This window comes from Rhipicephalus sanguineus, chromosome 1, assembly GCF_013339695.2.
Source record: "Rhipicephalus sanguineus isolate Rsan-2018 chromosome 1, BIME_Rsan_1.4, whole genome shotgun sequence".
NCBI lineage: Eukaryota > Metazoa > Arthropoda > Arachnida > Ixodida > Ixodidae > Rhipicephalus > Rhipicephalus sanguineus.
In genome coordinates, this window is record NC_051176.1 from 296,007,248 (window position 1) to 296,151,426 (window position 144,179).

General features: G+C 43.5%; 1 protein-coding gene across 1 annotated transcript; it reads right to left on the minus strand.

Annotated features, from left to right (window-relative positions):
- Window positions 1-23,186: 23,186 nt before the first annotated feature.
- LOC119379308 (attractin-like protein 1) lies at window positions 23,187-117,256 on the minus strand. The gene is made up of 24 exons (XM_037648582.2): window positions 116,966-117,256; window positions 109,562-109,762; window positions 99,599-99,724; window positions 98,637-98,812; window positions 96,592-96,751; window positions 89,393-89,486; window positions 83,989-84,235; window positions 77,838-78,018; window positions 72,849-73,003; window positions 70,345-70,432; window positions 68,953-69,017; window positions 68,698-68,844; window positions 62,910-63,031; window positions 60,867-61,026; window positions 57,719-57,922; window positions 55,983-56,183; window positions 53,656-53,730; window positions 52,553-52,712; window positions 52,376-52,434; window positions 46,682-46,840; window positions 45,360-45,588; window positions 42,043-42,121; window positions 39,931-40,044; window positions 23,187-27,912 (listed from the first exon to the last, which is right to left on the minus strand). Exons 1-24 carry the CDS (start codon window positions 117,217-117,219, stop codon window positions 27,679-27,681), a joined length of 3,690 nt encoding a protein of 1,229 aa, XP_037504510.1. The 5' UTR covers window positions 117,220-117,256; the 3' UTR covers window positions 23,187-27,678.
- Window positions 117,257-144,179: the final 26,923 nt, after the last annotated feature.

Here is a 144,179-nt window from a genome sequence, read left to right on the forward strand (position 1 = left end):
AAAAAAGAGTAGAGACGGCCCTACGACCGCAATGCTGTTGGCTTATTTTTGTTACTGAGGTAGCGTACAACGAGGCTCACCGTGCGCAAACATTTGAAAGAAAAGCAATGCCAGGTAAGCTAACCTTATTCCACAAGTTTTTGCATAAAAGGCGTAATATAGAAAATGCTTTACAAATATCCAGATATCATGAAACAAAGTTACAAATGGCCCCATTCTTGCTGTACAAGCTGCCTGAACCGAAAATTCGGTAAAAAATTGACAAATAGAAGTGTAATATCTCAATCACTTCAGAAAATTGTTCAAATGCAGAGGTCCCTTATGTACCTAGCCTGAAAAAATGCAACATGCGATAAGAGATATATATGCATTGGATCGCTGAACGTTTGTATATGGAACGTTCGTGCGAGATGCATGCATTGCTTCAAGCCTTAACCATACGAAATGAAAACAGTTTCCAACAACTCGTTCTCAACTTCGGATGTTTTCACGGTTCTCGGAGGTTAGCGTTCGCCCGGTTCAGATACTTTACAAAAAGATGTGGACGAGTGGTTACATAAAATACCATTGTTTCCGCGGCAGTTGAGTGCGCGCCAACAGGGCACCCGACCGCAATTTCCCACTTTTTCCTGATGGCCTCAATATAGCGTCCACCACAATTTCGTGCTGAAGCTCCGGAGTACTTAAATAGTGAGTCTGGTCATCTCTTGAATAAATATAAAGAGATGACCAGACGAGTAAAGCAAGCCTCTTTTGTACCGAAGACGCGTGCAATCAGCTGCTCTGAACTGAGAATCACGTTTGTTTTCGGGCGATCGCTCGGAACATGAAGTGACCCAAGCAACGCTGGCCGACTGCCGACGTTTGGCTGATCACTGGCAAATAGCCGGCAGCCGACTTCACTGGCCACCAGACATCCGAAAAGGGTCGGCCGGAGGTGCGCTGCCAGCTACGTCGGCACTAGATCGGCTGCACGATTCGCGCCACCGTCGGTGGCCGAGTGAACGCCGAGCGCGCCAAACGCTTGTCGGCACTTGGTCGGCTGCACGATTCGCACCACCGTTGGTGGCTGAGTGAACGCCGAGCGCGCCAAACGCTCGTCGGGGCGACAAGTCGGCAACACGTCGTGCCGGCCTTGGTTGCCGGCAGAGGATTCGAACAGCGTGTATTATTTTAGGGCAGCATAAAATACACTGCAGGAAGTGTAAACAACTCCTACAGTGTGATTTTTTAAACATTACAAAAATCACCTGTGACACACAACATACTTGTGGTCCTTGAGCTGATTACACCAAGTGGTAGAGATTATTTGTGCGAACAATCCAAATACATTATTGACTAAACAAAAATAATAGCGAGCCATTACATTCGTGCATGGTTTCTCCAGGCGTGCATATCTACTTTTAAAGATTTTTTTGAGACCATCATTCGCCAAGTGTGCGACAGTATTTATATACATGGGCGTTAAACTAGGCTTTTGTCGTTGTTCGATGCTTAAAACTTATTCTTACAAAAATAAACGTGACTGAAGCAACAGTGAACTTCTGCCTAAAATTTGATGGCATAAATATTAAATCGTAAGATTTCATTCCAATTATTGCAAACTCAGTGGCTACAGTTAGTCAGTTGCAGTAGGTAAGTCAGTGTAATTTTAAGGTCATTAATGAACTTTATTTAGATAGGCGATTATTTACTTTGCTTTTTCATGCAAGTAATTTCACCCGCTTGCATTAAACCGAGCTCACATAATACATTTATGTCATTTCTGAACTAACACGGCCATTAAAAACCATTCTGTATAATCTAAAAGAAGCATCGTCTGTATACAGACAACATGAAGCATGAAAATTTTTGCGTGCTGCCCGAGCAGCGCTGCACACCCAAACAGTCTGTGGATAGAGAGACACAGTGTTTAGTTCTAACAGCTAGTCCTTTAATATGTAATTTGCGCAATGTAATGAGTAAAAGTTCTTATCTTTCGCTGACGGATAAGTCAGGCAAGCGGAAATACCATATATGCTATGTGAAAAAAACTCATCAAAAGGCGTGGCCGCAATGTAAGATTTTAGTACCAATACACGAACAAGAAATATTCTTTCAAGATTGTTAGAACGAACACATAGCAATGGCAATCCACTGAAGACTCGTGCTGTGAAAAATAAAACGCAGGAGGCGGAAAAGTGCGGGAAAGAAGAGGGTCAGAAGGAACCGCGCTGCTCCGTGGAGTGAAAAGCACATTTAAAAAAAGAAGCAAAAAAACATGCGCTACGGCGGCCCGCGCCCCGGCAGGTCCCGGTGGGGAGAGGGAAACTTCTTTCTTTCCGCTGTTCTGCGGTTTTCTTTCTCAGCGTGGAGCCGCCTCCTCTTTCGAAGAAGCCGCACATCTGCAGGCCCGCCGTCAGTGCCCAGCAGTGCTTTTTGCCGCCAAGATAAGAAAATGGGACACGTCCGAAACAGCACCGCTAAAGACTTGCGTTTGTCAAAATTTACGCGTGTACGTCTAGGTAGCAACAAATTTTCAATTAAGTTAAAGCGAATTTATCTTTTTTTTATTGTGCAATGTAGTTACACCTTTACCTCCCACAGATAATAAGCTCTGGCTGAAACCAGGGAACTATACAGTTACGACGGGTATATTCCCCGATATGCCTATTTGAAAAGTTTCTGTTATCCCATCACTTTGTGAGAGGTCGCCTTGTATATGTTTGTGACATTCATCCTTTTAGCACAGCATTTCAAATAAAAATGAACCCTTGTTTTTAATAAAAGACAAAGCAGGTACACCGTAACCTACATTATAAAGAAGTTAAAATACTGCACAATTAGGATATCACTGCCTCAAGATATGAAACAATGCCACTCAGAAGTCGCATTGTGGTCGTTTTATACGTCTTGAAAATACTAAACAAAAAGATAAGCGAGCGAATATGATGCATGGAAATGCATGAGAAACATTCCGCGGATTTGTCTAATCTTCTTACTCATAGTCATACGTATAAAAGAATCGCATATAATGGAGCATTTGCAGCGGGTAACGCGCAACGCACACTGCTGTTCTGTTGGATCAATGTTAATAAAATGTTTGCTAGTTCCGTTATTTCACAGAATAATAATTATCCATAGGAGCAACACGTGCTTAAAACTGGACGCTGTAGCTTTATATTTCTATGATTCTATGGACGCTGTAGCTTTATATTTCAAGACGCATTAGACAAATGCATAGCTAGTGCCTCGCGGTAATCTGCCGTCGACGGTGCCTCGCATGTAAAACGAAAAAAAGTAATAAAATTACATTGCTAATAGTAGACGCTTCACGTGCCGTTGACGATGTGTGTGGCTGACTGTCTGCGCAACGTGAGCGTACAGTACGTTTCTACACATATGAGAGCTTAATTATCAAGTCCCTTGCCGACGCACCACATGGGACCAGGTGCACTGCTCGACACCGTTAGATTGATTTATATATTTGTCCAGCCTTACACCGGCTGCATAGAGTGATGAGGATTTGTCAGCAGAGCTCATCAATCTAACGCCGTTGTTATCGAAAGCAGAGCAAAATAACGCGACGTGGTGAAAAGTATTCATCTCTGATCGAGTGACAAGTTGAACACCGGTCAATTTTACTTTGAAATTCAACATTTAGGTTTCGGGCTAACAAGCGCGAGCGCGTTCGGGCAGTATGCTGAGGAATAAGTCATGTAGTGCAGCTACAAACGCGATGACGTCCTTTGGTCAAACAAGGAAAACAGCAATGACCGTCAACCACAGACGTAAGGGAAACTTCCGGCTAAGGAATAACATCGAGTTTTGCTCTGAACTGACTGAAGTTAAGCTATTATTCGGATGCTGATTAGACATGCGATGGCCATAATGATGAGCGCATGCATTGACTCAATAGGGAAGTTGGAATTCGTCGGCGTTGTGAAGAATTATTCGTTTGGAGACATATCGTTAAAATATTTTTATAACCTTGAGAAATCGCAAGATTTGAACAGTCTGGAGATCAATGTGTTTGCCACCAGGAAGTACATAACGGATAAGAAAGTGCAATCACACGAATTTATCTTTAATGTGGCTTTACAATGGTCCATTGGGCTGCGGTATAGAATTGACTGAAATAGTTCGCGAATGGCACGTTGATTGTAACCGACCACGTACATTACACCATCTATTAGTAATAAACTTTATTGAAAATGAATTAATTCAATCTTTCTCCCATCGGAAAGGTTTTGGCTGCTTTATAGCGAGCCCCAAAAAATATTAATTTCGTCACACGAAACGTGCGAAATAGAGATCTCGCGGACTGTACAACCTTGCTGGAAAACTTCAGCTGCGTGTTTCAGGGGCGCGAAAGCTCTAACTGATTATATGAAAAGCTGAATTGCCAAGTGATCTTAAAATCTGGCGTTCTTGCAGCTTATTAAATGTCCATCTGTCTAAGAATGATGTCGCATTTGCAGTTCTGCTCCAATCAATAACCCCAGCACTAAAGTTATGTTTGCTGTGCCTCAGCATTCCCGAATCCAGCCGAATATTTCTGATGTGCACGTTAAGTATTTGACTAGGAAAAGGTACAATTACGGAGTTGGTTAGGGGCGGAATTTAAATGTCGAAGTTTTTCACCTGTTTCGCAAGAAACTTCGCAACCTTTAGCGATCGGGCCGCCGAGAATCCTCTGCCGCATTGTCATGAGTACCGATCAAGCCCTACCTCTTATGATGAAGCACTTATATGCTCAATGTACAGTGGTACGACATGAGTGCTTTTCAAGTGTACTGAGCGTTTACGGTTTCTGCTTGAAGCTCAAGAAAACGTACCGCCTTTGCATGCATTAGATGCAAAGCACTTGAGTTGAACAACAGCAATAAATGGGAACAAATGCGAGTGCCGAGCAGAAATTTAATTTTGATCGTGATACTATAGCGCGCTAGGCTCTATTAAAATATCTACGATTTTGAACTGTCCACCGAAAATTATCATCCCCGCCTCCGCCTTGTCTATGAGCTCAAGTGGAACAGTTCGGCACTTCTGGAACGCTAGCACGGTGCTCACGCTTTAGCACTGTCGTGAATATAAATATATGATTGATCTGATCGAGCCGCATGACAAAGGGAGGACATCAGGTATAATGGTTACATATAGAAGTGTGCGAAGATTGAACATTTGGAATATCGAATCGAATATCGTCATACTTGATTCGGTCTTCGGGAATAGCCCATATGCGTTAATACGAATATTTCAAAATATCATCTATGCCCAAATAAACACGAAATTAGCGTAAAAATACGATAATTTCTACGGTCATAAGCTATACGTCGCTTGCAGAGCCAGAATTCGATAGTCCGCACACACTGAAGAGTTTTAAAATTTCTACTTGATACTCAGTTTATGGTTTTCATGTTAATTTGTTTTAATGTTAGAGTACCAACGATATTTTGTGTTAACAACGAAAACGGTTCAATTCAAATTCGATCCACTTCTTGCACGCATTAGCGCTGCCCTAAAATGTTCAGGCATGTGCTTCAGTCGAAATTTCCCGCTCCTTTTTTTTCTCACCCGAAAGAGCTGATATAAGCAACACGTGCGTTCCTCCGAAAAAAAAAAAAAAGTGGTGAGATCTCTCTCCCAGAGAGAATGACAAGGCCTGAAAGGAGGAACGGTATGTGCCGGTCTCCGTCGTGTTAAGAGGGAGGCGGGGCGTGCAGCGGGGCTACCATAGCGGGGCGCCGGACCCCGCACCTCTCGCGTTTTCTTTTTTTTCTTTGTCACAGCGCTGGGGAGGGGAGCAAGCTCCATGCGTCAGTTCCCGCCAAATTGTAGCTCTTTCGAGCGAGGACGTGCTGAAACACACTGCACAGAGACGGGCAAGCACTCAGAGGCATTTCGTTTGCCTTGATCCTGGAGGCGGCCTTCTCCCATTACCGAGGATTTGAAGCGAACTCGTAAGTGGCATTTTATTTCCTCGCTGTATCGCATGGTGAGTTTTGTCTAGCGACAAAATCAAATTTTATTTGCACAATTGATGCGTCAATCTGGTCGTCTCTTCTAGCTGGCAGATCAGAAATGTTCAGGCGAACGGCGGTTATATTTGTCCGTGGACCCAAGACTTCGTTGACGGGCAAATATGTCAGATTTTCTTGTTTTTTATTTGTGGCATCTTATTGTAAAACCGTGACATATTTTGCCGTTTTCTCTAGGGAACCCTGCAACAAGGACTGTAGTGTGTATAGCGTGCTGCGCTGCTCTCGCCAACTGAAAAGAACTCTGGTAAGATGCATGCTTGGTTACGAAAGTCTCACGCAATCGCTTTTCACATTGAATTTGGTCGCAGGTGTGCTGTAAATGCCGACTGCACAATATATGTGACTGGCCCGCGGCCGCTTTGAAGGTAAGATTGTGTTCTCATTAATCTATTTATTGTACCATTTGTTTTCCAGTGACATAGCCAACAACGAAAACCTCGATCCATCCTCTCTCCACATATTATCTAGTTTGTGCGCTGTGGAGCTTGAAGCACTTCTCGGAATTTCAGCACACTCGCATTTATTGTAAGTGCAGTGTTTTTCTTATTTGTGCAGCGACAAAATTATTTTGTTTAGTTGTGTGAATAGAGTTTCTAGACGCGACATGTCTGTGCAACTGGTCAAGTAAATAGTCTACCTTTCTCACAGTATTATTCATTGTTGTTTCTTTCAGTTTTTCCCGACAGAAGAAAAATGCAAGTCTAACATCTCGACGGTAAAACGTCGCATCTGCGCACAGGGCCAAGAGCACGAGAAGTGGCCGAAAGAAGGGAGCCGATCCAACAGGAATGCCGTCCGTCTTTATATTTATATATGTCAGCGTTATCATGCCGTGATCACATGGACTGTACGGTTGCGTTGCACAAGGGCTGATGCCAACACTCCGTGCGAACAATGTTGCATGGAAAATTAGTGCATCTATACAATTGCAAAATAAAGATCTAAAGAGAGAAAACTTATATTCACGTCTTTCTTTGCAGACCGTTAGAGGCGTTTAATTCCGTCTTACATGTGCACTCTGCCCGTAATTAATTCAGATAGAGTTAAACGCCTCTATAAACTGCCCGTTCACATTAAATACGACACGCATCAACACACCAGAAAAACAATTGATGCGTTTTGTTAGAACACGCACAAAAAATAAGAAAAAAAAAGCAGAGCAATACTAGCGAGAAACGTCCGCAACCGACCCACGGCCGTCGGTAAATCGACGCTTATGTAAGGTCGGGCATTAGTCAACCCGCGAGCGGCATGCACTCGGCCTCGTCGGCCACAGTGGACGGGCCTACATTGGGTGCCGACGCAGGCCCACATGAGGCCAATGTCAATCCCCGAGACCGGCCCTACATCGGGTGCCAAGGTTGGGCCAACGACAGTGCAGTTGGCCAGCGACGTCAGGCCGACATTTTGCCAAGGATAAAATGTTGCTTGGGGAGGCATATACGATGTTGCACTGCTATCGTTTCATTTTCTTTGGTTTGTCTTTCTTCATAAGGCCAAAGCCTTAGATGCCTCATCAAACACGAAGATTGACCGTCGGCATCCCGCGTAGCCAACACGAGTGATGCACAAAATCATCACGCAATGACGTCGACAGAGCTTGTGACGTCATATGATGACGCCACCACGTGACATGGTCGCTTTGCATTGCCTCCGTGACCGGGGCGATCACGGAGGCAATGTAAAAGCAGGTGAGGTGCAGAAAGCTTGCAATGCCTTCGATCCTGTCGGCAGTCGGAAACCACGTTATGTGCAGAAAGCTTTCGTAGAGGGGCGAGGAAGGTTCAATGCATCGACTGACGAAAAAGATGGCTTTCGTTTTCGAGCCATCTCAGGCGAATGACCATGTTTTTTTTTTCATGTAATTTTTTCGCATACATTTTACCTATGCGGTCAGTTCTTCGAAATGTATGGGTAAGTCTTACATGTTGACATCGATATCGGTGACCACCACGTTTTTTATAACCTGACGGAAACAAATCGTCAGACCACACATCGTCAGAATTATTTCTGGCTACAGAAAGCGGGTTTGCGCGCCACACACCATATTATTATTGTTAGTCGTTACGCAAACGGCAAGCAGTCAGGTTAGTGATGCCATGACCTATCGGTCGTGTTGGGCATACGTAGTACATTCGTGCCTCTCCGTGCCAATTTTCGTGTATACCAAGTGAACGAGACGAGAGTCACGCGAGTAACTTTTTACTTTTGGTATCGCGGCCACGCCGACTGACACATTCGGCCTCTCATGAAATGGCTTGAAACAGCAGAGCGCCGGAGGCAGCCTTGTAAAACAAATCGAATGCACGAAATAAAAGATATGATATGAAGGGTGCAAACGCGTTAGCGTGCATGAGCTAGTTGCTACGTGCATACGTGCTGCGTTCTCCTGGTTATCTCCAGTTTATTCTCTCCTGCAGCAAGTTTACATTCGTCATTCCACACGAAAGCAAGTTAAGCGTCTTTTCTCACAATGAAGTGCGCGCAGGATGCGTTCCTCAAACAGCCACTGAAGTGTGGACCAATGCGGTGACAAACCAGCTGAAAGGATATATACAAAATCCCCGTTTCCAGGGGCGTAGCCAAGGGGGGGGTTGGGGGGGTTCAAACCCCCCCCCCCGAAATTTTTCAGTTTTGCTTGCGTATATAGGCACGCACACATACAAACGCACGCACGAACATACATAAAGTATGGTTGAACCCCCCCCCCCCCCGAAAAAAATTTCTGGCTACGCCCCTGCCCGTTTCACAACACACAAACTAACAAACGCGTTCTCTGTGTGATGAGTCGCTGCAGTATTATGTTGCAGTGACGCAGTAATAAATATTGCTCAAATTTCTGCAATTTTAGCTAATAGCGGCCAAAATATCACGCGCGTAGCAGACGCTCGCCGCTTTGACGCGGCTTCCGCCGCGGAGAAAGCCCACGGGTCCGGCACGGCAGTGCCGCGGCGCGGAAGTTCACCGCAAAAGGCCCTCGCTCCTCCCATGTATTCGCGCGGCGCTTTGGACACTCCCCCTATTCTAGGTCACTCTATCCATGGTCACAGAACATCTCCAAAGTAGATGGCGGGAATTTGCTGCAGCCGCTGGAGTTGTGCTATTGGTGCTACCTCTCACAGAAGCTGAATACCCCGAACACTGACCCAATTAAGTGATGGCAGGTGTGAGGGGCAGAGGCGCTCGCCCCCGTCCACCTCATTAATCTTGCACAAGTTTCCAAAATTTAATCACAACTATCCATCAACTATCACATTGTATTTCCTCTACCTCACTTTCAATGCGCAGTACGTCCGTTAGATAGCGACTTCAGAAAGGGGCATCTCGCTTTTCTCCGTGAAAGGTTGTTGGAAACGGGGTTGACGAGCGGGAAGATGAGCCACTGGCACGCGAGAGTGGGGGTCAAATGAGGGCAGGGAGATGATGAGGAGCTCATGGCGGCGAGAAATATCACAGCAAGCACAGGTCCTGTTGCGAGGCCAAACCTCCCCGAACCTCCGAGGCTCCTGGTACTGCTGTGCAGCGCAGGCAGTGCTTAAAGTCAGGGGGGCCCAGGGGGGCCCGGCCCCCCTTAAGCAGGCCAAGTGTAGCACTGCGGCACCCATCTGATCTGGCAAGCACTAAAGTTAGTTTTCTTTTTTGGTAGTAGTGCTTTGTGCGAGGAAATAATATCACGAAGTTTCCGAATAATGATTTAATCTCGATTATTCGGTTGATGGGGCGTCAGAAAAACAGAAAACGCAATTTCTCGAGAAACTGCACATTTCGGTCACCACCCTGTTCGACTAAGCTTCTTGGTACAGCAAACTGTTTCACGAGGCACATGAGCCTGAATCTCCAGAATAAGTGAAGAATTAGTGAACGTTCAGCTTGGTCTCTTTAGGCTACCAGTCAATTTTCTTTCATTTTGTTGTACATTGCGGATCTGGTGTAATGCCAAAGACGCATATATTTTGCCTACTTTTCTAGGCAAGCATGAGTGAAAATAAAATATAGCATTGTCGTGGTGAGTCAACTGTGGCAAGTCAAATGTGGTGAGTAAACTAATGTTTCGTGTTGCAGATAGAGTTATTTGCTTTGAGCTCACACATCTTTAGCCCTGCATACAACCCGAGTTATCTTTGAAAATCATTTCTAAAATGCCAATTATTTTATTGCTAGATTGGATCGGCACATTTAATATATGCCCGAAATACACTATGAATATTATATTCATTTGTACAACATACATAAGCATTTGTTCAATTCTACTGAAGACAGTTGGCTGCACTACACTGTGATCGTCCCAAGCGCAACTTCTGTGGACACAGAATGAGAATTAATCTAAGATATACATATATATGCATAAGCTCACTTTCCTTGGTTCCAGTGATTAATAAATAATAAGAAGTGCAAGCGCACATACAAAAACAAAAAGTGTTTATTCTACGTTTCGACCAGTGACCGGTAGAAACTTCGGATAAATGTGTTTTTTGAAATTTTGAAATGCACTTTTTAAAAATAATTATAATGAATTTTTGGTTTATACATACATATATATATATATAATAGGTAGCTGCCCTATGAGCCCCCCCCCCCCCTCCAATAAAGGGAGGCTTTAAGCACTGAGTGCAGGCAGAGGCACAGGGTACATGAAGTGTTTCCTGCTACAAGCAGCAGTAAACGCAGATGGGAGGCGTTCTGCTGGGACTGTATGCCTGGAACGACGGCGGCCATTTCGAGAGTTTTGTACTATTTTTCATTGCCGACATATCACTGGTATAAACATAGAATAATCATGTACTGATATACCAGATATACACAAGTTGTGCTAAAGATCAAGTACAGCTCTTGCGACATCTACCAGTGTACGTAACTTGATCCCCTAATGCGTCCATCTGGGTACAACAAAAACATATTTTTCCAACATCCTTGAGCCTTTATTAAATTTGTCCTCCTGAAATTATCCTTTCTTTATCTGATGCATGTTGTCATGTACACAGTTTACCTCATTATGTTGTTTTCTTTGACGATCCCTCAAACACCTCATTCATTCACCCATTTCACACTTGCGCCTAAACAATTTTGCCACTTCCTTTTGGATGTCTTGTTCTTTTCCTCTTTCATTTGGACAGCCTGTTGAGTTGTCCTTGCATTCAAAATAACTTATTGCAAAGTAAGAGACATTTCACGGAGAGCGCAAACTTACTGTAAGATGTGCACTAGCTGTTACCACAGTTGGGGTCATTCTTGAAATACTGGAATTTGTTTTCCCACATTTTAACCTCATTAAAGAACCCTGGAACACCTTTTTTTTTCCAACCATATTATATGCAATGCCTTCTAAAGATCATAATGCTAATTAAATTCTGCAAAATGGCCTAATAAAAGGAATTACTTACTTCATTCCCCTTCAACTCATTTCTTTCATCAGCAAGGGTGGCATTGAATATCATGCAGCACGATTTAAAAAAATAGGAACGTCGTTATGCGAAGCACATCTAGTGCATATTGTTCCCAGTATACTGTAGTAACCACTACTAATTTTTTCTTTAATGAGGTTTAGTTAATTAGTCCTAATTATATTTCTAACTCGACAAATGCTCACCTAATCATCAAAATGTCAATGGGGCATATGTAGGCATGCTCAAACGACATCTAACTGTGCTATTTTCAACAACATACTAATTATGTGCTCATTTTTTCTGGCTGATAAAGAAAGCACGTGAAATATCAAAAATAACACGACTATGCTCCCACCCGCAAAAGGTGGGAGCGTAGCCTTGACTTGCTACCTCACAGTGATCCTGTTTTTTTGCAAAAAAAAAAAAGCGACCACGTAATTAGTACGTTGTTGAAAATAGTGCAGTTAGATGTCATTTGAACATGCCTGCATATGCGTCATTGACATTTTAATGATTAGGTGAGTATTTGCCGAGTTAGAAACATAATTAGGACTAATTAACTAAAGCTCATTAATGAAAAAATTAGTAGCGACTACTACAGTATACTGGGAACAATATGCACTAGGTATGCTTCGTGTAACGACGTTCCTCTTTTTTTTAATTTGTGCTGCGTGACATTTGGGACACCCTGTATGTGTGTATATATATATATATATATATAATTTTTTTTTTTCCACTAGTGATAACTCTTTGAAGTTCCACATAAACCTGAAAGAGAGCTTCTGAGAGCGATAAAAACATACCGAGAGGACCAGTCGGGCGTGCTAACAGCTACCCTCTCCCGCATTTCAAAAGCTTTGGCTCATGAGTAGCAAGTGCTCATGTCTCTCATATTATGGTTTGAAAACTGCAGGAATGAGTAGTGATGGATTATGCAGATCACTGACAATCAACTGTTGGTTTTCTGGTGCATGCAGTCGCATAACTGATTTGTATGTTCATGTGGCGGCACTGTATACACATCGAAAAGATTCACTGGTTTGCCAGAGGGGGTTGGTAGGGTTAAAATGCTCCCGGGAATTTTTGCATTTTGTACGTATATTATTGATCTCCAGTTTAATAATATACACACAAAATGAAAAGTTACGGGGAGCCTTTTAACCCCCACAAACTGGAGATCATTGGGAGAGGTCTTCATCCTGCAGTGGACTAAAAGAGGCTGACAATGATGATGATGATGTATGCATATTATATACATACACACACATACAGACAAGCACACACAGGAACATAGATAACAGGGTGGACGTGCTCCCCTGAAATTAATTTCTGCCTACTCCTGTGGAAACATTATCTATCATGCATTCAAAATATGTTTCAGTGCCACTTTGACTCTTTCCTAACTGCACCCACGCAAATAAATCAATTTGTTCAACAGCATGCCATTAAACTTTGTCTTCGGAAATATTCCATAAGCAATGCCACGCACCATATAAAATTAAGACTAAGCTCCAGCTGTGTAGTCATATTGAGAAATTTTCGTAACATAAAGGAGTCTCAAAAAGTAACACTTTGACAGGAGTATTGCCTAGACCAGTGGTTCTCAAATGGGGTTCCACGCAGACCCATTTAAATAAAAGCCACGTACTTCACGCTGCATGCTGTGTTTTATCCTCCCCCCCACCACCTTTTTCTCTCTCACTGCAAGGGGTCCCTCATCTATTCCATTGGTCCACAAGGGTCCCCGAAAATTCATGGCTGAGAAACAGTGCCTAGACTGTGGTTGAGTGTTCATAGCACATCACTAATCAAGCAATGGAAAATTTGCTCATTGGTTGGCTCAGCTACAAAATTTTAATATCAACTGTGAGTAAAGACACAGGAGCTTGTCATGTTTAATTTTTCACTCGAATGTCTATGCTGCTTTACAGATGCCTCAAGCATGTGTATATGCTCAGAGGTGTGCATTGTTGTGATTATTGGGTTATGCTGACACAGAGTACAACTCATTGCTATGTTATTGCGCACCGTTTAGAAGACGAGGACAGAACTACACAAACACAAGCGCCAACTTTCAACTGGCCCCAGTTGAAAGTTTGCACTTGTGTTTGTGCACTTCTGTCCTGGTCTTCTAAGCAGTGCACAATAACGTAGCAATTAATAGATACCAACTAGCCCAAACAAGCACCCTCCACAGAGTACAATGTTCTTTGCTTCCCACAGCGGTTTTATTTCATAAATTAGTGTTCTTACAGTCCATGTACAATCCTATAAGGAATGCCTTGTAGTTGTGCGGAATTTTCACTCAAGCAAGCACATGGAGTCATTTAATTTGGAGCAACCTTACGCAGTAGCTTGACCAGCTGTTTGAACTCTCACTTTTTTAATGTCCTTATATTTATTACTATACTACTCTGTACCTTCCTTTGTACTAGGGATGGGCGAATAGTAAATTTGAGGTTCGAAGCGAATCCGAAGCGAATAGTGATTTGGTCGAATGATTTCGAATCGAATAGTTTGAATAGTACTCACCACATATTATTAAGAAAAATTGAGCATTTTCTTCATGACCCTTGCACAATATTTTTAAGAATCGGAACTAGGTATGAGTGAATGTCACTTTTTTAGTTTGATCAAAATTTGAATAGCAGTAGGGTGCGAGTTATAAGTGGTAAAATATGTTACAAGTTAAAAATTACTATACTTAGCGCATATAAGCCCATATAACACGCTGTTAAATTTTTTACACTTAGCCTTGAAGTGTGGCTTCGCGGCAGTGCAGATTTCCCCTGGCAGGGTGGTTTCTCGGTACAGCAACCCGATGCTGCAGTGAAACCACCTTTACAGGGCGGTTATGTGCAGTCAAACGTACATATATTCGTTCATTTTGAATACTTCGAAATTTCGAATAATATAAATTTGTATCAAGGCGAATTCGAATACTTTAATATTCGTTCGAATATTTGAAACGTCCGAATATTCGCCCATCCCTACTTTGTACCACTGTGCAAAAACTGCACAATGCATGTGAAGCACCAGCAACATGGGTAATGTGATGCCCCTCCTTGGTGCCATTTACATGGATGTCGATGCACGGAGTCGTTTTTCTAAAAACCTCACGTTTGGACAATATATAAATTCTCAGATGTTTCTAGAATGGTCACAAAGATTGTTCCCAATCGTATATCGGTGTCTTCCTTTAATCTGCACAGGAAGCTCACATGCTGCGATTTCAGTGGCCCGTTTGTTGTCACCAAGGGCCATATTATCAGACAATCAGTTTCAAAGATCATTTCATGACACATATTTTGAGTGACTATAGCACCATGTGCCAACAGGCAACAGCAGTCCTAGCACTGTAATAAGACAATGTGCTTGCACTATGCAAAGAATGCTATTGGTTGTAGATGATGGTCGCACAAAATTTTGACAAGTGGAGGTGCCCCAGTATTGCCAACAGTGACCATCTGAGAATACGACAGCTCTTTATGTGGGTTTGATGGCACTGTTGCCATGTTTGTACCAATTGCCAGATGGAGTAAATTGAAAGATATTCCCAGTATTCCCAACAGTGACCACCTGATGATACGGTAGCCACTTCTACGGCATTTGATGGCCTACTGCCACATCCGTAACAACTTCCAAGTGAAGTAAATCGAAAGTATGAGTTACAATGGCTGTTTTTAACAGTTAAAGCAAATGCCAACCGAGCAATGAAGATGGAAAACACTATAGTGCTCAGAAAGTGCAGGGCGCCACGGCAAAAAGCACTGCTGGGTACCCTGATGGGTCTCCATCATTTACGTTTTTTTGCCTGCTTTCATGCACTTAACTCACCAACAATGGTGCACATACAATGTGCCATTGCTTTACACTTGCCTTAAATTTGGTAATAGGTATTCCTAATCGGGAGGGCTTACTGCTAGATTAGACCCGGCAAAGCATGCAATAAAAGGAATACAGTTTGCAGCCACCTGTCCCAGCAAGCTTTACAACTTTCAAAAAAGGATAAGTTTTTTATTTCTGTAAGGATAGCTAACTTTACAAATCTGCAGGAAAGCACCAGAAGACAGGTATAGTTGTTGTTATTGCAATACTTTGGTGTAATGCAGACTTTTAGAAGTGCTGCCAGCTACTGCCGTACAGTCCACACTGTTACTTTGTGCTCATCTTTATCTCTCTTCCCCCCCCCCCCCCTCCCTGGAGGGTAGCCAACCAGAACAACCTATAGTTAACCCCTCTGCCTGTCTATAGATCACTTCTCTTTCCTTAGCACACAAACATAAACTGAGAAGCCTAAAAAAAAGTGTGACATAATCTAGAAACTTATGGACCTCAAGAAGCTCTTGAAGCCACTGGTGATGTGTCTTTTGCACAAACAAAGCAGAGTGGTGGGCTAGTTGGGGTGAAGGTCCCAAACCACGATCTCACTCCGCAAGTTTGAGGTCAGGTTTCTTGTGCTGAATGTGCTTATGCGTCATTTCCAGCGCATGAAGCTGCATGACTTTGCACTAAACATGAAGCGCATAAAATTGCACTAAACATCTTTTCGGATTAGTGCAATTAGATATGCGTGTTTGTAGTGCTCCAAGGCTAAAAAAGAAAAAACTGAATTTTTCACAACGAAAACAAACAAACAAACAAAATGAGTTCACTTAACTTATATCCTGGCATTTTATGTGCCAAAACCACATTAAATTTACAAGCCACACTGTAGTGGGCGACTGGAATAATTTTGGCCATATGGGGCCATAATGTACACCTAAATCTAAGTACATGGGTCTTCATGTGTTTGATAATGCAATTTTTTAGCAACCTTCATGGTTTAAGTACACAATAATTTGAGCATAATTTGGGTGCAAAAGCCTATATAATATACATTAAAGGCACACTAAAGAGGTATTTAAGAGAAATTTAAGAGAAGTGTTAGGCCACAGACAAAAAAAAAAATTTTTTTGCATCATCGACAGAGGGTCGCACGGGACAGGGGTTAATACCCTCTTCATCCTGCCTCGCCCAAAGGAAGACAGCTGGAACAGTTTTAAATAATGTTTATTCAGTCACTCACATCTTTATTTGAGATATGGCACAAAAAAACACTTTTACGCATATATACAATAATATGTGCTTATTTCAAACGTAGGGTCCCTTTTTGTTTACCCCATTAATGCTAATTTCATGCAAACTGCCTTTATAATTGTCTGCAAAGATTTGCAGAATATCAGTTCCAACTTGCTAAACAGGGTATGAATGAATAGGCTTCTTTAGCATTTGCAGTGAGCTCAGCAAAGGTACACGCACGCTCCTTCGAGAAACCCTCCATGAGATCCACCTGTGCCCGGTTTCTCGACCCTCGGGCTAAAGAATTGGCGGCCTCATTGCCAGGGTTTCCCGAATGCGCGGGCACCCAGATGAGCTCAGCGCTGCGGGAGGAAGGGGGGTTTTGGGTCAGCATGTGGAATGTGGTAGGGTGAACTCTGCCCCTAGCATAATTTAACAATGCAGTTTTTGAATCACTGAGGATGTAGGTCGCATTGGAACTGCCGAGCGCTAGCGCAATAGCGATCTCTTCTGCTTCTTCTGGTTTTGTTCCATGAGGTAATTCTTTTATTAATGGAGGGGTAGAATCCAAGGAGTTCCACAAGACCAATCTTATTGCTCTCTGCCTACCCTTGAATTTTTTTTGGTGGAACAAGAAAGAAAATTAAAGGACTCTGAAATAATTATGAACCCCTGTGATTCTTTAGTGTACGCCTAAATCAAAGTATATGGGTGTTTTTGCACTTCACCCCCATTGAAATGCAACTGCCATGGGCAGAAATAGGAGTGGAGTGGAAAAGACTGCGGAAATTCTGTCTCAGACTTGCACAGACATTTGAATGGCCCTGCAGTCAGGGAAAGAAGTTCCCTTGGATGCCGTGTGCCATCAAACACTGAGTAGCACTATTTCACATATGAAAGTTAATGTAGCAAGACTTTAACTAATGCAGGGCAATTAATTTGAAAGTTAACAAAATTTTAGTCAAATCACCCTTACATGGTGAAATACCCTGAAACATTACGTGATATGCATTCACATTGGCTTTCCTCAAAAAAAATTTCACACAGCCGATGTGCTCATATATGCTATATAACTGATGACCAATGCGTCTGTGGACTGTTGTTTGATAGTGGATCAACACACTTACCATTTGTCATGTGCATGGGTTGGTTGCACACATCTGTTTTCTTGCATGACAGGCGATCTGCGTACGCTCAGGCTAATTCGTTTGCGATGTTCTTAATTGCACAACAGTACTGTGCACCAAAATTTCTTTAACAGCAATGAATTCATCTAGCCATGCCCTTAGGGCAGCAGAGAAATGGCTAGGAAAGGTTTGCAGTGCTCGCCAACAGCTTTCTTCCTAAATTCCAGAGGTCAAGGGAATGTGAAAATGTAAGAAAACCTAGGTGTCTGGTCTGAAGCGTCACAGAAATAATGGGAACTTCTTGCATCACTTCCCGCACACATTTTTCAAGTGTATGGAGGACTTTTGGTGAATTAAAGGCCAAGGCAGACTTTATGACCCACTCCCACAGTCACTGTAAAGTTCACAACATACCTTCCACATAAAACCCCTTTTTTTTCTGCTTTACTATTTTTTGTCATGTAATTCATTATTTTAATTCATGATAAATTTCTTAAAGGGCCTCTCGACAGTTTTGAGCACTGCAAACAAACAAGTACAGGGCGCAGACCAGGCAGTAGCAGCTGTGTCTGTAAAATATAGTACGAATTCCTCCATGGTGCAGTAGTGGTCAAAATTTCAAATAGAAAAGTCTGCATTCTTCTCAAGAAAGCTGCAATTCGAGTAAGTCAAGGTCACAGGCACTGCTTGAAAAGTCACTGACCAGCTTGTGACTTAGTTCAAAAGCCAATGTGGAGCACACAACTGTAAAAGTGCTGCAAAGCAAAATAGGAAAAAAAAATATGGAGTTCATCATGGAACATGACTTGCTCCTTCGGCACCGCCACAAGAGAGAAAGGTAGCACACTGCTCGAGAATGCTAGCCTAGGCAAAGGGGCTCAGCCTCCTGGTGGCATGTTAACAGGACAGTTCAATTTCTTCAAACTACTCCAATAATAAACCTATTTCAAATATTATTTTGGGAAAATTCTCCCTAGACAGCATGCCTTACAGCTTCCAGTGTGGAATCAAAATGTGCAATGGGGCCTGGTGAAATGCCCTTTAACAAAGGAAAAATTCGTATCAACCTTTCGGACTATACTCCCCAGTGATGGAGGCAAAAATTATTTTTTTACAATCCACCCAAGCACTCCTCACTGAAACTATATAAGGCAGTGAAAAACGTGATCCTACTATTTACTTTTGACAGGTATGTAGGCAATTCTGTACGAACTGTCTCAGTGGTCACCAAATTCAGTAATGTGTCTCAGACCTGGAAACTAGAGAAGAGTACAATTGAAGCAGTTTTAGTCATGAAAGACACAATGGCACATCCACCATGTGCCTCTGCAGCTCTGAAATTGAACTGTTACACAGCTCTCAGATGGCTCTGCCTCTGTCTGATGATGATAATTAAGAACCACTTATGATGTGTGCCCTCCAAGAGGGATGGGCCAAGAATACGGTGGCAAATATAGCTTACCAAAAATTGCTACATTGAAAATAAGAACCTAATTGACTAAAATTGGCATGGTGCTAAGATGACAGTCACAAAGTGAAAACACGAACTGACAGACACGGGCGCCAACACCACTCGATTTATATTCCAACTGTTAATAAACAGTTGGAAGTTGGCGCCCGTGTCTGTTAGTTCATGTTTTCACTTCGTCCCTGTCCTCTTTGCGCCGTACCAATTTTTCTCATGCAATGAACCAACTAGCTCAGCAACAAGCCCTGTAAGAACCTAAAACTAAAGCCATATATCATCCCTATCTCTTCTTCACAAGTTTTATTACATTTTGCTAAATCAATCCCCGTACAGTATTCCCGTTGCCCGCACATCACATCGCACTTGGCACATGTAACAAGTGGGCCACTCATATTACTACTTTTCCAGGTTCAGTCTTTTTCCACAAAGCTGTAGAGTGGAATAGCTTACACCACTGAATCGCGGCTTTAGCCTGTGCACCCACCTTCGTACAAAACATAACCAATCATTTTTCAGAATAAAAAGTACTGCATGTCCAATTCATTATTTCTGCTGTTTGTATGCACTTGATGGAATTATGTACCTATGTCATCCATGTGTGCTGTGTTTAATACTCCACTTAAACCCAATGACTTTTAACTAGCGTATGTGCACCTATACCTTGTGTAATGCTCCTATGGGGCTTTTATGGTAATAAAATAGGAATTAAATATAACATAAAAATTGCCAGGCCTGCGCTGAACACGCAGCACAGTTACAGCGAAAGCTGGAAGAGCAGCCTTTCTTGAAGAGCTTGTTGTAAACTCTCTTGGGGCCACTAATACAAGTACACCTGCAAGGTACCCACTCCACCATAAACCATCATAACTTTTGTGAAGTAGGGAAGCACCCACTATGCCATTATTTGTCATTCTGTGAGAAGCGTGGTACCTGCTACACATCTGTAAGATATGTGCACTTTGTGCTGTGGCTGGTGGCGAAGAATTATGGCTGAGTCCTTACTTTGTAATGGGTTGGAAGCATTCAACAACCCACTCGTTGCGCAATTCACATTGTATGATACCTGGCTGTTATTTTACTCTTCTACGATGCTATATTACATATGTTAACACGATTCCTTGCATGACATGACACCTGTATAGGGTCTTTTTGCAAAGGAGTTTCAAATCGCTATGTGATTCTACTTTTGATTATTTATTTGTGCTCTTATTGTGCATTCTAATACTCAGTGTAATAAATACCATGAAAAAAAAAAGGAGTTTCAAGAACCGGCGTGGCTCTGTGGCAGAATACTTGACTGCCACGCAGAGCGCCAGGGGTTCAAATCCCATGCGATCCTGGATATTTTTTTTTCACTTTTTTTTTCTTATTTCACGTGACAGTGGTTACGGACACCGGCGGTGGCGCCGGACAGCTATGGCACCGAAATCGGCTGTTGTTGTGATCTCATAACAGCTTTTGCTGTAAAAGGAAGAGTGATGAAATAATACAAGAGTGGGCAGCCGGGCAAGACTGCTAATACTGGGCTATAATCTTCTTTTCTTTGAAAGTTATTCTCAGGTTCGAGTGCTTTGAACGTCGATGCTAATGCTTGTAGTTTCAAGACTAACTTTGAAGATGAACCAAGAAGGACAAATATAGCTGTAATTCTTATGTCTTGCTCATAATCTTCATCAGAATTCTCAGTGCAAAAAGGAACTGATGAAATTAACTCAGGCAACATCAACCACGACATCAGTTGGTTTACATGAAAGGTAATTTTGATCCAGATTCACCAGGATCTCGTCCACAAATGGCTTGTACGCATCCTTATTCTTCTGATAAAACAAAAGTGAAGGAAGCGCAGCAAAGACTGCATGGATATTCACAAAGTTCATTAGCTAGCCGAGCTGATCCCCACTTCACTCAATGTGCCACTCTGTATAGAGCAGGGGTCTCAAACACGAAGCCCGCGAGGCTCTCGCTTGCGGCCCAGGGCCCGGGGCCCGCACACAACTTCCTTCACCGCACTTTCTTTTTATTTTCTTAATAAGTATGTTCGTGAACTACACAGACATGAATACAGTAAAACCTCGGTGATACGATCACGGCTCGTACGAATTTCGGGGTGATACGAATTTTTCTGTCGTCCCCGCCAAGGCGCATTAGCCTGCAATGTATTGGAGTGCGGTTGTTGCGAACCGATTTTCACCCCGCGACGTTTGATACGAACGTACGCTAGCGCACAGGTGCGAACAGGCGCTGCCCGCGCTGTCGCGGAAGTGGCCGCAGTCCTGCGCTGTTGCGGGCATGCGCACTTCGCGACTATCAACTTGCCTCCGAGATTGTGCGCCCGAATCTTGGACACCACTATGCGTCTTCGCGTTTCGTAGTTCACAGATGGCACTGTTGACGCGTTTCTTTCTTTTTTTTTTCCAACGTGTTCACGCGTGCTTCTGTGCTCGAGGCAGCAGCGTCTTTGTACTGCGTTAACACGTGCCTGCCACGTCGATGCAAGCTATGTCCTCGCAATCAGACGTTCTTTGAAACGAGCCTGAAACTTGGGCTGCGGGTACATCGCGAAGTCCCATGAAAGGTGGACGAAGACACCTAGAGACGAAGCGAACGGTCTTGGCGAAGGAGCTAGGCCTCGCAACGTACGCGCACACCTGCCAACACTCCGATTTGCACGGGAGACTACCGAATTTTGAGCAAACCTACCGATTGTGCGGGCACGGCCGTAAATCTCCCGAAGAGCACCCCCAACACCACCGCGATAAGAAAGTAACAGCAACAAAGGACAGCGCTTCTAAAATTTTCTGGCCTTCATCTATCGCGTGCAAAGCACTTCTTGAGTTACTTTAGCCGCAGTACTTTGTTGTCGTGCAGGAAAGCGTAGTACGATTAGGAAGGGGTTACTAGCGGTCATGCGTCACATCTGGTTCATTAATTACGCACGTGCACACGCACCGTATTTACGAGTACAAGTATGATTGTTGACGTCTAAAAAGTTTATTGGCAATCATTCAAAGCTGTTGGATATGTCGCTGCGACCCTGGGAAACGCTAAATCAAAACGTATGCCAACATCCTTTTGTCGCATACTAATTTTCCATGTTTTCTGGTGATACGAATTTCTGATGATACGAATATTTTTGGTAACCCCGCGAGATTCGTATCACCGAGGTTTTACTGTAGTCTAAAGCATTCTTTTCGTGAGGCACCCCATGTAGTCACAATGTGTTGAAATGTAACCGTGAAACAAAAGCTATATTTCAGAATCAGTGTCCAGAATTTAGTCATTGTGGAGATTGGTATCAACATGTTGGAACCCTGGCACCAAATCTCCTACAGAATCCTACCTTTTTCACTGAACCGGCCCTTGCGGGACTAAATTGCGCGACTGCGGCCCACTGACTGAGGCGAGTTCGGGACCCCTGGTATAGAGCATTCCAAACACATCCACCATGACACTTGTTACACATTTGTGACCACACCCAAAATCTGGCATTAAGAGGACACATCTCGGTGTTGGAATTTTGTGTTCAGACACTTAAAAGAAAAAGGCTTATCTGGCAACAGCAAACCATGTGCTGCTATGCTGAATATCATATAGTACCCTAGTTTTAGTCATGTTCACTATATGATGCAGTAAACCAAACAGTTGCAAGATTTAGAGTGGAGAATTTGGCTGAAAGTACGAAACTGGCAGCATCTGCAACATGCGTGGAGGAAGAGGCACATTTATAATACACACAACTGTGTACGTGGCATCTGAAAGGGTTAAAGTGATGCATGGTATACATCATTACAGGGCCTATCAAAGAAGACCAGTGAACAGTGCTAAGGCAGTTTTCTTCCATCCTAAATGAACTACAAGTACTGCATGAATTTGTATTTACCTTGGAAATCAAGTGGATTCATTATACAAGTCAAACACCAATATTCTCTACACAGGCATGCAGCTTCTGCACTACACGGATAAGTGACTACAGCATTTGCATGAAACCTGTAGTTTTAGCCAAGCAGTATTAACAACTATGAGGTGTAGTGTGCTACTAATAAGATGATCTTCACAAGGATCTGATCAACAGCAACCCAAGCTGAAGCAGAGGGTTAAAAAAAAACACAAGGACACATGGAAATAAAAGTGCTATTTTTAATATTACCATGCTCCTTTGAACATAAGTACAATAACGCCTGCATACATAGTACAAGAGTCTAGTTGATGAGGAAGACGACATTATGATGGTGTCAGTGCAGGAAATGAAAGATTTTTCAAGCATGCACCTGAAATAAGAGCACTGCAAAGTGATCGTTTTGCATATATGAGATCCCAAATTCTATTTCCAAGACACTGTTTTTCGCATGTAATGATTTCCTCAGCCAGTTCTGAACCATTACAAAGGCTGTTGTGGCCAGCTACAGCAACAATTCAACCACCAAATAGCTCGCATGACTTGTCTAACAAATGCAGACATCCCCATCTCCAAGCTAAAAATGTAGGTGGAATAGACGCAAGCACACCATCAGGCAACAACATTACGCAGAAGCACTGTGCAAGATATACAAATAAATAAGCCCTTTTAAAAAGAGGGCAGTTTGTTCTGAAAAGAAGAAAAAGAAGAGCAAGGGGAGAGGGTTTTAAGGGAAAGACAGACGAGTGCAACGTTTTTTGGGGACGCTGGTGAAAGTGCCAAAAAAGGCTCCCTTCTGCATGCGATTAAGAACATAATTCAAAACAGTGATAAAAAAAAACTAATCCAAAATGAAGTGTAAAGGTAGAAAATATAAACAGCAGGCTCTTAGTATATATCGCGAACTCCAAAATAAATACACAACTTTAAAATGACACATTCACAAGAACAAAACTACAGCGTCAATATCTTGTGGCACACCATTGCATGTTGCTACAAACCCTTAGCCTGACGACACAGTTGCACTGATATGTCCCCTGTAATAAGAAATTGTGCGGACAGGGCCAATCAATAAGACTGGGAGGCGAGAACCGAAAAGCAAAACCGGGCTAGAAAGCAAGTAGCACCTAGAGATCCATTCTGTGTCCATCGTTTCACCCAGCCAGAACCTATGCTCAAATACCGTCCAAGCACACTGGGCAGGAAGCAGGAGGTGCTTATTCTGGCCGCCCTTCTGCGCAGCAAGGTGATGTCTCCTGTTCTCCAGTGGCCAAACTAGCCACAACACACACAATCTCGCAATGTGCGCATAAGTGTGTGCAGGCATTTGCAAAGAACTGGGCTGTTTGTTTTGGCTGCAGAAACTGTCCCAAACAAGTTTGCTTATGTACAGTGTTGCTAGATTAAAATCTGAAATAACATAGTCCAGAAAACCAATGGCTCCAGACCCAGACACATTGCAATTAGAAAGACTAGGTATACAATTCCATATAATTTTACAGTGACCTGGAATATACATTGTTTTCATGCTACAGTTAACAGTATTTAACGAAAGAAAGCTTCACTTATGAGTGTGCTCAAGAGCTAAACACAATTTTACTTTCAATTGATGGGCACTGCAATCTTAAGCTTTTAGATGATCAATTTCTCAGTTCCATGCACAGTGGTGTAAAAATTAACACAGTCATGAAACACCGAACACATCTGCCCAAAACCACTTTCATGCATAAAAATTACAATACTCTGAATGTCATTGTTAGATAGAAAATTGCAGCATTATCAGCCCAAGATTGCAGTATTCAAATGCTTCCTTTACTCAATTGAGATAGTTCATAACTTGTGCAAACTCTCTGCACATTGCATGAACTGTTCCATGACCCATAATGCTATAAAGGTCCCCAAAATGAGTTTGTAATGTGTTACCTGAATTAGCATATATAGTGCCACGAATATACGATGGCATAAAAACCTACGTTGTGGTGCTCAACAAAAGACCATTATTGGGCAATTTAAGCCTCTTGGCTAATGATTAATGTGAAAGATGATAAGAGCTATGGCAAAAAAGGCATGTGATACAAAGACATCTTAATTTACAATAACTGTAATGTTGAAGGTTCAACACCATGAAGTTCAACTATAAAGTTGAACTTGCTAAAAACAAACACTAATTTAACAAATGTGTAACTTCACCAATTAAAATTAAAAAGAAATCTTAACACTATTGACGACCACATATATTTTAATGCAATTAAGTAAAATAATTGTTTATTGTAATTTTCATTTAACAAAGTCTTTCTGAATTGCAGACCCGAGTCAGGTTCCATGCTTAGAGCAAATGAGGGGATTGAGACCTTCTCGCTAGCATGCATCTTTCCATGCAGAAATATCATACATATTCAACTCAATCAGAAATTTTTCCATATATGAACATGCCTAATAGGTATGTATGGTTAATGCCAGTTACCAAACATCATTTGGATCTTGCAATATGCTTAATACTTGTAAATATGACGAGACTTCCAGTGTAAATTCAGTAATGTCAATACAAATTGTAAACCTTTAGAACACCTAACTTATCTAAAAAGAATTGCAGGCAACTCAATTAGAGAATTAAGATTGCATAGAGACAATGTAGCATTATTTTTTGTCTTTTTGTAATATTTGCTGTCACCTCATGAAAATTCAACTAGAGGATTAAAGTACACTAAAGAATCAATAATTTCGTGCCACACTTTTGGTTATTCACACAAATTGTACCTGCTTTACCTTGGTTATGCAGTGCAATGTGGCTAGCTAAGGCCTCTACTCAAAATAAGTTTAATTCAGTCAGAAATTAGAGCAATCATCATACCCCATTACAGAAAGTGGGTGGAAGAGGCCCAAGAAGGCAATGTCTTAAAAATATCCATAGCACAAACAATTTTAAGGGCACAATCCACAAAGAACATGCACAGCATGTTTTCATACAGAGGCATGACGTCTGTCTAATATTGCTGAAGTAGTAATGGCGTCACATGGTGTACTGCTGATCACGATTAAGCCCTATCGGGATCAAATTTCTCAACTGTGATTGGCTCCCTTCTGCAGATTGTGTAAAGCAGCCAATCATGATCAAGAAATTCGATCCGCATTATGCCTGACTGTGATCAAAAACTGACCATCTGACACTGGTGTAAGTGCCCATGCTGCTATCACTCATTACTAAAGCAGGCATCTATACTCGCAGACAACTTTTCTTGGCGTTGAAGCGAAGGCTAGAGAGCCACAATGCACGTATCCTACCGCTAATGAATATAGTCCCACAATTGCGTCCGTATTTTCTGCGTGAGATATATAAAATGCTCCTTCATTTTCTACATGCAGCTTTTTGTGACGGAACGCAGCGCACACAAGCGAGATATCTGCATTTCTTTTACTTTACACATTGTCACTATGCGTTTTTGCGTGCGTGAGAAAGTCGCGCCTTTTACCCGTACCTTAGACGCTAAGCAGCGTTTGCGTCGAAGTGCAACGCTAGCCATCACACTCCACGGCGTTACGAGACGCGCGCCAAACCGGACTACTTCGCGTAGCAGTACATGTGCAGACGCTCCGCCCCCGTAGCTTTCCCTTCAGTGCCAAGAAAAGTTGTCGGCGAGTATAGATAGAAACAAGTTTCACAGGCGTCAAGGTAACAATGTGTGAACAAAGATAAAATAATCACACTCATGTTACAGCCATGTTCAATAATGTTAGGCCAAAGTTCCAGTACACATTTGCCAAAGAGTCTAACAAGTATTTATACGAGATGGAAGCACTGAGGAAAAGCCAGCTTTAAAAAGGAGCACAGGTCCCAGCATGCATTTCCTGTCAGGTGTGACTCTGCAATTGTCACATGACACTGCTCAACACTTTTTTTTTATTTTTGTCATTTCCCCCAGCACACTGCCCTCGAAATGTCTGTGAGGCCCTCTTTTGGTCCTCACATGTTCCTGCCCAGCAACAATGCTGGACATAGGCTTTGCAGTGGTTACTACAAACCTTCATAGGAGGCTTGTCATATATGACCTGATGTCATGCAGTATAGACCTCTTATGCAAGGGTCACTAATAGGCCTTAAATGGTTCATATGAAGTGTGAGTAATCACATAAATAGGCAACGCATAATCAGGGCTTCACTGTCTTCACATTTATTTATGAGCTTTCTGTAATAGTCGATCATTATGTACCCACTGCACTTATCTAAATTATGTTTAGAGGCCTTTTGAAAAAAAAAACATACAAACACTGCACATAAAAGGAATGCAGTGCATCTGGGCCAGTGATAATCACTTGATTCTCTGTGCTTGCTTCAGAACATGGTTGGCAATAGCCCCTGTATAAACAAGGAATGATTTTTTTTGCATATTTCTCAATAGTAACCTGGCTTATCATGTTGGATTAAAAAATCCTTTCCAAAATAAAGTTCCAAATTCAGAACCTGTTCATGCCTCAAGCAGCTGCAGCCAAAACAAACAGCCTCAATGCATGCGGGCTGGGCACAGTAGCCACTCCTCAAGAAGAAAAGCACGAAGGCCAGTTCAATAAAGCGCAGGGCCAATCACGACTCACAACGCCCATGTCTTGCTGGCAAAACGTCAAGAGTGCGCAGTGGCAAAGGAGCTTGGCTGGTGCCCCGTATAAAGGTGGTGCCACCCACCAAAAGGTGACACACTGAGCAATTATCACAGTGGCCGTCGACTTATATGCAGGTCCCTGGATGGGACGAGGGCTTCCAGCAGTCCGATTTGCCATCCTCTTTGATGGTGTCACTCTTGCAGAGGGTCCCTAATGAGACCAAGGCACTGGCAATGGCCAGGCCTGACTGGCCTGTGGCTGTGTGCTCCTGACCCCCCGTTGGCATGCGCACAATTAGCGTCAGCACAGCTGCCTTGCCACTGGCACAGGGCTCAAGTGCCACAGGTGTTGGGTGTCCCTGCAAAAGAGAGTGCCACTTCTAGAGCAACCACACTTAAAAGTAATTTCTAGGGGTGTGTGAATATTTGAAACTTTGAATATTCTATTCAAATAGTTCTGTATTTGACTTCATTCACAAGCCACTTTTACTATTCAAAATATTCAAACACCATAAAACTTCATAAGAAGTATTGAAATCAGCACACGGAATTACATCATCATCATCATCAGCTTGACAATGCCCGCTGCACGGCATAGGCCTCTTCCATGTTTCGCCAATTAACCCGTTCCTGTACTTACTGCAGCCACGCTATTACCGCAAGCTTCTTAATTTCATCTATCCACCTAGGTTTCTGCCTCCACCTCATGTGCTTGCCTTCTCTTGGAATCCAGTCTGTTACTCTAAATCACCACTGGTTATCTTGCCTTCTCGCTACATGCCCTGCCCATGCCCATTTCCTGATTTTCACTAAGATGTCTTTAACATGCGTTTGTTCCCTGACCCACTCTGCTTGCTCTCTTCTTGTCCCTTTAGATTACACCGGTCATTTTTCTTTCTGTGGCTCGCTGTGTTGTCTTCGATTTAAATTGAACCCTTTTTGTAATATTCCAGGTTTCTTCTTCGTAGGTAAGTACCGATAAGATGTAGCTGTTACATATACCTTTCTCTTGAGGGATAATGGTAAACTACCACAAAGAATTAAATACCTGTGCTAAATTTCATTAAATTTGATGCAAAAATTGACTAATAAGCTTCTCTTGCCTCATGCATCCCTCCCTATTGCGCTTTTGCGAACGTTGAATCATCATTCAAGTGCAGTGGCCAGAGCATGGCACAGTGTACGTGGCCGAGCACATTATTGCAACATAGTGCCGAAATTATACTGAACAAAACCACCAAAACAAATGGAGAGACATTGCAAAATTAAGACAGGATGCCTAAAAATAAGGAAACCCAGCATTATTCTGGGTTATCCTAAGGTGAAGCACCCGTAATGAACACTGCGCCCACTAGTTGTCATTGCTCCTCCCAATTCAGATAGCATGCTTAAAAGATTAAATTATGACAAGCTAAAACAAACTAGCATCAGTGTGTCTAGCGAGTGGCTGTTTTCGTTGCCTGGAGAAATGGTGCCATGCACAACAGTGTCGCTGCTTCCCAAACATACCAAGCAGCTATCCCATCCTTCATGCCAACTTTAAATAACAGCATATATGGTACTGTCAAGCAATAGTCTTGTACCCTGCTTAAATTTCCTGTATATTATTTGCTTAACAACAAACTTACTTTTTCACGTCTTATGGGGGGAAATTTTTATTTTTTATTTTTTGCAAAAGTCAGCAGTCGCACTATTCGTATTCGAAAATTTTATATTCGCACACCTCTAATAATTTCATTCATAACAGAGTCCTGTAGGAATCAATGTTTTGTAGGAAATATCAAAAACTAAGAAAAACAGACGGTCAGACTAAACTCGGGAATGTACGTCTCAATGATATGTAAACTTTGTGCCACAGCTAAATATGCTTCTCCATGATATTTCGCAAGTAACCATGTGCAGGGGTGCAACAGCTGAAATAGGATATGGGGTGATTCGACGAGAGATCGAACATGCCTGTCCGGTCGATATTTTTGTTTTGCCTGGGTTTTTTATATGTTATGTGGACACATTCAAAGTGCACGGAACCGAAAATTTTATTTCCAAGAAGCGCTCCCAGCGTGCCAAAAAAATATTTGAAGGGGGCGGCGCGGGCCTCCTGTTTTTGCTCGCTGCAATGTTTTCGGATTTCACGGCTGAATTTAACGCAAACTATAAATGATGTGTCGAAAATATTTTTTTGCTGGTTTTAATACACATTACTGTGAATTACATCCATGCTTTTTTTATGCCGTCCACAAAAAGAAGAAAATGTGAAAAAATGGCAAACACGGCTGAAATAAAAAGAGGGTCCTAAGTTTGAGGCACTTGGCGCCTTTGCTATTTCAAACAGAAACTTGAAAACAATGTCCACTGTAGAAAAGAGCCTTTGCAACATTTAAACGGAAGATCATTTTCCTACGGGCAGCGCAAAAAAAAAGAAAAGAATTGTTAAAGAAGTGAGTCTTTTCAAAAAAGTACATTTTCAAAAAATAAAATAAAAAAAACTCCGGCATCAATTTTGACAATTTTTTATCGAAGAGTGCTTATGTCAGTGAACACACGGTTTTAATATCATATGTCCTCATTTGCTTTGTTTACGAGATATAACTGGCCAAAATGACCCTTGCTGTGTGTGCTCACTTCAGTGCGACTGATGGTTATTAGCAGCTTGCATTGTGCGTAAATCTCAGTTTTAATTATTCTGCTGCAGCAAAATCTTGCTCTGGTGGCTTTTCATCAAAAAAAATGTGTTCTCAGATTTAGTTGTGTCTAGCGTGTGCAAAAGTGGGCTGCTGCCGCCCTCTAAAGGGCTAACGCGTACACAGTTTGCAGCCTACAACCTCGCCTACAGGCATCAGAGGAAAGGTGGGCGCGCCTGTTCCAAGATATCAATCGCTTCTTCTTCCTGAAGAAATGCCTGGTCTACCTCATCGCGGTTAGATGTAGACAGTTTTTCCTTGAGGAGCGTAAAGCAATTCAAGCAGACTTCGCAGGTGTCGCGAAGATCCTCAGCCCATGACAGCAGCTATTGGAGGTAGGCAACAACAAAAAGAGCAAAGAAAAAAAATTTGCACAACGAAAATGTTTTCCTCAGCAATCTTCTTTTTGTGAATGCGTTATTAATCGGCACAGAATAATCAGACGTAGCCATGGGCCGCGCGCATCGCGTGTAATAACAGCTAGACCTAGAGCAAGTCGAAACGTTTATACTGAACGGCGCCGCACAAATTATCTCACATCTGCGCAGATGTCATGAATGTCTTTCCAGAACTGCTCACGGTTTAACATTTTATGACTAAGGGTGTCTAACTACTTTGGGCTGTAATAATCAATTTGTAGGCCACACTCATTGTCAAAACTAAGGGTGTCCATCTGCATGGCGCCACCAATGACCTCTGCTGTCCTCGACGTGGGAAAGCACTTTAGTAAAGTGGCAACAAAACATCATCAATTGAGCAGCTTCGGCCACTCATGGCTTAATCATGCCGCACCGCACGTTTTCTGGCTGTTGAAACGCTGAGGTAAAGGTCGAGATGATACAGGAAGACGTTATCTCCGATGCCGAAAACATGTGATAGCGGGAAGTGAAATAAACGGCTCGGAAATGATTGAGCTAACCTTTTACAAATGTTGTTTAGGCAAAGTGTGCGTCAAATGGTGAAGATGGTTAGAGCGTACAATGCACGTAATGGAAGGGAAGCAAGCAGGCAGTGAGAAAACAACTGCTTAACAGCGCGCCTGCTGATTGTGGCATTTAGTTGCAGATTAAGTTGGCCTTCGCTGCATACAGATGCTTTATTCCGTGTGCAAGGAGATTTTTGACAAAGTGACCTAAACCATGTGTTCGCGGTGTCTCGCGTGCTTCTGATTAGCGAATACTGGCGGGGTAAGTTGAGGTTGTAAGCTGCAAACTGCGTACGCGTTAGGCCTTTAGAGAGCGGCAGCAGCCCACCCCCGCACACACTACACACAATTAAAGTTTGAGAATAATAATAATAATATCTGGGGTTTAACGTCCCAAAACCACGATATGATTATGAGAGACGCCGTAGTGGAGGGCTCCGGAAATTTCGACCACCTGGGGTTCTTTAACGTGCACCTAAAGCTAAGTACACGGGCCTCAAACATTAAAGTTTGAGAATACATTTTTCTTGACGACAAGACACCAGAGCAAAGTTTTACTGCAGGAAAATAATTAAAACTAGATTTACGTGCAATGCAAGCTGATGACAACTATCAATCGCACTGAAGTGATGTGAGCACACACAGCAAGGGTAATTTTGGTCTGTTAAATCTCGTGAACAAAGCAAATGAGGACATACATATTAACACGGTGTTTTCACTGACATAAGCGCTCTCCGATAAAAAAATGTCGTCAAAATTGAGGCCCGAGTTCTTTTTTTATTTTTTTAAAATGTACTTTTGTGAAAAAACCTCGCTTCTGTAACTATTTTCTTCTTATTTTGCACTGCCTGTAGGAAAACGATCTTCCGCATAAATGTTGCAAAGGCTCCTTGAAATACTTGACACTGTTTTGAAGTTTCTGTATGAAATAGAAGAGGCGCCAAGGCGCATCAAACTTAGCAAACTTTGCTGATTTGGACCAGGTTTGCCATTTTTTTTTTTCACTTTTTTTTCCCTTTTGAGGACGGCATAAAAAAGCATGGATGTAATTCACAGTAACGCGTATTAAAACCAACAAAAAAAATTTTCGACACATCATTTATAGTTCGCGTTAAATTCGGCCGTGAAATCCGAAAACATTGCAGTGAATAAATACAGAAGGTCCGCGCCGCCACCTTCAAATATTTTTTTTTGCACGCTGGGAGCGTTTCTTGGAAAAAAAAATTTTCGGTTCCGTGCACTTTGAATGTGCCCACATAACATATAAAAAACCCAGCAAAACAAAAATATCGACCGGACAGGCATGTTCGATCTCTCGTGGAATCACCCTTTAGAGGGCGGCAGCAGCCCACTTTCGCACACGCTAGAATCAAATAAAATCTGAGAACACATTTTTCTTGACGAAAAGTCACCAGAGCAAGGTTTTGTTGCAGCAGAATAATTAAAACTGAGATTTACGCCTAATGCAAGCTGATAACAACCATCAGTCGCACTGAAGTGAGCACACACAGCAAGGGTCATTTCGGCCAGTTATATCTTGTAAACAAAGCAAATGAGGACATATGATATTAACCCTTTGCGGTCCGTTGTCGGGCAGCGCCCGACAACTCAACACGGTCGTAGCAGTCCGCTGTCGGGCCCCGCCCGACAAGGGTGTTCGTGGTTTAAATTTCGCTGTCTTTTCACTGCGAGTCGCGCGCATTTTTTGTATACATGAAGTGCCATCTCTTGAGGAATAAGTGATCTTTGTTTGTTGAGGTTTTACTTTTTTTACACTAGGGTGCAGCACTATGTTCAGCACGGGGCCTAGAGCGTACCCACTCGCGCGCGCGGTTCGCTGAGAAAGATGGCCGCGTTTTCACCGCGTGTGTTTTACGGTGGTGCTTTTAGCGAAAGCGAGGATGACATTAGGGAGGAAGCGAATTACGTGCCTCCACCAGACAGTGATGAGAGTCATTCGACAGAAGTGAGTGACAAAGACGACGACAGCGGCGGTGGAAACCTGCAGTAATAACCCTGGCCTGCACGCAGGGGAATGCTTTGAGCGGTATCATACGTTCCCCAAATATCGCTACAAGAGTTGCCAGCAGAATGCAGGAGCAAAAATAAATATCCTGTGCGTTTCTTTTCCACAGTTTGTGTTTTTATTCGCGGCGCCAGAAAGTGGCGAAATAGTTTCGGACCGCTAGAGCCGGAAAGTGAGTAAAGGTTTTGGACCGCAAAGGGTTAAAACCGTGTGTTCACTGACATAAGCGCTCTTCGATAAAAAATTGTCGTCAAAATTGAGACCGGAGTTTTTTTATTTTATTTTTGAAAATGTACTTTTTTGAAAAAACTCGCTTATTTAACTATTTTTTTCTTTTTTTACGCTGCCTGTAGGAAAATGATCTTCCGTATATAATGTTGCAAAGGCTCTTTTCTATATTTGCCATTGTTTTAAAGTTTCTGTTTGTAATAGAAAAGGCGCCTCAAACTTAGGACCCTTTTTTGATTTCGGCCGTGTTTGCCATTTTTTTACATTTTCTTATTTTTGAGGACGGCATACAAAAAAGCATGGATGTAATTCACAGTAATGCGTATTAAAACCAGCAAAAAAATTTTCGACACATCATTTATAGTTCGCGCTGAATTCGACCGTGAAATCCGAAAACATTGCAGTGAGCAAAAACAGGAGGCCCGCGCCGCCACCTTCAAGTATTTTTTTGCCACGCTGGGAGCGTTTCTTGGAAATAAAATTTTCAGTTCCGTGCACTTTGAATGTGCCCACATAACATATAAAACACCCAGGCAAAACAAAAATTGCGACCAGACAGGCATGTTCGATCTCTCGTGGAATCACCCTATGGAGCAATTTTTGGAGCAGCAAATTGCTGCTTTTGGAGCACAAAAATCCAAAGTTGGAGCAGGTTACGAAAAAAAACCTGATTTTTTTTAGCACGAAATTGGAGCAGTATAACAAAGAAGAGTTACTTTTAGAAAACAAAACAAAATACGTATAAATCATTCAACATCAGCTAACTTGTGCACAGTATATGTGAACACTGCTATTTCAATAAAAGCAGTGTGTTGAGCCACCCCACAGTGCAAACAATGACTTTTGCAGGGCCTATCAAAAAATTCGACAGGCACTGCAAATGCTAATGTAGACCTGCGAACCTGGCAACCTCGAAATTCAGCAGATTCGTAAAGCAGGAGCAAGTGGGGGTGGCGAAAAAAGAAAACTGGCGTACATTTTTGTCTATTGTTTCTCAAGGCCGCAGAAACGCCATACACAGCAGCTCCAAATGATTGCCAATAAGTTTTTACACGTCAGTGATCATACTAGTACTCGTAATTACACAGCGCGTGCATGAATGAGTAATTAAGGAACAAAATGTGCTGTGTCTCTGACAGCTAGTACTAATAGCCCCTTCTAAATATCAGTACTATTTTCCGCAAGACACCAGTGTACTGCGGCAAAAGTGGCTTAAAAAGTGTTCTGCACACAATAAAACAAGCATCAGGAAATTTGAGAACCACCGTCCTTTTTTATTGCGATAGCAATTATGTGGACACTCTCGACAGGTTTTTGCCGTCATGTTTCGTATAAAGTCCAAAGTGATAACATCCCCCCCCGCGCAAAGTATGTTCTACCGCGGGTAAAAGTGCGCGAGTGCGGGCGACGAACGCAGCTCAAGCAGAGATCAAACGAGCCAGCCCATCTCCATCGCTTGGAGGGCGCATGCGCTAACACCACTCTGCTCGGGAGGCCTGCTGTCGAAGCAGAGAGGAAACACACCCCGCCCGTCTTGAACGAGCATGAAAAGACAGGAGGGGGGGGGGGTTGCTCGAGCAGCAACTTTTGAACTTCGATCCTAAGGGCGCGGTCGCGATCGCTGGCGTGCACGCTATCTCGGCAGTCATCAGCAGGCGACTTCTAAGTTCTGCGCTCTAAATGCGAAGATACTGTGCAGAAAGAGCATCTTTCTCTGGAGCGGCCGTATTCTCTTACACCAACGTTTTGTAGAGTTGCGCGAGATCGGATACAAAAGAGTTTGCTGCCAGCCTCACTTTGTATAACATTACAATTTGTTGCTATCGCATTTACTGCTTCGTCCTCACGGTGAAACTGTGACTTTTCTTTTCTTTTCGCGTGAGGATTAGGGTTAGGGTCTGCATGTCTGTATTGGATGATGATGCTCACAGTGCAGATGACCAACGCGGCTTCCATTTCTCGCTAAAATTTGAGCAACTGAGAAAATTTTGAAGCTGGTCGGGAATTCTGGCGCAATGTCAACAAACTTCACGGTGTTGGCTCAGCTTGGCGCAAAAATAAGGAATTGTATCAAATTGGCGCAATTGGTGCAGCTGTTGCACCCCTGCATATGTCGCATAATACACACATTAGATCTCTGTGCTGCATTTTGTAGCCTGCTGCCCAATGCATATATCACTTACCTTCAGCGGAACAAAAATGGTCTTAAAATAATTTGTGGCTATAGTATTTCGCACCATTATGATTGTGAGCACGAAAATCTAAAGAACTACAAGCTGCTTAAACACCTTCAGTTCTTGGTAGTTCATAAAATCTTTGAACAAATATCAAAAGCTCCAGTGAGAATTCATTATTTTCATACCACCTTTTGTTGTTCAGATACATGTAATATGAAATTTGCCTTCCATTGAAAAGATTCAGATGAGAAAGCGTCAACTGGGAAGCTTACAAAAAACATATAGAACTCATACGAATAAGCTAAAAAAATTGCAAAGGATAAAGTTTTGTCATCTACACTGCTGAAAATACTCAGCACTAAGATCAGAAAATTCTAGAAATAATGAATCTAACACCTGATAACTCAATAACCTTCAATACACTCAATACAAAATTCATCCGGCACTGTCCTCCGGGCTAATGCACCTGCTACATTAAATATACATTTGCAAATCATCTTTCTTGTTCCTCAAATATGCACTTACAAACAGCAAAACATGAAGAATATGTCCCAATGGCACCACTGATTGCAGACGCTTTTTGCATCACCAAACTAACTGACAAGTTACCAAACATTTCTTCCTTGGATGTGACAACAGCAAGTTTGTCAAATGACTAAACATGTTAGTGATGCTATTAGGTTGGTTGGTTTATGGGGTCTAACGTCCCAAAGCGACTCGGGCTATGAGAGATGCACACCGTAATGGAGGGCTACGGACAATTTCGACCACCTGGGGTTCTTTAATGTGCAATGCCAGTGCACATTACACGGGCCTCTAACATTTTGCCTTCATTGAAATGCGATTTCTGGAGGTGGGATTGAACTCACATCTTTCTAGGTCAGCAGCCGAGTGCCATAACCACAGAGCCACCACGGCACCTTCTAACGATTTTAAAGGGGTACTGACACCTTTTTTTGAAGGCGAGTTTACTCCGCCATACCAACCTCCTGCATGCAGAGACGGTTCTGAGCAAGTGTGAAGCTCAGCAAATGCTGATAAGATATTTTATTTGATATTAAAGTCGATTTTTCCATGGCGCACCTACTGACATCGACACTAGCTTGACGTCAGGCTACAGTACTAATTCCGGTGACTTCACGCAGCAGTCTGGCTAGTTGTGGTGACGTCAGGTACCAAAACTTCCAAGATGGCCGCTTGTGCGTCATCAAAACTTCCAAAATGGCCGCTTGTACGTCACCAACGGAGCCACGGCGCGGAGCGGCCGTGGAAACGTCACTATATATTGTGCAAGCACGTGACAAGAAGCTCCTATCGTGTTGTGACGTCAGGGTACAGTAGGAACCGAAACTAGCTTTTAAAAACATACTGTAATTACTTTTCCAGGGCGCAGTCGCGCTTAGCGCAATACCTTTTCTAGGCTCTTGGGGGCTTGACCTTTCATTTGACGCAAAAAAACGACAACTGAAAATATTCTTGTCAGTACCCCTTTAACAAAGGTAATATTTAAGCAATAATTTCACACATCTGCTTTGTCAGTTTCCTTAAAAATTGGGATGATAACAAAAATTCACTGTTAAACTACCATTCCATTTAATTAACAAGCACTTGTAAACTACTCTAATGTTGGTCAACCAGAGCGCAACTACTGAGACAAGGACAATAAGAAGGAGGACACACAAGGCGCTGACACATGTACCTGTGAGCCCCAGTTCGAGAATTGCTGCATAATTAGGAAAAGTTCAGACAGACTTACCCGGGAAATTATCGAGGCAGCAGCGATTAACCGCTGGGGTGAGTAATGCATAAACGTGGCATCGATAGCACTCACCAAAAAAGAGCTGAACTATCGCAACAGAGCACTTATCGATAACGGTTAATGGCTAGGCTTCATCTCTTGCTGATTTATTATTTGTTCTTTTGTTGTTGTTTCCATGTTATTTTCTTCTTCTGTGCCACATATATATATATGCGTGTTTCTCAAGAAAATAAACTAGTTGTAAGTTAGCATCTTGCGTGTCCTCCTTCTTATCGTCCTCGTCTCGGTAGTTGCACTGTCGTTCACCATGCATCACCAACTCGCCCAAATTTTCACATTACTCTAATCTGTCATATTTACAAACCTCATCCCTTTCCGTGAAGCAAACGTCTTCTTTACACCTGCAGAACAAGACTTTAATAAAACATTTTCATGTGATGTGCAACTAGTACTTTTACTCCCTCCCTGCATTTGTATTCTAGGCCAATCAACTTGTGCCAACTGTGTCGTCTCAGACTTTAGCAAAGCATTCAAAAACATATGTCACAGACTACAGGTGCATTAGCTTAGTCTACTAAATCATGATACTAATCTCCAAAAATGAAATGAGTGTTCTCTTGCTAACTGTTTCTCACTAACTGTTAAGGGGAGATGCGGGTCGAAAAACACGAGTTTTCTAACAAATTATCGATTTTTTGTTTTCACCTGTTTTGTTAAGATTAGTACCTCTACTGTTCTGAAAAAAAAAAAAATCAATGTCGAGACTGAACTGGAAATGCTTTAAAATTGCGACTAAAGAGCACAAGGTGGCTGTCAAAAGGCGGAAAGTGTGTCATCTTCGAGCACCTTGCCGCTGATAAAGCGCCGCCGCTCGCCATTGTCGACCGCATGACGCGAAGAGCCGAGCCTCACTCTTCAAATAACGACGGTTTCCCGCGCTGCTGCAGCGCAAGAAATAATAAAGAGAAGCACGCTTTTGCCGCGTTTTTCGAGCGCCGCGACTGGCTTTAAATCATGTGGTACGGATCGGGAGTCGCCATTGGCCGCTGCGCGCCTGCGTGTGCTGTGAAGCCTACTTGCAGGATCCGTGTCTTGTCGAGCAGCGCAGCTGAACAACGCTTTTCTCGAGTGCTTATCCGTTATGGATGAAGAAAGCCGTAGGAAGCGCGGTCACCGGCCTGTGAAGTTTCACGCGGCGCACAAATTTCGAGGACGCCGGCGCAAATCAAAGCCGAACACTCAAACCACAAAAAGATCGTCTGCTGCCGCAAGGCGTAGTGGCAGTGACGCCGATGCGTCCGACGAGTTTGCCGCGGCATTCGAACATGTGAGTGCCTCCCAGAAAAAGATCGGACTCTTCGAAGACAAAGAAAAATCACAGGATGACGAGTCTTCGTTGATTGCTGATATGACAGCACTGAACATGTTGGTTTAATCGAGGGCACTCCAGTTTTGAACGAGTTCTGGAAGAGCTTGGCGTGCTCCCGCCTCATGATCTGGTTGCTCTTGGCACATCACGGGACAGCGCACGCCAGAGAAAAATGTCTCAAAATCTAACAGGAGAAGCAAGGGCTCGTCGGCGTGCGCTGAAGAAAAAATCTCTTGTCGAGGAGTCAGCTCGAAAGAGCCGTAAGGGCCAAACCTATGGTGCTGGCGCATGTTAATGGCAGTGGCCACTACAAGAAGGATTGTTCTTTCTTGTGTACAAATTTCGTTGCATTCAATGACATCTTTGATAAACAAACATGCAATTTTGACTTTAAAACTCGTTTTTCTCAAAACACAAATTTTTCCATTTTTGTCAATGTGCCCCTCCTTTTTCGGGTACTTCTGGTGCTCAAATCTGCAAGAAATTTTTCCCAAATTTTTTCCAAAGTATGAGAAATGCAATTATCTTGTTTAAGTTTCAATATTTTTATTATATAATAAAAAAAAGTTATGTAAACTTTTACTAGGGTAGGAGAAATATGAACTTCCCACGTTAAAATTTTTCACGTCTAGTACATATTTTGTATGGACTTCCTAATTAGTTATTTGCATTCCACACTTTATTTGAAACATTATGAACTATCAATTGTAAAAAATTGTTGAAGTTTAGGTCTGAAAAGAGGGGGGGGCAAAAGGCTTAAGTTTTTCACTTTGTCATGTTGCAGAACTAAAAGTATGCAACTTGCAAGAAAACTAATTATATATTTGAAATCAGCATAAAAAGTTCTATAAGCAGCTCAAGTTTCATTGCTCTAGGGTGAATATTAAAGAAAAAGTGTCTTCGAGTAGCATCTCCCCTTAATAAACTTCTGCTCACCAAAGCAGAATCAGGGGTACCACAAGAATCTGCTCTCGGACCACTTTTATTTCTGTTTTACAGCAATGACATTTCCTTCTAATTATTTTCCAACATCTACAGGGCCGCTCTGTGTTATACTTCAAGAAATTTGATTCAAATGTGGTATTTCAATGGCACAACACCAGGCCAACGAAATTAAATACAGGTCTAAAGTTATGCACTTTCTTGTGCCAAACAATGCAAAACAAACTAAAAATGAAGGAAGGCGGAAGACCTGTAATTGTAAAGGCTCACCTGCTTCATACCGTCTTGAAACTGCTTACTCGACCCATCCGGCTCACTGTCCAACTCGAGCGTGACCCCAGCAAAAGGACGACTCGCCATTTGTTCCATTTCCACAAACAATTGCTGCATGTAACAGGAGATATTTATGCCACTAGAACAAATCGATGTACCATCTATTTTTCTTTTCCTCTCTCAAGCAAATTTCAAATCCCTTTAAACTCGCAGCTATTTTTCTACGGAAAAGGAATGGGACATTTTAGACTTCTCTGAATGACAGAAACTTGTAATTCACTTTTATCCTCTAACGAATGGGAAGAAGCCATGCTTCACCCACAGACATCAGAAGAAATGGCAACAAAGAGAAAGGCAAGACAAGTGTGGCTGTCTAGTGTCAACAATTCCAACTATAGTCAGATAAATCTTAAGAAGGCAGGAGAGGCCCTGCCCAGATGACAAAAGTGCAGCAGCCCCATGACTGAAGAAATAGTCCCATTCATGTACTGAGTGATGTTCTCCGATGGCAGGGTCACATACCTAGGACTATGACGTCAGTGAGTCCAGAGCTCACACTCATTCGTGCAGGCTTATGTGTATCCACCCTTGAGGGGAAAAGGCTGCTGCCTTCTAAAGTTGTACCCAACTCGCTTCCCTGATGTTTGTTATTTCTTCATCTGCGACACCTTCAGTGGCAAAGGTACTTATCTAGCGTCTTTAAAGAGTACTTAGCTAATTTCAACTCTCTCGAATTCATTGCGTAGCAACTATATTAACACTCAAGGAGCATTTGTGCCAGCATGGCCATTCCGTCCCACTATATGGATGACTCAAGCACCATGCCTGAACACAGAGTTTCCACAGGCAGAGGCGTTTTAGCTGCCGAAATGATAAAGCTAAGTGGACACACCATCGACACTGTTCAACCAGTGCGGTGGTGGGGCCAGAACAACATTCTACCTTCTGTTGCTGGCATGAGTAGTGTGTAGTACATGCAAACTATAGTGTTTCTGCTGAGCTGCTACGTATATGCACTTGTTCTACAGTAATGGGCAGTAAACGTCTAGTTAAGATTACACGACATTTCATCAGGCTTCAACTAGTGACGACAGCTTTCCATCCATCTTATGCTGTGCACAACCAAGGTGCAATATTTCTCGCAATGTTCACGCCAGCATTTTGAGCCATTTGGTAGTTGCCAGGACTGTTCCTTCTGCCAAGCAGCGGTTATCTTGTGTGCTCTGTTGCGTTTTGTCGCACCCGCTACAGCTAAAACCCAATCTAAGAAATTTAAGTGTAATTTTAAAGGGGTACTGACACCATTTTTCGGAGGTGAGTTTACACTGCCATGCCAATCTCCTGCATACAGAGACGGCTTTGAGCAAGTGTGAAGCTCAGCAAATGCTGATACGATATTTTATTTTGGTATTAAAGTCAATTTTCCCATGGCGCACATACCAACATCGAAACTAGCTTGACGTCAGGCTACAATACTAATTCTGGTGACTTCACGCAGCAGTCTGGCTAGTCGTGATGATGTCAGGTACCAAAACTTTCAATATGGCTGCTTGTGCGTCACCGCTTGTGAGCCACGGTATGGAGCGGCCGGGGAAATGTCACAATATCTTGCGCGAGCATGTGACGAGAAGTTCATACCGTGTTGTCAGGGTACAGTAGGAACCGAAACTAGCTTTTAAAAACATACTGCAATTACTTTTTCAGGTTGCACTCACGCTTAGCAGTACATTTTCTAGGCTCTTGAAGGCTTGGCCTTTTATCTGACGCAAAAAAAAATGACAACTGAAAATTTTTGTCAGTACCCCTTTAAACCTTGTTATCAGTGTCAATAATTCGCCCTTCAGAGCAAAGCCACTACCACAGTTTTTTTTTTTTTTTTTCATGTTAACAGTCCATTTTAACAATCAGTGTGGAAGGAGTACTGACACAGAAATTTTACACCTTGTTTTTTCTGCTGCAATATGCAGCTAACGATGCACATGTCATGGCTGGAAACATTGTTTGCTCAAGCGCACGACAGTTAATTATTTGGAAACGTTTTTGTGCCGGTATTCTTTAAGAAAACACCACGGTGCAACCTAATAAACACGAATAGAAGGATGTTAATACCTGTCGCCTTCTGTAAAGGTCGTACTTCTGCTTGATCTTCCACAGGATGGCTGCTATAATAAGCAGCGAGAGAAAACAGCTGCAGCAGAAAGAGGCAAATAATATCTCGTATGAGAAACAGCACAGTGATTCTGTTATCAGAGTCACTTAACAACTTATAATGCCTCAAGTAGCTATAACTACTCATATAGTAATTCATCCCTCTAGCATCATAGCACTGTAAGAAATCAACACTATCTGCAAAACACTATGTCTCACAAATTTCTCTGATGCAAAGAAAGCTGGTGCAATAAATACCAATATTTAATCGTTCTTAAAAACTTGGAGGATGCTTGAGCTTTGGCTTCAAGAGCAGAACACGATAGCGTAATCGGGCCCCGTGCGCATTACATTCAACCATGTCGCAAGGAAAGGGACGTTAGTGCCCGTAGCACTGGCCGTTTCAAACTATCACAGAATGCCTACTGCAAGTACAGTTGCCAATTCCCCACTATGCCATGATTCTTCCTTTTGCAAATTGGCAATGCACCCACTATGCGTCTGTAAAGTGCCATGCACACCTGCACACTTTCTAATGGGTGGGCAGCATTAAACCACCCACTCATTGTGCAATTCAGATGTTTTGACATCTGGTGCGATTCTACGATTCTGCCACACAATATTACAGTCGAATCCCGCTATAACGAATACCGATACAACGAAATTTCCGCCACAACGAATAATTTTCGATTCCCCGTCAGCCGCCCATAGAAAACAATGCGAAAAATGTCTCGTCACAACGAATACTTTTTCTGGGTATTTCCGCTTGAACGAAGTTTTCGCAAGTGCCACCACATAAGGAAAAGGAGCTTGCCTAGGATTGCCGCGAAATTCCGCTAGAAACTCGACCATTTCTCGTTGCCAGAGCCGTGCGGCCGCATCGCAAGACCCGTGTCTTCATCGGAGACATGCTTTCTGCCACCTCACGCACATCCCGGTAAATTTTTCGCCACTGAGATGCCCGGCGACAGATCGTCCATCCGCCATGATGCTGCCGGCGGGTTTGATGCGCGTGCGGGCCGCGGAAGAATCGTTGATGAACTCCCGCCATTGTTTTGACGTAGCACTCAAAACAAAACTGCTGCTCGTCGTCACAAGCCCTGCGATCGTGAATGATATCCATGGCGTTTTGAAGGCACACGCGCCGCCAGCGCGCACCTAGTCCAAGCGTAACTGCATTCTGCCGCAACCGCTGTGAATACAAATGCGGTCGTGTCGACGCGATCACGGGCGACCACGAAAGTACACGCGCATCCATCGAACGTACGCGCACTGACTCAATGCAATGCTGCGGCCAAAACCACGGTAGACGCGATCACAGATAGCAACGACGCAGTTCTGAAGGCACACGCACGGCCAGCGCGCACAGATTGAAAATGGAACTACCGTCGCTACCGTTTGCCGGAAGCGCTGCGCAGAAAACCACGGCAGAGACCGCGGTCGCTATCGTCGCGATTATCGATAGCGAATATGCTGAAGTACGCAGCTAACACACCGGAAGAAAGATTAAAGGCAACAAAGTCGTAAAACGGCACGAAGCGTTTCGACTTTCCTTTCTCTCGCTTATGACTGTGGTAGTGCGGAGCTTCGGCCCTTTGTTTTCACTTAGCCTCTACCGAACTTTGGCACGCTCCTTCGCGGCGCTACGCGCTCGGCAGGCTTCGAGGGTAGCCTGCATATAGTATTTGCTCGTGTATAACCCACGTGTATAACTCGCCTATTGACGCAAAGCCGCCTTCATTGCGTTGCCGTGAAGCCAACTTGCGCAACGAAATTCGCGTATAACCCGCACCCCGAGTTTAGCGCTAAATTTTCTGTATATTTTGTGCGTATTATACGCGAGAAAATACATTCACACGGTGTGCGGCCAAGTGCGTCCGAGTTAGCGACAGTTAAATGCAAAGGACAATGCATGCGCTTGCCGGGACCAAAGGACGAGTCATGATCATCAGATCTTCCTAACTTTTGTGGTCTATAGATGAAATTTCGCTGCAACGAAATTCCGCGACAACGAACTTTTTCGCGCGTCCTGTCAATTTCGTTGTAGCGGGATTTGACTGTACATGCATCAAGGAGACTCCTCCAACTACGTTTTTACGCTTTTTTACGAAGCAGTTTCAACCCACGAAACACGAAATCTCTATAAAACGTTTTATAGAGGTTTATAGAGGTTTTAAACGTTTTAAAGACGTTTTATAGAGGTTTTGTGTTTCATGGGAAGCACTGGCGTGGCTCTGTGGTAGAACACCTGCTTGCCACACAGAGGGCCTGGTTCGATTCTCACTTGGACAGAAGATTTTTTATTATTTATTTATTTGCATCTACTCGAATTTTCGCTCGCAGACAACACAGATTTTTTGCTGACAACCAACAACACCAACGCAGACGCCAACACTGGAATTTCTGTGAAACAAGCTCTTTGCGTTAAAACAGACAAGCTTTATCCAAAAAATGCATTATACTGAAAGCCCAGTTTTCTTTATTTATTAATTTTTATCCTGACAACTAGAGCAAGGTGACCAAGTCCTCATACAACCCTAACATTCTGAGTATTTCTAAAACAGATCAGAAGGATTAAAAAACATGCACATTGCACAAATATGTTAACATAACAGTAATGAATGAAAGGGGAATTTTAAGGGCTCGTTTTTCTGTGTTAGACATAATATCAATGAGAACTAACAGACAAGCCAAGGAAAGTATAGGGGATGTTATTTGTAGTAATTGTGACACATGTGTGAACAAATTAAAGTGAAGGAAAAGATGACTTGCTGCTGGCAGGAACCGAACCTGCAACCTTTGAATAACACATTCAATGCTCTACCAATTGAGCTATGGCGGCAGTCATCCTCCCGTCCACTTTATCAGGTATATCTGTGCATTCAAATCTGGGAGCGTTAATCAGCACCGCTTGTAGCTCTGACAGCGATTGTGGAAGACTCTTTTTCAGCCTGCTGGCATCACGTAGCACGTGATCTTTTTACGAGCTGGCAGCTGACCACGAATCCCTTGCACACTACCTTTGCCATTAGAATTGAGCGTATGATACACCTTGGAACTCTGCTCATGTTATCACAAGCTCAACGTAAGAGGAATGCACCAAGCCTGTGGGAAAATAAATGAAGCTCGAAAAATCTAAACAGCGATCATCCAAAAGGACTCTAAGACAGAATAGACCAAATTCGTGCAAGCGGGTTTACTATTCTGCAAAATCCCTTTACAAATGCTTCAAGCTGTTGAGTATTAAAAAAAGCACTGTTGAGTGTTCACAAAAGCACCTTGAAAACGTGATGAAGAACTGGAGCAGGTCGAGTGCCCGGTGCTGGGAGAAAGAGATCTGGAGCACAAATGGAGTGGTGAAGTTGAACACATATACAAAAAAAGTGGTGTTTTGCGAGCCAAAGTTGTGCTTCTCGTCATAGAATGGTAGCTTGATGTTGTCACACTTGCGGCTATCCAACAGGGCGGGCTCTGCGTCACCATCGGCACGTGATGGTGGCTGGCCTCCTGCACTCCGAGAGAAAATGTCTGTCACCAACCGAGCACTGCAAAATACTTTTTACTAACTGCGATTTAGAAAATGCACCGCGCACAATGTCGTACAGAATCAAATAAGAGGAGGATTTAATTTCGGATATTCTCACACCTCTACTCATCATGAAAGGTTACAGCGCACATAGATTGGGACGAAGGAAGAACACACAAGACATAGCGCTGATGATGCAGTACCAACTAGCCCACCAAGCTATCCTCGTGAACACCTCCACTCAATTGTAAAGACTACAACAGCCAAGAGAAATAAATGTACCTATAGCTAAGTGAAATAGTAAAACCCTTGACTGAGCTAAACAACATAACAGGTGCGGTCTACTGCATGGTCTCGGAAAACATCAACAGCTTTTGGCATTACAAATTGACAAACACTGTGATGATTGTATGCGTCTGTACATTACAACACTAATATATACACTATGAAAAAACAGAAAGAAATCTAATAAAACCCAGCAAAGATAACATTTCTTGCACTGCCTGATGTGCACAGATGTGCACAAATATACAGAAGAAACATGAACTCTAGGATTCTTGAGAAGTGTAGTGAACAAAACTGTCAAAAGAATTGTGCTTCACAGTAGGAAAGAAAATAGAGAGGGAGAGAAAGAAACCCATGGTCCTCTATCACAGGGTGAGCAGCTCATATCCTCACCTTACCTTACCATCACCTCATCACACCATCACCTTACAACATTTCCTTTGTTCTTATGTCTGCTACCACTACAATCTTTGTAACATTCTTAAGGTACCATCTTTCCTGGGTAGCACTTCACGGCTTTGAGTGCATAGCTTGCATTTATGACGAAAGCCTGGTGAGAGGCCCTTCAAGAATTCTTTGTTAGGAAATGAAGAGCTGTAAAACAGTCTAAGCTCATGAGGATTGATGAAACTAAGTTATTGTTAAAACGCTAGAAACTTTACCAGTGGTTATGTAACATGAAAACAAACTACATCAGCAAAATTATCAGCAAAGATTGTGTTGACTCTTTCCTGTTTGTCATTCACGTAATTCTCTTGAAATGATAGCCTTAGAAAATATAGTTCTCACCTGATCCAATGGAGATGTTCACATAAGCCTTTCCAGAGCAAGAGATAGTGAATTCTACGTCATTGCCGACCTTTATTGGCACATTCATAAAATTGATGTTGCGGTAGTAGTCCTCAGAGGAGAGGTTGAATGTGTACTGAAAATCAATACTGAGATTATCTGAAAGAAAACAAAGAAAAACAGTGTAATAACAAAACAAACAAATAACAAGAGCTGTGTGCCTGAGAAGAGGTTCAGTTACAGGGGGATGGGGCAAGGTTGCACTTGACCCCCCCTCCCCCCACTTGTCTGCAGAGAGGGGTGGGGGTGGGGGCACAGCTTAGCATTCCCAATTACCAGCTACATTTTGTTCCAGACATGGAAGTTCACTGCTAGCAAGAACCATGTGTAAATACAGCTCCAAATATTGACCACAATAATGGACAACAGTGATGGATTTACCTTACAGTTAGTTTGGCTTCCCACCTATTATGCGTGAAAAGCAGACCTGTATAAAGAAAAACTGAATTTCCCAAATGTACGGTGCACAAAGTGAACTGTGTAAGCCCATCTGCGAAATATAAGCATTAGGTGTCTGGTGATATACCGAGTTCTCTTGTTACACGTGTCCAAATTCTTCTACAGCTATAACTAATAGATATGCACATCCACTTTACTCGAACTTTAGCAGGCATATAACTGTGTGCAACAAAGATATGAGCAGAAACGGGAGCCAGGGCCATTGGGTGAGGAAACGCGAGTATGAATGTAAATGCCCGTCAGTGAGTGTGAGCAAATGAAGGCTAGAGATTTTAAGTGGACGTGAGTGTGAAAGTGCTTTATTAGAAGGGAGTGTGAATGTGAACGTCAATCAGTGTGAGTGTACATGAGTCAGATTCAATAACACTGTGTGAAATAGGCATGACTGTAAATAAATGCCTGTGGCCACAGGCAGCGAATGACTTGACTCTCTTGGACTTACTGGTGAATCTGTGAGATCAAGTGCAGAGTTCAGAGTCTGGCCGAGTAGAATTCTTGCCTGTCTGATTGGTCAATATAATAAACTGACATCTCAACATAACCTTTTGTGACAAGCTATGACAACTGTTAAAGTCATACTACTAACAAGAGCTCTGGTAGAAGGCAATTGTGACATGTCTTTCACTGCATGCAGTAATGCCAAATGCAGTACATATTTGCAAGTGATAATCCCCACGTCAATTTTGCTCAATGTCTGAAAAGACTAGTAGGTGCTGCAATATCAAAAACAATGTCGAAGGATGAAGTTCAGAAGTTGGCTGGCTCCGTGACCGGTACATGCAAACTCTGCAACCATCTCCGTCTAGGTCCTTTGTGCTCGTCAATACTGTTGCTGCCAGGCTGGTAGACCTGATGGAATTACTACAGAGGGCATGACAACACGTGTTTATTTTTAGGAATAAATGATATTAAGCATTTACATACAGGACAGGGCCAAGCTTGGAGCACAAGTGCGGCTTTAGTTGCACTTCACATGAGACAGTGCAATTGCATCAACTGCTTCGCAGTCTTGATGCCATGATTAGTAGCCTTCTTTTTTTGCACAAATTAATGTTATAAGAGACACCATTATCAAAACAATGCATTTTGTGATTGTCAAAGGCTGTTTCTGAAGTGATACTGAACAAAAATAGGAAGAAAATGATGAACACATTGAAATTCTACTTGGAAGACATGACTGTTCTGATAAACAGGGTTTATTTCATGTATTTTTGAACAGTTGGCTCTTTTTTCAGAGGACTGTCAGAGCGTGGCAGTTGCATGCCAGCATGAGCCGTGAGGTCAAAGTCACTGTGGCGGATGCAGGGTGCACGTGTTCCTGTCCTACTACTTCCTTTTCTCCACCTCTCCTTTACATCCCACTCTCCCCCTTGCACAAAGGCGCTGAGATGTGCCCTACTCCTTAGGGGCTTTACCCCACCCGGGAACATTGTTCACTGCCAATGCCATTCGTAGTGGCTCTAGGAACCATAGTGGGAGCTAAGCTGGTTGAGAAATGCGGGCAATGGCTGGCATTGTTGGCATGCCCATTTCCGATGACGTTAAGACTTCACCACCTCTGAGGTGAAGTCTCAACGGCGTGGCCGCTAGACACGGCAGTTTGTAAAAAAAAAATGCATCAAATTCATTATTTCCAGCTAGTTTCTGCCTGAAATAAAGGTGCGTCTACTGATTTCAGCACCCAATCTCTCAGTGTGACTGAAAATCTTGGCGGCAAAAATTTTTGTTCAGTATCCCTTTAAAGCGCTGAAAGCTACAGCATCAAAGCGAAATTGGTGAGGCTTAGCAGCACTCATGGCACTTGCTTGGAAATGAGGCATCAACGGTGCGTGACCAGAGTTGTACGTAGCGCATTAGAAGTAATCGATTACTTGTAATCGGTTACATTTTCTTGTTATTTTGTAATATAATCAATCACTTTTTCGAAACTAACATTCTCGGCAATTCAATTAAGGTTACTTGTAATTGATTACAGGTAATGAATTACTCCCCCCCCCCCCCCGAAAAAAAAAAAAAGAAGTTTTAACCAGTCTGCTACGGCAGTTGGTGTCCCGAAAAACATGCGACCGCTCTGTAGGGGCCCCCCGTCCTGCCAGACGGGAGGTCCCTACAGAGCCTTTTTTTCCCCTTTCCCTTGGCCTAACCTGCAACATCTTACCCGAGCGCCAGCAAAAGCGAAGTGCAACGCTTCATAGAGGACATGGACATTAGAATAGAAGCACTGCGCAACTACGAGCCGGTGCGCAAGGTGTTCCTACGTTATAAATACCGCTCTTCCCTTCAGAGCATGCACTGAGAGTGTTCAGTCTAGCAGCTGACCTCTTAGCGAGGAAACATGGAAGAATCAGCGACGACAACTATGAAAAACAACTCCTGGTGAAAGTTAACAATGTGTGACACTATATCACAGAAGCCACAGTAAGCCTCCCAGCCTTGACGCAAGCCTCCAGACTTCTCTCTACCATGCAAGCCACAGTAGTTCATTGTAGTTTGAGTAAACTTGTGTTATAGTGTTACGGCAATAAAATTTTGAAGGAAAGTAACGTAAAAGTAATTGATTACATTTCTGTAATTGCTCAGTTACTTTTCTGGGGCTGTAATTGACCACTGTAATCAATTACATTTTAAAGGAAGTAATTGTGATTGTAATCAGTTGCTTATTTTCTGTAACGTGTACAAGTCTGTGCATGACGATGAGCCGTTTGCATCGTCGAACTGATAACTGCCAGTTGGGCATAGTATGATACACCACTGTGGGAAGCTTGCCGCTAGTGTGTTCATTCCTTAATAAGAAAAATGCACCTTTACATGCATGCATCACTGAAGCAAGGTACATTATTTAAAGGGAAAATTGCCATCCACCTGTTTTTGGCACAAAGCTACAAGAAAATCCACAACAATTTATCAAAAAGAGAAAGCTTCCTACTAGCCAAAAAATTCATCTTGGTCCGGGGTTTAAACCCATACCAATGCCTCACAGGGGCACTTGCTCAACTAAGAAGCATTTCCTTCCAAGAAATCCGTATGGATTTCCTTGTAGCTTTGTGCCACAAACGAGTGAATGGCAATTTTCCCCCTTTTGACCCTTCCTCTACTTGCGGGACTCTTGAAAGTAGTACATTACTCAATATGCACAATCTAGACAAAATTGGCAAGAAACTCTGTTCATAGTAGTTGATAGTCCATTATAGACAGGTCCACTCAAAGTGGACTTTTGTTCCATTAATAATATAGGCAGACCAAACTGAGAAGAATGGCCTGTTATATCTGAACGTATGATGTATGCTGTATGCATATCCTTCATAATAGGTGTGTACTGTATACACTTCCTTTTCCCTCAGCACTCACGCAAATACTGGCATTTATAATATATTTACACCTGCTGGCCTTATGCGAACAAAAGCTTATTCTTTTATTAGCCACATTTATTACATGAGTGCAACGATGGTGCATCACATCGCAGATCCTACAACTACTGGTCATGTTGTTCGTGGTGACAAGCTAGGAATCAAACGAAGCACTGGCATTATTTTGCATTGTGAATGATAGCTGTGACATACCACGGACATTTTCCCAACAAAGGTACATATAAAGACCGGTGGAAGATTGGGCTATTTGGTATTCCATTATATCTGTTAAAGGCGTATTCAGCAAAATAGTAAAACCGGGCAACAGAGACGAGAGGCCCGAAAAGTCTAGGAAAGCCAGAGAAATGCTCAACATAAACATGGCAACGTACATCAACAAGGGCTGGTAAGATAAGGAAAAGTCTCAAAACTCCTAAGAAACATGCCCATGTGCAATATTATTAGTGCTTTTTTTAATGAAAAAAATTGCAGAGAACAGAGTAAACAAGCGATTGCCAAAAACATGTTTTCATTTATATAGGTTCTTTAATATTATAAATAATCCTAATTACAGGGATTTGTACAGGTAAGCTCACCACATGGCTTGCGACTGGCTCTCTTTTGTCCTTATACCCTATTAAACCTGCAACCTCTGCACAATGCAAGGGTTGTGGGTTTGTCTTCCACCAGCAGCAAGTTGTTTCTTTGTCTGCTTTCATTTCCCTTTGTCTCAGAATTACTTAAAAACTACAAATAATGCTCCCTATGCTTTCCTTCACTTCATTATCTGGTGGCTTCATATTATTGTGCCAACAAGAACAAGCCCTTCAATCAATTCTTGTTATTTTGTTTATAACCTGTAAAGAATTTCGCTAGTTTAAAGAAAATATCTGTGACCCCCCCCCCCCCCAAAAATATCACCACCAATGTTAACTTTTTGTGTCTAGCAAGCAGAAAAGTTTGGTGATGAAATACATATACAAAACCTGCATATGGTGTCAGGACAAACATATTAAGCACATTGGGTGCAATATGCAGATTAGCAAAAAGAGGTCCTTATACGAGCCCAGCAAAGCTCCATGAAGCGATTCTCGCACAACCACAAAAGTAGATGCTGCATCGATTTCTCACCATGGAAAGTGACTACATATATTCAATACATAAAACAAGTTGTGCTTTGTGAATACCTTACAGTGCATATTTCACGACATTAATGTCTAAATTGAAGTTCTAAGCGGCTGTTTTTAGTGCCTGAATATGCTAAATGCCACATTTATAGTGCTTCGAAATCCGACCTCTAATTATGACACACTGTGGTAAATACTTTCTCTGTATGGCTTTTCTTTCTTATAGATGTGCTTCACTCTGGGAGCTTTTTCTGTGTGTTTGATATCATCCACTGTATCACATTGTCAAGTTGTATATTCATGCTGTATAACATCCCACCTGCTGCAATCTCAATAAAGAGACTAGCAGTATTAAAAATAAATAAATAAATAAATAAATAAATAAATAAATAAATAAATAAATAAATAAATGCTTGAAAACAATATGTAAGCACCTTTTGTAACAATGTTACGAGTTCCCTTCATGCTCCGTGCAATCATAAATTCGTATCAACAAGCATGATAGTACTGTTCATCACAAACTGGTCCGACAGGAAATCTTGGAAGTCATTTGGTCGGTGAAACTGTTTCCAATTGAAACACAAGAAATTCTGAAGTCAAATAAATTAATTTAGACCTACTTCCACACACATCTGAGATTAAAACCAGATTTTATTTAAGCATAAAGATACCCAAACATAAGCAAGAAGGGTCACACTTACAAAAACAGGTGCCACCTTCCTCTTGGGGGCTGCCCACATAATGATTTTGCTCATCGCATCTAGACAATATAAGAAAAAAGAGAAAGAAGGGGTGGATGGGGGGGGGAGGGTGGAAGAGAGAAGACATTATGAATGTGCCAAGCACACATGTACGCAGTACAAAGGATCTAAACTTGCCTATCACAGTTTGGACCAATGATACCCTTGGTGGTGCAGTTGCATTTGCCAGTCTCCCGATGGCAAAAAGTGCCATGGTTGTTGCAGAAACATGGGGTGCAATTGCCACCATTAGCAGGATTTCCATGGTAGCCAGCAATGCAGTGCTCACAGTGCGGTCCTTTGGAAGAGATAAAATAAGCAAGGGCAGGAGTGTGAATAAAGTAATCTAATAATCTAAAACGGCTATGGAACACTCATGTGTACACACACGCATGTGTACCTAAATGAATAAAGAATGAACGCTAATAAATGTGGCACTCAATGCCAAGGAGTTGCTTACATTAAAGAGACACCGAAGCACCTTTCTAAGTAATCACAGAATCACCTCATTATTGGACGATGCTGCCCCACGAATCCCATGCCACACAAATTTTTCAAATCCTTCATGCACAGTACTCATGGACTGAAACGGGACAATTTACGACTAAGTAACACATATACTTTCGTTTCCACCATCTTCAGTCATATCGGCGTAATTTCAACTCGAACGCGTAGATGAGAGCCAATATTATATTTAGAGACCAGATTCATTGCAACATGATGTGGTTATCTCAAGCAATTGTGCATACCAGTCGTTATACCAAAAAATGTGATGTCACGTTTGAATCTGTCAGTACTGTACATACATATAACAAGTACTAGTTATTGCATACTCCCAGTGCCTTCTCTCTCCTAGCTGCACAAAAGGTTATGGCAAGAAGGCAAGGCCCTGCCCCAAAAATGACATCAGTCACACATCATTGCTTCGGACAATTTTTTTAAACAAGTTGGTCACTGCTTCCAGTTCGTGCGTGTGCACTGCCAGCACATGGCAGCTCCATGAACTTGTGAACACCTTTTGCGGCAAAAGTAGCACCATGCATCATGTCTGTTGATATATACTGTTGACCACGACCAACTACTTAATTAGCATAAACAATTAAACTGGTTTTCACTATTGTGGGTAAGCATTTGATTTTATTCTTCTACACTTTTAGAAGAAGACGGAACTACATAGTGTGCAGTTATACCTTATGCACTACATCTCAGCAAGAAATAACATTTCTTTATTGAGAACTTGCCTTCGGTGCGGTGCTGACAGGACTGAAGGCACTCAGATGATCCATTGCAAGTGCTATGTCCATTGCATTGGCATTCTGCAAGGTAGAGATTAGTAGAGGGGATGAAAATAACTCTCATGTTCCTGAAACAAATTTCCAACATGTTTATGTTATAATGCTAGTGTACCAAGCAGTGCAATAATGTATGGCAGTGAGAAGATGAGAGGAAAAGGAAAATGATGTACCAGTGTCAATTGCAATTGGGCTCTATCAGACTGAGCTCTATCCGGATTGAGCGCTGCTACATGGCCACTTTCAATTGTGAGTGAGCCCAAACCGAATCAATGTGACCATGATCTGTGCATCGTGATCAAGCTCCCTGATTGTAATTTAGCTGCCGCCTTCGCCCTTTATCTCATAGTGCTAGACAATGCTAAAAACAGAAGAAGTAAGACCTCAACAAAAAAATAAAAAAAGCATTCCACAAGCGAAGAGTATGCCGTAATGTAGAAAAATTATCAGTATTCGTACATATTTTGCAAGTCTGTATTTGTGAATATGACACCACATCTGCAGTTGCAGGCGATCAGCCAACGAAAATTGTTCACTCATAATGATTCACAAGGACAAATGAAATATCTATACAAAAAAGACAGTGGGAGGGGTTATAATACATGTTTTACAGAATACTAGACAACTTTGATAATTGCTTTCAACACACTAACGATGTCTGGTGCACATGAGCTCAAACTGGATCGTTGGACTGTGTAGCAGCAAGATCACGGTTGATCAACATAGGTAAATTTTAAAACGGATCAAGCCTGATCACGATAAAAGGTGGTAACCGTATGACACTGGTATCAGAGTAATGCTCTTAAAAAGCTATAGGTATCTCTATGACATTCAAAAACATGTTAAGCCAAAAACAGATATCAATCAGCATGTTAAGAGTTTTCCATTATAGCTCCTCATTGGGTTCCTCACCGGTGAAGCTACAGTAAAAGCTCGTTAATTTGAACTCTGCTAACTCGAACTGACGCCCTGGTCCCGGCACAGTCCTGTGTATTTCTATGGAGGAAACTCTGGATAATTCGAATGCGTTGGTATCCACAACGGTTAATTCGAACTGGGAGCGCCTAGTTTTCATCGCTCCTCGCAGAACTTAGCCCAGAGTGATCACAATGTGTTGAAAAACGAAACCAAACCAAATTTACTAGAGATTCAAAACAACAAAACAGCAGCATTTCTCAGGAGATGAGAATTCAGACGCTGCGCTGGAGCTCTTGGGCAAGCTGCAAACGATGCTCATGGAATCGCGACAGAAGAAACGCAAGCAAGTGAACTCTTGATTGCGTTAACTCTGCCATGTAAATAAACATGTTTTGGAGCATAGCTATCGACATTAAGGCTCACTGATAACATGAATGCATGTTGGTGCTTGTTTCTGGCGTATCACTGACTGATAAATTAATTCTGTTCGCTGTTAGAGCTCCATGAACTAAATTTACGAAATCTCCAGCCACAAACGTGTAGTAGCGCCTAATTCACGATAACGAGTCCAGAGGTGGCTTCTCTGGGTTCTGCCCGCGCAGTGTGCAGAGATTTCTGTTAATTAATTCGAACACTTTTATCGTCCCCTTCGAGTTCGAATTAACGAGCTTTTACTGTACTTGTATTACCTAATCATAATGCTAAAATTTGATAGCACATTGTCTATCGACAGGGCTAGCATTTTGGCAAAGCATTGCGCGAATCGCTGAGGAACTAGACACAAACGCAGACATAGTGCTGAGCTGGTGGGCCCGATGTGCCCACTGTAAGTGTGTTAATTAGTTAAATTTGTATAATGCAAACTTGTAAATATTTATTCTAAGGCATAAGTGTGATTAGAAAAATATCCAATAACAGCACTTCAAGAAACTTTCTTTTTTCCTGCACTCTAAGAAAGCTTGCAAAATACAAAAAAAAAAAAGAAATGTACCACATGACTGTGTGAGCTACAATGCACTCAATTGTTTCAAAAGAATGAGGGCTGCATGTTTCTTTGTACCAGTATATGCATATATTGTATTCACTATTGCCAAGTCTCTGTTATCGGATTTCGCAGGGAGGAGGGACCAGTCAAGCTGCCGCTATGCCGCTTTTATACCACCTAGTGGGTACGTTAGGCAACATTTACTGTGGCTTTGCGTATATTTCTTTGTTCGTAGAGGTGGCATGCATCAGGAGATGCAAATTCGTACTTTGCAGTTACTGCCTACTACCGTTTAGTGCATAGTTATGCTGTATTCCTCGCAGCTATGTATCACTAAAATCATTTCCTGAAAACACCAGTTTGAGAAACTTACTGGGGCAGTCGGTGAAGTACCAATTTGGAGCAGGGCAGAGGCTGCTATTGAGTCGGTACACAGAACCCACAGAGGACAATGGTCCCGAAGCTGAGCCTTCCAGGCACTGGCCCTTGCCTGTATTGCTGCCATCGTCACACCAGCCACATCGCTCATGCTCCTGACAGGCACTACATGTCTGGAAGTCCTCACATGACAGGGCTGTATGGCAAACAAACAGGTAAGGCATTACCATTCAGCAACACTACTTCAGGGCTGTGTTGCTGTTTTGCAATATGTTCCATGAGACTAGTCATTTCATAATGCACGTAGCACAAGGGATAAGAAAATTCTTGCATTTTAAGCCCGCTAAAGTGGAAACAAAACTTCACATGCAAAATTAATGTAAATTTATAAAAGAACATTATGCCGTGCCATGACCTGCAGAAAAAATAAAAACTGTAACTTAAAATACATACACAGGGTTCGTAAGAGTTTGACAGGCGAAACTCCATGGGTATTCGAGGACATTCAAGCTCGGTAGAAGTTTTTTTCCAAGGACGCACAGATTAATCCCCAGTAGAAATATGTTACTATAATGTTTCGAAACATTATGGATAGTAATATTGCCCTTATGATTTCTCTCTCTCTTTCTCTCTCTCTCTCTCTCTCTCTCACACACACACACACACACACACACACACACACACACGCACGCACAAATGTGCACGAAAGCATGCATGCACGCACACACACACACACACATTTATGTCAGACAACATGTCCAGCCTTGATCAACGTCAAGTTAACAGCATTAAAAAATGTTCAAAACACAAAACAGAACTGCACAACATTAATGCTACAAAGGTCTGTCTTGGTCTCCCACTGCAATCTGAAGAAGTTCTATGTGATAATCAAGAAAAAACAGGTAATAGAAACACTGACACCTGCGGTAATGTGGCTTAGAATGATATAAAGAGCCCGTTCATCACAGAGAGGGTGACAAATGCAAGAAGCCATATTAGATTGTTTATGCTTTGGCTTGGTTTGACTCATGAACAAACAATAGTCACTGTAGCAGCAGTGTAATATGCACTGTAAAATAACTTTTAACTCGTGCAACAACCACAGATTGCCATACAAATACTTAACTGTAAACAAGAGTTAAAATTTTATGATGTCCACATTGTTTTTTGTTTTCTTTCACTTCACATTATTCCATAATGACTACACTTCAATTAAGAAATTCAAATAATATTCCCTAAGCTTTCCCTGGCTTCAGTATCTGTTTCCTTTATATGGTCGTGTCTAACAAAAGTGGGCCTCTTAATAAATTTTCCTTTTTGTTCAAAGCTCTACATGCCTTAGGTTCTGCACAATGCTATTCAATATGGTGAAATTTTTTGGTCAACAGTATGCTGATTTCCTTTTTCTTTTCAAGAATAAAACAAAATATGGGGCTGATGAAGAATGATCGTGCAAAGTATAAGAATAATGAATGAGCCAAAAATAAACTTAAAATTAGAAAAAAAAACCTGCTTTATAGTACTTTATATTGTAATGAAAAAAAAAAAAAGTCAAAATGTCACTGTGCATCAGCAATTATAGCAAAGCTTTTTTGGACGCCACTTCAGTATTACACTGTGCCATACTGTATGTCATCTTTAAATTATTTTCTTGAAACTACTAAAGCAAGCAAACATGTGAAGGTATGCAATACAAGTGACATTTTGCAATGGCTGGAAGGCTGACCTGACCTGAGCACTTGGTGGTGGTCCACTCAGTGCACTGGGCCAGGGGAAAGGTGGCAGCATATGCATTGGTTTCAAGACATCGCTGCTGGCTGATACACCACATACAACTGCCTGACAGGCAGGCCTTGCATGTTGTCCTTGAACTGCACGAGTTATCACACTTGACTCGATAGTTGTCCGACAGCACTGCCTTTTCTGTCTTGTTACCTGGACACAAAAGGTATACATACTTGATGTCATGTGCTGGCAAAGCAGAAATACAAATACCATAACAAACAGGGCATGTGCTGCTGTATCTGCCTCACAAAGCTCATGCTGGCAAGCGCTGAGAGGCTTGATGCATTCAGATCTAAATTGTGTGGTCTAATGTCTCAGAGGTACTATGAGCTATCTTTAATAGAGGGATCCTTGAACATGTATCCAAAGCACGGTACACAAGCGTTTTTGCTGTTTGCCCTTTCAAAATATGGCCACCCAGCCTTGAGAACTGCAGCTATGATGGACGCATGATGGAACTGCTACTATGATGATACTAGCAGCTGTAATAGATGTTAACTGTGCATGCCTGAAGACTAGCAGTTCACAATAGCAAAGTTTGTTAGTCTGCTCTACAATCTACCTCTTACACTTGTTTTAATGTTCTCCTTTAAATGTCTTGCACCACACAACAAAAACATCCAATTACCTAACCCAGTTGTTTAGGCTAAAAATGCCCCCCCCCCCCCCCCCCCCAAAAAAAACCCCCTTAAACAGACAGTAAAGAGAAAAACAGTTTGTCTGGTATTAGTAAATAACAATTTCATAATGCCAAAAATACTACTTTTATTGCAAGGAGACACCTGATAAGCAAAAAAAAAAAAAAAAAAAACGTGCAAAAAAAATGGAGACGCTGCCTTTTGAAAGTCTGTTATTTTATTATTACATTAACCTTGAAGAGACTGTTATATTCTATGTGTATCATACACAGTTAAATCTCATTATGATGAGGCTGAAAGGGGAGTGGAATTTACTTTGTTATAACCATTACGTCAATATAAAAATTTTTCATCCTTACTGCCCATATAGCTCTGCAAAACAGATGTAACCACTGAAAGTTGACCAGTCAAAGCCCTGCAAGGTAACAATGCTTTGGAGCAAATAAGTCTGTTATTGTGTTCTGCTGAGTCTTCTTTAGGCCTGCCGCTTTTGCCTCCAGTCCATTCCCACCATCATCATGCGTGCCAAGGAAGCAATGCAACAAATACACTGAATCCAGATCTTGTGCAGCTGTGTGGACATCTACCTCACAAACATTCGAATTGTAAGTGTCATCACCTCCGTTTTTGACTCTCATCACGTCCCACACTATGTACCAGTTGGTGAGTTCTTCTGTCGCTATTGTGTTGGCATTGGCACCAACAAAATAAAAAATTATGATGTAATGGCGCAAGAGTATAGGAATTTCTTGGTTTCTGTGAAGAATTCAGTTTCTTATATTCATTAACATGACAAATGTACTCTGCTAAGATAAGGTTTTAAATACATGAGAAAGAGAGAGAGAGAAAGGATTTTATTTCTATGGGCAATTTAAGGGTAAGTTGAATTACAGTTACTTCATTATAACATGTTTTGTTATAATAAGGGCACCATGGCGCTCGTGTTTGTCATTTTGTGTCTTCACTTCATCCCCGTCCTTTTTGCGGCATACATAGTTTTCTCAAGTACAGTAAAACCTCGTTAATTCAAAGTCACTGGGACTGTGAAAAACTTTCGAATTAAGCGGGTTTTCGAATTAACGAAACATACAAAAAGCGGGATGCAAGGAACTTTGAATTACTGAAAGTAATCAGAGGTGGTCGTTTGGCCTTTTAGTTTGTGGTTCCAAGGGTTGTTTTCCAGCAATACCTGGTCCCATTTTTGCCGCGAACTCGGGAAAACGGCAGGCCTCGCTGCTATCAGCGCAAAAAAAAAAAAAAAAAGAAAAGAAGAAGTCTCGTGGTCAGCTGAAATGCGTGCCTGCGGAAAAGAAGGCGTGCTTCACTGCAGCCCAGTGGTGACACGCGGGCAGCATGTCACCTGCTCCTCGCAGCCTCAGCGCGTCATGATGCGACCATTCACCCATTCTTTCTGGTAAATAAAGAATATGATAATGGCCAGTGTGACGGAATTCGCAATGTGTTCTGGCTGGAAAACATGATCACTGAAGTTTTCACTGAGTTTTCGAAGTAGGCATTACAGGCAAGAACTCCGCCGGCAGTGCAAGTGCGGAAATTGCCGAAGCAACTGCCGATCGGAGGTTCGCATACATCATGAATTCCGTCAGACCGTCCTTTATTATCTTTTCTTTTCCCAAAAAGAATGGGTAAATCATGACGCACTGACGTTGCGAGAAGCATGCCATATGCTGCCCGCATGTCACCGCTGTGTTGCAGTGAAGCACGTCTTCTTTTCCGCAGGCGCACGTTTTTAGCTGACCAAGTGACCGTGTTTTCTTTTTTTGGAGCTAGCAGCAGCGAGGCTGGGTTGCTTCAACTGTCACCCATTAATATCGCTACACTGCATTGCCCTGTGGCTCCTAAGGGTCATCGCTTCCGTGGATTTGCGGCGAAATCGGGATCGGGAATTGGCACATGGTGCCCAAAGTTTTCGAATTAACCGGGCTGGCGCTGACCGCCGCTTCAAATTATCCACTCAGATTTACATTGCAAAATACGGGACCACAGAAACCCTTCGAATTATGCGGGATTTCGAAATAACCGAGTTCGAATTAACGAGGTTTTACTGTACTGAAACAACTAGCTCAGCAACAAGCCCTGTTGAAGGGTTAAGGCAACTTCGAGCCGATGCCAGACGACAAGGACAATAGTGAATACAACAACAACAATAATGCGCAACGCAACGCCCTCAAGCCTAAAGTGCACCAGCAGGTGCTGTTGTCCTTGTCACGATTTTTTCCTGACTACATCACTGCTGTCTGAAAGTCTACTATCTAAATGGTGCCATAAGTGGGAGGTCAGACATCTTGCGTACAGTAACTTCATAGTGTACAAGTGTATACTACCAGTGCTCTGCACATCAGTTATCAGCAAAGATCTCTAAACGTCATTCAAACTGCTTTTCATGGAAACAGACTCAATGACAACATAGCAAAGAAAGCAAGGCAATACATTACCAGAGTCACGAACAAATGTGTAGCAACGATGATCATTCTGCCAGCCACAGTGAAATTCTGTGTGGCAAGCATGGCAGTTATGAAGCTTGTCGCAATTGCTGCTTTCAGATTGCTGGCATTGTTCGACATCAGTCTGGTTCTCTCTTGCATCAGCCAAGCCCTGGAAATAACATTTATCTCACTCCTTGAACATATTGAACAATCATACATATAAGCTGCCATAGGTTGAGGAAGAATGTAGGGGTGTGCGAATAGTGAATTCTGGAAACAAATCGAATAGTGATGACACAGAATTGAATACGAATACTAATCGAATACTCTTCGAATAGTTTTCGAATAGTAAGACAACCATTTTCAAAACAGTCTTAGAACTCGAGAAAAGGAAATTGACAACCACCCGTTTGAAGCACGAAGCCACAAGGAAACCCACACGGACTTCTCAGAAAGAAAGCTGCTTAGTTGCTGGCCAAAGGGTTCTTAACCCTTTCCGCAGAACTACTTTGTAACAATAAGTCTTAAAGCTCCACAACATTTTATTTCAACCAAATATTCACAAACTTTCACCACAGAACTTTACGGTTACTTTTAAAGGCCAACTCCGGCGATTTTTTGGCCATGCCAAAGTAATGGTGCTTTTATGTTCCTGAGACGCTCCTGTTACGGGCCCGACAGCAGAAATACTCGGCAAATTGGAGAATAATTTTAAATAAGCAAAAAAGCGCAATACCGAAACCGAAACCCAACCGAGTGTACTGTCTACGTATGACGTAGACGTTGTTACGAACGAACCGGAAGTCGTGCAAGGCATGCCGGTCACGCCGGCGCGGAGTATGAAAACTGTGACAGCCGGGACGACCAGCGAAGCGCCGGCCAAACCAACGCTCTCTGTCGCCTTGTGCACAGCAGACGCTCGCTGTAGCGGCCTAAGCGCCGAAGTTAGCGGTGCCCTCGGCTGCGTCACTTCCGCCGCCTTGCCAACACTGACGTCACAGACGCAATGTTGCCAATAATTGTGGGAAGCCAGGAGGGCGTTTGCAGACAATCTTTAAAATTCATTTGCAAACAATCTGCGCATGTCTCAAGCCTGTAATTTGGCATAAATTACGGAAACGTGCAAAGGAACGTACCCAGCGAATTTCACTGAGATCCATCGACCTCGAAAAATCGCCGGAGTTGGCCTTTAACTAACTGAAAATACCACAACTATGAAAACTAAGGTAAGCTCGTATACAGCAACGACCAGGGCCTTCGATATATGTATTTTGTACCTGTAGGTTGACATACAGCAGTGACCACAGTAATCAAGGTGATACTTGGTCGCATGCTTTTAAATAAAATTGAGACATAACGACTAAACAATTTGGAAGCGAACACCACGAGTACAGCTAAAGATGTAATGAAACGGATAAACCTGTCATCACAACATGGGCCTCGGCACCGAAAAAATGTAAACACTGTTGAAAGCTGAAGAGCAATTTACGCAAACACAACACTTGCGTCTTTTATTCATGAAGCTTAATCAAGTCGTAAGTCCACACCTTCAGTTATTACTAGATGAAGACAGGAGCTGATTAATGCAATGCAGCTGCAGCACAGTCAAAACAGGGTAAGAGTGGAGTTTTCAGAAAAGTCGCCTTCATCTGGTAATAAATATAGCCTTGGTAGTCCCGTAAAAGCTTGAGCTGCATGCACACTGGTAATTTAGTGATTAAAAGAACAAAAATTACCATTAGTTGTTCCAAAGTTTTGTTCTTTTAGGGTTCTCCCATTGGCGCTGATTATTTGAAAACTAGTATTAGAAAAATATTTGGCATTCCGAATATGTCCTATTTGATTCGAGCACCGAATCGAATAGAATGTTATACGATTCGTTATTCGAAATTTTTTAATACTTGCACACCCCTAGAAGAATGAAACAGTAACATCTTTTTGCGTCACTTTTTTTAAGGCTCTTCTCAGCTACTACTGATAATAAGCTTCATTTGAGCAATGTTCATTACGCTAACGTATGGTCATAATAACAAGAGCGGGGCTCCTACCAACCTTAGATCCTTTAGGACAGCGCTTGTGAGCACATATAGTGCCACACCACACGCAACCATAGTTATTCTGCAGACAGCTTGGACATGAAGTCTGCTTTTCACATAGCACAGTCAGGTTGGCCGCTGAGAAAGAAAAGAAAAAAATTCTTATATAGTTTTACCAAAGAAGTAAGCTACATAAGGAACATCAGGCTGAAACAGAAACAATGGCTGCAATGAGAGGGATGTAAAGGCATTTCCTCTACTCAGCTTGTCTTGCATGCTGCACAGCCTGTATGCTTGACTGTCATATGCAGATGTGCAATGTAGCATAAGCATGGTGTAATAGCCAGCAACAAAGGTAGTTGCGGTTGCAAATACAACACATTGAGATCACAAATAATTAAAACTACCAAATGTTGCATCAAAAATAAGTTTTGCTGCAGGAATGAAACTGGAAGTGATTGTGAAAGCCCTTTTCCTGGTCTACACACTCGATAACATTGTGTGGCTGAGAAATGGTTTCAGCATCCAGGAACTTGTGACTGAAGTCAACTACCAGTGATCAATTTTAACAGGTGAGGTAACAAAATGAGTTAAGTCAGGTTAATGGTTGTTCAAGAAACTTCTGTGACATAAAAAATGAGGGTCAGTCTTATTGTAAGAAGGGGCTTCGTAAGCCAGAAAAAGTACAAATGTGAAACACTCCACCTTGAAGTTTCTGCCCTCATTCTCTTAGGTGTCATGTATTGCGTTGATGTCTTTTTTAAACCCTAATAGGGGATTTTCATAATGCTTGGTGCTCCGCCAAAGCTGGGTGCATCCGCCATTTGTTGTTGGGCGCCATTGCAGTATCGTCTGCTAGTGTCTTCATAAGGTGAGGCCAAGTGAGGCTAAGCCGCTGTCGTTGGCGGAGCTTTTGGACCAAGAAAATTCGGCAGTTTCTTTCGTCATCCAGTGGCAAACGGTCAGCGGACCTCACTGTGCTGCCACAAATCAACAAGAATGCAATATCGGAACTCTGCGCGCTTAAAAACTCACCCGGACGGCAGCTGCAAGAGGCGCACTGCCTCGCAAAGCTGAACTGCTGTTCTCTTGTGGCGTTCATTTCCGATCTGAGGTAGGCGTTCAAAAAAAGTGTTCGTTGCAGAGGAGACATCACTGTCAAACTTCTAAGGTAACCTTCCACTGCAATACATCTCCAGTATATTTCCCACTGCGATTTTATACACAAGTCGTAAACACTCGTCAGATATTGACACCACGTTGTTTCTGCGCGACCTGTTCAACGTTGTGCTGCTTTCCTCAGCTTATTTCATCGGCCACAGGTATCTCTACACCCTACACAATAGCGGGTGTCGTAGTTTTTGCGAAATATACAAGTCATGGACATGTGGCATGAGTGGTGCGCTGCAAAGCAAACAAAAATACTGATCCTGCATTTCAACTGATTACAAAGAGAGCAGCCAGAGTAATGCTCTTTAACTGCACACTGGTTGTTTATAATGCCTCGTGGTCGTAATCTATCGCACAGATTTAGTATTGTTGTTCAGGTTTTTTTTAACGCTATGCATGTGCGTTCATTGACATACCTTTTTAAAATATTGCGCTTTTTGCTTTCGCATGCCACGGAGGCATGCATTACCGCACGCACATGAACAGCATATGAGGGCTCGCATACGAGCAGTATACGAGGGCCCGCGATCAGGGGAAAGATGAGTGCGATCAAGCTGCACAAGGCATTGTCAAACTTTGAAAGAAAAATCTGGCATAATCTGGCAGCTCGATGACTGACGATAGGGTGGTCAAGGTCTTCAGGTATGTTGATTATTTTTTTTGATTTTGTTAAACCTGAAAGACCCTACTGACCTAAATGTTGTATCATGCGACATTTTAAATTCATTCAAATCATGCAGTAATGTTTTAAATTTCACCCAGGAACTGGCATCAGGGAATGAGATCAGGTTTTTAGATTTGTTGGATGTATGCGCCATGCACTAAGAAATGGCTTCTGCCGTGAGCCATCACACTCAAAGCTAGTCAAGCATGGCATAGCGAACCTGTGCTTTAACAGTACCCTCAAGAAGAGCTGCCAACATTTAATGGAACAAAGCTTCAATGAGCAAGTTAAGCGTCTAAAGGCGGCTGGCTTCCCAGACACCGTCCTAAAGGCGGTAGCTGAATCAAAATTGAAGTTAACACTTTCCTGTCCGCACCTAGACCCATCGACAGCCCGCTACGATGGTTTTCAACTCGAAATTTTGCCGAGCTAGGAGCGCTTACGGACAGCCAACATCATCCATCGTATAAAACAAGAGCTATTTTTCCCGTTTCCCATATTCGTTTATTTTTTCCGCCACGGAGAGAGCTTTGAAGTGCCACTTAAAGGGGTACTGACACAAAATTTCGCGGCAGAGATAGCCTGCTGGATCGATTCCTGTGTACGTGCGTGTACCATCTGCAAAATATCGACAGCAAATAAAGCTTGGAAGGTATTTTATATGAATTTTGAAGTTCGCGAGCGCGATCCAGCATTATAGGCCGCACCTGGTGCATTGACACCCTCGGAGGTGACCCGAGGTGACCCCCCTACTTAACCCTACGTAACCGTTGCAGCCGGTACAAGTTATGATGACGTCGTAGCCGCCATTTCTGTTTTGACGCGCTTCCCGACGAATCGCTCCTCGCCAGCGGGTCAAACCTGAAGTGATTCGCAACGTCGAAAATTCCTTCCATCCCTGCCGAAAGAAAATCGTCGCCATCAGACGACGATGAGCCCGGCGACGACAGACTGCGTGGAAATGCGTCACTGTTCTGCGTGCTCACGTGACCGAGCGTTTCACTCGCTAGGTGGTGATAGTTGCACCTGGCGGCTTGTCGATTTTTGGAGCTCTGTCAAACTGAAACTGAGGCTGTCTCGGTAATGAGGAGCTTGTAATTAATTATCTGTCGCGCGCTGTAGCAAGCGATGTGCCGTGTTATGACTAACAGGCCCCCAGCAACACTATGCAGCAAAAAAACGTGGGGCGAAAATTTTTGTGTCAGGACTCCTTTAGGTCGAGAGGGCTGAGCACTCATAGCTTCAAATATGACGTCGACATCGCGCGACCCTGCCTCTCGGAAAGGGCAAATTTTGGCGGATTCCGGTGAGTCTGAGTCAGAATTTTTTTTATGTTAGTAGCAGTGCGGACTTGGAAGATGACTTTGACTCATCGGCCTTCAGCACAGGCAGCAAAAGTGCATTGAACAGCCGCGGAACGTCAACAGGTATCTGCTGGAAACTTTTGTTTAGATCTCCCAACCGAGTCATCGCTGCCGTGCTCCGAAAGATATCTGACGTGTTCTAAAGGTCACAGTTCTTATCTACGGGGTATCAACGTCGTTTGGGCCGGACCACTTGCCGCCGGCTGCTGAATTTGTGGAGTTCAGCGCCAGAAAACGACCCGGAGTGGACCTCAGCATTGTGCTCCGTAGTGCCGCGCGGCGTTGTGTTGGAGCTGTCGATTTCTTCATGGTCTTCTTTACCTGAGAAATACTCGCCTAGATGTGCAGCACAACTAATAAATATGCATGGATGCACACTCTTGAGCGAAAAGTAACATAGAAAACGAATGTTTTCTGCGGAACACTCTGCGCAAACCTGTGCTTCACCGCATCACGTAACTGCACTGCGCGGTGGCACGATAGCCACTAGGGCTAACCTTTTCTTTTGTATCTAAATAACGACTAGAGATAAAAGGCTTATATTTGCAGGGATAATGGATATGGCATTTGTGATTAAAATGTATATTTCGAAATTTCTTTTGTGTTCAACTGGTGCAAAGCACTATTGATGTTTTTACAGAGTGTTCTCATTTTTGTCAAACATTTCCCTATTAAAGCTTTTTTTCCAGAAAATTCTTTGGAAACGTTTGCTTAAATATAATACCATTAGAAAGCGCATTTTTTGTTCTGCAAGTTCATATCATAAATGATATTCTGTGGCAGTAGAAAAATTGTTTACTAAAGTACCCAAAATTGGCCTATTTTCCCGCGGACAGGAAAGTGTTAAAGAAAGAAACAGATGGCATGTCGTGCGCCCGGGAAAATGAGGACCATAGGCAAGGGTAAGTACTTCCTTATATCCACAAGATTTCCCACAATGCCAAAAAAGTTGCATCGAGGCATGGCGTACGAGTCGTGTTCTCGGCACCATGTAGGCTGTCACGGCTTTGTGCAAACATTGAAGACCAAAAATCAAAGGGCGTTTGTAATACTTGCCATTCCACTAAATTCATCGACTGCACGACAAATGTCGTGTACCACATACCACTTTCTTGTGGTAGAGTGTACATAGGGCGGACCGGGCGCTGTGTCAATACCCGCTGAAAGAACATGATACAGTCGAACCCGTTTATAACGAACTCGAAAGTGCCGCGAAAACTGGTCGTTATATCAGTAGTTCGTTGTAAATGGACTAGCCCTCAAAACCATGCATTTAGCGACGCAGCCACTTTTTTTTTCTGCGCATTTTTATTGAAAAGTGCTAACAACTCCTTCGGTGAGAAGTTAGGCCTTTTCGTGTTGTGAAGCGAGGCCCGCTGCGTGCACGAGTGAAATAAACCACCTTTGCAGTGAACCGACACCGTTTCACTGAACTGCGGTACCGCTACGTGCAGCCGATCATCCCTGGCTAGTTGCGTGCAGCGCGTCGCCTACTTGGCTCACGCCATCACTGCCTGGCCACTTGCATTTGTACGCGCATTTGTACGCGCATTTGTGCGCACGGGTGCGGCGAGCGGCCTGTTCGTTCAACGTGGCAAAAACAAGCATTTTGCAAGCAATGCGCACTACGTCTCCGCAATGCTCTGACGGCCCTGCACGACAGCGCGGCGCGCTTGGGTTGCTGCCTAATAAAACACGCAGTATACGCTCGCTGTAAGTGCATCGACGTTTCTCGCTGCCCGTGTCGCTCAATGGGTAGCATAGGAAAATCGTAAGTGCACCGAAATATGGTCGTTATAACCGATAGATCGTTATATCTGGGATCGTTATAAGTGGGTTCGACTGTACATCTGTCGCTTCAGGAGGAGGCGCAAACTAGCCAGCTCATTGCAGAGCGTACTGTTGCTCACCCATTTTTCATGATACTGAGATTATTGGTAGGGGAGCCACGGAATGTGAAAAAGAAACAATAAAAGTGTACCAAATGCAAAAACATGGACATGATCGGTGTGTAAGTGTACCTTCTTTATCGTTATCATGAAAGGAGGTGACGTTTTTAGAGAAACGTAATTAGAAGGTGCCATGCGCTGCGTTTTTATCTGCATGGTTTTTTAAGGCGCATGGGAGTTTCTGTTGTGGTTTGTTTGTCACATGCCCACCGCTCTCACCTCTATGTCATGTATGGCGCATGTGCATCTTGGTTTTCTTTCGAGCAGCTGTTATTTCATTAAACTGTTGCTAGTCCCAGCGTGTGTGTCGTGAAAACTTCTCTTCTTGGTGTATGTGTCTTTAAAGGCTGGGTTCATCGATTTTCCAAGGAATCAAGGACTGTGTATAAATGTGCCGAGATTTATTTTTTTCAAAAAAACAATTCTTTAAATTTCTAGGCGAGTAACTGACTTTTTTTTTTAAAGCAAATTAATGCAAGTGCAGTCTTTCAAAAATGTTCTACAAATCTAAACCGATTCAGTGTTGCTCTTTGATTAAGCGTCCCATTAAAAAGCCATTGGCCTAATGTACAGCTAAAGTCAAGCCAAAAAGAAGAGAAAGTAGGGTATGCATAAAAGACAGCACTTAAGTTTGGCAGAGTAAGAAAACCTCTCTACCTGACTTTCGGGGGCATGTGTGGATACCCTTGGTGGCATTGAAGAGATGAAACGCCTGGCAGGCCTTTTTGTCTGGGTTCCACGCACACTTGATGCCAGTCGCAGATGTAATGCACTTTTCGGGAGTGGAGAAACTTCGGCATGACCCTACGAGATTCAAATGAGACTGGCTCTGAGGAGGTGCTCTTGAGCAGTGGACTAGTTGCAACATGTCGACGTCATGCAAGAACATCACAGCAGCCTCAACAAACATACCTGGTGTATACTTCACAATACTTGTCAGCATCTGGCCATTAAAACCACCGAAAATATACATTGACCTGCACAGAAACAGTAAAGGACAGTAATTAGCCTTTGCTGCAGCTGCTTCATACAGTTTAGTAAATGTGAGCATATCATGATCAATTCACAAATAAAAGTGTAAAAGTGAACAGGAATAAATAAACAAAATTTTGAATTGTGGCATGCTTGCTTAAGCTGTTTCAATACATATCAAAACTTTCTTGCCCAAGAAGAAGACTAGTGAGCTAAAATATGAAAAGCTAAAATAAGGTCATGGCCATATAAAACACTCACAGGGCCAAAATAAGACCTAAGAGAGTAAAAAATTCATAGCTGGCATCTCCTGTTCAACTTCCACTAGATAGCACAGATTACACAGCCACAAGAAAAAGTAAAATCAAAATAAATAAAATTAGTAACTAGGTATGTATACATTAGGTATTCAGCTCTTTTTATTTTCACAGGCTAGAGTGTGAGCAATATTCCTGATGTTTCTGACATAGAAAGCGTGTTTTGCATGAGCGACAAAATGAAAAAGCCAGGAATGAAGAAAAATGTCTCTTTGGCAACCCTACAATATACCAGTGCATGCGAATTTAGGGGTACAGTGATACCTGCGTACTGTGCAATAGTAGTCGACTACAGAAAAGTCACGCAGAATGGAAAAGTGACTGATTTATAATTTTTGCCACAATGCAACAGCTCAGCTATGAAGACGCTGTAGTGGAAAGCTCTGGTTTAATTTGACCACCTGATGCACTTAAGCATGCACCTAAATCTACGTAGATTTGTTTGCTCTTTTGCGGCTGCATTGGCTGGGGATAAAACCTATGATATGTTAATTTTAGCAGCAGAATGCCATTCCTACTGATCCTCTGCGGCCAGTGCAAGGATAAGAACAGAAACATAGGTCATAAAGCAGTGTTATACAACATGCATTCACGCTTGCTAAGGATAGACCGAGTGCTGATGAAATTAGAAGAGCAAGAGGGATAGAATGAGATGAAGAGGTGAAAATGCACCAGACCCCCCCCCCCCCCACTTAGCAGGCCACTCACACAAGACACACAAATGTTTGGTACCGCTCTTATAACTATGTAGACAAAGCAGTTCTTGTTGCCAGATTACTTCAATTTAGCAACAAATGCAAGGAAGCAAAAATACACCATAGTTTCAATGTTGCCCATACAGCTAATTGCAATTTTGTCACGTGATGGTGCAAGGTAGCACCAGAGTTTCTTAATAGAAGCTGCAAGCAGGTACAGTCTTGCAATGAGCCAGGTGTTTCCAAGAGTTTTGCTTTTGCAGAACTCTTGGAAGCTGCACGATCAATTTTTTAGATTTCAGAAATAGCTTGCTACTCACTCGTTGTAGACCACAGCAGAATGTCCAAAACGCTCTAGCTGGAGGTAGGATGACGAAGGCACAGACAGTGTATGCCATGAGTCACACTCTACCAAGAAAAGAAGGAGAAAACCTAAGTGTCACAACGGGCCAGTTTTTGTGCTAAATATTTGTTATTTAAGCTGACTGCTTTGACTTTAGGCATTTATTCCTGGGCAAGCCTGCAGTCAGTGTACAAGGGTATGCATGACAAAATAAATCCACTAACTGATAATTACTAAAGTAAAGTACACTTACAATGAGCTTCTCTGTGGTGTTAAAACGTGTTAGGTACAAATGGAGTTGTTTACAAGACCTGCCCTCAAAAACTGGCTATGAAAAAATGTTGCAGAGGCTTAGCTCGGCTATGCCAGGATAACGTCGCGTTAGCAAAGGTTCAGTTAATTATTCTAAGCTTTCCTGATTGTCCAGGATTAGCTTGGTTATCATGCTTACTGCTGCTCCAATGACGCACACATGGTATACGTATTATGCGGCACATGTATATTTATTTTGCCAGGCAACTACTTCGGTATCCGATGAGTTAAGCTTTTCCGCTCTTCTGCACCGTTGAGCAGCATTTGCGCTCTCCTTCTCCATGGCTATACCACACTGGCAAACGGCAGTCAGAGGCGCTATCAAGCGGCTCCAGCGCAGTGCCAGACGGCGACTGCACAGCGAAGGCAAATAGCTGCGCGCGCGCTGGCGCATATGCATCTGCCAAGGCTACGACGTCACTCCTCTGGAAAGCGCAGACTGGCGGCGGCGGCAGAGTGCGCGGGAGCTGCCGGCTCCGGTGAGTGACATCATTGATCCTCACGCATGCGCAGCATGGCTCTTGAGGATCCACGCGAAACTGGCTCGGCTAGGCCAGTGTAGCTAACGCTACAAAAGCAAGCAAGGTGCAGAGTGCTTACTTTAGACAACAATGAATCAGCACTTATTGACAACCAAATGGCTTAGCTAGCATTGATGAACTAGTATACTCCATCTCGGCAGTTCCCTTCAGCACTGTGAAGGCTACAGGTATTCTTAGCCAATAGGAAGGGCGATTAGCCCCTCCACATGTATTCATCCGCGTTGCGTCGTCTGCTCGGCGCCTCCCTGGCATCTGCTTGCATGCATAGGGCGAGTAAAGCGAACAGACGGCACTGCCGAAAAAAAAAGAAAGGCTGCACCCATCGCAGCTGGTGCCCTCCATTTCGAGTTTATCAACTCGCCATCGTGCGCTGTATGACCCGTAAGTTACAAACTGATGCATGTATTTGTTTTAGATTTATGTGCTGATGCTTCGACAGCAATGTAACCGTGGCTATATTGCACTAATTCCAAGAACCATTATCAAATTCTGGCATGTTAGGCTTAGCAAGCGAGGCTAAACAAACAGGTGATCTCGCAAATAATGACAAAATGTACCTGATGTTTGGTCCTCAGCATGAGATGGCACAAAGCGATGGCTCATTTCACTATTTATTTGTTGCTGCCAGAGAAGTGGGCGAATAGCAAGCGCAAGTTCGGATTGAAGCGGGCGGTCACGTCTCGGATTGAAGCGGGCGGTCGCGTCTGCATGGGCACTGCCATGTTGATTTGTAAACACAGTTACCAGCGGTTAATGATAAAGAAATTAAAGGCACACAACATAAATGCGAAGAAGGATAAACATATCACTCATCGATGTGACGTAACACGTGCCAAACAAGTGCAAATGTCTCAACTCTGCCAATTGTAAGGTAATTATATCGGGAACTATGTTTTGCTGCGCAAGCGTGTTGCTTGCTTACACTCCGTAGCCTTGGTAGTGTTGAACGGTAGTGCTGAGATGGAGTATAAGCTACTCTTGTTGATTTGGATGCACATAAATGCATAAAATACAAAGAAACAGTATTTTGTGCCTGTCTTTATTTGCCATATACAATTTTCTTTAAATACGTAACATTAAGAAAATTAAGCTCCCTTAAGTTTATCAGGCTACCTATGCAACTGCTGCATCATTTGCTCTATTAAAGACATACTTGCAATGTTTAAAATTTGTAAAACTTCCACTTACACAACACCAGAATGGCGGTAAGCAGAAATAGCAGGCACTTTTTTCCAAAGACAGCCCTCAACACACACATTTTGTCGGATATATGAGCCCATCAATGATTGTTTACCTTTGTATGCAGAACACAGGCAGCAGCAAACTTATAAAAGCACGGACAAGCAACACACAGTATTCAGATCACAGTGACTTCTTCAGCGACACTGCCATTGGAGATTTCAGCTGCTTCAGGAACGATGCGTGAATAAACATGCAATGTTTATTCACGCATCATTCACGCAAAGGACAGCAATGATGCCCTTTGAAATTAGACCTCAAAATTATGTTTGGAAGCCAACGAACAATTTCCCACCAAACAGAATTAACTTTTTGCAAAACTTGCTAACAGATTTGGAAGAGTTGACAGGTATGCCACAATACAACTGGTAATAGTGTCACAACTTACCTATGTCATAGGCAAGAAGGTCAGCGGAGAAGCATTTGTCACCCGTGCTAAAGGCTGTGTCATTGTGGGTGTTGCCACCAAATACAAGCATCATTCTATGCAGAAGTACTGCACTGTGCAGGTAGCGATGAGAGGCACTCGGTGCCAAGAGTGTCCTGAAATGAGAGGAGCACAAAGCACAGAGTTCAAAAAAGGTGTTCACTATCCTGCTCTAATTAGATAACATAGAAAATTTATTCTTATGTATATGTCACAGGCTTCTGCTGCGAACAATAACTCCAAATTGGTCATCAAGTGTGAGCAAGCATGCTTCAAGTGCAATCAAAATGGTGCAATAATAGTGAATACAGTAGAATCTCAATGATACGAATCCCGCGGGGTCACGAAAAATATTCGTATTAGCCGAAATTCGTATCACCGAAACACATGTAAAACTAGCTATATTAACAGTCAGAGGCAAACTCATTTTTAGGAACACATAAAAAAAACATTTATTTCTTGCAGAAAAAATCTCTAATGTCTTTCTGCTTCTTTTTTTTCGCGAAGTCACTCAGCAGACTTCTTTGAAATCCGTAAAAACGCGTGCACGTGTCGTCGCTGATTTCATCAGCGGCCATAGCACGCCTCAGGACGTCGAGCGCGTGCAGCGTTTCAGCCGCCGGTGGTGGTCCTTCACCATCGCCCTCGTCTATGTTGTCGCCATCATCGCTGGAATCGGCAACCTCGCATGTGGCCTCCTCAACAATATCCTCCACCGTGCGCGCACCACAAGTGGCGAGGTTGTCATCCGCCGTGCAGAAGTCTTCAGCTGTACACCCAGCATCAAGCAGTTCCCAACCGTCAATTGGCTCTTCCTGCTCTGAGGGCACCTCTTCGGAACTCCTGAAGAAGCCGCATTTCGCAAAGCAGTTTGCTATGGTAGTCGGCGTTACTCGATCCCAAGCCATAGCGATAAAATGGATGGCGTCCAGGAGGCTTATTCGCAGGTCGCCTTCGTGTTTTCTGTCAATATTGGCAAGTAGGCGGCGCACAAGAAGGCCCTTGAAATGATGCTTGAGGTTTTTTATTATTCCAGCGTCAAGCGGTTGCAGGTGCGTCGTCGTGTTCGCGGGCAAAAAGATCAGTTTGACGTTTTGGAGCGTTACTTGCCTCGGGTGGGCGGCGCACTGGTCAAGAATCAAAACAATCTTCCGATTCTTGCAGGCCATCCTTCTGTCAAGGAGCGACAGAAATTCTTCGAACAGGGCCGCCGTCATCCACGCCTTTTTGTTTGCGCGATAGACGCACGGCAAATGGCTCTCGCGCTTGAAACACCGAGGCTTTTGGGATTTGCCAATTACCGTCAGCTTAAGTTTCTCCGACCCGTCGGCGTTACAGCACAAAAGCACCGTTATTCGCTCTTTGCTTTTCTTGCCTCCTTGGCACGCTTCGCCTTTTAAGCAAAGGCTCTTCTCAGGCTGAAGGTTAAAAAACAGGCCAGCCTCGTCTGCGTTAAAAACATCACGAGGCTCATACCCAGAGATGAGTGACTGCAGCTTCGCGAGCCAGTCGCTAACAACGGTCTCGTCAGCCTTCTTCGCTTCCCCACAGACGCTTTTGTAAACGAGACCGTGTCTCGTCTTGAAACGGTGCAGCCACCCACCTGAGGCCTGAAATCCGTCGATGCGCAGAGCAAGTGCGATCTCGTCGGCTTTCTCACGCAACACTTTGCCATCGATGTTCACACCAGCTGCAGTAACCTCCTTAAACCAGGTCAGAAGAGCTTCTTCAAGCTTCACGTGTTGGGCTGTCTTCGCTTGCCTCGCGTTGACGTTAAATGAAAGCACATTCTTCATTATTGAGTCCCGCTGTCCAACAATTGTGCTTAATGTCGACGTTGCGAGGCCTAGCTCCTTAGCCAACTCCGTGCGTTTTCTTTTGGGATCCTCATCGACCTTTCGAAGAATGTCCAGTTTCTCCTTAAAGGAGAGGGCTTTCCGCTTGCGAGACATAGCTTGCTGCCACTCGGCAAAAAAGGCACTATCACAACAAAGCAAGAACGCGGGCTCGAGCACAGCAACCACAACCACTCTGTCCGACGGCACGCATAGAAGAAAGAAGCTCCCGCGGGCCGTGCCTCTCCCTCTCCGGCGTCTCCGCCTGCCGGCCTGCCTCCGCACCAAGAAAAAAAAAAAACGTGGCCAGCGCCATCTGTAATCTTCAAGAGAAAGCAAAAGGCACACTCCGGCCTCCGATACACGCAGATCTTGGAGGCTGTCGCGCGCTGCTCGCCGGCGGCGCTGGCAACGTGCCAAACCGGCGGCGCCGCACGCATTCCAGCGCCGTAAGTGCACGCTGCTATCTTCCGCGGCCGTCGGTGGGGCCAACGTTGCGTTGGGTGGGGCGGCGTTTATTCGTATCAAACGACGCGGGTCAAAAATCAGTTCGTAACAACCGTACTCAAGCACGTTGTAAATTAATGGGCCTTGGCCGGGACCACAGAAAAATTCGTATCATCCCGAAATTCGTATTAGCCGTGATCGTATCATCGAGATTCTACTGTACAATAAATAAACGCAACATAACAAGGTGTGGGTTCGAGCTAGTTGGTACTCCATGATCAACACTTCTTGCGCAAAATTTTGTCAGTGTCTGTTTCGTCCGTTGTCTGAGAAAATTTTGCGCAAGAAGTGTTGATCATGAAAATAAACGCAGTTGCTTTCTGCAGACTGACAATTCAGTTGACACGGGTAATTTGGCCTTCTCAGGATATGCAAAGTCAGACCTAATTAATGTATCCATGTGAAGCGTTCTTTCGCTATCCTCAGTATTTGTGCCGGGAAAAAAGTAGATATTAGGGCGTCATGTGGTTAGGGTGTCAACGCGGGCTCCTCAATATGGAAAGATGGTCTCTGGGATTGAAGATACTGAGCATAAAACATCTTAGGTGTTCAGGAATGGTAAATGTAACCTACAGTAGACTCTTGATAATTCAAACTTTTGGTTAATTCAAACAAATCTTAAATTTTTGGTTGGCCCACTAGGTTTTCAATGTATTTTAAAGCTGCTTAATTCAAACTGCCTCACTGCACAAATTCGGTTAATTCAAACTTTTTGCTTGTCCCATGTCTGGAAATATCTGCTGCCTTTGTTGCTTCTAGCTGAACATTCACGTTTTTCTGCTACTAACACGTGCAAATAAAGCTGATTGCCTGCCTACAAAACGGCCAAACTAGCCGGACCTTGCACAGCAATAATTTTGTGCTGACCGAGGAAAAAAAAAAAACTACAGTCTGGCCTTGATCTATTGCATGCCAAACATTTCTCAAAGTCACTTTCTCTGCAGTATGCCATGTGAGAAAGCGTCCCAAGAATTAAAAGGGGCTAGCAACTGTCATGGGACGCAACACATTTAGTCCCTTAATTACACACCCATGCGTGCCTTGTATAATAAAAAGTACCAGTATTATCGCTGATGTCTAAACATTTTACTGGCAATTATGCAGAGCAGTCTATGATGTTGCTGCGGCACTGAGAAACAATAAACATCGCAGTGTTAGTTGGTGTGTTGCCCTGAGTCATATTTATAAGAACTTCTGATAATTCAAACTTCTGATAATTCAAATAAAATCCTGAGGTCCCCTCAAGTTTGAATTATCGAGAGTCTACTGTATCTAGCTTTTCGAAGCAGCCGAGTACTGCGCCAGCACTCTTGCCTTGTAGGAGATTGGCACAAAAACAGTAAGGCACAGAAATGGTTCTTCTTTTTTTTTCTTCACACCTACATAATCATCAGCAGGAACCACATGGGAACAGGAATAGCAAAATGCTTTGGGCTTACTTACACATTTATAGCATTTTCTCCACCATTTAATGCAGCACATGACACCAAGATGACCACATGCCTTCAAGACCGCATTATCGCTATCCATGATCACATAGGCAGAGACCATGATTTCGTTGGCAGCAGTTATGGCAAACAGTAGTTTCACTTTGACCCTGTATGAGTTGGCTACATTCTTTAAGAACTGCCATGATTGCCATTGATAATTGCATCAACAACACACTTCTGCGTCGATAGCGACCATGCAGTTTGGTCCGCAGTGGCTGCAGCAAGCAGTAATTTCGTTTTGACTAACTGCAATGTGTACATAATGTCACAGATGTGGTGCAAGCTGCAGAAAATTATGAGTGCTACTACTAAGACCCGAACACTGGCACCAAAGTCGGCAGATATATACCATGAACGGATGATCTATTGACAACCAGGTAAATGGCGAAAATATAATTCGGATGTCCGCGGGATAATGGAAAGTGTATGTTGCAGAATTAAATGCAGGTCTTGCACGATGGCGGTGCGGTGCCAGATGCAAGGTTATGCAAAGTTGCAGCAGTACGAAGTCATGAAGCGGTAATCAATTATGAGATGACAAGAACTGTAGCTCCTGCACTAAATTCGTGCAAAATGAAAGTCACCACTGCTGATTTATACTGTAAATAAGAGCGTGTTGATTTTGAAAGCATAGCCTTATCACTATTGCCAAAGCAGCAGCACAATTTAATTTTCCTTGACTTGGATTAGTGTGTGCCCCATGAATGTGGAAGTTCACGTGATGCTTTTTTGATGATGCATTGATAAGCTGCGCACAATCAGTTGAGCATAGCCTTCAGCACAAGGTGAATGCAGATACACCATATTTTGAAGAAATGTAGCAGGATGTAGCAAGGTTCACATTTTGGTGCAGTTTGATGCAATTGGCGCAGCAATAGCATCACTGAACTTCTTTTAAAACCTGCCACATCCTGCAAACTAATATGGTCACCAACAATTTTCTCTAATAACTATGCCAAACAACGTTGCAAACTTTCATGAAAATGGCATGCTGTTTGCTATTATATCTGTGCACATTGAAGGTTTTTAATTGGACATACTCAAGCAGCATTACTGCAGGAAGAGCACTTGAAAGCCCAGTTGCATTGCAAAGGCTAAGCAGGACTTGATGCACTCACCAGGTACGGTCATGAGGCTGGTAGGAGTAGAGGTAATCCACAACAACACCTGTAGTTGTCTGTGAGTGGTAACCCCCAAACACTAAGATCTGGTGCCTGACAGGATCATAAACACTTGAGTGACCATAGCCACCTTTTACAATGGCTCCTTTCACTTGCACAATCTCCCACTTGTTGGTACCTACACAAACAACGACACGAAAGTAACTGACATGTGGGATCATGCAAGGCTAAGGGTGCACCATGTTAGAGTTGCAGAAATATTCATTCTTCATCAATATGCTATCACAGCATGTCATATTGCATGACAGTATGAGGCAGTCATGGCAATGATATTAAACTAGATTTCAGCCCTTTAGTTATGCTCTTTGCTATCAACCTCAGACCAAAATGGCACAAAAAGTCCACACCACGGATGGTGAACATCACACTGGTCACTACGGAAATCAAGCACAATGTTCCCCATAGGCTTAAACTGATTGTTAGTGAGCGGTTTCCATAAGCAGCGATGGTCACATTGTTCACCGCATGCAGAGGCATCACATTTGGGAGCTTGAGGTCTGACGGCAGTGCTGGGATCACTCTCCCATCAACACCCCTGTCAACGAAGATGCGCAGGTCACTGTTGAAGTCAGTTAGCAAGATGATGGAGGAATGACGACATGGCAGAGTAGAGGCACTGGTCACCCTCAATTCTTCCTTGGGGCGTTTTCTGAGAGCTTTCGATGCAGTAAACTTCGCTAGAATGTGACATTACCAAACTTGCTATGGTATCAGCATAGGTTTTGGTGCTTGGAAGGTGACTGCATAGCATGCTAGCCTGCCGAGTGCGACACAGTCTGCAGCATTCCCAGAGTCTGCTAGGTGCGAGATTTTGTCCCCATCTCTTGAAGCTGCTCCGTTTGAGGTTTCTTTGTGATGTCTGCAATGGATGTGGGAGCCTGCGACAGAAGCTTGTCAGCTAACTCAGCTAGCTTGGCTAGGTCCTTCTCCCTTAAAAATCCATGACCGTTCTGATCTTCAGGGAAATAATCTGGAGATGGAGAAGCACACTGTCTAGATCATCTACTGCTGTGCCCAGTAGTTGCTGCATATGATGCAGCAGCTGGCTCGGCATGCGGTCATTGTGGTTGCCAGATTCATGAAGAAGCTGCTGCAAATGCCAATCCTTAGGAGGTACAGTCAAACCTCGTTAATACGTACCCGCTTTAAACGTACTAACGGTTAAAACGTAGTTGCGACGAATCCCCGACCGAGTCCCATAGAGCCCAATGCATTCGCTGACCGTTTAAGCCGTAGTGGTTCGCCCTATGCCTACCGGTTAGTGCGTACCCTGCGTACCGCGATAACTTTTTGTGCCATAATATTTTACTGCGCCGCTCAACTTCCCGATGCCAGAATGTGCCGCCAAAGGTCTTCCGCCTTTTTGAGAAGTGCGCAGATCAGTCGATCCCCGATTCCGACTTCCGCGCGATTGCGGCGACACCTTTGCGGTTAAGCATCGGGAAAGAACGAAGGCGAGGTGGCGGCCACCGACGAATGCGCCGACATGACTTATCGCCGACAACCTTATCACAATAAGTATCTTCAGCTATCTGCTCGGGCACGCGTGCGGCGCAGCGCTACTTTTTAAGCCTACTGCATGCTTTTATTAGGCGACAACCTGAACGCGCTGGGCCGCCGATCACTGCCGCTTCGTTGTGCGCGGCCGTCTTCAAGGCTGAAGTTGAATTAATGGCACAAATGCTCGGGCAGGGACGAAGAACTTCAGCCATGTACCAACTAGCCCGACAGCAAACGCTACTAAGCCGTCATCAGGCGCGCACCGCTTTGTAGAAGCGAAAGCAGATCGCTGTTGCGTAGTTAGCGTTGCGGGTCGCGGGCTCCGAGAAACCTCGCTGCATTGACGCTATCACACTAAACGCACGTGTACGATAAAGCAAGCGTAGCGCAGTTGTAACCATACTGCACGCTTTTATTAGGCGACCACCCAAAGCGCCTCCGTCCGCTGCCAGGACCGATAGAGCATCGCGGAGTGCGCATCGCTTGCATGAAGCTCGTCATCGCTGCGTTAACCGAACAAGCTACTCGCCGCATCTGTGCACGATCTGGAGCGAAGTGGTTACGAACAACATTCCCACGATAAATGCGCGCGTGCGGCACAGCAAGCGGCCCGGTAGTGACGGCGTGAGCCGAGTAGGCGACGCGCTGCACGCAACTAGCCGGGAGACGATCGGCGCCACGCGGCCGTACCGCGTTTCACTGGAACTGTGTCAGTTTTCGTTTAGTAGCAGATCGCGGTTAGACGCACGCACATATACCGCGGAAAGCAGACACTGTCCGTTCTGTCGCTACGTCGGTCACTGCGTTGACCGCGTATCCCGGACCCTGCAATAGCTTCGAAATGTTCTTCGGCGTCGCCACTACGCGCTATCGGGCGGTCGTGCGAGTGTGGCAGGATCTTTTCACCACTTTGGCAAAAAGAAAGAAAAGGCTTTGCGGTGGATACTTTAGGCAATATTTGCTGTGGCACTCTATTTATTTGCTGGCGGCGATGGCGTACGCTAGGAGATGCAAATTTGTACTTGGTGTTTAATGCGTACTACCGTTTAGTGCGTAGTTACGCCGCGTTCCCGGCAGGTACGTATTAACGAGGTTTCACTGTATAACCTTGCAAATTAGTGGGTCCTTTACCATGAACTCCGGGTTCTTTAACACGAACTTTGCAATGTGGCCACCAAGGCCATGAACAAAATGGAGCTCAGCAATAATAATCATCATTATTAAACAGTACCAGGAATGCAGACAGTGAAAAGGTGAAAACCATAGAGTTTCCTACAATTATCTAGAGAGAACTCTGGCGCTGTGATCGTTCAGCCACCATGGGAATGATGGTTACCGTATATTGCCGATTATAAGTCGACGTTTTTTTTTTTCATAAAATGACCTTCCAAAGTTCGGGGGTTGACCTATAATCGGAGTCGACCTATACGCGGAATCGTAAAGTCGACTTGTCTGTGGGGTCCGACGAAAGGTCGTCGTCCTCGGATTTCCTGCTATTCGACGCATCGATAACATCAGCCGCAGAGGCAGCGGAGTCGCGGCAACAGCTATCTCCTAACGCGGGCGCGCCGCTTCCGGAGCCGGACATTTTTGCGTTCTGCCACGACGATCGCGAAACTATAGCGAAACCACACGAGGCGAAACTACGGAGCGCGTTTCAAAATCACCGCCGCGCGGCATTAATGCTAACTGCTTGGGAAACACGGTCTCGAAAGCAGCATTTCAAACCTTTGATAGAGGGCGAACGATACTCTATGAATAAAGAGGAGTTTACCTTGCAATGCGCCCTGCAGTTTTGTTTTCATACAACAGAAACGATTCGTTAAACCATCGGCATCCGTGTGGGCTGGCAACACTTCGCGGGGAACTAAACCTCATGACCAGTCACATGCACCCACAAGCGTCTTTGCGTCTTTTTGCGCTCATGCCTGTTTGCCATTTCTGCATTTCGCTTCGGTTGCAAGCAGTGGTGTGCGCATTTTGTGACGCTGCCAAACGGACGCCAAGATGCCACCACTACGCCGGCAACAGTACAGCGCTGCTTTCAAGAGGCAGGTGATCCTCTACGCAGAGTCGGAAAGCAAATTTGAAGCAGGGCGCAAGTTTGATGTGTCGGAAAAGTGCATGAGGGAATGGAGAAAACAAAGGACAAAGATCTTCACGTGCGCTGCTACACGCCGTTCCTTTCGCGGACCGAAGTCTGGACGATACCCTGCCGTTGAGGGGACGGTTCGAGATTGGGTTCACGACCACCGGCACCCGTTGCAACGGCGAGCAGCAGCAGTGGCTCACACGATGGCAATGACCGTGACTGCGTCCTTCTCTCAAGCGACGACGAGTCGTAACCAATGTTTCACGGGCAAATAAATGTTTCTTTGCATCACTCCCTCTTCTGAAAAACTTATTGGTGAGCTATGGCTGCAGCATAAGGCTGTGTTCGGAGTCAACTTTTTTTTCCCCTAGAAGGAGTTGCAAGTTGGGGGGTCGACTTATAATCGGCAATATACGGTAATACATGGATTTGCCTAACCTTCATGCTTGCGGCTTCGTTTATTGTTGTGTTTTGGTGTTTGTTTTGGATAAAAGAATGGATCGTTGTGAACTTCGTGAGCCGATTTGAATTGGTGAGCCTAAAAAGGTTAAGGTGGTGAAGTGAAACTGCTGAACATTTGCTGAACTTCGTCTTGCGACAAAGCGGCTCCAGGCCACAGGGAGCCAAACAAAGCCGAAAGAACGAAGTTTAGACAAATCCGTGTACTACCCATCATTCCCATGCTGGCTGAAGCACCATGCATTACAGCTCCCAGAGACACTAGCGCCAGAGTTCCCTCTAGTGTATTTATAGGAAACTCTATGGAGGAAACAACAGGAAGGCTGCTTCTTTTCTCTGCCTGTGTACATAGCGCTGTTTAATAATAATGATACCACACCAACTCATCCAGCTGTCTCTGCTTTAGTAATTATCATCATGTATGTCCTCTACCATTTATTGCATTAAACGGACTTCATCTAGGGGTGTGCGAATATTCGAAATTTCGAATATTTTTCGAATAGGGTTTGCTCTTCGATTCGATTCGCACTGGAATTTTACTATTCGAACTTCCCAAAAACAAATACAGTCAACGTCCGATTGAAAGTGACCCCTTCAGATTTCCGATATGCTTCACCTCATTACACTCTTGTATTGCGGCAAAGCTGCCTTTCAAGCTCCGTTACGGTCGAACTTTGCCAAGAGACGGTCAACGTCCGATTGAAAGTGGTCCCTAGACTTTTAGTGTGCTTCACCTCATCACACCTCGGTATGGCGGCAAAGCTGCCTTTCAAGCTCCGTTATGGTCGAACTTTGCCAAGAGACAGTCAACGACCGATTGAAAGTGGTCCCTGGATTTTCAATATGCTTCACCTCATCACACTCCGGTATTGCAGCAAAGCTGCCTCTCAAGTTCCGTTAGAGTCGAACTATGCCAAGACACAGTCAACGTCCGATTGGAAGTGGTCCCTAGATTTTCAGTATGCCTAACTCATCACACTCCGGTATTGCGGCAAAGCTGCCTTTCAAGCTCCGTTACGGTCGAACTTTGCCGAGACAGTCAACTTCCGATTAGAAGTGGTCCCTAGATTTTCAATATGCTTCACCTCATCGCACCTCAGTATTGCGGCAAAGCTACCTTTCAAGCTTCGTTACGGTCGAACTTCGCCAATACAGTCAACGTCCGATTGGAAGTAGTCCCTAGATTTTCGATATGCTTCACCTCATTACACCCCGGCATTGCGGCAAAGCTGCCTTTCAAGCTCCGTTACGGTCGAACTTTGCCAAGACACAGTCAACGTCCGATTGGAAGTGGTCCCTAGATTTTCTATATGCTTCACCTCATCACACCCCGGCATTGCGGCAAAGCTGCCTTTCAAGCTCTGCTACGGTCGCAAATGTATTAACTCAAGAAAACGCTGGTTCCAACATGGAGATGAAAGATGTGGCAGAGGTGGGGGCTCAATTAATGCTGTTTTGGACCTGAAACTTGGGCAGGAAGTCAAAAAAATCGGATGCCGAAGCTTTTTAGCATCCAAAATTTCAGCTGTTCTTATATATCGACGTCTATGAGGCAGATTTGGAACTCCGGACTTGAAGGGAGCACACCCTTGTCCGCCACATCAGTTGGGGTTCCACAGAAGTTGAAAGAGGAGGAGAGGCTGAAGAAATGGCATCTTTGCCTATCACGTGTAAAGTGTTGTCGTTAACACTTTGGTTGCACCAAATCATGTACATAAATAGAATTCGGCCTCTACATTGCCTCATTCTTGATAAGAAAACTATTAAACCCCACCCCTCCAGTTCTTCAGCAACCTAGCGAAAAGAAACACTTTCATGTTGCTATCTCATAAGAATATGCTTAGGAATTCTCCCTAACTGCAATTTCACTTCGAAGTATTAGAAAAATATTCAAGAAATATTCGAAAAATATTCGAATTCGCTTCGCACCCAAAATTTTGCTATTTGCACAGCTCTAATTTCAACATGTCCTGGCTTTTCTACCATGACTTCAGATACTGGCACATTAGGAATAAGCGCAAACTCAATCAAACTCACCAAAGGTATATTCCTGCACAACATTGAGGTATCCGTAGTCGGGGTTGTGCCCAAAGATGACCACCATGGTGTTGTCCACAATGGCAGCAGTGTGTCCTGATGCTGTCAGTGGTGGGCAGAGTTCATTCTGGCACTCAGGCTGGTGTGGTGAAAGCTGCGCCCATCGCAGTTCCTCAGGATCCCAGCGCCATAAGTCATTTGATGTGCGGCCATCCCGCAATGTGCCACCAAACAGGTATAATTTACCCTGCAGAGGAGATATTGCAAAGGATGTCATTAGGAGGTGAAAACACACTACCCGGAAGTATGCACAAGGCTCTGTTACAGTGGGGCCACATTTGGCTACAATGAGCACAATGATACCCGTGAAATTTTGTATTTAAGAGTAAACTCAACAAAATTATAACTGCAAGCTTACATGGCTGCTTTTGAATTTTGAAATTGAGTCTTGGTACACAACAACTCACATCACGAGCAGTGTCTATCAGTACATTGAGAGCAGCTGCTCATAAATTTTTACCCAAGGCCAAGTTTATATGTGCACTGATCAAAATGACTCAGTTTCAACTTGCTCACTATTTTTCCCACTATATAGCATTTCTGAGGTGTGGCACAAAACATCAGTGTAGTACACACATTCCACAAAGGGCCTCTATAGGTGGTAATCACGAGACTAGCACCTCATTCAAGACATTCAATCACAAAAGGTGCCATGGCACACTAGACACGAGTCCAGCAATGGGTGTAAAGAATGCATAATAAAAAAAATAATGTGCGGAATTCCTGCTTTCACTACAAATGCCTCAAAAGTGGTACTATATATTTCCAGAATTTTTATTAAGTATCATGCTATGGCTAGTTTCAATTCAAGTGGTTAAACTGCATGTGAAGACATGCACTTTAGCCATTTGAATTGAAACACAAATCCATGGTGGGGCAAAGACAGAAGCGTGTTGTCAGTGCGGAGGAATTGAAACACGTCGGCAAATAATGCCACATGCAGCACGTGTTGTGTTGCCTTCTTTGTGAAAAACAAAAGCTGAAATCAGCGATTGATTGTTTGACTTTGAAGACAATGCATGCAGTGTTGTCGAGGTAAATTAGCAAAATTTACTATATACAAAAACGAACACTCACAACTGAAAGGAAAAAAATCAATCTATTTATATTCAAAACTGTGTAAAAGACTTTGCACGCAGTTAAAAACAACCTTGCCAGTGAAATGACAGGGTCTACCCTGAAAGTAAAAAGACAATTCGTGGATTTGTGCACACATGAGCCTGATTGAGAAATAAATGTGTGTGGGGGGGGGGGGGGTAAGGTGGGTGAACCTTCAGCTTCATACAACAGCAAGCTCAGTTGGTTCCGAAGAGATGAATCAAGTGTAGTACTTACTTGAACACGTGCCTATTTTGTAGTTGTGTTATAGCATGAATGGAGAAAATGTCAGAACAGCGCTACAGTGTGAAGTTACGCTTTAAACTGAGGATGTCATCTAAAAATATGTTCAATATGAGCAGGAAAGTATGTAAAAATGACGCAATGTGCAGATCGGAAGTGTTGAAGTGGCACAGAGCCTTTACAAATAGCCGAAAAGACGTCCATGATGAGCAATGGTCTGCATGTCTATCAACAATGGTAATGGACGATAATGTTCTTGTTATAGTGCAGGATTGGCTACGACGTGGACTTTTCCCGCTCTTGTTTACCCTCTGCTCACGTATACACATACTGCTTACTGTGCAGCCGTCAGAGATGAAAAATTGGTTATTGTGCTGCTGCCGGAAAATCTCAGACAAGCATGGCAGTGAGCGCACTTCTTAACAAATGTGTGCCTGCCGAGGGGAGTGATGACGGCAAATAAGCCATCATTTCCTCATCCGGTAGTTAAGATCTTACCATGGAATGAACAAAAATTAAATTTAAATAAATTAAATTATCAGTATAAACTGATTAATGCTCCTCTTTGCTGATTCTGAACTAAATTTGTCATGAAACTGACATCTGTCCTTTCCAAGCAATACAGATGAAAAGGCAGAACTGCTTTAATTCCCAGAAGCAAGAAAGAAAAGGCTACATGTTGGTCTCCATACTGCTCAGATAAGACACCAGATTTTTTAACAAAAATTACTAGAGGGAATACTGGCATTTAAACCTCTGAGAATGATAGGTAGCATGTGGGTTCAATCACAGAACAAGAATTAATTCTCCACCCATGCCAGTGTGCCCAATGCCATGCCATGCCCGGTGGCCCAATGGCATCACGGGGGGCAAGCAGGCATGTCCTTACATGCCTGTTGCTTCAGGCATGTAAGGACATGCCTGAAGCAACATATTCTTCAGGCATGGCTTACATGGTCTTCAATAAAAGAAGCAAAAAAAAAAAAACTAAGGTAGTGCTCAGTGCCTAGTAAATTTTCCTAAATTTAGTACTTATCAGCAAGTGTGATGGATAATGTAGCTACAGTAGAACCCCGCTGATACGTTTTTGAAGGGACCGTAGGAAATAAACGTAAGAGACGGGAAACGTAAGAGCCGAAAAACAGGAAAAACGACAAAATATTTAGTGGTACAGAATTTCATTTCAATTCTTGGAAACATTTCGGCGCGCGCACAAAAGAATGTTTCCAAGAATGTCCTCAAACCAACTCGCCCAGCTCTCCATACTGTTTCATTTCAATTCTTACGAGCAGCACGAAAATTGGTGCGCTCAGCCGCGATCTAGTCGATGGATAGAAACGCGGGGCTTAGGACGGCCTCATCCACAGAAATGTAATCAACGTATGTGATTTTTTTTAACACCAACAGCTGTAGGCATGAAAGAACTAAGCACATGCAATCACGACCGGCGCGGCGAGTCCGACCGCGAACCGCAAGCACGACCATGCGAGCTCCAACCAGCTCGAACTCCTCCCGTTCTCCGACAAATAACGATGATGATGAGTCTACGCCAACGCGATGGCAGAAGTGAATGCCAATCTCGAAGGCCTTGCTTTCGCAAGCAATTACGTCATAGACGCCATGTTTGTGCAGTACAAATCTCAAAGGCTATGCTTTTGTCAATCGTAAATGCCAATCTCGAAGGCCTTGCTTTCGCGAGCAGTTAGGTCATAGACGCCATCTTTGCAATTTGAATCTCGAAGGCCATGCTTTTGTTTGCATCAATTGAAAGATTCTGCTGCTTGCGCCTCTCATGCGGCTAATATCACGGTCAAACGAGGCCAAGCTGCGTGAAAATGCACCATGGCCGCTCTCTTTGGTAGTCACTCGGTCGGCTCCGAGCGCACTTCGCGACGTATCATACGGGAACGGTCCGACAGTTACGACGTAACAGCGGGGTTCATAATACATTGCATCCTATGGGAGCTATGCCGGGACCGGCGGAAAACGACGTAACAGCCGGGAAAACGCAGCAGTGAGGAACGTAGCAGCGGCGTTCTACTGTATAATTATTCTTCAATACTGCTCCACTTATGTACCACAAGCCATCTGAAAAGAACTGCTAGCAGTTACTCATGAGCAGACAAAGCCTGCTGATGCCACGAAGTCACCTGCTCGTTTGCTCTTTGACTGTGTATGTGCTTGGGAAACAATGCTGCGATTGGTTTGACTGAGACAGGGCATTTTAATCGACGCTCTTCTTTGCAGCTTTCAGCATTGCTCATTTTCAAGGACTTTCACAGTTGCTCTTGTATTGCAATGCATGCACTTTCAATAGGCTTGCCACACCCATGCAACCAGGAGAACAAGACTACCACGACTGCAAAAGTGTGTGCCTTTCACCTGTACTATTCAAGGATGGACCACAAATACGTTCTAATGAACTTTAGCAGTAGTTATGAGTCCTGAAAAGACAAAGGTAAGCTCTTCAAATTCCTAGTGACCTGACACCATTATAAACATGGACTCACACCATTACAAGAAGAGATTGGCAGCCCACATTTCATTACTATATTTTCAAGAATCACTCTACAGACAGTGAAGTAATTAGTGTAAATATTGAGACACAGGCATAAAAGAAACAAATACGAGAGTTTAAACCAACTAACCCAACAGTCATCCTTCTGAAGAATAAGAGAGGCAATGTGGCGAACTTGGAGGCCTATAAACAGAGAGACTTGAAAAAGATTCAACAGTATGTCCTAGTTGTTGCCTCTCTGCCAGTGGACAGTAGTTATTTTATTCTTGCTATGAGAATGCAAATGCTGATAGCAGTGACGCTGCAGACTATACCAAATGCTACAGTGATAGCAACTACTCTTGTGAAGGTTATACATGCACAAATTGGACCATGGACATTTTATTTATGATCCTACATGGACTTGTTTGATATGTTTCTAAGAGAACAAGATATTGTCCTGCCCAGCAATGCATGGCATATAGAAAAGTAATGAAGATGCAAAATGTGTATGCTTTTCCAAGCTAACGTTCCATTGTAAGATATACAGTATTTTCTCACATATAACCCTCACCAAAAAATGGAAAAATGTGCTTAAAAAGTAGGGGTGCAGGTTATATTCAGTGGTTATGTGCATATTTTTTTTTCCTTTTGTAGTTAAAGGTGAGGGTTATACGCAGGGGCAGGTTATATGTGAGAAAATACGGTATATACTTGAAAAAAATAAGAACGTCAAATAGGCTCAGACCAATATCGCCTTATACAATGAAAAGGAAATGGTGCTTTTTCTTACTTAAAAAAAAAAAAGAAAAAAAAAGGAGTCTATTAAGGAGTCTCCTTTGGCTGAAGAGTGTTGAGCATCAGAATAGTCTTGAATCACTACCCACTCTCCACACCCCACCTATTTTGTCACAAACTGCAATGCGACAGGCGGTGCCTTGATGCCGTGTCGTCTACTGTGAGATTAGTATTGACATGGGGGACAGTGCTGTGTCGCCTCGCACAGAACTTGACTCCAGGAGTTCTTGAGGCATAATTTATTACCAATTGTCTTTCAAATTTCTGAAAATATTATAAACATGGTAATAAAATTGGTCCCTATGTGTGTGCATAATTATTATGAATTGCTTCATTTATAGTGCCATATTTTCTTTAATACGATCAATCTGCAAAGTCACAAACTCGTGTTCAGCCAGAAGGAGAAAGTTAAGGAAAATCAATGTGCTACCTATCATTACTACGCTGGCTGAACCACCACACCTGCAGCTTTCGCAGACACTAGCACCAGAGTTCGCTCAAGTAAGTCCTGCAAGAAACTCTATAGAATAGACCTTTTTTCACTTCACACCTGCTTCAACCTTGCTGCGCACTATAAGACACCTACACACTTTTTGTAAGTTATTTTAATGAGAGTAGTAACAAACAGCACAGTGTTCAACAGAGGCACAGAGAGGTTATTTTGCACCAGGAACAAATATACAAAGTTCAGAGGTATAAGGGACGCACCCTGTATGTTACTACTGAATGGCCATAGCGATTGGCTGGTGCACTTGTGGTTGTTGGCTTCACTGTGTGCCACTTTCGTGTGAGGAAGTCGTACCTGCAATGACACATCACACCATAAGCAACCCTTATTCCAAGTGACCAAGGCACAGGCCTGCAAATCAATCAAAACACTTGGTGTCTAACAACAGGCAGGCAATATTGATTGTTTGCGGAACAATGCAAAATAGAACCAAACACCAAAAATATTTTGCACTGTTCTGCAACAAACCATTACCAAATGGCCCAGCTTACCACGCTTCAGCAATATTGATTGATTTGCCTCCCCAAGTATGCATGTGGAATATGGAAGATGCAATACTGAAATACTTCAGCTTATTATTAAACCAGTTGGCTTCTCTCATATTCACTTTATTCTAAGCAAATGAGCATTTTTGAATGACTTTCAATATTCATAGAGGGAAGTTCAGGCCTTTTCAGTACGAATAAGTGCATGTTTTCAATTGTTCACTCTTTTATGAAGCTTTATTTTGAGATGGATGTAAGTTGCTGGCTTGCCACTTTCCACTCATTACCAACTTTGTTCAAACTAGAGCAAAAAGCAAATCTAGTTCCATTTGTTGTGCAGCACCATTACTACCATATTTGCACACAAGTAAGGTTTACCTACAATACCAACAAATCAATATTAACATTAAATGTTTACACAATTAAAACTCAATATACAATAAAATTCAATATATAACGAAATTCTTGATATAAAAATATTTCACTTTTTATTACTTCATGTCAACAGAACACCATGTTTAGTATCTTGAACTGCATGATAATAAAGTATGTTTATCTACCAAGATTTCAATACAGCTGAGCCCTATTATAAGATGTATTGGTATGACAGACAATTGGGCACTAATAACAGGCATCGTTCGCCCACATAATTGGCCACCCGATCTCCCATTAATTGGACTTCTTTTGTAGCAGACACCAGATGTAGAAGACATTTGGTTGTAAAGGACAAGTCATTCTTCAATCTTGGTCAACAATCTCACTTGTAAGAGACATTTCAACATTAAATGCAGGGTCATCAGCTGTTAACTGCAGTTGCGTCCATTGTGGAAACAAAGGGAAACAACAAATGTGCACACTCACAATTTACTATAACTTCAGGAAATGCACAATGGGCCAGTCGGCTAGAAAACGAGGAGACGCCCTGGCAATGGGAATGCAATGTAGAGAGGCACTTCAAGCATATCAAGGTGTAAGCAGGTTCTGCCCGGTATAAGTCCTACTCAGGTGCTGTGGATAATGTCTAGCTGCCCAGTGAAGACAGGCACTTCAGTGCCACCGATCTTCGGAAGCACACCAGTTATAGAGGGTGCAGAACACGACACATACAGTAGTAACAAAACAAACCAAACGCTTCCCTGGGTCTTCTCAAAAAGGTGTCCTGGCTTCCGGGATGTTGCTTGATGAGAATGCAGGGGCAGGGAAGCAAAAAGCTGAGGCGGTCACTTGTGCTGCAGTGCTACAACCTCCAACAATGGTCACTGGCTTAGTCATCCTGTTCTGTTTCCTGTTTTGGATGCTTCTGATCTCACCGCATCCGCTCCTTTTGGTGTCCCGCAGTTGTCTCCACGAACCTTCTTGGGCAAGGGCTGCCCCCTATGAGACTTCCTCTCCCTGAGAACCGGTCAGTGTCACTCACAATGGTTATGTGGGAAGCTGGGCGAGGGTATTTGGCATACCTCCAAGCATGCTGTTACTTCTACCACGTGCTGTTAAAGCTGTTAAGAATGCTGTTACTTCTACCACGTGCCTCGGGGTAGAAGTAACACCATTCTGCTGTTTCCAACACCCCTCCCTCCTTAAAACCTTATGCCACCCGACTGCAAGCAACAACAGGTTAACATGTAATCGCGCGACTGTTACTTCATGCATCCCTGGTAACAACGAACCAGTCGCTATAACAGGGGCCTTTCGGTTTCCTGTCATTCAAAGTCTCTGCTGGTGTTGGATTTTGAACTGCACTTGGCCCCGCTTCCCTCTGCAACAGCTGTTGGTGTCCAGATGCACCTGGTTGATCTCCACAAAAAAGGCCCAGTCATAGCTCGATGACCCCCTCACTTCGCACAATGTTCATCATCTGCTGTTTTTCTTTCCTCTCCTTGATGTTTTGTTGCTGCAGAGATGGTGTACTACTGCTGCTTCTTCAAAGCTGTACCACCTTCAATGATGGCTTCTGCTTGTAGTGCAGAGGTATATTCGCTATGGTCCCTGGCTTGCTGAGGCAGGACGAGTCCTGGATCTCCCCTCTCATTCATGTGGTGGCCAGCTGTGAGCTCCTGCCTGCAGGACGAAGTTAGGTGTGGGAGGGGCTCTTTTCTTATTTTTGTTTCTTTTGGTGGCCTCTGATGCACAGATGGCAGCTGGCTCTTCTGCTTGTGTTCCCAGCGAATTTCACTGGCTACTGCAGCTCCCCAGAATAACAACTTCATGACCCTTGGCTCTTGTTGGAGGCAAGCGGCAGTCCTTCACTACTTCCTCTGACACAGGGTGTTTACCGATGCCTGGAGGGCTTTACCACCAGCTCTTTGCTGAGGCACTTCTTGTACTCGCTGAGCATTCCCTTTGAAATTCCTGCTTGAGTTCTCTGACATGAATCAGCCCATTGAGTCAGCCCAATTTCAGGTCTTTCAGCTTGTATTTAGAGTCAAGAGATTTCCTTCGTGACTTAAAATGATCCCACCTATTTGGGCACTAGACCTACCACAAAGCTAGTGCTAGTGTCGCTGAGCATGTGATTATGTTTCAAGGCTGTGTCTCCCACTTGGAATTCCACATCTCTGTGTCCTCAGTCATAGGCTGCTTTTAAATGCGAAGCATTTCTTAGCGAACCTCAGGCACTTTGGGCGTTTCTTTCTTCTTCTTTCTTTCTTTCTTTCTTTATCTTATCTATCTATCTATCTATCTTTCTTCTATCTATCTATCTATCTATCTATCTATCTATCTATCTATCTATCTATCTCTATCTATCTATCTATCTATCTATCTATCTATCTATCTATCTATCTATCTATCTATCTATCTATCTATCTATCTATCTATCTATCTATCTATCTATCTATCTATCTACTAATCTATCTATCTATCTATCTATCTATCTATCTATCTATCTATCTATCTATCTATCTATCTATCTATCTATCTATCTATCTATCTATCTATCTATCTATCTATCTATCTATCTATCTATCTATCTATCTATCTATCTATCTATCTATCTATCTATCCTATCTATCTATCTATCTATCTATCTATCTATCTATCTATCTATATCTATCTATCTATCTATCATCTATCTATCTATCTATCTATCTATCTATCTATCTATCTATCTATCTATCTATCTATCTATCTCTATCTATCTATCTATCTATCTATCTATCTATCTATCTATCTATCTATCTATCTATCTATCTATCTATCTATCTATCTATCTATCTATCTATCTATCTATCTATCTATCTATCTATCTATCTATCTATCTATCTATCTATCTATCTATCTATCTATCTATTATCTATCTATCTATCTATCTTCTATCTATCTATCTATCTATCTATCTATCTATCTATCTATCTATCTATCTATCTATCTATCTATCTATCTATCTATCTATCTATCTATCTATCTATCTATCTATCTATCTATCTATCTATCTATCTATCTATCTATCTATCTATCTATCTATCTATCTATCTATCTATCTATCTATCTATCTATCTATCTATCTATCTATCTATCTATCTATCTATCTATCTATCTATCTATCTATCTATCTATCTATCTATCTATCTTCTATCTATCTATCTACTATCTATCTATCTATCTATCTATTCTATCTATCTATCTATCTATCTACTATCTATCTATCTATCTATCTATCTATCTACTATCTATCTATCTATCTATCTATCTATCTATCTATCTATCTATCTATCTATCTATCTATCTATCTATCTATCTATCTATCTATCTATCTATCTAGCCGCCTACGTCTGGGCGCTCTCCCAGTCGTCTCCATAGGTTGTAATATGCCAAAATTTGCATAGCATAGGATGAGTGTATGAAGAACACGATTCACTGGTAATGACATGAATAACGCAAAATACCTGTCGCGTACGTCATGAAATCCTTCCCCTCAGTCACGTGTGGCACATACCCGCATTCCAGAGTTCATGTTAAGCGGGTATGTGCTACAGGTGATAACAGAGTCTCAATCAACGCAGTAACCGCGAACATACACATTGACATGGAAGGAAAGTGATAATAATAATTGAAGGGGTTTTCCGTCCGAATACCGCAATATGATTATGAGAGATGCCACAGTGAAGGGCTCCTGAAATTTTGACCATCTGGTATTCCTTAACCTGCACTGACATTGCACAGCACACGGGCCTTGAGCAATTTGCCTCCATCAAAATGCGACCGCCGCGATCGGGATCGAACCCGCGACCTTCGGGTCAGCAGCCGAGCACCGTAACCACTACACCACAGCGGCTGACGCAAGGAAGGTTAAGGAGCTGAAGTCAGAGCACCCCTGGAAGACGCTGGGCGACCATCCACTCGTTCACGTGGTTCCCACAGCGTCGAACACGTGGATTACGCAAAAACCGAGGTTAATGCTTCCTGCAATAACTCTGCCGAGAGCACCATGTACCTCATAATTACCGGTGACTTCAGCATTCATTTATGAAAACCCAACAACGCCTGGTTCTTAGATGGCATGAAAGACGGCTTGGATGTGGACGGGGCATCACGAGACCTCGGAGCCACGTCCAAGACAGAAGGCATCACAGATCATTTCTTCGTAAAAGCCATCTGCGGTTTCCACCAGCTCTATTATACCTCGCACTTCACTACATTTACACCGTTCGTAGCCGCGATCGCGAACGGATTCGATAACAAGTCATGTCCAGCTGCTGGTGCTCACTGATCACGGTGATGATGACCTTATGCAAGAACTGCCAAGAACCCCTCCCACACATGCACACGGGTTCGTGAAACGTGCGTGCGTTTGCATCATAACTCATGAGTATAAACTTAACAACTATAGCGCAACTCTGAAAACTGCATCTGTGGCTGAAACATACGTACAGTGCGTCTGCACGTGCCATTCGCCTGTGTATATATCTAGAGAAACTTTGCTGAATGAAGCTTAGTTGCGAGTATCGCCTGTCCTGTGTATCTGGGTTCCTTCATTGTCCTATTTGAATTCGCGCTATCCAGTATTGAAGAGTATAAGCACTACATAACAGCTTACTGCGTTCGGTGTTGGTAACACCTATGTTGCTGTTGGCATCGTTAAGCAACTATAAACAACTTGTTATATAATACATGTGTGACTCTTCAAAATATGTGTGTGTGTATACCATTTTCACAGTTCTCTAGCGTCATTCCGTAACGTTTCGCTCAGTGTGAAAAATTGCGACGCAGTCACCTTCCTGCGCATGCTTCGCATTATCTCGATTCCCACGGTACGTGGGATCTGCCGATTTTTTGGCTTGCCCTTGCTTTCAGATGGCTAGGATTTACCTCTTTAATGGCATTTGCCAATGTTTGCGCAGTTGTACTGTGCAGTCGAGCAGCTAAGCTACCTATGGCACTTCACAGTGTCAATTAGAAAACGAACATGATAGGTGACAGTAGCCAATTCCACGAGAGCTTTTATTTCTACTTCCTTTAAAGGGACACTAAAGGCAAATAACAATTTATGTCAGAGTGAAAGGTCAATGTGTGAGAACGTCTAAAATGTCAATAGTATCAACAGCAGTGCTCTAGTAATCGAGAAATTAAGGTAAATGTAGGACACGATGTGCGCCACGAGTGGGACCTATTGGAAATGATCCCGATGACGTCGAAGAGTCCAGAGTACAATTAAACACTACTAATCAAACTAGTTGCAACAAAAAAAAAGAACCTTCCATGCATCACAAGACATTATAAAATGCTGCTTGTTCGTTTCTGTTTGATTCATGGAAAAAAGAACCTCTTGGTGCTACAATGCGGAACGGCGCGAGTGGTTCAAAAGTTCAATTTTTGCCGAGCTGCGCGTCTCAGTGGTAGTTTCGGTATCGCATACTGCTGCGTGTGCTTGGCTCTCACTATTTTCGCCCTGTCGATACTCTACATCTGCTGCTGCTGGCCAAGCTAAGCTCCGTTACAGTGAACTATACAGTTTCGGAGTGGCCCGTGGCTGCATCTTGGCAAAGCTGATGGCCGCTGTTGCACAAGAAACCGTAGCTTTGGCGGCCGGGCAGTAAAGGCGGGCAATGTTGGGCACGGCAACTGCTACGTCGGAAGGTTCGTTCAAGCGGGTGATTTGAAGTGCGCTAACGCTGTGCGGACCACTAAAATGTGATTTTCTTTAAAAATAAGCATTTCCTTGGCACAAAACAAGACTACGAGGCTTCTTCAATGCTATTGCAACAATCAACGTCGACTTAAAAATTGCCCTTAGTGTCCCTTTAAGGCCATCTCTTGCTTCTGGGTGACACATGATCCCACAAATGAAAGCCTGCTACCTTGCTGGCACTGACAACACGTCCTATGCAGTCACACAAAAATATGTTGCACTAAGCTACTCAGCTTCACTGATATTTGACAACTTATGAGGTTGCCTCATAAGTTATGAGAGCATTTCAAAAGTTGTGCATCAGAGTACGAGGGCACCTCGTATATTATTCCGCAGCTTCATTAGAAGCTATAAAATACTGGGTGAGAATGCTAGGCTTAAGATTTTATTTCTTTTCTAAAGCATTCTTTTGCATCTGGTTAACGTGCAGTCTACCCGCCACGGTGGTCTAGTGGTTAAGGTGCTCGATCAATGACCCGCAGGTCGCGGGATTGAATCCCGGCCGCGGTGTTCGCATTTTCGATGGAGGCAAAAATGCTTGAGGCCCGTGTACTTAGATTTAGGTGCACGTTAAAGAACCCCAGGTGGTCAAAATTTCTGGAGCCCTCCACTACGGTGTCTCTCATAATCATATTGTGGTTTTGAGGCGTTAAACCCCAACAATTATTATATTATTAACGTGCAATCATGCGAATTAAAACGCACAACCCTTTCACAAGGTTACATTTTAGTGGTAATAGTGAATTGCAAAGAACAGTGAACAAGTAGAAAAGTGCACAGGGCCTACTTGGCAATCTGCTGATCCAGTTCTGTGAGGCTTTCACCGCCAAGGACCCACATGGAATCTCCTAAAACAAGCGCCTGGTGCATAGCCCGCCCACGCACCCAACCAGTAGCTGACTGAGCTTCATACAGTGGAGCACCATCAGCAATGCTGCAGTCTTCACCTGAGCAAGGTGGAAATTTGTTTCCTTCTAAATATCCATATCTAACAATGCCACAAAAAGAAGCACAACAGTCTGTATGCCAGATGTTTCATCCCAAATGTAAAAAGAAAAGAGCTGGTAAAAAGGTCCAAGTGGAAAGGTATTCATGATGAAAAAAGAAGACACTGGGAACATGATCACTTGAAACAATGGACATGTAACCAACAAATTAGAGCAAGTGCTTACATGTGAAGAAAAACTGCAATGCAATAAAACAACAAAACAGGTATGTTTGCCAAACCGGGCTCGATCATAAAATAATACAGGATAGAATGCAGTTATACCACTCCAAAATAAAAAAAATGAAAACACTTTCTCATGCGCAGCTAGAACTGCTCACTTCTACATCCTTATTTTTCAACCCCCAGAATGTTTTGACACGAATCAATACCAACTTTCTGAGTTCACTTTTCTTACTAACAAGATCTTCCCTTGTGAATATCTTAATAAGGGTGAAAAAATGTTGATTTGTCACAAGATGCACTGTTCATCCCACTCAATCTTTAACTGCGATCACCAGCTATAAGCATGTAGGCAAACTCCTTCCATCACATTGCTACAGAAAGTGGCTCTGGATAAACTGTTTGATTCTGGATAAATACATACAAACATGACTACCAGTGTCACAGTAACGCTGTCAAAGAGGCGCTGGTCTGCTCTGAGCAATCAACAAACTACAGTTTCCACACTTGTATATTACTAAAATATTGCAGTTAAAACTCGATCTAATGAAATCTAATTTTACAAAGTTCCCGATATAATGAAGAAATTTTCATTCTCTGGCATATACCCAGAGCGTTCAATGATGTCATCAACCCAAATTTACGAACTAACTTGGCAATAAAACCCAATTCAACGAAGTTTTTCCTGAAATAAATGAGTAAACAGGCGGCGATTTCCTTCTAATTTTGGCACAAACTTTGACCATCCACTCTAGCACTAACGTGTTAAAGCATCTATAGGTGCCCTAGTCACGGTCTTAGCTCTATTTCGACAAGGCTGCAAGCCGCACCCATGTACGGAATGAACTCGGCAGTCGGTAATGCTCTTACGTACCAGATGATGCTAGGTGCAGCGGTGGTTGCTTTTGTTAGTTTATGGCTTATGAGACAGATAGCACTGATCCTGCCTTTGCAGCTTTTTCGCTCAGCCTGCTAGCACAACTGCTACATTCGATCAACATGTCTTTGCATATCAGAAACCTGCCATAGCTTCACATGACCGTCTAACTGGCCTGCATCGCCCGGACATGGAGCCCCCCCCCCAATGTCCGGGCCGCCCTTGGGCTGCCCTCGCGAGTTTTTTACATGTGCAGGTGCAAGTTGGCTGCTAAAACAATGCGGTGATAACTTTTGGGTGTCGCTACATTACAATTTTAGATATTGAAGGACTGAAAAATTCCTTTCCTGATTTGACGAACTTCCCGATTAAACAAAATAATTCGAGCATGGCTATCACTTCGTTAAATTGAGTTTCAGCTCTACTAGTTTCCACACTGTATATTACTACTAATATTTTCATCCTAACTTTCCTTTTAAAGAATAATCTGTCCCATTTATCCCCTTCATCGCGTAGTCTACTTATTATGAAATCTTGCATTAAATAAATCCCATGTGACAGGTTCATCATAAACTGGCTCAACAGTAACAAGTTTTTATTCAGTACCTCAAAGGCAGCATGAATGATCCAGAAAGTGGTCAGTACTGACAGAAAGGAAGAGGGAAAGCAATGCTGGCAGATAGAAATGGCACAGATAGAAGAAGACGTAGAAGACAGGAGGACCAAGAATAGGAACTTGAAGGACAGGACCATAACAGCACTTCACAATTCAAATACCACTGCTCACCTTTAAAAAATGGGTCACAGATACAACGCCGCTCCTCCTTGTCACAAGAACCATTGTTACAATCTTGGGGACATACTTGGGTGCCACAGTCGCTTCCTGTCCAGCCTTGAGAGCAATGGCACACACCATCCACACAATCACCATGGAAGGAACAGTTGTGTGAGCACCCGTTGACGCTGCGCAAGAAAAATGCACCATACGGACACATACTGTGGTCTTAAACAAACCTTCTCTACATCTTACTATTAACGCGATTGTTAGTTTGAAATTGCAGCAGCTGCAAGTATTGTAGCTTTCAGTCGTATCTCATACTAAACTGTCTCCTTTACACAGGCACGAGACAGCACAAAAATGGTAGGTTTACTGTGAGCAGTTACTTTTTTTTTTCACCATGAATAGAGCTCTGTGGTCATATCTTAATAATAAACAAGATCAGATTTGCTTCCAGAAGAGCAATTTACAAGCATTTGCTTTCCTGTATTCCTTTCAGAAAATACTTCTATTCATACATTCACATAACCACTTGACAATAATTCACTCTCACTCTAAATGTTGCTGATGGTGGGAGTAATGGTGGGAGAAAGTGCCAAAAAGTTGAATGAATTCATGAAACAAGTCCTCCACATGCCAAACTGTCCAGGAACCATGTTATGGCAATATAATGGTATGGCTTTGTGTCATAAAGCTACACCATAGGATATGGAACATGCCATATTGAATGGGTCAGGATACTCCTACCACCTGGAGTTTGATAATGCATACCTCGGTTTAAGCACAAAGGCATTTTCGTCCTGATCAGAATATGTACACTGCACCCAGTAATTGAGACCCCAATCACACTGCTTAGTAGCATTAGAACAACACAGCCACTCAGTCACAAATGGTGGGCCTTAAGGTAACACAGAAACAGAGCGACACAAAATTCACAGTATTGTCAAGTAAAAAGAAATTTTACTACATACCTGTAGGTTAAGTTAAATCCGCTCATATTATATACAGCGTCACTGTAAAAATGAACAAAGGCACTCCCAGAATGAGTGACGATTTCTGGAAGCTTTGTAGAGCTTCCTTTTGACAAGAGGAGGCCACTGAAAGAAGAAATAAAATAATAATGTGAACCATTCCACTCTGTGAAGGTGAACGACCAGTGACCCTATTTAGCACACCACAGAGAGACAACACAATTTCGAACCATAGCCGATCACACACCAAGCAACTAAATCTGAAATGTCTGTGTAGAAAGTCCATTTTGAATTTAGAGTATGCTCTTTTAAAGTCTTCCATTTTAGCAGCACGGCACTTGCGTTTTTGTTGTTGCATTCTGTTTCGTGACATGCGTAGTCTTGTCTGGCTTGCTACATACGTTTGGCATTTCATGCAATATCTTAATTTGGGTGTGCTGCCTATGTGTTCCCTTCATTTTTAGTGGACCGATGGAGAGTGGTGAAGTTTGCCCAATTAGTGTGGCACATATGTTTTTGTTGACACACAGGAAAAATATATGAAACCCTAGCCATATGCAACTTCGCTGTAAAAAATTGCAGGCATTTGTCATCACAAAAATTCCAACTGTATAATGGATTGAACATACAAAATATGTGCAGTGGTTCAAGTGCATCTGCCATTTGTAAAGGAGAATAGTGTTACAACCACCCTCCCGACACACCAGAACTTGAAGGAAAGTAGATTTTGAGCACCGAAGACACTGAATAAGTTCCCATATTCTAATGCTTTGCCTCCAAATGGCAATGTTATACTAGAAATTTAAAGTGGTATTTTACATCACCATGACACAAATTTTTAAGATGATTCAAGAAAAAATCTTGCAAAGACGAGGATTGTTTCTGTCTTTCAGGACAGAAACAATCCTTTGACTTTCAGCAAAATGTACTTCACAGCAGTGTATGCCTTATCATTTCCACAAATAATTGCAGAAAAAAAGTGTCTCCAAAAGTGGGATTTGGAGAAGTTGGAGTGGCAGGGCCCATTGCTGGAAAATTCTTTTTGCAGAACTGGAACACAAAATGCAACTGCAATCTCCTCCTTGCTGTCTGGCTTCAAATATTTCTCTTGGCTTCACCTGTTCCAACATTCCCAATAGGTTTTATGCTAAAACCCGTTTGCTTCGACTGCAATAATGAGTGCAGGCCTGTCTGTCATCCACTAAGTACCCAAACCTAATAACTGGACCATATCCATCATCATGCTTCACACAGTGTCTGGATTCCTTGGAAAAAAAATTCAGCTTACTAGATCCATTTCCTCGCAATGATTTCGGAAGAAAAGTATGGTTGTTTGGCACCACAGTGTCCATGTGCTCAGGTTATTGCAGCCTGGGCGTGCAGCCAGCATGCCCTGACTACGAAGAAAAAAATTTTTCCCGCCACTACTCGCCTTCGTTGGATTAGGTTCTTCACGCAGCTAGCATGTGAGTGAGGGGAATGAATCATGAGGCAAGGCAATGGTTCAACACAAAATGTATAATAATGAAACAGCACATGGATGCTACAGATATACGAAAATGAAGCCATCAAAGGAAACGATTCCAACACTAATAAAAACAAGTTTGTCTCATAGGTAGCACCAGGGTAAAGACCAGGAACTTGCAGTCCCACTGGCTTGGAGTGGGGATGTCCCACAAAAAACGGTGTCGAAAAATGGAGCAGGAATGGAGGATAGTCAAATGCTTTAAAAGACAGCAGCAGGCTTGACAAAGGCCTCGCAGTTGTACTGCTCTGATGTGCTGCTGCCACTACAAGCCAGTCTCTTATGTCAGGCCAGAAGGGAAGTGAGAATTTGCGCAAGTACTCTGGTAAATGATGTGCTATTATTTAGTATATTTTGGCTGCAGGGCTATGTCACTGACTGCCCGGAACCGCACAGCACTGGCTGCCTGACGCTTGGTCACCTAAGCAGAACTGTTGCCTTATGAGGCGCAGCTACACTCGCATTTCAGCCTCCTGGTCTCAGTATTGTGAGATTCAAAAGCAGGAATTCACTGTATCAGAATCCTATGGGTAGTTGGTTTTCCAAAATCCAGAAACAGATTCCACCACGAAAAAATATTTACCAGCTGCTAGTACTAGAAAAAAAAAAGTAATACTTTTAATGCATCCTACAGTGCCCACCGCACTGTAGGAAGCAGAGATCATACCATTTTCTTGCATGGTCAATGATATAAGAGTCTCCAAAGACATTTGCATAGATTTCTTTCTTAGCTTTGTAACACAGTAACACACTAAGGGCACGAACATACATACATTATCAACAACAAAGTCGAAAGATTATTTAGTAACAAGCGACACCTATTACTTCAAAATAATGTGAAAGTTTTTTTATGGAAAAGGGAGTGGGTGTGGATCCACAATCATTAGTGCTATATCATCTACTGACTTGACAGCCCCAAAATCTGGTAGGCATGCTTGTATCTGCTACACTGTTCATGACATCACTCTTTCAGTCATATTGCTGCGTGGAGATATTTTCAGTCCAGAAGTTTAGAGTTCACCTTTAGTCCAGATTTTAGGTTGAGATTTGCCCCACATTTTTTCATTCAGGGTATTTCTAAATGTACAAATGTTCAACAAAATATGCTCATTTTATTTTACGCAAATGTGTATTTTATAACATTCTAAGGGCATAGGTGTATGCACCAAGACATGTGGACACTGTACATATTTTCATTAATGTGTTTGGTTGCGAGTACTTCACTGGTACTATTTTTCTCTCTGCCACCTATTTCACTGCCAGCACAATGATCAGCACTGTTTGTTGTACCTGCGTACAGAATTGGAATCCAGTAAAACTGCTGTTTAGAGCAGCTTTCATTCCTGTCCTAGTGCCTTTCACTCTTAGAAGTACAATTCTTGAAAGTTCTTTTTGTACAGAAAGAGTATTGAATAAAATGTCTGTCTGTCCTCTTACGCCACACCAGTGACCCAAGTTGTCTACTAGCTGGGGCCATTCTGCTGTCATAATGCCACAATTAAGCGTCATCATTCAGTCACCATCGTGTCATCAGTCGTTGCGTTGTCATCATGGTTGTTCCATCGCCATCATTTCATAATCTTCATACCATTGTATGAAGATTATCCTGCTGTAGTCATGCCATTGTAATAATTTCTTCCGTTTTCTTTCCTTTTCTTTCTGTTGACATCATTCCTCCATCATTCCATTGTAATCACAATCAAGCTGCCCGTGCCATGCTGTTATCAGGGCGTCATTGCCAAGCATTTGTTGTGTTGTTGTCATGATGCAGTCATCATCACTGTCATCGTGCTGTTCTCATCGCACCATTGTCCTCATTTCAGCATTGTCATCTCCCTCTCATATCACCATCATTCCATTGAAATAATACCATTGTCATTCAATTGTGATACGTTTCTGTCGTACTGCATTACCATGCTACCATTGCAATTTCATCGTGGATGTTCCATCATAGATATTCCAGCTTCATCATCCAACCTTCATCATACTGTGAACGCCCTGTCATCACCTTCATAAAGTCATTGTCATGCCATAACTGTTATATACCATCGTCCTCATTTAAAAATCGTTGTTACTTTATGATCAAACACAATGCAAGGCAAAAAAAAAAAAAACACTCAAGACCTTCCTTATGCTGTTTTACTTAAAGGGACACTAAAGTGAAACAATAAATTAGTTTAGACTGAAAAATAATACTCTGGGAGCCCTAGTGTCATTAATTTCCCCACCATAGAGGAGAAAATCAAGGTCAGAAGTTTTACTTTTAAATTTACCACCGAAATCTCCGATTGTGACGTCACGGATTTCAAAGTGTTTTTTTGCATTTTGGCCACATTGGCTCAACGAAATTTCCTGAAACATGGTATATAAAGTCCCTGGCTCCCTCAGAAAACAATGTACTTCATTGTTACTGATTAGGAACTACGTAGGCCCTAGTAGGTGCTGGCAAAATCGGTGACGTCACGGTGATTGTTGCAGGAACTTCAAGGTGGCTCCGTCACCCGCATTTTATTTTTACACATTTTCTTGCTCACCAAGCATCTTACTGTGGCAAGTGTGATGTTTTTGATATCATGGACGAGTAATTTACTAATACGAGAAAAATCGCTTTTCTCTTTAGTGTCCCTTTACGGAAGCCTTTTAAAATACTACATAGCATAAAGCAGAGATGCCATAGGACCACATCATTTTCTTATATGGTATATGATGCAGGCAGTTACCAATGCATGCAGTGCTATTTGCCTAACTTTCTTATGTTCTAGACCAGGAGTTGGCAACGTGTGGCCCACAGGGCAGTATTGCGCGGCCCTCGGCTCGATGTCAAAACCCACTCCTCTCCCCTTGTCAATTTCTATCTGAAGGCCGACATGGCAGTTTAGACATCAAATGGGGTTATACAGGAACAAAGAAAGATCGTTTCCAGTTGGCATTGTCCCCCATCTTCACACTTAGCCAAATAGCGTCTTCCCTTTCTTTCCTTGCACAGCTCCAAAAAAGAGGGCAGAAAGATTCTTTATGGAAGTACTACATCTGAGAGGGACTTTGATCCAAGAATCTCCAAGTTTATATCAACACTTGGATATTCTTGGTATTCTCGAAGGTGAAGTTCATCAAATCAAACTTGCGTTCCCGACTAACCGATGACCACCTCCACGACTTTCTGCGTCCATCGGCGAGAAACCATGATGCTAATATTCGCGAGATGGCTAAGAATGTTCAGCACCAAAATTTGCACTCAAAGAGGGCTTTTTTTTTTTTTTTCGCTTGTAACCTATGTTTATGAAAAATGGCAACCTTGTATCATGCACGCTGAAAATAAACATGATTTCTATTCCAGTTATGTTATTGTCAATTCGCCGATTTTTTTGTGCTTGCCAGCAAAGCCCCCCCCCCCCCCCGATTTGCCGTGCAGCCCCCACCGTATCGGCCTCATGAAACTCAGCCCTCCGCCTCAAAAGGTTACCGACCCCTGTCCTAGACAATTAAGGTGGCTTTATTGTTACATAAATATTGTTCCATAGTTGTCATCATGCAATCATCATGCTGTCATCATGGTCATGGGCAACCCTGGCAAGCAAGTATCACAGCAAAGTGGGCCAATCCCACAGGCAATGTATGTCACATACACCTTACGCGTAGAAATTTAGAGGGACACTAAAGAGAAACAATGAATTGGTTTAGATCGACAAATTGTTCTCTGAGAACTATAATGTCGTTAAGTTCGCCATCATAGGTTTATTAATAGAGGAGAAAATCAAGTTCAAAGTTTCCTTCTTAAATTTCGCGCCGAAATCTCCCCACATGACGTCACGGATTTCAAAGTGTATTTATCGTATTTTGGCACCATTGGCTCAAAAAAAATTACCCCAAACTTGGTATGCTAAGTCTATGGCCCCTTCAAAGGACAATGTAATTAATTTTTACCGATTAGGAACTACGTAGTCCCTAGTAGGCACCGTCAAAACATGTTGCATCACGGCGAATGGTGCAGAAACTTCAGGGTGGCGTCGCCACCCACATTTTGTTTTTTCGCGTCTTCTCACTTACTAAGCGTCTTCTTGCAGCAAGCTTGGTGTTTTTGGCATCGTGAAAGAGTAATTTACTAATATGAGAAAAATCGTTTTGCTCTTTAGTGTCCCTTTAAGAATAACCACTACAGATAGTAAATACAGACGTCTTCAGCGATATGGCATGTTGCTGCACTGCTTGAATATTAATTGCATTATTGTTAACAGTCACTGCAAGATGGGTTCTGCCACAATTTGAGCTGTGCAAGTCCTTTATACTTCGGATTTGTCGTTAACTTGTGCTCACCTGCTCTATCACATGCTATCAGTTTTTCTTAACATTCTGGTACATACTTCAACACAGTATCCTACTGTTGCTTATGCATGCATAAAAGGTTGATGAAAATATGAGTGGCCATGCCAAACCTACCGTAACATCATGGCACTCTCATGATTCAAGATAAAGCCTGGGTTGGGCACAATACTTGAGACTAACTATATGAAGTGTGTTAAAAAGGAAACCAAACTTTTGCTGTAAAGTCTTTAGTGCTTATTGTACAACATTCTGAGCACTGTTCCCTCAAGGTAGTCCCCTCTACATGCAATACACCGCTCCCACAATTTCTTCAATTTTAGGAGAACCTCCTGGAACACACTTTTTGGGATGGCGAAGGCACGCATTCCACTTAATCTCTTTTATGGTTTGGAAACAGCATCCTTTCAACATTGTTTTAAGTTTTGGAAACAGGAAAAAGTGCTGGATCTAGGTTTCTAGGATGCTGTGGAAAAGGTATGTATGTGTAAGCCGGCACATAGCCATGATACAACATGCAAGTCTTGTTTCCCCACAATCACAAGGCAAGAAATATTTAGGAGTTGAAACTCCACTCTTTGCGAAATGCCCCGCTCCCGCGGAGCCACATCATGCTAACAGCATCTCACGGCTGACAAGGAAATTACTGCCATTTCGGTTGTAAAGAGAACCAATCTCGTGCGTTGCTCCTGTTCTGCCTAGACACAGAGCACATTCGACTGCGTGCGTTTCTTGCTCTGACGACACGGACTCCTAGCTTAAGCACGCGGGAAATGACAACAAAAAATTAACGTGCCCCCTAAAGCGAATTCCAGTGCCATCTGCTCAAACACGCTGCCGAAGAGAGCGCATGTGGACGTGCTTCTGCTTCGCCAAGCCGTTAGCTCCGTCCCCCTCCTGCCCGCTCCATGGCTGCCACTCCACATTGTCAGTTGATGTGCCTCTGTCTGCACCCGTATCGACGAGAGTTACACCTCCTAAATGTTTCTTGCTCTGTGGCCACAATTCAGGCCTCTTACAGCACATAGGATTTTTTGGTAAACTTGCTTGTTTACCATTTGACCATGTGGTACATATTCCTGATGAACAATGCCTTTGCAGTAAAGGAAGAGCAGCCAACATCACCTTGATCTCTGACCGCCTCGTGTGCTTTTTTTGAGCGAGGGGACCCTTTGCCCCCCCCCCCCTTTGCGACAACAGCACCTTAAAACCAAGGCTCGTCACCTGTTATACCAAGCTTTACCAAGTTTGTGGCAAAATTTCACAAATAGACATGTTGTTGTTCACGCTCTTTCATTGTCACTTTGGTACTAATCCGATGAGCCAAATGTGCACGTGCCGGCTTCTGTGGCTGCAGCTTGCCAATCAACGGTCAGAGCGAAATGCGGCAATTTGCAGTTCGCTGTCCAAGCTTGCCGTTACGTGTGCTTGTTGGCTGGAATGCGCTCCCTCTGCCTGTTGGCAAGCTATTTCAAAAGTTTGGTTTCTTTGTGAACACACCTTGTATGTTGCATGCAGTAAACAACAATGCAATATGCCATGATTAGTAAGTCAATCAGCCATTGCAAAAAAAGAAAAAAGACACCCTGTAATTTTTTGGTACATCCTTTCAAGCACTTAAAGTCTTACATTTTGCAACTAAGCAGCAAATGTCCACTGCTCCAGTAGCACTGAACTTTTTTCTGCTATGGTTATTAACAGCATATTGAATCTTGTAACCAATGGGTGCTTACAGCAACCACAAAGCAGTGTAATAAAACCAAGTTTCAAACTGCAACTTAACTACATGTAAAGCACACTTGAGTGCACAAAACTACACCCTAGTACAAGCATAAAAGTTTCAAAACATCACAATACTAAAAGACATTCTTGAGAAGATTCTTATGATTTTCATTATGTTAAGAAAACAAAATATTTCAGGACAACTAGCATTATCTTCCAGCACTGCATAGGCGGTCATTGGTACAGAAGCTGCGCAGAGTATCACCACAATCCCCCTCAAGGTAGCAAAGGAAACAAACACAGTGACAATACTAACAGCTTTGGACACCGAAAATTACGCTTTGCACTGAACCTGCCTTTGAAACTATTTGGTAAAAACAGGCCAATGCCAAATGCCAGACAATGGGCAAAAGCACTTCCTGCAGTTACTCTTTGCAAACGTAACATTTAGAATAATTTCTCTTGAAATATTTAACTGCATTCACATGGGGGTATATGTTTTCTTAAGTAGGCAGGAAGCGCAACCTGGGGACAAATAATGAAGTGTACATGTTCTGATCTTCTTCAGCCCTCAAAGGATACAAAAAGAAAACAACTGAAAATGTAGGACAAGATGATTGATTTTGTATGGCAGCCACACTACTAGCAGTAAATGTCTGTGCTGCTCAGACAAGGCAGAAGTTCAGAGGAAGATGGAACCTTGAAGAGACGAAAAATTCCTGAACACAATGGAGCCAACGTTTCGACGAGTGGACTTGTCCTCGTCGATGCAGAGTATATCATTTCTGTTTTTGATTTTTTACTAACAGATCCACGTATAATTAACAATTAACAAAAGCTACTCAACATAAATTCAGTATATCAAACTACAGAATATGTACATAAAGTATTTACACATGGTGCAGTTCCTTAAACACAAATTTGACACTGTGTTAAAGGTAAGATGCAATCTGAAAACATTGTGAATGATGCTCATAGTGCAGATGCATCATCTAAAGTAACACAACAGCAATTAGAAGAAATTTCAGAGACCTTTTCAGCTTCTAAAATCCAAGTATGAGCTAGGTGATAAGGAAAAACATTTGATGAAACTGTGGCAAAAAGGCGTGAAACAATACGAATAGCAAACAGGCACACATAGCGCCATGCTCTGTGTGCCTGCTGGCCATTCACCTCACCTTTTGGGGATGTTTCATTTAAAAATGTTTTTTTTCAGGTTCTTCACATATCATTTTGACCCAAAAGAAAGGAGCAGGTAAAAAAATTTCACCAAGCTCTTATTATAACTAAACCCAAATATGCAAATAAATAGATCCGGCTTACAAGTTACATCTGACCAAGATACAAACAAATAACCAACACAAATGTTCACAGAAACGTGGTGCCTTTGTGATTAACAGTGGACTTGCATTGTCAGAGTAGCAACTGCTTGTTTCGACTAACCAGAAGCAGAACAACACAGCCAATGTCTATCCTAACATATAACTTGTAATACCCATAGTGGCAACCATCACCTCAATCTAGCTAAAGTAAATTCCAATAAAATCTAACTGCATGTAGCATTACACTGCTACACAGTAAGACTGTGCCATGTGTAGATCCCTGTGTGCAGCAAACCTGCCAGTGACTGTGTGCCTTTTAAATGCTTCATCTGTTGCACAGTGGTGATGATTATTCAATAGATGTATACTGCAAGCTATTCACATATCAATTTTAAGCTATCTTTGCTGGATAGTGCTGCAGTGACAACTATGACTTGGCTTCAGAGAGTCTCACATACAACTACTGTGGGCAGAAAATGAATTTAGATCAGCCTATGTTCTCACAGCAATAAATACTGCCATAACCAAGTCACTGGCTATACTTTAAAACACTGCTACAAAGCTTGGTTTCTAACTAAATGAAATTGTTTACATGCTAGTGAGTCATGCATGGACTGCAATAACTAAGGAATCAAGTATGCATTTTTTGCCTTCATTATTTGATGAATTCAATGAGTAAGGTACCTAAAATAGGTCAAGAAAAAGTACACTGAAAAATCAACACGCCAGAAATGACCACTGAATGGTAGACATTGCGCAAACTACCAGTGGCGGTCTGTGACCATAAACAAACACTGTAATTAGTTAGCCATTCACATACAGGCTACAGCCCACTTACATGCACCACATTAGTAGTGTTGCATTAAAAGACACATTCCCAAAGTTGAACAAATTAATGAAGTGAACAAGACATGATTCACAACATTTCTTTTTCACGTACTTTCTTACAAGTGAACAAGGTAACTGTAAATAGTGCCCTACTGATTAGCAATCGGTGCAAGGAACATAAATGCGACACTTCAAACAGAAAATGTGCCAGGCCTTAAAATGAAACAAGTTATAATTGCTTCTTGCCTGTATGCTGCCACCATGGGAGCAAACATGGAGTCGCCGTCATACACATACAGATGGTCCCAGCCACACTCAGTCTCAAAATGTGTAAACTCAAACCTAATAGTGGCATTATGAATGCCGCTTTCAATAAGCCATGTACACTTCATATCCTTGCTGTAGTTTCCTATCCCATTGGTGATTACACCATTTGGCTCTGTCAATCTGAAAGACAAAGGAAGAGTGATATTAATGTTATGAAGCTCTCCTATTCAAGACGACACTGGAAAGCATGAACAAGTCTGGAATTCTGAAGACATGGAACACTAAGTCATTAGGTCTTTAGCTGAACTACACACACTAATGATTTAGAAAATAATCACTCCCGCAAAAGTATATGCCAAGGAATTAATAGGATAAACTACAGGCATAAATCCATGGCTCTTGCAACAGTAGGACATTGTGAGCACACTGTTCAACACTTCTGTTGCAGGAATCTGCACTTTCACCTACCATACAATGGAGCAACTGCCACACATAATTTCAGTGTGTTTCTGTTGCAGTGTCACCTGTAACCAATGCATTCACTTCACGCAAGGCAATCGCTGCTTTATAATATTGCCCAGAATATATTCCACTGATTAACAACCTACTGAAAAAAAACCTTGGAGGTAAAATTCTAGTGCATCCCGCCACGAAACAATTTCTGCGTAATTCTAACTTCAGATGTTCATTTTCACACTAAATTCACGCAATCTGCATTCATTCAAACAGACTGTTTATTATGATATGCTGCACTTGATCGCAACAATAGCAAGGCGGCAGTCACACCGAGTTACAGATACACACGCTTTATTAAGCTGCTGCAAGATCAAGTTATCTTCTGCCCCACTAGCAGCTGCTTCAGCATCACCTGATGTTAAGCTTTCTGTCAGCAGATGATGTCCACCCACATTGCTTTTTTTTAAGGGGTTGGTGCTGTCTGTATAAAAACAGGTCCCAATAATTTGCACAAAGTATTATGCAGGTGAAAAGATGGAGTGATTGTCTCTGAAAACAAAGGAAAAGGAGCTGTATTTGTCCAATGCAAAAAAAAAGCTGTGTCTTCTTGCTATAAACTTGATCGAGTTTTTTTTTTTTTTTTAACACATACCAGCATTTAAATATCTGGTCACTGCTACCTCTTTGTCAAAAAGGTTTGTGTAGTTTTTTATTTGTACCCTTCTACCTTCCATCATCTTGCTTTTGTCATACCTGTGCCACACATTACAAAAAAATGACATTCGGTCATTGACATCCTAATTTCCCTAATGATTTTCTTCTCTTGGCAGAGCTGCCACACGTCCAGATATTCAGTGGTGTTTTATCCGATGATGATGATGACAGCATTATAGGAAGTGAGCAATTTTATGAGAATAATTAAAAAACATACATGCATTTGCATGTTTATTTTGCCCTTTAGGAGTCATGAAGCATTAAAAAATAAGTATATTAGCCTGAGTTTGTAGCTGTACATTAAAATGTTGCAACTGACGATATTAACATTGGCCTTTACGTGCCCAATTCAAAGAATATAAGGAAGACGGCACAACCCATGACAAATCCACTGCAATGCCAACCTAAATATGTGTACTAAGCACATCTCCTGTACTGAGTGTATGAACGTTGCAGTTGAAAGTTGTGCATAAATTATTTTCCACATGATACGCACTACTTCAAATGTGTCCATTATACTGCACTGCACAAGTTAAGGTGTTGGAGAGTGCATTTTGCAGTCAAAACGAGTTTTGGAGAAAACATTAAATAGTGAACATTTCAGGCAAATGTCATTACGTTTATCTGTGTGGCGTCACATAAAAGACATCAAAATTTAAGGCATTAGGAAGTTAGTTATGTTCTGTGCCCATGTGGCATGGGAATAAAATATTTTACCTGCAATTCTTCCCTCACCCCTCAGAAATATGATCCTAGAGAACCTGGCTGCATGTGCCAAAGTGCAATACAAAGATCAGGAATTTACAGACATATTTATTATCACATTTTTACCTGCTTTGCATAGTTTCCACTCTACCATGGCACACTCTACTGTTTACAAAAGAAGCTGCCACTGTGCAAGCACACATTTTATCTTCTCATTGCCCCAGCTGTTGTTACATCTGTGATCCGATCAAGAAATATCTTCACATGCACCTCTGGGAATCAAAACGAGATTCCCAGGCATTCTAGGCATTGAATTCTTAAGGAGGAAGCAAATATTTCAAAACAAAGATTACTTAAAACTGAATGTGGGCATGATGTAAGCAATGTGACTGCACTATGTACCTCCCAGGCATGAACAAATGCCCCATTCAAGTTCATCAAGCTGAAGCAACAAACCTAAAAAATCAGCCCATCCAGATGAATTAATTCAATAGGTGCATCCTAAATAAAAATCAAAAACAGCATCCTGCTTCTGGCTGCATGAGTATGTTGTGTCCACGACCAGGACTCGCGAAGCAGTGGTAATGAGCGTCAAATGATGTTCACCACATGAAAGCACACTAGCACCCCAATGGCATAGCAACTGCTCGCTGAATCAGAATGGCCTTCCCTTTCAACAATGGATGCACAAACTGCTGCTAGAGATGCTTCTGCCACAGCACAGTTGCAAATTACATATAACCACACCGTTTACTATTCTTGAAAGGTAAGACACTAAAATATGAATCATGGTTAGCGAGGTTCCCAAGTTTTTGAAATTGTTTTTGCATGTTTAAGGGCCTGCATTCTTCTGCAAATGTTTTTTCTTAGCGAGAAAATTAGGACAGATCTAACTCTGCATATATGGTTTTAAGAAGTAAATGTGGTGCCTGTCCCTTCAAAATTCAGGAGTTATCCAAGGCCAAAACTGCAAATACCCCGGAGGTTTCTTCCAAAAAAAAAAAAAACTTTTCCGCATAAAATTACAATTTATAAAGGGAGTGGATATTCGCCCGGCATCCGGCTGAATAGCGCGAGCGGAACTTGGCCGGCAGTGTCTCCTTATTGGCCGGCTGTAGTCACGTGGTTAATGCCGGCATCCTGTGGCGAAAAGCGCTTTGCCGGCACGGGTATTTGCCGAGTGTCATTTCGCGAGCGGCCGTCAAGCGAAGAATGCCGACATTTAGTGAGAGAACAATATTATATGCCGGTAGTTTGACTTACCCACGCCGTCGCCACATCTGAAAACGCACGCCGTGACGGCAACAGTTGTCCGGTTCTGGTTTGAGCGGCAGTTTGCTTTTGCGGCAGGCCGTCAAGCGACGAGCGCCGGCACTTAGCGCACGGGTATTTGCGAGTTTCATTTCGCGAGCGGCCGTCAAGCGAAGAGTGCCGGCATTTAGTGCGGGAACAATTACATGCCGGTAGTTTGACTTACCAACGCCGTCGCCACGTCTGAAAACGCACGCCGCGACAGCAAGAGTTGTCTGGTTGTGGTTTGACCGGCAGTTTGCTTTCGCGAGCGGCCGGCCGTCAAGCGACGAGCGCCGGCACTTAGCGCGGAGACAATTATTTGCCGGTAGTTTTACTTATCAATGGTATAGCCTCCCCTGAAAACAGGCAGCTGTGACTACTACGACGGCACAAGTCGTCCGGTTGTGGTGTGACCGGCAGTTTGCTTTCGCGAGCGGCCGGCCGTCAAGCGACGAGCGCCGGCACTTAACGCGGAGACAATTATTTGCCGGTAGTTTTACTTAAAACAGGCTGTGACTACTACGACGGCACAAGTCGTCCGGTTGTGGTTTGACCGGCAGTTTGCTTTCGCGAGCGGCCGGCCGTCAAGCGACTAGCCGATACATGTCAAGATAGTGTGACGGAGTCCCGTCACGTCGGTGACAAACATGGTGAAATAAAGGGGGAAAAAGTCACCGACGATTACGATACCACCTAATATTCTGAGCGCAACCGTTTAGGTGTTATCCTCAGTGGTAAAATTCTTTTGAAGAAGATGTGGAAACAAAGCCAGATTTGCTGAACTGTGGTGTTTTGGATGAGTGCATGGACATCAACCTTGTGAGGCCCTTTTTCAGCAGTGATGCATGGCTCGCTATAACGAGCACAGTGAAGGTAAAACATATAAATGCACCAGTGGGAATGTGAACAGTGTCACGAAGAGCTTGAGAAGTTTGACTCTATTTTTTGTGATTGGTGTCTTTGCTGGTACCATATACCTTGCACATTGTTGAAGAGGCAGCCAAAAAAGAAACTGTGGCAATGTTCCAAGTGTGTGTGACTAATATATACGTCAACATTGTGCATTGGCTTTCACGTCAACATTGTACAAACAACTTTGTTACTTGTTATTGATGGCTTGCATTGATGTCATTGAAAGCACTGTGTTGGAGCACCAGCATGTGGGGACGTGGTGTTTGCGATGCCACATTAATGTTATCAAAACATCACATGCATGTACTTTTGTTATTTGCACACAGAGATGTTCCTGCCATGTTCTTTTCACATAGACGAAACTTGTTTGTCATCAGAGCCACCATCGTGCAGTGCCAGTTCATTCAGAAGCTGCGTCTATGACATCATGTGCAAGCCATTCTAAAATGACCTTTTGTGTACCATGCAACAACAACAAAAAAAGTGAGAGATGTCATGGAGACAATGAAGGGTTTGACTGGCACTGTAGCTGGTATCATACCCCTCCACCTGATTTGAGGTAGCCAAAGAAGAAACTGTGCAATGTTCCCACTGCGGGTGACTTTTGACAATATTTATGTGCATATCTTGACCTTTGACAATATTTATGTGCATATCTTCCATGTTAAAATTGTTTAAAACTGAGACGTGCTACTTTTTTATATCACCTGACGTACCTTTTGTGTAGAGTTTGACCTCTACTAATTGCCATTATCATACCCCTCCATCTGATTTGAGGTAGCCAAAGAAGAAACTGCAATGTTCCCACTGCGGGTGACTTTTGACAACATTTATGTGCATATTTTCCATCTTAAAATTGTGTAAACTATGACTTGTGTTGCCTTTTATAACGCCTGAAATTACTTTTTGTGTACAGCGCAACAAGAAAGAAAAAGCAAAGTGAGGAGTGTGTTGTCGACATTCAAAGACAAATTCAGGAGAAGATGGAAGCTTGCAGAGAGTAAAAAAAATCCTTGAAAAGGCATGTTGCTGGCGCCAACATTTCGACAGGTGGACTTGTTATCATCAAGGCTGCCCTGACAAAGCAGGCCAGTTTGTCGAAATGTTGGCTCCAGCGACATTCCCAGGCCAAGGACTTTTTCATCTCATAGAAACGCACAAGATGTTCAGTAGCGCCTTTGCTGATATCATACATAGCCCTTCCATATGTCATCAGAAGCAGCCAAAGAACAAAAATATGTAACTTTCGTGTGAGTATTGTGCATTTCAGAATTTTTCGTAACCTCTAAATGTCTGACATTAATTTTGGCAACATGGAAATAAAAAACTGAAACACGACCCCCCCCCCCCTTTTTTTTTTCACTCCAATGTGCACTATGAAAGGCAACGGTACACTTGCGAAGTTCGCAGGGAATTCAAAGTGGAGGATATACCATCAGGTTCTGACTGAGTTAAACGAAGTAACAGCGCAAATGCCGGTCAAACCACAACCGGACGACTTGTGCCGTCGTAGTAGTCACAGCATGTTTTCAGGGGAGGCTATACCACGGATAAGTAAAACTGCCGGCAAATAATTGTCTCAGCGCTAAGTGTCGGGATCGTCGCTTGACGGCCGGCCGCTCGCGAAAGCAAACTGCCGGTCAATTACCACAACCGGACGACTTGTGCCGTCGTAGTAGTCACAGCCTGTTTTCAGAGGAGGCTATATACCATGGATAAGTAAAACTACCGGCAAATAATTGTCTCCGCGCTAAGTGCCGGCGCTCGTCGCTTGACGGCCTGCCGCTCGCGAAAGCAAACTGCATGCCGGTCAAGCCACAACCGGACGACTTGTGCCGTCGTAGTAGTCACAGCTGCCTGTTTTCAGGGGAGGCTATACCATGGATAAGTAAAACTACCGGCAAATAATTGTCTCCGCGCTAAGTGCCGGCGCTCGTCGCTTGACGGCCGGCCGCTCGCGAAAGCAAACTGCCGGTCAAACCACAACCAGACAACTGTTGCCGTCACGGCGTGCGTTTTCAGATGTGGCGAGGGCGTGGGTATAGTCAAACTACCGGCATATAATTGTTCTCTCACTAAATGCCGGCACTCTTCGCTTGACGGCCGCTCGCGAAATGACACATCGGCAAATACCCGTGCCGGCAAAGCCCTTTTCGCCACAGGATGCCGGCATTAACCACGTGACTACAGCCGGCCAATGAGGAGACACTGCCGGCCAAGTTCCGCTCGCGCAATTCAGCCGGATGCCGGGCGAATATCCACTCCCATTTATAAAGTTGCGTCATGCATAAATATCTTTAAAAAATTGCACGTGCAGTAAACTATGCAATGCTACCCTAAAAGACGGTAATAACGACAGATAACAAAAGTCTACAAGCATTACAAATTATAACCACATAGCCTAAAAAAGACGTGGGACCATTTAACGGAGAACAAGTTGCGCTACATCTGGTTTTGATTCCTGCGGCTGATAATGGGGCTTTAAACCTTTTTAGCAGAGAAATGAGAAATCCACTCGGCTAAAACCCGCTATATGAAGCCTTAAATGGCAACAACATATATGGCGATGCATTAAACGTGTACCTACCTACTGAGGCGATTTGCAAATGAAAACAGTGCCTCATGTATCGGGTCGCAACGATCGCTCCAGGCCTACGACCACAGAAGCAAGAACAGCATCCGGTCCGGCTACATTCAATGCATGTCCTTTTTTATTTATCGCTTTACTGCTCCGGAGATCGAGCTTTCATGTGTAAACACTTCGCTTTAAAAGATTAGCTTTTCGCACTGCGGATGATGACAAGCGCTGATCCGTTAGCATCACTCGCAGCATCCGACCGCCACCTGTTACTCGGCTCCACTGCAGCATCAGGGCTGCCTGCGAGTACAAAGCTCCGATCTGCACGTGAGCCACTCAGTGCAGATCGCAGATTTGGTATTGCAAGCAGTATGCCACGGGTGAAACTGCACTGCCAGAGCACACATCAAAAATGGGCGAATGCACTAGGTTAAATTCTAGCTGCATCCCCAGAGTTCCACACCCCGTTTTTGCCTAACAGGGCATTTCTGTTTTAACACTTATTTCCCTCGAAACTTGCACTGATTATGACAACGCCACGCGTGCAAGCATGAAAATAAATGCTTGGGATACGGCGAGAAAACAAAAAAGAGGGCATCGACCAAGACCACCGCGAAGGCATGGCGCACGGACGACGCTTCGCACAGCTCCCGACGGTTTCCTTGCGACGGATCGCTGCCTGACAGTAGCGCTGTGCGAATGAACGAGTAGAAATGCCGTTTTACCTCACTCGACCACCACACCGTTGACAGCCAGGGCCCTGCCAGCCAGGGTAACATAAACAACGTCCGTCCCCCGTGCAGTTCCCGTGCCAGCACTCGGCATCACCGCATAACGTCCTTTGGGCGTCGGAAAGCTGCCATGCGCACAGTAAGAGCACGAAGAGTATCATTAGCCAGCATCGTGGATCGAAAAGATGTAGCCGTTTTCTTCTAGACTTCTTTCTAACCATACAAAAGCAGATAACAAATTCCATCATCGGAGTGCCATGTCCTCGGATATTTGGGCGGACGTGGGAAAGCACCGCCAGGGTCGCCGCTGTCGTCTGCATCAGTATGCGTAGTTTCGGGCGCTCAAAAATTCTTATTTCGCTAATATCGCGGCGAATTTTTGACATCAAACAAATAAAAATTATAGTGAATTACATGTATGCGCTTACGGTTGTTCAATACAAAATCCAATGACACAATTTTTAGAGCGGCGCCATTTTTAAAGAGAGCAACAGCTGATAGTTCCCCTGGGTACACTCTACCCTGGGCCAGTTAAAAGTTGTCTTGCACTTGGGGGAGGTCGGCCACGGCCGCTCCTCCTCGTGATCGAATACATGTACCCGTCATGCTGACTATATATGAGTGCACACTTTAAGTAGATTGTCTGTCAAGATTTCGGCACTCTCCGCCCCATCTTGCACCGATTTTAAAGGCTGGTTGCCAAGTTTGAACTCTTGTTCTTTTGACAAGTAACATCTCTGCACAATAGTATTTTCGCAATTGACAGTATATCAATTCATTAATTCGTCAGTATTAATCGACAATTACAAAAAAAAAAAAAAAAACGCCAGGCCTGCGCTGAAACCGCAGCACAGTCACAGCGAAAGCTGGAAGAGGTACACTAGAAAGGTACCCACTACGCCATAAATCACAATTTTTGTGAAGTTGGGAAGCACCTACTAAGCCATTAGTTGTCATTCTGCGGAGAAGCGAGGCACCAGCTACGCGTCTGTAAGGCATTATGTGCACTTTGTTGACGCGACAACTGATGACGAGGAAGAATTATGGCTCAACCCTTTGTAATAGGTTGGAATCTTTAAACCGCCCACCAGTTATGTAATTTGCATTGGGTGACGCCCGGTCACTATTTCCCTCTCCCGTCATGCTGTATAACATACGTTGACGTGGGAGAGAGACGGGGGGGGGGGGGGGGGGGGGGGGAGCGACAAGCTTTACTGAGACCCCGAGGAAATGGATCACGCGCTTATGGGCTTCCTTGGCAACCAATACAAGTGCACTTACGAGGAACCCACTACGCTATAAATCATTGTAATTTTTGAGAAGTAGGGCAGCAGTCACTGTGCCATTTTTCGTCATTTTACGGAGAGCCGTGGTACCTGCTAAACAAATGTAAGGCATTATGCGCACTTTGTTGATGCTGCGCCTGATGACGAAGAATTATGGCAGAGCTCTTTGTAATGGGTTGGAAGCATTCAACAACCTACTCGTTGCGCAATTCGCATTGTGTGACGCCTGGTCATAGAATTCGCGTTGTGCGACGCTTGGTGCTTATTTTACTCTTCCACCACGCTATATTGCATATGCTAATATGGTTCCTTCCCGACATGAAGCCTGTATAGGACCTTTTTGCAAAGCAGTTTCAAGCACCAACAATGAAAAAAAAAACACATCACAAACATCTGGAAGCAGGCAATAAAGCAAAAAAAACAATAAAAAAAAACCGGCATGGCTCAGAGGTTGACTACTGGGCTCCCACGCAGAGGGCCCAGGTTCGAACCTCATTCCATCCTGGAATTTTTTTCTTATTTCGTTTTTTTTTTTTATTTCCAGCGATACTGGTTACGGACACCGGCGGCGGCGGCGGACAACTACGGCGCCAAAAACGGCCGGTGAAATGATCTCATAACAGCTTTCGCTATAAAAGCGTGCAAAGGGACGGAAAATGATGGGTAGAATGAGTCAGGAAACACCTACACCTAAAGGTGTGGGAGAGACAACCGCGGTGGTCAGTTAAATGTCATGACACCACGCCGAAGAATTCTCATTCCGTGACATGCCAATTCCCTGTTTCGGGCATTTTTCCCTGCATACTTCAAACAAAATCTCAGCATATGTCCCCGCACAATGGTTGTAATGCTGCGAGTGCGTGCGAGCGCGCGCTTGTGTGTGTGTGTGTGTGTGTGTGTGTGTGTGCACTCGCAGCATTACAACCATTGTAAAGGGACATATGCTGGGATTTTGTTTGAAGTATGCAGGGAAAAATGCCCGAAACAGGGAATTTTCATGTCACGGAATGGGAATTCTTCGTGCCACACACACACACACACACCAGGGGCGTAGCCAGGGGGGGAGGGGTTGGGGGGTTCAAACCCTCCGAAATTTTTCAGTTTTGCTTCCGTATATATACACGCACACATACAAACGCGCGCACGAACAGACATAATGTATGGTTGAACCCCTCCCCCGAGAAAAAATTCTGGCTACGCCCCTGACACACACACACACACACACGCACACACAATATATATATATATATATATATATATATATATATATATATATATGAGAACTAACAGACAATAACGCCAAGGAAAGTATAGGGGGTGTGATCTGTAGTATTTAGAATATAAATGTGAAGAAAGTAAAGTGGACGAAAAGATGACTTGCCGCCGGCAGGGACCGAACCTGCGACCTTCGAATAACGCGTCCGATGCTCTACCACTGAGCTACGGCGGCGGTCATCCTCCCGTCCACTTTGTGGGGTATATATGTTGATTTAAACCTAGGAGTGTTAGTCAGCGCCAATCGCAGCCATGGCGGCGAGTGCGGAACACTCTTTTTTTTTTTTTTTTTTTTTGCCTATTGGCGTCACGTAGCACGTGATGTTTTTACGAGCTGGCAGCTGACCAATAATCCCTCGCATACTACCTGAAGGCATTAAGTCTGCCAGGACGAGACCCTTGCTATGAATGAAGGAAAGGAGATTATTTCTAAGGGCTCGTTTTATCTTTGTTAGACACAATATTAATGAGAACTAACAGACAATAACGCCAAGGAAAGTATAGGGGGTGTGATCTGTAGTATTTAGAATATAAATGTGAAGAAAGTAAAGTGGACGAAAAGATGACTTGCCGCCGGCAGGGACCGAACCTGCGACCTTCGAATAACGCGTCCGATGCTCTACCACTGAGCTACGGCGGCGGTCATCCTCCCGTCCACTTTGTGGGGTATATATGTTGATTTAAACCTAGGAGTGTTAGTCAGCGCCAATCGCAGCCATGGCGGCGAGTGTGGAACACTCTTTTTTTTTTTTTTTTTTTGCCTATTGGCGTCACGTAGCACGTGATGTTTTTACGAGCTGGCAGCTGACCAATAATCCCTCGCATACTACCTGAAGGCATTAAGTCTGCCAGGACGAGACCCTTGCTATGAATGAAGGAAAGGAGATTATTTCTAAGGGCTCGTTTTATCTTTGTTAGACACAATATTAATGAGAACTAACAGACAATAACGCCAAGGAAAGTATAGGGGGTGTGATCTGTAGTATTTAGAATATAAATGTGAAGAAAGTAAAGTGGACGAAAAGTCATCTTTTCGTCCACTTTACTTTCTTCACATTTATATTCTAAATACTACAGATCACACCCCCTATACTTTCCTTGGCGTTATTGTCTGTTAGTTCTCATTAATATTGTGTCTAACAAAGATAAAACGAGCCCTTAGAAATAATCTCCTTTCCTTTATATATATATATATATATATATATATATATATATATATATATATATATATATATATATATATATATATATATATATATATATATATATATATATATATATATATATATATAAGCAACGAAGCTGGGCACAATTACAAGGTTTACAAAACGTCCGATTAGACAGTGTTTTTTTCTGCTTACTGCAGATGCCCGAGAAATACAAAAATACTGGCAGTAGCATGAGGTGTATTATATGGTATTACCGGGACAGAGCTAGTTCATGCTCAAGTACCCCTGTACACTTCGTACCACTGTACCCTATATGCTAACTCTGCCTCCGCTCTCTCATATCATCAAGACAGCGACAACTATAGGTATAATAAATTAATAGCATAGTATGTTTGGATATTTCTATACCGAGTATGAGGTTTTTCTCGCATTCACTGTGCGGAAAAAAAATAATAAGATAAAACATGTCTGTATTTTCCGTTTTTTTTTTTTTTTTCGATCTTTCCGTTTTTTTGTTCTACCTTACATCTCTAAATGAACGAAAACTTGTTTTCGTTCACATCAAACGGATGGCCTGGATAAAAGCGTCGTCCATTTGCACAAGTACAAAAAAAAAAAAAAACAACGGGCGGATCGTATACGCATAGGTGAGAATCGACGTAAAGCGAAGATTTTATCGCCGGTTACAGCCTAAGAATAAACAGAAGCTCCGCCCGCAAAACAGGGACGCTTGTCAATCACCTATACAAGCTGGTTTCCTTTCGAACCGTAAGCTACTTTTGTTATCTGATGTAAATAAGGCGCATATCGAAAACTAAAGTTTCGTCGTCCCTACCTAACATATGACCAGTGGCAAAGCAGTGATGTTCTCTGATAAAATTTGCCAAAGACGTTCAAGTTTTCGACTCAAGACAAGCGACACGAACATGTGTGTGGGTGCAGAAACACACTAAAACGCGGGAAAAGCAAGTGCTAGACGTCACGGAAATGAGCAAATGTGAATGGATGGAAGGTCTATGGTAATTCTATCTTAGTGGGACAGTGAAAGTAGTGGGTGGAGCTTGTACTTATTCTTAGGTTGTAACCGACTATAGCGATGTTTACGAAAAAAGTAACAAAAAGTACTGTATTTACTCGAATCTAGGCCGGCCCCGATTCTAAGACGACCCCCGAAATTCGCAAGGCCAGAAAAGAAAAACTTAATCATTGTACTCGAATCTATACTCGAATCTAAGTCGAGCCCCCACTTTCGCACATCATTTTTTTCGAAAAAATAACATCGGCTTAGATTCGAATAAATACGGTATGCAATCTCAACACTAATTACATTAAAAATATTTCTACGCACGTGTATCGCAATGATGGAAATTTAACACAATGACACGTATACTTGGATGCATTGCGGCGTCCGTGCCACATTAAATACACATAAATGTATTCGAAACAACAACGCACAACGCAGTTTTGGTTTGTTCTTCGTGGTACATGCCAGTCCCACCACTCACAAGAACGTTTTCCTCTTTTTTAGGGGCGAAGCTCCTTAAGGCGGCACCCGTTCGTCCCTCGTAGTCGTAGTCGTAGTAGTAGTGCGTAACAAGTCTTACGCTTTGACCTCCAAGGTGGTGCCGGGGGGAGATTTCTCCTGTGCGTTGTTGAACAATAAAAAATTCGCAGCGTGCGCGTTAACTAAAAGACGAATTCTTCTGTCTCTCATTCCCCATTAGCAGCCATTGGCATGTTCCAGTAGGAAACGTTAGTAGAAGTAGAAGTGTAAGTGTTAGCTAAAAGCCGACTTCTTCTGTCTCTCATTCCCATTAGCAGCCATTGTTTACCTCCCAGGTAGTGCCTGGTGAGATTTCTCCTGTGCGTGATTAAACAATAAAAATTTTGTTCAAAACGCCGTTGATTGATGAATTAAACCAACGAAAGACGCCAGATGTTTTGTAAAAGCAAAAACGAAAGAACGCCAGATGTTTCTAAAGCAAAGCGAAAAGACGCCAGCTGCTTAACGAAAGACGCCACATGTTTTCTAAAGCAATAGTTTTCTAAACAATGAAAATTCACAGCGTACATGTAAAATTAAAGTGAGCTGCAAGTCGTCATAACTCATCGAACCTTTAGTATAAACGCGCCCGATCTCACGTCGGTGATGATGTACTGGGCAGAATTCACGGAAGATTCACGGTTTACCGATGAACCTCCGCAGCTTCGCCCACTCATCATCATTCACTCCGTGCATATGCTGTGATTTTTTTCCCCCCCGTTACACATCGTCATTTGTGTCAGTGCTAATTCCTAGCTGTAGAATCGAGTTCAACTACAATTTCAAATTAATGCATGGGCGTCGTGGCATAACTGGTTTGAAACGAATGTGCGTATCACATTTTTTGGAAGTGTTTCTGGAAGTTGTCCCCCGCACGGACGGCTGGAACCCATTACCGTTTGGAGGAGTGAAAGGAGAAGAGAGCAGAAAGGCTATCGCGGATGAGATAACCATCTCTCTCTCTCTCTCTCTCCCTATATATATATATGACGCTATGAATGAGAGACGTGCCGTGGCTCATACGCGCCATACTTTTATTCTAATTCACGCGCACTTCTTCCTTCTCGACTTCTACCAACCATCACTGCCTTCTTACGTCACAGGATTCCCCCTCCCCCCGAAGAGTGCTCTAGTTACCAACAGCAAAAAAAAAAAACAACAAAATGAACGGAGAGAGTAATATATCAAAGAAAAAGCACGGGGATAGTTCCACGTCCCAATGGAGTTCCGTAACCTTGCCTGAACTTTCACACAGATTTCAGCAGTCCGGTGAAGTCCAGCACAGCTCTGGTGGGCGAGGCTGGCTGTTGCGTTCCGGAGAAGTTAACCATGCCCCGCACGTGTACACTGATGATGACACATTTGGTAGACATGTCACAAATGAATAGTATTGGGGCACCTTGTAGAGACGGCAGCTCAGATGCTGTAGGCGTCGCTTTGTCGTGACTGATAGAGACGCGGTGTTTTCACTCCGTGGGCCCGTTGAATGAGGCTGATGGGGTGATGGTTGTGTGCTTCCAGAATAGAAGGGAATTGTCTTGCGCCTTTTTCGTCGTTTCCTGTGGTGTTGTCGCAGTTGTCTTGCTCGGTGGCGCAGAAAACTTCCCTTACGGTCCATCTTGCGACTGAGGTGTCTCAGATGTTGAACTTGTCGTCGGTTTGGTCGGTGTATTTTCTGACGACCTTCTTTATGCCGCAAGTATGCTTTAGATGTATTTTCAGTTCGTCGATGTTCTTGTTCGAGTAGCCGTTGTAGTCTATGAGATTCTTGGAGTTGTTTTTGTTGACATTGCTGCTTTCGTTGCGAAAGTTGGCGAGGTGGGCCTCTCTCACGAGCACGAGTCCGGTTTTCTTTGCAAGTTGATGTGATCGGTAGATAGTTGGTAATCGGCGCTCTACTGCAAGGCTTATCTGGTGATGAAAGTAGTGTGGCAGAATGATCAGAAAGCTCCCCAGAGGGTTCTGAGATGCCGTGCATTCTAGATGCTATACTGGCAGATGGCAATGCGCAGGGTTTGGTGAATCTGAAACTTCCGCATTGCTTCGACTCTCTGGTGGGTGATCACTGGAAGCTGATAGCAAGGCAGACATAGCTTGACTAGGTTCCATTTGCGAGTATTGGTAAGACTGTGGAACTGTTGAAATACACCCTTGTGGCGAAATACACATCTTGGACTGGTCCTTGCGTGATTGTGTATTTTCCCGATGCGTCAGCTCGTTTATCGTGAACGCAGCGACCTTGTGAGGCATGTGGTAATCGTTATGAAGAACAGTTGAGCCACTTGATGCAATGCCAGGCGGTAGGTAACGCATGCGACACGAGGAATCAGCTGCATCGGGTTCAATAATGTCTTGTGTCCTATGGCGCAGTGAAGGGGTACGCGATGACGATCTTTGCGGTGATGGAAAACCTGGTGGAAGGTAGAGTATTTTGAGAAAACAGACTGAATGTCTTTCGATCAGTAGAGGCTTTACCTTGTCTGTTGGGAATTGTGAATTCCTATTCGACGTTCGAATGCATGTGGTATATCTGGAATATTCATAAGATGGGGGGACCGTCGACGGTGTTCTCACATAAGACCTTGTTCGACAAATATGCTTGCTGCGCGTGAAGACTTCGCGTTATTGTCATGAGCAAGTTTAATGGCCACCAGCTGATGGGTTATGGACAAGTCTTCATCGTATTTTTTAAAACGGGTGATCATTTAATCTTTGATCTTTTCCAAGATTCGTCGTTTTTAAAGATGTGTGTGAGGTAAAATTTGAAAGCCTCACCGGTGACGTAGTTGTTGAAGTGGGCGACCATGCCCAGTTCCGTCCATGATGCAGCGGTAGCGTGGCGTTCGAAGTGGTTGAACCAGTCCTCTACGGCTCCATCGTCCGCTGATCTAGCGTACTGTGGGATGGCAAGGTCTGTCAATGATGCTGCCATGCTGGTGGTCGCTGGGTGCAGGTAGGACCTGCTTCGCCAGTCCACGTGTGGTCAGGGCGTCTTGTTACTGCTGGTCGATGATGTGCGGCTGATGAAGTGGCTGCCAGCTCTTCATCCTGTCGACTTGTGTGAAGCTTGAATGAGAGACGTGCCGTGGCTCATACGTCATACTTTTATTCTAATTCACGCGCACTTCTTCCTTCTCGGCTTCTACCAACCATCACTGCCTTCTTACGTCATATATATATATTAAAGGTGTTAATTGGACGGCACTCGGCGACAGCGTGCAATGGCGACACTCAAGGCGGAGCACGGACTACCAACACGAGCGGCGTTCTTTCAGAAAGGGGCCGAAGAGGACGAACCACTAGAAGGCGCTGGAGAGGACGACCCATTACAGAGTGCCAATGCTTCGCTTCAATTACCCCGGGTACGAAAAGGGAGCCGCCCAGAGACCTACCAGCTTGTCACCATGAGTGGGTCATGGTAGGTCTTGAAGCGTTCCGCATTGACAATGTCGCGCCCTCGACGACGCATGTCCGAAGGAGGTTCAATGGGGTAGATCAGGTAGTTAACCGGGTATGTGCGTTCGACGACACGGGTCCCGAAATTTTTCAGTCTTGCGTGGGCATATATACACGCACACATACAAACTCACGCACGAAGATACATAAAGTATGGCTAAACCCCTCACCGAAAAAAATATGTCGGGGTTACGCTATGCTAATATATATATATATATATATATATATATATATATATATATATATATATATATATAGTAGTGGGAAAAGCGTGTTTATAAGGAAACCCACCGCGATGTACTTGTTACTTTGACAAAGTCTGGTCCACCAGACGAAACGTTCGTGAAAATATACAGTGCCGAACCAACGAAAGTCGTAGTTTCTTTCTTCTTTCCTATATATATATATATATATATATATATATATATATATATATATATATATATATATATATATATATATATATATATATATATATATATATATATATATATATATATAAGCTACCCATAAAAAATCGAAACGCAGCAAAAGCGGAACGCAGTCGGGGGGTAGCAGGAATTTTTTTTAACCGGGGGGGGGGGTTCAACCATCGTTTATTTTACACATGCAAAGTTGAAAAAATTCGGGGCTTGGGGGGTGGGGGGGTGGTATCTGGTTGTGATCATGTACTTGCAATGCCTTATTTATGGTAAATCGACTGAGGCTGGATGCTGCGTTTTCGACGTCAAAGCGTGCACCGTGGGTAGCTTGGCGATGCGCTTATGGTAGGGAGACGCTACAAAGAACAGAGGACACAGTTTAACAGAACCGTGTCCTTCGTTCTTTGTAGCGCTTCCGTACCATAAGCGCATGCATCGCCATGCCAACATGAACCAACTAGCCCCTTTCTTCATCGCATTACTGGCACCATGGGTATACATAAGAAGTTCGAGTGTGATTGGCAGAGGAAAGGTAACAACATGGTAAACTACATGGTAAACTGCATTTTTGTGCACCGCATCCTCTTGTCGTGCACGGCAGGATACTTAGGCCAGACAATTTGCTGCCCGAACACTGTATACAGGTACAGCTGCCCATTTTTTTAACCTGAATTCGCGGGCGTCGACCGCCGAGTTGATAAGCGCCGTACAACGGAGCGCAGCGGCGAAATGAACGAGAATACGCGCATGCGCGCTATGAGCAGTCCTGGGCAGCTGTCGTCTGCTAGGCTTTACCGGGAACCGGACGCCACCCCCGCTTCTTTTGAGCACAGCTATCATCCTTTTTTTCTATCATTCTTTTTTTTTCTGAACGCTGCCATCAAGTTACAAAGAAAAGGCCAAGTGGTAGCGCTTGAGATGGATGGGATGTGATTACACGCGCTGATTATACTACGTGCGTATAAGCATTTTTACAGCGGTACTGTTAAGTTTTTCGTTATGCCGTGCGGAGACGACGAGAAACCATCAGCGGCCAGCGCGCTCTCCGGCTCTCTTCGTTTTCTTCATGTTCTTAGCCTTCATGCTTAGTCAAGCAAATCAAGACAAGCTATGCTGAGAGCAAGCTAAATAAGTCAAGCTCTGTCATAATCACGCTAATTAACATCATGGTAATTAAAACATCGATAATTAGAACCTTGCTCATCAGGATAATATAACTAGGACCTTACTAAGTCCTACCAGATAGGATCTTGTTAATTAAAATTACGACAATTAAGATCTTGTTAATTAGGACCATGCTATTGAGAACGTTTAAGAACAAGGTAATTATGACCTTACAAGTTAGGGTCGTATTAATTAGGACCTTGCTTATAAAGAAGAACTGATTACCATAGTATTACATAACACGATCTTAATTAGCAACTTAATTAGGCAGGAATTAAAATAACTAATCAACACTCTAATCAGTAGGTCCCTAATTAACACGGTTTTGCTTATCATAACCTTAATTAGGAAGGTCCTAATTTACATCTCCTTACCTAGCAAAGCGTAATTACCATGCCCATAATTAGTAATGTATTAATTAGCTTGATCTTAGCATGACATGACATAATTAGCTTGATCTTAGCATAGCCGTACTTAATTGGTTTGACTAAGCATGAAGACAAAGACCATGAAGAAGAGGACGAAGAGAGAAAGAGCGCGCTCCAGCCTCTGATGAGAGTTTCTTGTCGACTCCGCACGGCATAACGAAAAGCTTAACAGCTCCGCTTTAAAAAGGCTGATACGCACGTAGTACAATAAGCGAGTGTAATCCCGTGCCATCCATCTGAAGCATAACGTGATGGCAGCGTTCAGACAAGAAAAAAAGGATGACGACAGCGGTGCTCAAAAGAAGCGGGGCTGGTGTCCGGTTCCCGGAAAAGCCTAGCAGACGACAGCTGCGCAGGACTGCTTATAGCGCGCATGCGCGTATTCTCGTTCATTTCGCCGCTGCGCTCGGCGGTCGATGCTCGCGCGCTCAGGTTAAAAAAAATGGGCGCCAGGCATCCTGCGCTGAAGCTTTTCACAGGTGACAGTAGCGCGAGAACACATAACCTAGCGGACGGTGGAATAAAAAATTCACCGACGATTACCATACTGCCTAATGCGAATTATGAGCAGCTTCGTGTTGGGGCAAGGCCAACTGTGTTTGAAGTTTTGGCTTTCCGCCAGGTATCGACTACGCCATAAATCATAAATTTTGTGAAGTAGGAAAGCACCCACTACGCCATTATTCGTCTTTCTGCGGATAAGTGAGGTGCCCGTTACACATCTGTAAGGTATTATGTGCACTTTGCTGATGCTGCATGCGGCTGATGACGATGCTTTTCAGTGGGTGGGAAGCACTAAACCACACTCGCATAGGCGTGCGCAGGGTTCCCCATTAGGGGGGGGGGGGGCAAAGGTTCGTCGCAGCGCCCCCCCCCCCACCGTACTAAGTCAATGTATGGGGCAGATTTTGCTCCCCCCCCTCTCTTGGGTGACTAGAAGGGTTAATGTACGGGGAAGATTTTGCGCCCCCCCCCCTCTTAGGTAATTAGGGGGGGCGCCCCCCCCCTGCCCCCCTGTGCGCACGCCTATGCACACTCGTTGTGTAATTAGCATTGTGTGATGACTGGTTGTTATTTTACTCTTCTGCCACGCTATATCAGACAGGTTAACGCGATTCCTTGCCCGACATGACGCCTGTATAGGGTCTTTTTGCAAAAGAGTTTCGAGCTGGTAGAATACTCAACTGTCACGCAGAGGACACGGGTTCGAAACCCATTCCATCCTGGGTATTTTTTTTTTTCATTTTGTTTTTTTCATGTCTATCGGTTACACCACCGACGGCGACGGCGATGCCGCTCAACGCAGGAACGGGCGCCAGAGAGCTGCGCTCCAAAATTTGTGGAACGCGATGTACAATGATCGTGACACCTCAGATAGCTTAGCACCTGTGAAGAGCTTCTAATGCGCGAAACTTTCCGAGAATGCCTGCTCCGCATGACTTGGGGTGCGTTTATGTTTACGGTGGTGCGTTCTCTTCTCTTTCTTCAAGCGCTAAAATATCCGTCATGAATTGATACCAACTTGCTTCTTACTCTCCTAATTGACTAATTAAGAAGCGCGAACATCTCTAAACTTCAGCTTGGCAAATCTCGGCTATTAGTGATTAGAAGAGCAGTGAAGTATAGGTGACATATGTCGCTAGCACGTGGAATACCATCTCGTTTGATATATATAGGCGTGGGAGCACGGCGCAGAGTATAGTTCCCTATATAGTAGCCGAAGTCGGCGACGCTAGTGTGATAAATGAAAGCGTCGGACCGCACGGGCACAGCTACATTATTAAGCATTTTGCTACATCTGCAGCCTTGCTTCACATCGCAAAAAGCGCAAGTGAACCCCGGAGTTGTCAGAGAGAAGAGAAATTTCGTGTAACCACGATCAAAGGGCAAGGGAAACAGCTTATTCAACGAGAAAATAACCATGAATAAGCTGTGCCCCCGTATGTGAATTTAACTTAAGCTGTTGTTTATATAAAGATTTGGCTGTTTTTTTTTTTTTTTTTTTTTTCACGTTTCGTGTCAGGTAGAAGGCGCGAAGAGGATATCCGGGTGGTACATACGCATTCTTTTTGAATGCTGGTTGCTAGGGGCGTGCGAATAGTGAAATTCAGAACTGAATTGAATACGAATCGTACAGCAATGACACCGAATCGAATACGCATACAAACTGGGTACTATTCGAATAGTTTTCGAATAGTCAGGCAACCATTTTAAAGCAGCCCTAGAATAGTAATATAATTTTTGAAACGGCCCAAGAATTCCACAGCATTTTATTTGAAACAAATATTCACAAGATTGCTTTAACAAAGGAACGTTACGATTACTTTTAACCGACAAAAATACCACAATTACGTAAACTGAGGCAAGCTTGTATACAGCAGTGACTACAGCCTTAGAAATATTTTGTAACTGCAGGTTGAAATACAGTAGGGGTCACAGTATTCAAGGTGGCACTTTGTCAACAGCCTTTAAATAAAATTGATATATAAATATTAAATAAAATTCGTGGTCAACGTCATCATGACTGTCATGACGAAGGTAGTGGATTGATGACTCTGTTGATTCGGCGACAATTGAATTTTAACCAAAAACGTCTTTTTTTCACGGTCCTGAGTAGAGGGTCGACAGTCCCGCAAAACCTTGGGCTGCATGTGTGTTGGTAATGTGATGATTAAACCAAGAAACGTTGCCCTTCTCTGTTCCAATGCTTCGTTTTTTGAGTTGTTTTCATCGGTGCTTATTATATGAAAACTATTCGAAAATATTCGGTATTTCTAATATGCGCCATTCGATTCGCGTACGGAATTGAATAGGACGGTATTCGATTCGTTATTCGAAATTTTCCAATATTCGCACACCCTTACTGGTTGCGTATGACTTCTGCTTTTCCAGCAAATGCTCAGTCAAAGTCGCCGCACAGTGTGTCTTGTCCCCATCCGTTCGCTTTGCCCGTAGTTATACAGGCACAATTTTTTAACATGAAATGGATATAATCGAAAAAGATTCTGTACCGACCTCATTGCCCGAACTTAAACGGGTTACATGCAGTGTCCGCACTGTAGATATTTTTTTAAAAATCATCACCACTGACCGCATTAATGGTTCCATTGGGGCTTAAGAATATGTATACCTAGGTCAATTATTAAGGCGAACGCCTTAGGTGCCTCATCAAACGCGAAAATTGACCGGCGTCCCACGTCGGCGGCGTCAACACGAGCGATGCAAAAAATCATCACGTGTGACGTCAAAGATGGCCAAATTTTGTGACGTCATCACATGAAATCAAAGCTTGGTCAAAGGTGGGTCGATTCCGAAGGCGGTGCAAAACAAGGTGAGTTGCAGAAAGCTTACAAGGCGTCCGATCCTGGAGGCATTGCAAAACCACGCCGGTTAGTTGCAGAAAGCTTTCGGAGGGAGGCGCGCGGGAGGTTCACTACATCGACTTGGAAGAAAAAGAAGATCTTCGATTCGACTGGGGCGGATGCATGATGGGCCCTGTGAGTTTATTTTACAGGGGAGCCTATACTCACGGACCACGAAACGAGCATGGGAACTGAAAATGGTAGGCTTAACACTGGGAGATCGGAAGACGGCCGAATGGGTCAGGGAACAGGGGTAGCGGCATTCTACAGTTAACATCAACAGAAAAAATTGACCTGGGCTGGCCACATCATCCGTAGGACAGACAAGCGGTGGTCAGTTAGAGAAACGGAATTGTTACCAAGGGACGGGAAATGCAGTCGAGGAAGGCAGCGAGTTAGATGGAGTGATGAACTAAGAGGTTCGCGGCGATAAAATGGAATCGGCTCGCCCAAGATATAGAGTGAACTGGAGATCACCGGAAGAGGCCCTCGTCCTGCAGTGGACCTAAATAGGCTGAATATGATGATAAATGTAGCTTTGGACACACTGGTCACGCGGTACATAACAAACGAGGCAAGAACATGTATAGTACGACTACGAAGTCAGCTAGCATTCCTGCAGCTAACATAAAAGATGGTGCCAGGGTGTACGCGTATATCGGCAGAACTGATGCGTCCGTCGAAGTAGCTTACTGTGAGGATTCCTTCGAGAAGCAGCACGCCACCGAGAGGCTGCTAACAGAATTATATCCGGAAACGGTCCGGTAAGCCGAATCAGACCGTGCACTACCGTCAGCTTCCCTCTTTCCTTCATTCCGCGCATTCGGTGCAGAGAGGTCATGGCGCTCAGTGAACGATCATTAACATACATACAAAAGGCTCGCGGCATCATTTTCGTCGGAGGTAATCTCTCCTTTTCGCTTCCTCCTGCGCTAAAGTACAACGGGGCAGAAGTAAAACAAAATAAAACGAAGCGCTAATAAAAAGGGCGCAAACGAAAGGCAAACGCTCGTCGTCGCGAGCCGCAGTCGCGCGCGGACCGGGAAGCTCGGTGTGGAAAACGGAGTAGCGCGTGGCCGTCACCGGAGCGTGCGGCAAATAGATGGCGGCTTTTCCGGAAAGCGGGGTGGCCTGGCGTTGGCCCGTCATCGCCCCAAGCGCGCCCAGTCGGGCGGAATGCGCCGACGGTGGAGAACCGCGCATGACAGCCCTGTCTCTAAATAAGCGTCGACGGCGACATATATATATTTCTGCAAAATCCAATGGCTTCGGGTTACATTCTCTAACATGCAGCTGGAGTAATATTGTCGAGACCGTAGGTTGAGGTTAATGCTAATGACTCTGTGTGCGGAAACCTTGTAAAATGCGCTTCGTGGTTGTGTAGCTACGACATTTCTTCAAAAGAAAATGAAAAGAGGTGAAAACGTATCGATGCAAGATGTATTAAAACTGCTAGATTATTGGTGAAGTTAGAAGTAATTACTAATGAGGAATACGTCAGTAACATGCAGTTTGCAGATGACATTGTCTTGTTCAGCTAACAGCGACAATGCTGACTTACAACTAATTTAAGGCCTTAATTGACAAAGTCAGAGGGCAACACTGAATATTAACACGCAGATGGCTGGAGAGAGGACATGAGTAGCAGAATGTATATACAGGTCAAGTGAAAATAGTGCAGGTTGATTCGGCAAAGACATTCCATAAAGCTATTCGTGATTCAAATGTTATAGAGCACGTAAACACTGGCTGATCATTATTATTTTCAATAAAGAGCTTTCTCTCCCACTGCGTCTAAATGTTATCAAATAAGTCGCCCCTCTAATGACACTCATGAACCTCTTTCGCACCCCCCTGCCGACGCCCATGTGTGTGAGCAGACCGGGAGACGTCAGAATAGAGCACTGCACGGGCCGGATTTTACGGCCCGAACCCGGCCCAGGCCCGATTTATGAAGCCCGAGCCCAGCCCGGGCCCGTGGTTCCAAGCGCGGGCCCGGCCCGGGCCCGGGCGTACATGACCAAACCCAGCCCGAGCCCGGCCCGGGCCCGTCGTTCCAAGCCCAGGCCCGGCCCGGGCCCGGGCGCTCATTACTAAACTAATCCAGGGCGCGCTTGTTCACGACCAGGCCCGGCCCGGGCCCGGGCGCTCATTACTAAACTAATCCAGGGCGCGCTTGTTCACGACCAGGCCCGACCTGGGCCCGCTAGAGGATATTAGTTGTTGATGATGATTATTAATGATGCCGTGCGCTTTGTAGCAGGCGATCGGACAGAAAATCCGGTGTGTACATGCATCGAAATGTTGCTTTGCCCGCGGTGGTAGCTCAGCGGTTAAGCTGTTTCGCTGTTAACTCCTAGGACGCGGGTGCGATTCCCGCGGCCACGGCGGCCGCAATTTGAAGGGGGCGAAATGCAAGAACACCCGTGTATATACTTATCTTTAGGTGCAGGTTGGAGAACTCGAGGTGGTAGAAATTGATCCGGTGCCACTACGGCGTGCCTCGTAATCATATCGTGGTTTTGGCACGTAATACCAATGAATATAAATGAAATGTACCGTATGTGTGAACCTCGAATTAAAGACCGAAATCTTCATTCCTCCCATGGGAGCAACCGTGATCTATATATATATATATATATTATATATATATATACTATATATATCTATATAATATATATATATATATATATATATATATATATATATATATATATATATATATATATATATATACGTGATCTGGCGTCTTTATAAGGAAACCCACCACGATGTACTTGTTACTTTGACAAAGTCTGGTCCAGCAGGCGAAACGTTAGTGAAAATATACAGTGCCAGTCTATATCTATACTGGTGAAAAAAAAATAGCACTTCATCTGTTTTTCTATTTTTATTGCTAAGCTTTACTAAGAGCCAGCTCTTTGCACGTGTCAGAGAGAGAGAGAGTACAACTTTATTGAGAGTCCAGTGCAGACGCAGAGGTTGCCCCGCGCCACCAGGCTACTCCCACGTTGGGACCGGCAGGTCTAGCCTAACGGCCCTGTCGCGGGCGCACTGGACGGCCAGGATTTGGTCCTGTAGGTTTGGGCTGCTTCAGCTTGGCACAGTGTACCTTAGACCATGCAATGCATAACGTTCGCGTGTGCTCGAAGGCCCGACTTACGCCTTTTAATGAGCGGGTCTGAGTCCGGCCCGGCCCGCAGCCTCAAGCCCGGGCCCGGCCCAGGCCCGCGGCTTCAAGCCCGGGCCCGGCCCGGTCCCGCACATTCAAGCTCGAGCCCATCCCGGGCCCGGCGGAAAACGCTTCGGACGGCCCGGCCCGGCCCGCGGGCCGGCCCGGGCCCGTGCAGTGCTCTACGTCAGAATACGCCAGCAGCTGGCGTTTCTTACGAAAGCGTTTCCTGCGTGCGCTACTAAAGCGCTCGGTTTCAGTTTCCCAGCGGTGAGAAACTTTCTCGTGCTGCAGGGTCTTGGAGTAGGGTTTTTCGCGTGATGTGAGAACTGACCGTTGAATCACCTCGGTAGAAGTTATACAAGCACTCCTTTGTCAGTAGTCACATAACTGCGCTAATTAGAATTTAATTAACACGTATAGCTAACTACCCAGAAATCTAAAACACACAACTTCTTCTCTGACCTCCGTAATTCCCAACAATTCAGTTTTTAAAAAATCGCATATGTATGTTCAGTGCTCTATTTTTAGGATTTCTTGCCATTTTTCGGATAAACACACGGTATATTCCTGCACTGAAAAGGATAATAATAATAATAATATTTGGAGTTTAACGTCCCAAAACGGCCATATGGTTATGAGGGACGCCGTAGTGGAGGACTCCGGAAATTTCGACCACCTGGGGTTCTTTAACGTGCACCTAAATGTAAGTACACGGGCCTCAAACATTTTCGCCTCCATCGAAAATGCAGCCGCCGCGGCCGGGATTCGATCCCGCGACCTTCGGAACCACCGTGGCGGGGCCAACTGAAAGGGAAGGGAGCAAACCTGACTACCATTAGGTTATTCTCACTCATGAGTGGCTGTGGAATTTTGCTGCTGAGCAAGCGTCGTAAATCGGCCGAGGCGGTAAGAAATTACTCCCGCCTATGCGTAGATTCAGGCTCACAAAACCTCACATTGTCGAAACTAACTTTACGCCCTCCATAGTTTTCATCTCTTTTATTTTTCAGTTTTCTTTGGGACGAAAAAGAAAAAATGACAGAAAGGAAAGGTATTAACTCTTTTTTATGAGATATGTAGTGCATCTCTGAACTACAGGCGGCCATACTCCAATATCCGCAACTGCAAACAACTGCAACCAGCCGGCGGCTGAGCCGAAGGATGCGGGATCGAATCCAAGCCGTGGCGTCAGCATTTCGATGGCTGCGAAATGCTTGAGGCCCGTGTACTTCGATTTAGGTGAAGGTTAAAGAACACCAGATGGTCATAATTTCCGGAGCCCTCCACTACGGCGTCCCTCATAATCATATCGTGGTTTTTGGACGTAAAACCCCAACGATCCTTAACAAACAGCTGCAAAAGAGAAAGAAAAACTGGGGAGGGGCGAAGCATGCAGTGTGCGCCGGTGTTTCCCACAGCAAAATCGCTGCTAATGGGCAATGATGATGATGATGGTAGGTTTTAGTGGCGCAAGGGCAACCCAGGCCAAAGAGCGCCAAACACAGGGTTACTGGTCGACTCAAGTAAAAAGTGTGGTACTCAAGGTGACGAATAAAATAAAACTGTGGTGTATAGGGCCTAAAATATTTAAAGGAAATGATTGTGTGCGATGAGTTTAAAAGCGGGCACAAGCTATGGGCTTTACAAAGTCATGCAGCCTCGGCAACAGTCCTTGTCAAGACAAGGAGTGCGTGCTGCATGACGTCTGAACTAGAAATCTCAGTGATTCCCTCAAGATTGAGAGAAGGCTGAGATTAGTGAGAGTATGAAACGGAACGTAGGAAGCCTACACTACCTAAGAAGTTTAAAACACTTTTTCGGGAGAACATGGGCTCGTCACCAAGAAAAAAGAATGGGTGTGGCGGTATGTGGGATTTGTACAGTTCTCCTTTCTGACGTCTCCTTTCTGGTTCCAGGCACCGACACATGATTAAAACATGAACGACGGACAGCGGATCACCACATTTTGCACAGTTCGGTGCTGGAGATTTATTTAAAAGATGTGAGTGTGTCGCGTGAGTGTGGCCGATCCTAAGTCTGCACAAAGCAACCTCCTGGTGTCTGTTACGTCTTTCGGTAGCGTATCGTCCGACTATCGGTTTTATTGTGTGCAGTTTGTTTTCGCTTGCTGCGTTCCATTCTTCTTGCCATTGCCTACGAATTTTCTTTCTGATGTGTGGCCTCAGGTCCTCATACGGCAAGATATCTATGTCTACTGAATTGCGGAGTGCAGCTGACTTCGCAAGTTGGTCCGCTGCCTCATTTCCAGCTATGTTGCAGTGTCCCGGTATCCAGCAGAGCATAATTTTAAGCTTTGATTTGTGAGCAGACATGATGCATTTTAGAAGAGAATTCGTAACTGGATTTTTGCTTATCTGACCGGAAGACAACGCAGTAACTGCACTGAGGGGAATCTGTGTATATGACGGAGGCTGGTTCTTTCTTCTTTAGGATGTGCCTTACAGCTAGTAGTATGCCATAGCATTCTGCTGTAAATATGCTGGTATGTTCATTCATTGTTTCAGATTCAGAGAACTCAGGACCGTGTGCTGCGCATGCGACTGCAGAGGACTTAGAAGCATCTGTGTAGTACTCAGCACACCTGTATTTTGCCTGTAAGTACATGAAGTGTTGGTTTATTGCAACCTTGGGGCCATGCTTCCCTACCTCTAAGAATGACATGTCACAGTTGACAGCCTGTATTTTCCACGGGGCCACAGTGTCCTTATGAGAGCTTAGTTGGAGAATGGAAACTGGTATGTTCAGGCTTTCAAGGGGTGAAGCTACTCTGATAGGATACGGTGGCATAGCTGATGGTCGCCTCGAAAACAGGTTGGCAATTGATGTGTCCTGCAATATCTCGCGACATGGGTGGTCGGCATGGGAGAGCACCTTAGTGGCGTAAGTGATGCTTGTAAACTGTCTTCGTCGTTCTAATGACCATCGGTCCGCCTCAACATCGCTCAACATCGCTAGCTATCGGGCTGGTTCTGAAGGCGCCAGTGGCCAGACGAAGCCCAAGGTGGTGCACTGGGTCAAGCATCTTTAGTGCAGATCTCGACGCTGATTCGTACACCGCCGAACCGTAATCAATACGTGATTGCACTACACTGCTCAGTAGGTTCAGCAGACAGTCCCCAAGCAAAACTGGCCGATGGCCGATTATCGGGCAATGTGCGGCCGATCGCTGCAGGCCAATGAAGTCGGCATGAATAGCTTGGGTAGCAAAAAGGCCAATCTATGTTGCCGACTGTTATGTTTTGCCGCTCATAAGTCGATCGTGCGGAAGGGACGGCGCGGCACTGTACGTTGTACAAAGCTTCTTTCTCGGCTCTCTCTCTGCACGGTCTTTGGCTGTGCAATTATCAATGGAAAGCAAACAGCTTCCTTTCAGCAGCTTGTCTTCCCAGCTGGCCCTCAGGGGTTGCGGTTAAAGGCCAACTCCGGCGATTTTTCGAGGTCGATGGATCTCAATGAAATTCGCTGGGTAAGTTCCTTTGCACGTTTCCGTCATTTATGCCAAATTACAGGCTTGAGACATGCGCAGATTGTTTGCAAATGAATTTTAAAGATTGTCTGCAAACGCCCTCCTGGCTTCCCACAATTATTGGCAACATTGCGTCTTTGACGTCAATATTGGTAGATATTGGTAAGGCGGCGGAAGTGACGCAGCTGAGGGCACCGCTAACTTCGGCGCTTCGGCCGCTACAGCGAGCGTCTGCTGTGCACAAGGCTACAGACAGCGTTGGTTTGGCCGGCGCTTCGCTGGTCGTCCCGGCTGTCACAGTTTTCATACTCCGCGCCGGCGTGACCGGCATGCCTTGCACGACTTCCGGTTGGTTCGTAACAACGTCTACGTCATACGTAGAAAGTACACTCGGTTGGGTTTCGGTTTCGGTGTTGCGCTTTTTTGCTTATTTAAAATTATTCTCCAATTTGCCGAGTATTTCTGCTATCGGGCCCGTAACAGGAGCGTCTCAGGAACATAAAAGCACCATTACTTTGACATGGCCAAAAAATCGCCGGAGTTGGCCTTTAAGCGACGTCCCCTTCTCAGAGGCCGGCTTGTGGAAGAGCGGCCCGAACGCGTGGGAAGATGAGTCGGGCAAACATCGCCTGCGCTCCGCCGTCGCTCGAGGGGACACTTTAACGACCGACATATGCTTTCGCAGCAATGCAAGGTCCGAATGCGAGGTAGGCAAGGACACGCAGACGCCTTCTGTTTCCCGGAACCGTTTAACGGCTGGCCCCGTGGGTTCAACTCGATGAGTGTGGGAAAATGGCGTCAATGCATCAGGGCTACAATACCGATGTATTTCGACCGTGAGAATCCCTGAAAGCGTGAGATAAGGAGAGGGAAAGCCATGATGGGAAAGAGTGCCAAAACGCCTGTCTACACTGTAAAGACACTGCTGTCGAGATTAGGGACAACTCAGTAGGGAGTGGCTTAATCTGAGGGTAAACGGATTGGATAAGGGAATGTTGAGGCGGACCACCAGTGGCCACCTCCCCTTTTCTTTGTTTACCGCAAGGTACTTAAGACTGGACGGAATTCGTTTCCCTTCAGTCTAGGCTGTAATCACTTAACTGATCGATCAGTAAGACTCCCTACGATGCAACTTTTGTCTGGGCCGTAACCACTTGGTGGTCGAACAGTGAGACTCGGTTCTTCGTATGTAGTAACAGTGTTCTATGCTCTAACTTAAGAAAAGTTAAGTAGAAGATAAGATCTGTTGATGTCTATGTTACATCAGTGTGCTTCGCAAGATGTACATATGACTGTAAATGTTTCGCTGCAATATACCTTCAAGTTTTTATTACCTCCAACCTGCCTCCTGCTTCATCGACGTCGATCATCTCCTTGACGGGACTTCAATCCACATCAAGGAGAAAACGAACAAGGAAAAACATAACTCCGACCTCGTTGGCGCTAGCTCGACCGCGAATGCTGGCTCGGATGCTTTGGACGGTGTAATGCCGAGCTCAAGAGTTTTGGCTGGTCAGAGACGTCAGCTTCGAGCTGGCCCTACGCTACTGGCCGGTGAACGACGCTCCGCGCTCGCGCCTGCAGTTCAGCCGTCCTCCTCCTCCACTTTTATAAAAGTGGCAAGCTGTAAAACTTAGGAGAGGGAAACACTTGTGTCTTTTCCTCTCCTCCTCTTTCTCTCAGAGTGAAACCCGGAAAAAGCCCGCAAGTAGGAGAGTGGCGCCACTGTTCTGTTGCCTCGGAGCTCATGTGGGAGACCGGCAAGCAGGGTTGCCAATGGTGGCTACTTTTCGCCAAATTGGCGAATTTGAGAGGCCCGTGGCGACCTAAAATTATGAATGGCGACATGGCGAATTTTTGGCGATTTTCAGCTTAGGTCTCCACTGAGTTATGCATCCTAAGCTCAGTGCCTTCCCAACGAATGAGCGGCACTATTCTCTGTATTTTTCTGGTTTTGAGGTGCACATTGCGCGCCGTTCTGTATGTCCGCCTATAACTCGTGTGTATCTCCTCATTCATCTAGATGCTTCTAACTCAATTCATCTAGATTCATCTAGATGCTTCAGAGCTTCGCTAAGTTTCGCTTCTGAAGGGGCTAGATGACGGGTTGATCGTGTGTTCCGGCCATTTGTTCCGCCAAAGCTCCAACTATTCTGAATAGCTTGGCGACCTATTCACCGCTGCAGTATCCCCTAATCGAGCTCGTATAGAGAAGATGGGCGGATACGCGGGTGTTTGTGCAATAAAAAAATTATTATTCAGGCATTTTCTACTGTTCTCGGTGGACGTGTGCAATGAAACAATTGCTATATAACATTTTACAATGTCTACCTGTTCAATTATAACGCACTGGATTGACGCGGGTAGATATAAGTGATTATATATGAAAGGGACAGTGGCGCCCGGTATCATATTAGTTCACACTGAAAGGCATAAGACTCACTGATGAACGATACCTGTAAGAATTCTGTCTTACTACTTTCAATAAACCTGTTAATCCTTTTTTTATATGAGGGGATGTAAAGCTGTCTACAAACAACGCCTTCGCGGCTTTCGCCTAAGGTTTACCACACTTTTACCTTTGAAACGAGCGGACAGGGATGGAAGGATATCATGAGCGTTTTATCCTTTCATACTTGCGCCTCCGCGCACATCTTGCGACTAGTCGGAGAACCAGGTGCACCAAGCACTCCCATGGTGAAGGGGCAATGCGCCTGCCATTGAGAAATGTCAATATACTTTAAGGGCTTTGAATGGCACTGTATTCTACGGGGCTATACATCAGTGGAAATTCTTATTACTAGGATATGCCGCACATATATAGAATGGCGACTTTTTTGGCGAAATTCGTAAAAGAATGGCGACTTTTGGCGACTTTCTGCTCGTCGTTTGGCGACATTTACTCGAAAGTCAGTGGCAACCCTGCCGGCAAGGTCCTTTTGGCGGGAAGAAGTTAGTTCTGCGGTGGCTGTTTGGTCGTTGCATCTACGCTTTCTTTGTTCCGCGCTGTCAACTTGTGCGCTGCCAATTCTCCGCGCTGTCAACTTTTCCTACCTACGGGCCCCCACATTTACACGTAAGTCGTGCCTTTTATTTACGCTATTCGCGCCTATATTTTGAACAGTTCATTTCGAGGGATAGACCGTTGAGGCTTTGTTCCTTTAGAGAGTTCGTCTGCGATTTTCGATCTCTTCATCCGACATGTTGAACTGCCTGTCACATATTTCGAGACTGAATGAAATCTATCCTGAGCATGTGGAAGTAGTATTTTTTTTTTTGAAGCACCGTTGTTTTGGGGCATTGCCCATCGTGTGCCCGATGTAGTACGCTGCAGTTGTGCATCGTGCGCCGCTCTCGTCAACCAGGTTCAATGCGACGCCTGTTTTTCGGCTAGCGACCACCCGACTTAACGCGCTGGACGCACGGGCCTTTGCATCGACCACTCCTGGCCTTTATCAGCGAAACTGAACTCTTTCTTTTTATTTAACTTATGCCGTAGGGCATACTGGCGCCAATAAAAAAAAATGCGAGGCTGTGTGTGCGATGCGTATTGAGCATAAGTTACCACACCAATGTTCAAAAACTATGAACCGCGCAATTGCATATGCTGTCATCGCGTTATGCATGCTGCACGTCTTATAGTTTTGCTTTGTGTGAACAGTTGCATCAGGTAACTCGAAACAACCGAGAATAAAATCAACTTAATTTTCTGTTTTTGTCAATGCATTACTCGTAGCAGGGGCCACTGGTAAGTTGCTTGATAATGCTAACTTTGAATTAATTATAGCGGTATATATCGTAGTTGTGGCGCGGCTCGGCGCGTTACAACGTAAGCCACGTTCAGCCATGGTTCAGCCAAGCCAGTGCCGCGTTGTCTAATTCCATAGTTCCGTTTCCACGTCTCCGGGCTTTCTCAACACGCTGAGCCATTTCGAGTGCGCGCGATCTCGCCGTCACGCGTGGATGCTAAGAGTGTGTGCGGTCTATCAGAAAACTATAATCATCGTGAACGGGTTTGTGCCACAGTATTTGGGCAGATCCCACTACTCACCACTACGGCGTGGCCTGTAATAAGGCTGAGAACGAGTACAGAAAGAAAGAAGAAAGAAAGAAGAAAGAAAGAAAGAAAGAAAGAAAGAAAGAAAGAAAGAAAGAAAGAAAGAAAGAAAGAAAGAAAGAAAGAAAGAAAGAAAGAAAGAAAGAAAGAAAGAAAGAAAAGCGTGAGGAAGTTAGATGTGAGGGTGAGGAGGAGGAAATCCCACTACTCACCACTTGTTCACTAAGAGTGAGAGAGAGAGAAAGATATAGAAGGAAAGAGAGAGAGAGAAATATAGAGAAATAATGGGCTAAAGGCATGAAAAGATACACAGACTTGGCACGACTAGTGCGAAGCGGCCATACTAGGGAACGGGAAAGGCAACGGCGGCTGCGAGAAGAGCCCGAAGCCATGGAAGCCATACGCCAACGACGAACGAGCCCGTAGATCTATGAGAGGTGCGAACTCTCGGTTCTGGAGTTTGAACTAATGTGTCGTGACTAACCTAGCTAAAGCCTAGCAACAACCTAGAAGCAACCAGATTAGTCTTCAGGATCGTCCAGTTACGCTGTTTCAAGCCTTGCGCGACTTAGTGCAAGCTTTGCCAATTTTTTTTTACTGTCGCTTTTGTAATTGGTGGGAGTCGCTGCTCTGCATGCCGACCAGCTATAGCGGGTTGCCATTTAATGACAAGAATTTCAATGAAGCGTACGCACGATGGTGCAAATGCCGCTGTGGAGCTCGCCCGTAAACATATTACGGTTTGTCGCATTACCGGATCACGGGACAGGTGTACACCAGCAAAACGCTTGTATATAGCGACATTATTTGCGACGCATCGTGATTACGTAGAGGACATAAAACTCAATGACTTTTATATCCTATTTATCTCCGGCGTAAAGCGTTCGTTAGCGACGTGCTCAGTAACGCGCAATCTTCTAACAATTTTTCTTCTAAGAGAGGACATGTGTAACCCAGAAACGTGTCAGGCGTATTCTCTAGTTGCAGAAAGCGCCGCAGGACACCGCCGCTATTCACGCTAAATTGACGATGATAGCTCCGACTACCTGGTGATAAGTAACAGCAAAAGCATTTAGGGAACCCTAAAAAAGGAAAGCAAATATATCTAAGTAAGATTGAAATTGGTTCATATCAAACAAGTGAATAAGTATAGAAACACTATACAGGCGGCACCCCAAGACCTAATAATAATTGTTGCTTTTTACGTCCCAAACCGCGATATGATTATGAGAAACGCCGTAGTGGAGGGCTCCGGAAACTTCGACCCCCTCAGGTTCTAAAACCTAAATAAAAGCACAAGTTGCCTCTAGCATTGTGCCGCCATCTAAAAGCGGCCGCCACTATCTTCGGGAGTCACGCACCATAACCACTATAGACCACCGCGGGCGGTAACCACTAATAGCTTTGATAATTAGAGCATTCGATCGATCATTAGCACCCATATTTGCGCGAACCACTGCTTACGAACACAGTTATTTTCCCAGAACAGTTACAGACTGGAATTCACTACCAAGGAAATTTTCGCAAGTGCGGATTTTGCTACAACACTGGAAAATTATCTCTTTGCTTTTTAGCGTTCAAATTTATTGTACTCTTATTGTTGTTTCACAGACATGCCTCATTTAGAGTAATGAGTGTTTAATATAACGGACTCCTGTTTTCGTATTCTTGCTGTTACGAGCTAATGATGTTTCATTTGCCCCTCCTCCTTGGACGAAAATGTTAATCCTCAGTATGTGTAAATAATGAATAAATAAATAAATAATAAATAAATAATAAATATACGACCACAGAAATTCAGTGCCTACGGAAAATAGCATAAAACGGCTCTTTGGGGGTGCTCATGAGAAAAACGAAGCATTTGATACAACAATGTTTCTCCAATCCCCTTGCTAACGTCTTTAAGATGGCTGCTAATAATTTACGCTATTATAACTAACTCAATTCGCTAGTTTATTAAGTAGTAAGCAGAATTTTGTTACTGTATACCCAAGCACGCGTATATTATTATATATTTGTCCTCAACATCGCCTTGACATAACAGTAACTCAAGTGGAATATAAGTCTGTGAGGAGTCGAAGAAATGACGCCAACAGTTAAACTAAGAATAAAAAAGACAGCTTACCTTGTAAGCACGTTAACAGATTGCATTGATTAGGCCGAAAAAAAAACAATACAGAGAAATAGGTAATGTGCGGGATGGAAACGAAGAACAACTTAGGACGGATTTGTGCTAACAATGAAACTGTCATTTTAAAAACTCATTGAATAAAGAAAAGAGACGGACGGGAAGGGAGCTTGTGTTAGGTGAATGCTTCTTCTGTTAGATTCAGCTTGGTGCCGGTGGTGGTGTAGCCGTTAGAATCGTATTTGCATATGTGTCA

Excerpts from the sequence above, each read along its gene's own strand:
- LOC119379308 (XM_037648582.2), bottom strand. The coding sequence starts at position 117,219 with ATGATGGAATTTGTTATCTGCTTTTGTATGGTTAGAAAGAAGTCTAGA. Across the intron at positions 63,032-68,697 it reads CACATGCCCCCGAAAGTCAG|CGGCCAACCTGACTGTGCTA; the intron begins GTAGAGAGGTTT and ends TTTCTTTCTCAG. Across the intron at positions 56,184-57,718 it reads GACCACCACCAAGTGCTCAG|CCCTGTCATGTGAGGACTTC; the intron begins GTCAGGTCAGCC and ends TTTGCCATACAG.